This window comes from Chiloscyllium punctatum, chromosome 40 (genome assembly GCF_047496795.1).
Source record: "Chiloscyllium punctatum isolate Juve2018m chromosome 40, sChiPun1.3, whole genome shotgun sequence".
Taxonomy (NCBI): domain Eukaryota; kingdom Metazoa; phylum Chordata; class Chondrichthyes; order Orectolobiformes; family Hemiscylliidae; genus Chiloscyllium; species Chiloscyllium punctatum.
The window spans coordinates 17,737,286-17,853,517 of NC_092778.1; the positions used below are offsets into that span (position 1 = coordinate 17,737,286).

General features: G+C 42.1%; 3 protein-coding genes across 7 annotated transcripts; 2 read left to right on the plus strand and 1 right to left on the minus strand.

The window, feature by feature from the left end:
• Positions 1 to 495: 495 nt before the first annotated feature.
• LOC140464399 (ectonucleotide pyrophosphatase/phosphodiesterase family member 7) lies at positions 496 to 34,977 on the plus strand. Its single transcript, XM_072559394.1, has 6 exons — positions 496 to 826; positions 16,545 to 16,690; positions 19,050 to 19,673; positions 23,340 to 23,574; positions 27,590 to 27,716; positions 34,817 to 34,977. Exons 1-6 carry the CDS (start codon positions 583 to 585, stop codon positions 34,878 to 34,880), a joined length of 1,440 nt encoding a protein of 479 aa, XP_072415495.1. The 5' UTR covers positions 496 to 582; the 3' UTR covers positions 34,881 to 34,977.
• Positions 34,978 to 46,338: 11,361 nt separating this feature from the next.
• eef2kmt (eukaryotic elongation factor 2 lysine methyltransferase) lies at positions 46,339 to 67,365 on the plus strand. 5 transcript variants are annotated; one of them, XM_072559396.1, is made up of 8 exons: positions 46,339 to 46,480; positions 47,774 to 47,836; positions 52,021 to 52,101; positions 53,084 to 53,185; positions 58,214 to 58,359; positions 60,303 to 60,616; positions 65,265 to 65,417; positions 67,186 to 67,365. In XM_072559396.1, the coding sequence occupies exons 1-8, from the start codon at positions 46,367 to 46,369 to the stop codon at positions 67,314 to 67,316; spliced, it is 1,104 nt and encodes a 367-aa protein (XP_072415497.1). In that variant the 5' UTR covers positions 46,339 to 46,366; the 3' UTR covers positions 67,317 to 67,365. The 5 variants fall into 5 exon arrangements, with proteins under 5 accessions (XP_072415497.1, XP_072415498.1, XP_072415499.1 ...); XM_072559397.1 differs by having other exon boundaries at positions 60,306 to 60,616; XM_072559398.1 differs by having other exon boundaries at positions 58,226 to 58,359.
• Positions 67,106 to 106,287, minus strand: alg1 (ALG1 chitobiosyldiphosphodolichol beta-mannosyltransferase). Its single transcript, XM_072559393.1, has 13 exons — positions 105,991 to 106,287; positions 100,123 to 100,203; positions 99,852 to 99,955; positions 99,612 to 99,760; positions 93,183 to 93,272; positions 91,968 to 92,078; positions 88,507 to 88,628; positions 80,569 to 80,607; positions 79,143 to 79,202; positions 78,022 to 78,132; positions 75,567 to 75,681; positions 74,774 to 74,849; positions 67,106 to 71,406 (listed from the first exon to the last, which is right to left on the minus strand). Exons 1-13 carry the CDS (start codon positions 106,256 to 106,258, stop codon positions 71,272 to 71,274), a joined length of 1,461 nt encoding a protein of 486 aa, XP_072415494.1. The 5' UTR covers positions 106,259 to 106,287; the 3' UTR covers positions 67,106 to 71,271.
• Between the last annotated feature and the right edge of the window lie 9,945 nt (positions 106,288 to 116,232).

Here is a 116,232-nt window from a genome sequence, read left to right on the forward strand (position 1 = left end):
GAATAGTACAGCACAGTATAGGCCCTTCAGCCCTCGATGTTGTGCCAATCTTTTATCCTACTCTAAGATCAGACTGACCTACATACCCTTTATTTTACTATTATCCATGTGCCTATCCAAGAGTGGCTTAAATGTCCCTAATGTATCTGACTGTACTACCACTGCTGGCAGTGCATTCCATGCAGTCACCATTCTCTGTAAAGAACCTACCTCTGACATCTCTCCCAAAGCTAACTTTCTCCCTGATCTGTTCGGCCTGATGTTGTAGTTTGAGTTCTTCATGACTCAGATTGCCTTGGCCAATCTCTTTCCCTGAATGCACACACAAGTCTATCTATTAACTTAACAACCTGACTACGATTTTTCACTGTAATTATCTTTGGAAGATGTTGACACAGCACGATACACGACCTGATCTTTGGGCTTTGGCAGTAAGATAAAGGATTGACTGAAGCAATCCAATTTGAAACAGTTCTGATTAAAGGTTCTCCCTGCATCTTTCCTTCTCTTTCAGATGTTGAATAACCTGTTTAACTTTTCTAGGCTTATCATTTGCCATCCAGTTTTGTCATTTGATTTGCAATGAAGCTGTTAACCTTTATTTTGCTGGTAGCTGCAGTGGTCTGTGTGCCAATCCAACACAGTCAGAAACGCCAGAAAGCGAATAAACTTCTGTTGATATCTTTCGATGGGTTTCGTTGGGATTACGATCAGGATGTGGAGACACCACATTTGGACTATCTAGTCTCAAAGGGAGTGAAGGCAAAATATATTAACCCACCCTTTGTAACCATGACATCGCCTTCGCATTTCACAACTATCACAGGTAAGGCATCAAAGCAAATCTTCAAACTGTGTCAGTTGCTTACTTTGTGATTTACTGTAATGTGTATGAATGAATATGGATGCATGATGGGGTGGTGGGTGGTGGTGAAAGCAGATATAACAGGGGCATTTGAGGGACTTCTGGATAAGCACATGAATGTGCAAGGAATGGAGGGATATGGAACAAGGGCAGGCAGAAGAAATTAGTTTCATTTGGCGTCATAGAGGTATGCAGCATGGAAACAGACCCTTCGGTCCAACCCGTCCATGCCGACCAGATATCCCAACCCAATCTAGTCCCATTTGCCAGCACTTGGCCTGTATCCCTCTAAACCCTTCCTATTCATATACCCATCCTGTCACAACATTGTGGGCCGAAGGACCCGTTCCTGTGCTGGACTGTTCTATGTTCTTTTTGTTGAAAAATAAGGTACGTTTTCAGCAAGTTGTAACAGGGAGGGATTTGTAAAGGTTAGGGCAGACAGCAATGGTGAGCAACCAACAGTCATTGAATCCTGAAGTTACAAACACCTTGTGGACAAAGTTAAATGTGTCACTGGCCATGAGGATCATGTCTTCCACACTTTCAGCCAGTGTATCCCAGATCCAGCTACTTGCTGGGTAAAAGTGCATCTCCTCCTGTTGCCATTCCATGTCCTCTTTTTCTTTTCCTGAGCCTTATCCAGTGTTTTCCCTCACCTAGTTGGTACAGACCTCTTCAAATGCCTTTATCAAATCTCCCCTTCCCTGAGGAAAGCAATCCCAACCTCTCCCAATGTTTATACGTAATTGGTGTTCCCCATCTCTGGGATAATTTGCATGACTGTTTTCTGCAAGCTCTCTATTGACTTCACATCTTCCCGAAGGAGCTGAACACAATAGTCTCTGTGAGGTTGGAACAGTATTTCGTCCGGTTGAATGTAACTGGCCTCCTTCTGTACTCTATGCCTTGTTAATAACAGGCTAATGTATACTCCATTAACTGCTCTTGCTCTGCCCAGTCACCATCATTGACTTATTCTCGCACACTCTCTTTAGAACTATACTCTTATTGTCTCATTATGTTCAACTAAAATAAATCAACTCGCCCTTCTCTACATTAAATTTAATTTGTCATTGTCTGCTTACTCCACCACTATGTTTATATCTTTCTAAAGTCCGACAGTTCACAATGTTTCCCAGTAGCGTTTCATCATCCAATTTTGAAAATGTGTCTTGTACAACCAAGGACTAGGTCATTATCCAATATCAGGAAGAGAGAATATCCCAACATTAACCCCCAGGAGCTCCACTACAAACCTGCTTCCAGCTCAAAACACATCCCTTAACCCATACACTCTGTTTCCTGTCACACAGTCAATTTCAATATCCATGCGAATGTCATTTTTATTCCATTAGCTTCATAGAATTCCTACTGTGTGGAATCAGGCCGGTTGGCCGATCATGTCCACACCAACTCTCTAAAGAGCATCCCACCCAGACCTATCCTCTGCTGTGTCCCTATAACTCTGCATTTCCCATGGCTAACCCACCTAGCCTGCACGTTTCTGGACACCACGGGGTAATTTAGCGTGGCCAATCCATTTAACCTGCACATCTTTGGAATGTGCAGGAATCCAGAGGAAACACAAGCAGATACGGGGAGAATGTGCAAACTCCAGTTGCCCAAGGGTAAAATTGAACCCAGGTCCCTGGCGCTGTGAGGCAGCAGTGGTAACCACTGAACCATGATGCCATCCATAAAAGGGCATCCATTTTAAAGTATCTCTCAAATTCTCAAAGCTACTTGGATTCTGTGTATGATTCTCTGGATCGGGGCTTGAATATACCACTTTTAGAGGTGAGAATGCTATTTGTAATTAAAGATGACATCTACCACTTCAGTCACCTGCAAATAGCACAAACAGCATTTCTAACCATAGCTATATATTTACTCACATGTTTATAAATTTCTTCTGGAAGTCCATATATATTATGCCAACAGCATGATCCTCATAAATCCTCTATATTACCTCATCAAAACTCCCAGCAAATTAGTGAAATCCAGTTTTGTTCAATAAATCCAAGTTGGCATTCTTTAATTAACCTGCATTTGCCCAAGTGGTTACTCAACTTGTCATGAATTATTGTTTCTGGAAACTTCTTTAGCACTGAGCTTATATTGACAGGCCTGTAGCTGCTGGGCTCATTGAGACATAGAGATGTACAGCACGGAAACAGACCCTTCGGTCCAACTTTGTCCATACTGACCAGATATCCTAAATTAATCTCTGGGCAACTGTTTTAGAACATTTATCATTTTCAAATCCATTCAAATAATTTGGTGTTGAAGCATAAAATTGTCCTGTTACTTTTTCATTCCAGTGAGTTATTGATTTGGTAGCTTTGTTTTTCATAGAAACAAGACAGTGCAGAATTAGGCCAGTCAGCCCATCCCGACCCTCTGAAGAGCATCCCGCCCAGGCCGACTCCCTGCATTTCCCATGGCTAACCCACCTAGCCTGCTTATCTTTAGGCCGTGAGAGGAAATCAGAGCACACACAGGAAACCCACACAGAGACAGGAAGAAAGTGCAGGCTCCACACAGATAGTCACCTGAGGGTGGAATCGCACCCAGGTCCCTGGTGCTGTGAGGCAGCAGTGCTAACCACTGAACCACTGTGCTGCTCAAGATGGGCCAGAAGAAGAGGAGCAAGACCAAGGGAAGTGTTCCCTAACACCTCACTAGAGAACAGGATACACAACTTTAACATGACAAACACATTCCATATCAACAGGCAGTGTGTCCTCTGTTATCAGTGAGCCATCCTCAATTATCCCTGTTGTATACTTCCTTTATTTAAACAACTCATGCATCATTCCTAAACTGCTGCTTCTCAAACTCAAATAACGATCAGAAAATTGCTACCAATTGTTGACTGCCTCTATTAGGTAACTGTGATCACAAACCAGCAAAAGCAACAACTCTGTCATTTTCCAAGACCATCATCATGTCTGGGTTCAAGCTGCAGCAACCACCTTGTCCCTGAGGAACTCCCAATAATACACTCAAGAAGCGTAATTGACCCAAAGCCCCACAAAAGTGCAAATTTCCATCCATACCAAATCTGCTGGGAAGTTGGTAAAATGACAGGAACACCGTGTTATGCAGTCAAACACAATGGACACTTTGTGACCGTAATTAACCATTTAAAGCTCACTTTTTATTTTCTTTTTACTTGAAGTATCATCTACCTGTCAATTCACATGTCATTGACGTTCGTTCTGATTCACACTAAAGTTCAAGTTGCAAGAACTGAAATCATGTCTGCAATTTCTTCACTTGGGCCCATTTGGTGTCACCTGGGATTGTAAGGAGGTTTTACGTAAGAAGGAAATATTTACAACCTCAGTGCTATATTGGATTGGCAGTGAGAGTAACAAAAATATAACCCTATTCAGCGAATTAACTCAACGCGTCAGACAGGCAAAGTGGGCACGTGGTGTCTGATTTCCTTCTGAGTCCAATGTGTGGAAAAGGGGGAGTCTGAAACTCATTTTGAACAGTTCTAATGAGTGGATACTGGTCCCTTGACTATAAACATTCCCTGACTTCCAGTGAGACATTTATGTTAGTATTTAAATGAATATAATAGTCAAAATTTATATTAATATCTAGTCTCAGTAACTTTTAAAGTTTAAGTTTTTTCTAATAAGAGCTGTGTAACTCCCTTTGAACCATTCTATACATAATTGTTTTAGTTAACTCAAAAATAATGACCGGCCTAGCATTTAATGAGCATTATGTCTTATCTATGAAAAGGGGACCTGCTCCCATTGGCTCACAGAAGGTAGAGAGCTTGAAGATATTGGCCAGCGATGGTACATGGTCCAAGTCAGAATGGCAGGGTCTCAGAGATAGTTGTGTTCCTATGCACTTGCTGACCTTGCACATCTTGGTCACGAGGGACACAATTTGAGAGACTGCTGAATTAGTCCTGGCCAATTGTTGCTTTGAGTTCTGAAGTTAAAAAAAAATCATACAACACCAGGTTGTAGTCCAACAGGTTTATTTGGAAGCACTAGCTTTCGAAGCACTGCTCCCTCATCAGCTGATTGTGGAGAATAAGATTGTAGGACACATAATTTATAGCAAAAGATTCCATTGCAATGTGACTGGAATTAAAAATTGAAACAGACCCAAATTGTTTGTTAAGTCTCTCATCTTTTAGAATTACCATGTTGGTATTAGTTCTTTCATATGTAAAGCTAGTGCTTCCAATTTAAACCTGTTGGACTATAACCTGGTGTTGTGTGATTTTTAACTCTGTACACCCCAGTCCAACACTGGCATCTCCAAATCTTGAATTCTGAAGGTGATACATGCTACCACTAAATGTGTTGATGGTGGAGAAAGAATAACTACAGGTCATTTTAGTTACTCTGCAAAGAAATTAAACAAGAACTAATGTTACAATTTATGTGGAGTTATCTAGCTGATAACCCTTGATCTCCAAGTAGTAAATTGAGGCTGAAGGGCATAATTTATCAGCTTATCTTGCAAGAGTAATCCGTCAGCATTTACTTTTCACAAGAGCCAAGAGACAATGTAAGATCTAAACTTTCCATTGGAGGAAATGTCACAGAATATCTGATTCAACTTGTTACCCCGCAACAGTTGTTATTTTGTTTAGTCCAATCTCTCTAGTTTCCATAGGATAAAAGCAAATTACTGTGGATGCTGGAATCTGAAACCAAAAGAGAAAATGCTGTAAAATCTCAGCAGGTCTGGCAGCATCTGTAAGGAGAGAAAAGAGCTGACGTTTCGAGTCTAACTGACCCTTTGTCAAAGCTGGTCAAAGCTTTGACAAAGGGTCAGTTAGACTCGAAACGTCAGCTCTTTTCTTTCCATACAGATGCTGCCAGACCTGTTGAGATTTTACAGCATTTTCTCTTTTGCTCTCTAGTTTCCAGTTTTGAGAATAGAATCACACTTGTCTCTCTCATCTGTTTTCAGATGTTGAAAGCCCCACACTGTATATCTTGTGTCACATTTTCAGCACTTGTACATTTCATAATATGCATATAAACTTCAAGGCTACCAGTTGAACATCCTTATCGGTGTGGACTCTGCAAAAGGGGTGGTATGGTGGCTCAGTGCTTAGCACCGCTGCCTGACAGTGTCAGGGGTCCCGATTTGACAAACTGTCAGTGTGGAGTTTGCACATTCTCCCCGTGTCTGTGTGAGTTTTCTCCAGTTTCCTCCCACAGTCCAAAGATGTGCAGGTTCGGTGGAATGGCCATGGGAAATGCAGGCCTATAGGGTTGGGGGTGGGTGGGTCTGGGTGGGATGCTGTTTGGAGGGTTGGTGTGGACTCACTGGGCCCTACAATTCTAAGTAACTAAGCTATGCTCTCCATTTGTTACCTGGAACCATTTTGTCATTGGTTTGGAAAAAAGGCAGGGCATGGATAAGGTAAACAGATAAAGTCTTTTCCCTGGCGTGGGGGGAGTCTAGAAATAAAGGGCATTGATTTAGGATGAGAGGAGAAAGATACAAAAGAGACCTAAGGGGCAACGTTTTCACACAGAGGGTGGTACGTGTATGGAATGAGCTGCCAGAGGAAGTGGTAGAGGCTGGTACAGTTACAGCATTTAAAAGGCATTTGGATGTGTAAATGAATAGAAAGGGTTTAGACAGATATGGGCCGGATGCTGGCAAATGGGACTAGATTAGTTAGGATATCTAGTCGCATGAATATCTGGTTGGGCCAAAGGGTCTGTTTCCGTGAAAAAAAATCTCAGTTCATCAGAATAAATATATTCAGATTGGGACCTCGATAAAATTGCATGCACAGGAATAATTTTTGTTTTTTGTCCCTACTAAACCCTATTGTAATTTTAAGAAAAGAGTTCAGTCTGTGTGAGTCTTTGGAATTTAAAGCAGATATCTTTGAGTTTTCAATTGAAACATTAGGAAAAATCAAACACAGAATCTGCACATGAGGCATTTTGAACTAATGTGTGATGTAGTACACTTCCCCATTTTTTTATCCTTTATCCAATACCTTTGAATAATGAAATGTCAGTCTCAGGTTTAAAATGAACAGTTGATCCAATGTCAGCCACCCTATATAGAAGTCTGTTCCAAACTTCTCCATCCTTTGGCTAACTTTAAAGGCCTTAACATCCTCAACCATAGTGAAGTCATATGATCAGACTGAAGGATGCTGGGTGGGGATCAAGCTGCCTCCCGGCTCTCCTCAATTGAATCCAAGATGGCAGCACTTGCAGGAAGATAGTAGCATTGTGCCAATGTCACTGCAGGAGTCAACCAGGGTTACTATCCCAGTTGATGTTGTTACTGGACAAATCAGATCCCAAACTGAAATCTGTCTTGATAGATCCTGTGTTGTTACTTTTGCCTGGTTTTACTTATCACTGAAACACAACTTAGAAGATTTAGTTTCAAGATTATAACATTTAAAAATTAATGAAGATAAAATAAAATGAATTAATTTTTATATAACACAAGTTTAAAGATCTTCAAACACGTGGTGAAGTACAATTCCATTAATTCCAATAGTACTCCTTTTTGGTACTGACTAGAGGGAATTTCCTTCTATCACATCCATTGGGTTTAGTTACCTGTCCTTCAGCTCCCAATCTTGAGAATCTGATAGCCTCTTCCTTGCATCTTCATACAACAGAATGTAGAATTTCTCAGCTTTAAATAATACCTTCTGGCTTTTAACCAAACACTTCTGACCTGGAACTTGAAAACTTAACTGTAGTAATTGTAACAAGGTGAGCCAGGTGGATCTAATGGAATGTAAGTTCCATTAGATTGGGCTGTTAACCTGGTTCATTCAGGGAGCCCTGGCTGACAGATATAAACAGGAATGTAATGAGAATGATTCTGTGTCCTTACATTAATAAGAAGAAAAATAATAAATAGGATCTGTTCACTCCAGGAGCTGTCTGTGAGGGAGCTGGATCAGTGTCATGTACTAAGCACTACCCTAAAGGGTGAACTGGTGTCGGCCTTTGTGGTGTTATTTCATAAACTGCTTACACTGAGGTAACCCATTTCTTGACAGTTTTAACCAATGCCCTTTGTTAGGAGCAACTGTTTTACACAACCACCTTCAGCCAAGTGTTTGACAGAACTGCCCAAACTAAAGATTTTTTCAAGCTATGAGCATTTCCCCCAATTAAAAAAAGATCAACTCAATCTCTGGCTTTCTAAACCAAAGGCCCAATGCACTGCTCTTTATTTTGTTCATTCATAATTGATGGGCCGAAGGTGCTGGTATCCCTAGGCTGCAGGATTCTTTCTGCAATTTAGACACTTGCGAACCTCAGGTCTCTGGGTTGGTGCTGGTGTGGAGGAAGGTGGGGGGGGGGGGGAGGGCCGGTAGTTCCATCAGTTTTGACTTTAGGCTACCACTCCCCAGCCTCATGAAAATCTGGCCGATCTATGTAGATGTGCTGGACAAAAGAAAAGCCTCTTTTAAGTCACATGACACAGCAAGAATGAGCAGAGAGAAGATTTCTAGAAGTGGTGACATCCTTAAAGTGGAATGTCTCGATGACATTGTGAGAACTTTCCTTAACGAAATCAAGGTATCAATAGTCTGCTACTGAAATAGCATGGTAACTCAGTGGTTAGCACTGTTGTCTCGCAGTACCAGGGACTCGGGTTCGATTCCAGCTTCGGGCAACTGACTGTGTGGAGGTTTCATATTCTCCCCATGTCTGCACTGGTTTCCTCCCACAATCCAAAGGTGTGCAGCTTAGGTGAATTGGCCATGCTAAATTGCCCATGTTTATTGTCGTGTGTATTAGTTGGTGGAAATGTAGAGTAAGAGGATAAGGGAATGGGTCTGGGTGGGATATTCTTCAGAGGGTCGGTGTGGACTTGTTGGGCCAAATGGCCTGCTTCCACACTGTAGGGATTCTGTGATATGCTGATGTCACATGATAATGTGACCCAAAAGAAACTACTGTCAGTGCTGGAAGTGCATCGCCTGCAGAACTAGGCGCTGTACAGATGAATGAGAATCATAGACCAGTTTTCAACATCTCCATTTGACTACAACCTGAACAGAGGTAAGCAGTGTTTTAGAAAGAAGTATTTGCTGCTACGTGGGTAAACCATTCTGTTCCAATACAGAGCCAAACCATAAATAGGTAGAGGCACAATTCTAAATGGTGAGCAAAAGTCACTGTGATTACAGCAATTTAGACTGAGTGTTTATGCAACGACAGAGTATGTTCTGGATAAGCAGCAAATGCTTCGTCTAATATCCCTGGGGCAAGGTTTGAACTTGGCAATGTAGTCTTTTTGTTGAAGAGGTGGAAAACTTCAGATCAATAACAATCTCAGCTTTATCAGCAGCTACTCAGCAACTAAATGAAATCAGAGCTGCACAGAGATTTGGTTAGATCAGAGTAATGGGTTCAAAGGATGGGCAACAAGCCACACAATGTGCTGATTTTGCTAATGTTGACCTTGCCTAGTGCACGCCCTGTGCAATGTAACCTGTATGCCTCTGTCAAAGTCTTCTTGACCTGTATATCCTTGCTTACTATGACCTGCCTGCACTGCTCGTAAACTGTACTTCGGAACACACGACAATAAATAAACCAAATCAAATCAAATCAATATACTGCAGCAACAGCGCAAAGGACATTTGAGGATCACAGAATCCTCAGGTAGCGTGGAATATTGTTTTGTTTGTTAGCTTTCTAATGATCATTGGAAGAGATGATATAAAGCAACATTATTTGTGCTATTCATCATCAAGCAATGGAATAACTATTAACAACAAACTCCTTTCCATTGAGGCAATGAGCGTGGGGTGGACCTCTTTGAACGCAGCGGCAAAATCTTTGTGATAGTTTAGGGACTGCCGCTCCAAGGTGAATAGAGGCCAAGTAATGGAACGGTGACACGTATGAAACAGTGAAGGAGTCATTCACATCATAGAATCTCAGTCCTTGGAATGTCAGACACTGGGACAGTTTGGCGATGGGTACTCACTCCCAGTGTGGGTTGGTCAGTTCCATCAACTCCTCAGCAAACCATCAGACCAACGGTAAAGCAGAAAGAGGAGTACAGATAAACGAAAGCCAAAGAAAAATGGTAGACAGGCAGGAGGCTGGAAGAACACAGCAGGCCAGGCAGCGTCAGGAGGTGGAGAAGTCATCATTTTGGATGTAACCCTTCTTCAGGAATGGGAGTGGATTTTGGGGGGAGATGCAGACAAAGGGGGTGGCGGGGCCAGGGTGGTGAGGTGGGGATAGGTGAACAAAGGTAGAGGGTACGATCTGGTTGGTCAATGGGAGGAATGAATCTGGTTGGTAGCAGGGAGCAGTGGAAGGGAGGGGGAGGGGGCTAGGAAGGGAGTTGGGGGATGGGGAGGGTGGTTATTTGAAATTGGTGAACTCAATGTTGAGTTCTCCGGGCTGTAGGTTGTCCAGGTGGAGGATGAGGTGTTGTTCCCCCAATTTGTGCTGTGGTTCACTTGGCAATAGTGGAGGCCGAGGATGGTCATGTCGGGACGGGAATGGGAAGGGGAATTAAAATGGGCGGTGACTGGGAGGTCAGGTCGGCCCCTAAGAACCTAGCTGAGATACTCACTGAAACATTCTCTAAGTTTATATTCGGTCTCCCCGATTTAGAGAAGGCCACATCAGGAGCACTGGATGCAATAAACTGAGTTGGAAGAGAGGTAGGTGAACCTCTGTCTCACCTGGAAGGATTGTTTGGGTCCTGAATGGAGGTGAGGGGTGTGGTGTACTGGCAGGATTTGCATCTTTTCCAGTTGCAGGGGAAAGTACCTGGGGGTTTGGTGATGGGTGGGTTTCAGACGGGAGAGTGGAATGAACCAAGGACTTTCGAAGGGAACAGTCCTTGCAGAAAGCAGAGAGGGGTGGGGAGGGGAAGATGTTCTTAGTGGTGGGTCCAGTTAGAGTTGACGGAAGTGTTTAAGGATGATGCGGAGACTGAAGGGGTGGTAGGTGAGGACCAGGGGTCTCTGTCTTTCTTGCATTGGGGGCGAGTTTAGAGCAGTGGAATGGGGAATGGAGGCTATCTGGATGACAGAGGGATGAAAAGCACATTGTTCAAAGTAGGTGGCTATCTGGGATGCTTGTGAGTGGAATGTCTCCTCGTCTGAGCAGATGCGGTGGAGGCGGAGGAATTGGGAGAATGGGATGGAGTTCTTGGCAGGATACTGGGTGGGAGGAGGTGTAGTCCAGGTAGTTGTGGGAGTCTGTAGGTTTGTAGTAAACATCTGTCTGGAGACTGTCACTGGAGATGAAAATGGTGAGGCCAAGAAAGGGCAGGGAGGTATCCGCGATGGACCAAGTGAATTTGAGGGCAGGGTGGAAGCTGTGGGCGAAGTTGATGAACTGCTCCCGTTCAGCCTGGGTGCAGGATGCTACACCGATGCAATTATCATTGTAATGGTTGAAGAGCTGAGGCACAGTGACTGTCTAGGCGCCTCTTTGGCTATATTGAACAATCCGTCTTCAGTACCCACTCCCTTTCTGACATGACCATCCTTTAGGCAATGACCTCCATTGCCTAAATGAACCACAGCACACATTGGAGGAACTACATCTCATCTTGCACCTATGGCAAGACTCAACATTGAGTCCTCCAATTTCTCATAACCTATCTTCCCATCCCTTGGCTCCCTTCCCAGCCCCTCCCCTCCCTTCCCTTCCTCCCATTGACCAACTAGGTCATACCCTCTACCTGTGTTCACCTATCCCCACCTCACCACCATGCCCCCCTCCCCACCCCCCCCACCCCCTTTATCAGCAGCTCCCCTTACACCCCCCCCCCCCCCCCCCCCCCCAGTCCTGTAGAAGGGTTACACCTGAAATGTTGACTTCTCCACCCCCTGATTCTGCCTGGCTTGCTATGTTCTTCCAGCTTCCTGCCTGTCTACTTAGGATTCCAGCATCCGCAGTTTTCTCATCTCCCTCCAAGGAAGAATGATAGCACTCAACGTGCACTTGTTCGACTCCACTTCGAAATAGTTTAGTTCTGTGTGGACTCCTAGAAATCCAAGAACTCAACTCCCTGCTCTCCCAGACACATGCATTCTGCGCATACAAGCTTGTGACTTACAAATAGCGAGGGGGATGGGGGAAGTGGATGAGTTCTGTCTGCAACACACCCAGTTAATGCCAACCCTTGCAAAGCTGGAGTGGAGGGTATGCAGTTAGTGTTTGGGGGGGGTGTAGCCCATACCTAATTTCATAGAGTCATAGAGCACCAGAACAGACCCTTTAGTCCAACTTATCCATTCTGACTAGATATCCTAACCTAATCTAGTCCCATTTGCCAGCACTTGGCCCATATCCCGATAAACCCTTCCTGTTCATATACCCATCCAGATGCCTTTTAAATGCTATAATTGTACCAGCCTCCACCACTTTCTCTGGCAACTAATTCAGTACACAGAGGTTGACACTTCACTGCAGAATGGCTTTGATAAGGATGTTACCTTTTAAATAAGAGATAATTCTGAAAGGGCAAGACTGCATCCTCACTGTGTCCTGGCCAATGTTCTTCACTTGACAGAACTTCAAAAATAGATTGTTAGTCATCCATTTCAGTTACTGTTATGGTGACTTACCATTTACAAATAGTCTGCCACATTTTCCAGCATTACAGTTGTGACTACAGCTCAAGAGCAATTATGAAGTTCTTTTGGACATATTGAGCATTTGAGATGTGCTACAAAAGAACATACTTTTTGTTCTTTTTAGTGGAAATATTTATAATGAAAAGTTTGTCTTGATAGCATCATTAGCAAGGAGGGAACATAAAAATGGGGGAGTAAGGTGCTGGAGAAATGTTGGCTTCAGCACCTGACCTGAGCAGGGAAGCAAAGATACAGCCACATGATTTCTGTTATCTCCTGGTGGCCATGTATAGGGTGTATTAACAGTCTGATGCCTAGCCTTAGGCTTATCGAAGCATGTAGCTGGGTTAGAAAATTCCCTGACTTGCCAGGTCCAACTTGGTATAACATACCTTAAAAATCAAGATTTTCATTCCAGAAGGAGAGGGCCAGTGCAGAATAGAGTTGGCCTTGCTGACACTGCAGTTAGAATATAAGCAGCGAAGGGCGTGGGCGAGTGCAAAGATGGGCTAGCTAGAATGGTTGGCTCAGGTCTCTGGGCCTTTACCTCAGTGTTTCAGAAGTTGTTATGCCTTCTAGATCTCACCACTTATATCCCTTCATCCTCATCCAGCCTTCATGGTCTCTCATACCATCTCTAAAGCCGACCATTTTACATCCACAGGAGCAGACCTTAGGATCTAGGTGATAGCCTGTGTATTTCTGTTTTTCTTCACATCTATGTCCTTCAATCAAAGCAGTTCAACTGAGGGTTTTTAAAAAACTCCCACTGACAGCTGAAGCTTGTTTTGTATTGGGTTTACAGAGCAGGGTCTTTAAAAACCTTCAGAAAGGGCGTAGTCTACTGATGTACATCTTTTCCTTGCTTTATAAGTTTGAACCTGGCTATGCATTTTCCCAGCTGAAAATGTGTTGCTGGAAAAGCGCAACAGGTGAATCGGCGTTTTGGGCATGAGCCCTTCTTTAGGAATGCGTTTTCCCAGCAGTCTCCTCGGTCTTCAGCCCCATCTCATACCAGAGAAATGAAGGAAGTTGTGGCATATGTCATCGAAAACACATCACCAGCCAGAGGGATTTAAAATGCCCATTTGTTTGTTCATCTGTTGTTGACTTGTAGTAACAGAAAGCTGATCCACCCTTTCAATCTGACTGGAGATCTTGCAGTTTATGTCTATATTGGTTCATCACAGATTTTTTAGGTTCACTTTCACACATTTACTTGGATGTGATTAATATATGGTTCTCGACCTGCTGATTGAAGCTGGAATTTGAAACTATGTTTGTTTCGAAAATATCAATTGAATGTCTCTGGGTTCCCGTACATGTGGTTTCATTTACAATAATTAAAATTGCAATCTGCAAAGATCCTTTCGATGGCTATTAATTAAGACTCCACTCGTTGGAGCATTGCATATGCAGTATCAGGGGAAGGTGATGGTGCAGGGATCATGACGCTTGACTAGCAATCCAGAACTCCAGGTTCATGTTCTGGGGTTTCAGATTCAAATCCCACCATGGCAGATGGTGAAATTTTAATCCCATAAAAATGTAGAATAGAGAGCTAGCAAAATAGTGACTATGTTGAAGAATGATGTTTGATTTGCTTTCCTTTATTGGTTTGAGTAGAGAAGTTGGGAGGTCATATTATGGCTGTACAGGATATTGGTTAGGCCACCTTTGGAACATTGTGTGCAATTTTGGTCTCCCTCCTATAGGAAGGATGTTGTGAAACTTGAAAAGGTTCAGCAAAGATTTACAAGGATGTTGCCAGGGGTTGAAGGGTTTGAGCTGTAGGGAGAGGCTGAATAGGCTGGGGCTGTTTTCTCTGGAGTGTTGGAGGCTGAGGTTTGACCCTATATAGAGGTTATAAAATCGTGAGGGGCATGGATAGGATAAATATAAAAAGTCTTTTTCCTGGGGTGGGGAGTCCAGAACTAGAGGGCATAGGTTTAGGGTGAGAGGGGAAAGTTATAAAAGGGACCTTTTCATGCAGAGGGAGGTGCACGTATGGAATGAGCTGCCAGAGGAAGTGGTGGAGACTGGTACAATTACAACATTTAAAAGGCATCTGGATGGGTATATGAATAGGGAGGGTTTAGTGGGATATGGGACAAGTGTTGGCAAATGGAACTAGATTAATTTAGGATATCTGGTCGGCATGGATGAGTTGCACTGAAGGACCTGTTTCTGTACCGTATAACTGTATGACTCACTGTTGATTATTGTAATCTCTAATTTGAGAAGGATGGCTGCTATCCTGATGTGATCTGGCCTACATGTGATTATGGGCCACATCCCAATATGATTGACGCTAGCTACCTGATGGGCAATAAATACTGGCCAGGCCAATACATGGCTGATTATCACTTACTGCCCCTTCCTGACTGATGGTAGTGCTCCTCCATATTGAACACCATTTGGATCCAGCATTGAGGGTGTTCAATATACTCTGGGCTGTTGACTCAAATGTCCATCAGTGATTTGGTAGCAACACTACTGACAAAGCAAATTGAGTCCTAAAGGACATAGCTAATAGACTAGGTGGTGAGGGAGCCAACAAGCATAGAGACAAAGTAGCATTCTTACCTTCCATTGTGTCACGCTGTCACTGTGCTATATGGGATAGACTTCAAATAGATCCATTCAAATAGAGCATTCATGAGGCACTGTGGGCCATTAGAAGCAGCAGACTCACATTCCCAATGCAATTTGCAACCTCATGGTGCAGCATTCTAATATTTCCATCTATGCCAGGGGATCAGCCCTGGTTCAATGGAGACTGCAGGAAGGCCATGCCAGGAGCAGTACCACGCATACCTAAACTTGGAGTATCAACGTGGGCAGTGCTAAAAAACAGGACCAGGTTGCTTATCCAGTGAAATTACCTCAGACAGACAGAATGTGTGTTTAAAAGGCATGTTTAAACATGCAGAGCTGAAAATGTGTTGCTGGAAAAGCGCAGCAGGTCAGGCAGCATCCAAGGAACAGGAGAATCGACGTTTCGGGCATGAGCCCTTCTTCAGGAATGAGGAAGGTGTGTCCAGCAGGCCAAGATAAAAGGTAGGGAGGAGGGACTTGGGGGAGGGGTGTTGGAAATGCGATAGGTAGAAGGAGGTCAAAGTGAGGGTGATAGGCCGGAGTGGGGCTGGGGGCGGAGAGGTCAGGAAGAAGATTGCAGGTTAGGAAGGTGGTGCTGAGTTCGAGGGATTTGACTAAGACAAGGTGGGAGGAGGGGAATTGAGGAAACTGGAGAAATCTGAGTTCATCCCTTGTGGTTGGAGGGTTCCTAGGCGGAAGATGAGGCGTTCTTCCTCCAACCGTCGTGTTGCTATGGTCTGGCGATGGAGGAGTCCTAAACATGTACTCCATTTGTTTAATTTGCAATGAAAAGGGAGAGCAGCAGTGGCTGTAAAAATCACTTCTTAATGGTTTGACACTATGAGAGTAACTGTGCATCCACAGATGGATGATGACAACCATAATGAATGGCAGAATCCATCTCTTACATTGAGAACACACACTCCGATTAAGTAAAAGTAAATTTGAAAATATCTGGTGTTAAACCTTTGTATTAAGAAACCAAAATATTTCAACATACAAAAGTGGCGTTGTTAATACATATGCTTTTGTAATAAGCTGCCTTAAAATGGTGTAATTACCTTTATGAATAACTTACAACATGTGTTGTTTTAGAGTTTTGAAAATCTGATCAACCTGTACTCGTAACTCTCCAGTCACTCAGCTCCTTAATGGTGGACTCTGTGAATCTTTGCTGGTCTCCGTCAAAGGTGGGGAACATAGTGACTGACTCTCCCCGACTCCTTGCTGCAGATTTTTCCTGTCAGTCTCTTGCTCTGTTTCCCCTCAGGTTCCATGTTCTTATTTTTTAATCAGACATAAGGTGGGAAGGCTGATTAAAAAAGGATAAAACTCACATGTTTAAACACAATGTGTGCAAATATTGACTGACGTTGAAATGGTACTTGAGTGCTTCATGGCCTGATTATATAGTATTTAACTGGTTGAACTTGCTGGTCTTTATAAGTTTGAAGCTACGTTCTTCCTTTTCCATAGGACGATGGATTGAAGATCATGGAGTGGTCCACAATATGTATTTCAACACCACCACCCTAATAAAACTACCACACAAACTCACGTTACGAAAAACACAGTGGTGGGATACTGGAGTACTCCCACTTTGGATCACAGCTCAAAACCAGGTTAGTTTAGAAGCCCAGCTTCTCCAGCCTGCTTTGTTTTACTCCAAAGCGGTCGCATCTATGACATCGCAAATCACAGAGTGACAGAATAAATACGTCACAGATAAACATCATTCAGCTCACCGCTGTCTATTCCATCCACAAGCATGACTCTGACCATTATCAAAGCACGGAGACAGGCCTTTGGCCCAAAACTGGTCCTTGCCGACCAACATGTCTATCCACGTTAACCCCATTTCCCTGCATGTAGCCCATATCCTTCTAAACCTTTCCTATCCATGCATTTGTCCAAAAATGTCTTTAAAATGTTGTTATCGAGTTTTGCTGTCGACTGCCATTTTGAAAAACTGTGGTCTCCCTTTACTTGATGCCATTGTTACAATAGAATTCAACAGACACTCAAATAACACATTTCATTTATTGATGAGGCCTTTTGTGGCCTTGCATACTTGATATTTAACTCAGTGATATCCATTTGTAGCCATTGCTCTGGGAAGCAAGTGCTGGGAACCATTCTGGTGTTGCCATTTTACGTCTCACCTAAAGCCATCTTTGGGTTCCCATTCCCTTTAGCTGTGCCCCATCATGTCCACCTTCCCACCCTTCAAATGCCTTCTTTTCTCTGTTCTTCTCTCCTCTGCTCACTTTCCCTGCCCTTGAACTTTCTTAAGAACCCAACCCTTCATCAGAACTGGCAAGAGAGCTGAGCTTTTCTATTGTGTGGAATCTTCTCAGCCACAGCTCCCCCTCAACCCCCGAGATACTTTTGGAGCTGGGGTGGGGGGGGGGGGGGGGAAGGGCAGATAGTTGCCATTGGAAAAACTTCCTCCAAATGCTGTCCCACCTTGGATGGGATGTTCCAGGGTTGGGCTGGTGCAGAGATCATGAGTCTACTGTCAATTATGGTCCCACTTGATTCCCTTTCCACATGTATGATCATTTTCCTGGCATTGGAATGACTGAATTGAGAGCCCAACAAATACTTGGAGCTGACAGGTCAAAAGTAGTAAAAACATTCTCTCAGTGTCCCCCATGAATGTGCTACAAGGGTGGTCTGTGGAAGGTGGTCACTCTCCATACTGATGGCCCGAATGGTCTTTTATTTTTAAATCCTCCATCCTCCCTTTGGTCTTTCCACCTCAGCCTTCGGACTGCTGGCCATACAGTGATGTGGGTGGCTAAGGTTGGGACTCCTGTGAGACTCTACCATCGTTCCGAGTGGTCATCTTTTAATTGGCCACTTTGTCACCAAGGGGAGAGCCATTAGGCATGGACAGGGTCAGGAACGAAGATGATCCCCACTTGGGGTGCCAGTACCCATAGGAAAAATCAACCTGTTATCTCTGTTTCCCTCTCTACAGATGCTGCGAGACAATCTGAGTACGTCCAGCATTTTCAGTTTGTGTTTCAGATTTCCAGCATTGACTGATGTTTGCAGACTTTAAATTTAAAGTGGCTCACCTTAGTTATGTGGCAGTGAGATAATCATTTGCACAGGAATTACGTTTTCTCCCAGTTTAGAGTCTGCAAACATCATAGACAGATTTAAACTATCACTCTCTCCACTAAGTGGGAGAGTTCTATCAGATCTCCACTTAAACATCGATTGTAATATTTGGGATCTGTACCATTTGGATATTATTTAATCTGATGTACGTTTTTTTTACCTATTTATGGAATCACTACAATGTGTAAAGAGGCCTTTCGGCCCATTGAGTTCACACTGACCCTTCAAAGACCATCCCAACCAATCCTTGTGACCCTGTATTTGCCATGGCTCACCCGCCTAGCCTACACATCCCTGGATACAATGGGGCAACTTATCATAGAATCCTTACTGTGTGGAAACAGGCTATTTAGCAACCACACCAACTCTCCAAAGAGCATCCCACCTGGATCCAACCCCCTACCCAGTAACTCCACATTTTCCATGGCTTGACCCGCACGTCCCTAGACAACTTAGCATGACCAATCCACCTAATCTGCACATCTTTCGACTGTGGGAGGAAACCCACGCAGACATGGGGAGAATGTACACACTCCACACAGACGGTCACCTGGCACTGTGGGGCAGCCGTGCTAACCACTGAGCAACCATGCTATCCTATTTAGCTGTACCCCAATCGCTAAGTCCATTTTCCCAATGAACCACTGCGAAGGGATTGGAATTGAAGTTGCTCAGGGGTGGATGGGAATGTGGAATTTGAAACACAAGCAGGTCGGCCATGAACCTGTTGAAAATGGCAGAGCAGACTCGAAGGGCTGAATGGCCTACATTTGGTCCGAATTCATAGGTGGGTGATTCACAAATCAATTTGAATGTCAAGAATACTTTCACAAATGGGAATTCTTCTTCCAGGGCAGAAAGGTAGCTTCATTCCATTATCCTGGAGGAAATGTGACCTATGGTGGACAAGCAATATATCGATCCCTGGGGGAGTCACTTACTCACCCAGATACTAATGAGACAGAGTGGAGGCTGAACATCGACATTGTCTTGGAATGGTTTGCAAAAGAAGACTTTGATTTCGTAACACTTTACTACGGAGAACCTGATAACGTTGGGCACAGAAAGGGACCAGAAACAGAGGAGAGACGAGCTGTTATTCGTCAGATTGATAGAACCATTGGCTACCTAATAGACAGCATTGAGAGGTATAACCTGAAGGATAAGCTGAATGTTATAATAACTTCAGACCATGGGATGACAACAATAAAGAAAGCCCCTGATGTGAATGAAATTAGACTGTCAAAATTTATCAGATTCAAAAATATTAAGCTTGAGTTATTGGACTATGGTGGTTTTGGGATGATTCTACCAAAAGAAGGGAAGACCGAAGAAATCTACCAAGGACTAAAGAATGCCCACCCTCATCTAAACGTCTATAAGAAGGAGGAATTTCCTGAAAGATTTCACTACAGTAAAAACGATCGCGTTTTGCCAATCCTTGTTTATGGAGATCTTGGCTACAATGTGAATGGGGTAATAAACAAACATATCAATTTTCATTTTAATTCAATAACAGTTATGGAAAGAGTAATGGGACTACAATTAAGGCTTGTGAATCTTTATTTTCCACGTAACTGTTGAAGAATTATAGAATCATACAGCATGGAAACAGACTATTCTGTTTAACCAGTCCACACCAAACACAATCCCAATTTAAACTAGTCCCATCTGCCTCCTCCTGGCCCATATCCCTCCAAACCTTTCCTATTCATGTTCTTATCTAAGCATCTTTTAAATGTTATAACTGTGCCCACGTCTACTATTTCCATACTCACTCCACATGTGAAACACCCTCCATATAAAAAAATTTGCCCCCATGCCTTTTGAAAATCTCTGTCCTCCCTTCTTAAAATAAATGCCCCCTAGGCTTCAAATCCCCCACCCTGGAGAAAAGACACCTGCCATTTACCCTATCTATGCCCTACATGATTTTATAAACTTCTATAATGTCAACTCTCAGTTTCCTACTCTCCAGTGAAGTAAGTCCAAACGATCTCATAGTGTCATACAGCATGGAACAGGCCCTTTGGTCCAATTCATTCATGCTGGTCAGGTTTCCCAGACTGAACTAGTCTCAATTGCCTGCATTTGACCCATATCCTCCTAAATCTTTCCTATCCGTATACCTGTCCAAATGTCTTTGAAATATTATAATTAGGTCTTTTAAATATTGTAGTTACATAAAATTGTGATCTCCGTATGTTCTCACTCCATCTTCAATTTATGCCATTTTTCTCACTCCATTAGCAATCATATTTTCAGACAGGAATGCAATAACAAAATAGTAAAGCAATAGTCATTTCTTTCTTCCTAGTTCAGCACCCTCTTGATATCAATTATTTTCTTACACAGATAAGACATCCATTTCACACAGTATTTCCAGTTTGAGAGAAGATAGAATCCTGACCTAGGGCACCTTGAAAAGGGAATGTTCTGCACAAATCCAGGCCAGTACTCAAATTTAGTTTAGCTCCCTCTGGAAGATCAGTCTCATATGGGGAATTTATCAGCAGAGAAGTGCAGATCCTAATTTATTTCATATAAATACAGTCATCATTGTGCAACACTGTAATTCAGAACGACAATATTTAGTTCATCAGGGTCCAGTTCTTTCTAAGACAATCTGGTTCCATTTCCTACTCTATTCTCATTAGAAGATCTGGCAGTTTCATAGAATAGAACCATAGAATCCCTACAGTGTGGAAACAGGCCCTACGACCCAACAAGTCCACACCAACCCTCCAAAGATTAACCTACTCAAACCCATTCCCCTACCCTATTATCCTATATTTGCCCTAGACCAATGCACCTAACGTACACATCCCTGAACACTAAGAACAATTTAGCATGGCCAATTCACCTAACCTGCACATCTTTGGATTGGTTATGGACCAGCCCAGATGGCCCTCAAAATATATTAAGAAGGTAACCTAGACCTTAATTTCTTTTCTTATTTGAAAGGTAAATGTGAGGTGCTGCATTCCAGTTACAATTTGATTGGTCAAACTACTTGATGTTATTCAAACACAGTAGTTAAAATACAACAAAATAATGGATAACTTGAAATAGCTTTATTCGAAAACTTAACAGAATGATAGATTATTTTACTACTGAACAGTAACTTTTCCAATTTAGTGACATCCCATAAACACACCCTTGGCAAAAGGCAAACTCAGAAAACACATTGTTTCATGTGCCGTTCTCTAATCCCAGAGGAAAGAAGATCAAAAGACAATTCTGAGAGGAACAGAGACAGTGTAGCAGCCAGGAGAGATTTACCACCTTCCAACCCTGCCTAGACCCCAGCAACAACAACTGAAAGCTAACTAAAAATCCTGGAGAGCTGTGAGAGCTTAACCACACCCACTTAGGCTGCTACTATTGTTTATACTTAAAAAAAACTCCAAGGCTTTAACTTCTCATAGACTGCTCTCTCTCTAAAAGAAACCAGGGCAACACACACCTCTTAAAGCCACATTGTCACACCCGTATCCCTGAATGCGTAATCTCCTCAACATGCTGATCGAGTTCTTTTAAAGTAGTTGACTATTTCTGCTTCAACCACACTATCATAAGGCATAATGACACTGGACTAGCAGTCCAGAGACCAAGCTAATCCTCTAGGAATGTAAGTTCAAACCCCACTACATCTAGTAGAAGTTAAACTCCAATGGTAAATTTGGATCAATAAACAATAAATCTAGGATATGTAGCTAGTTCCACTAACTCGGAGTTGGTAATTCAATCCAGCAAACCTACTTCACCATCTAATACCATCATGGCTAATCTCATCTCAGCCTCCACTCCACTTTTCAGCCCCCCTCTGTTTTACCCATTACCAATTAAAAATCTGTCTATTTCCTCCTTACATTTCCCCAGTGTTTAAGCATCCACCACACTCCGGGATAATGAATTCTACAGATTCATGACTCTGGGGAGAAGTAATTCCTCCACACCTCTGTTTTAAATCTGTTCCATTCCTTATCCTAACACTTTGACCCCTTGTTCTAGATTGTTCCACAAGGAGAAACATCCACTTCACATCTACTTTGTCAACTCCTTTTAGCATCTTATATACCGCAATTATATTTCATCTCATTCTTCTAAACTCCAGTGAATATTGGCCTAAACTGCTCAATCTCTCCTCATTAAGATAGACTTTTCAGCTCTGGAGTTCATCAAGTGAACCCAATAGTGACAATGGCAACTATTATCAATTCTTATAAAAACCCATCTAGTTCACTAATCCTTTGAGGGACAATCTCGTACCTTATCTGGTCTCACTGACATGTGACTTCAGATCACACAATGTGTTTAACTCTTAACTACTTTCCCAAAATGGCCACTCAGCTCAAAGGCAAGTAGAGAGGTGCAACAAATGTTGACTTTACCAGCAATGCCCACAACCCATGATAGAATTTTTAAAAACTACTTTAACCACATATCCAAAGCTTTTAATTTATTGTTGAGTAGAGTTTTACATCTTTATTTCTAATTCTAGTGTAAACATTTTCCACCACCCAGCTCCAAAATGCAGATTTGCATAAATGCATTTGTTTGAGGTGGTTGACTGATTTGTACATAAGTAAGGATTGATTGCTATTAATCTCACTACTACTTTTACAGAAAACTCTTTTTTGAAAAGATATCAAGTTTAGTGAAGACATTATTCATTTGGTTAATTTGCAATACACACGCACATACCCAAACGTGTGCACACATACACATACACATTCACATTCATACACACTCACTCACACAGATAGACCACTCACACAGACACACACATAGATACACACACCCATAAAGACACACACATCCACACAGACACACACACACACACACACCCTTAATTTCTGCAATAGTAACAGATATCTTCACTGTTTGCTCTGAGGGCCAATGAAACAAAACAAAAACTGCAGGTGCTGGAATCCAAAGTAGACAGGTAGGAGGCTGGAAGAACACAGCAAGCCAGGCAGCATCAGGAGGTACAGAAGTCAAGGTCCTGAGGAAGGGTTACACCCAAAACGTCGACTTCTGCACCTCCTGATGCTGCCTGGCTTGTAGTGTTCTTCCAGCCTCCTGCCTGTCTACTGAGGGCCAATGAGACATTCATTAATTGACCACTTATAATTGCAGAGAATCATACTTCATATCAATAGAGGAGATCATGGATTTGACAACAAGGAAATGGACATGAAGATGTTTTTCCGAGCTTTTGGCCCCGATTTTAAAAGCGCTTACCTATCGGAGCCTTTTGACAGTATCCATATATATCCTTTAATGTGCAACTTATTAGGAGTCAAGCCCGAGCCTAACAATGGATCATTGGCGATTACTGAAGGAATGTTGTTCAATTCATTTGAAAATTCAGGTACTGACTAACTCTTTCTGAATACATCTATACATCTTCTTTGGCATTTACGTGCAATTTATAATAATAATCCTTTCAACTAGGTGCAGGCTAATACATTTTAAATACTTTTCACAACATTGACATTTACAGGAATTAGTAACATCACCCATTCAATTGCTAACAGTGTTATACACTGTTAAATTATTTATTATATCCATGGAAGGGAAGTGATTCATCTGCCAGCATTTAGGCACTCCATCTGACAGCCTTATAAAATGGGTATCGGATAAAATGGAGCTTCTGAAGTCAGTGTTTAAGGCCCAACGACCTTCAGCTGCTTCATCAACTACCTTCTCTCCAAATTAGATCAGGAATAGGGATATGCATGAAAGATTGCATGGTGCTCAGTTCCATTTGCAACTCCTCAAATCCTGAAGTGAGGCAAAATGTGGACAACGTAAATGATGAGTTATTTTCATGATATTGAAATGCAAGGGGGCAATGACTATCTCCAACAAGAAAGAATCAATCAGTGTTCCCTTGATGTTCCATCACTGCATCCCCTAAAATCAGCATCCTTGGATAACCAGCCACCTACATTGAGACGGTTAGGAGTACAAGAGGAAAGCGAGACGGGCAAAGAGAGAGTAGAAGAAGATAATGGCAGTTAATGATTGGTAGGCAATATCTTAGTGCTATTATCACTGGACTGTTAATCCAGAGAATCAGGTAATGTTCTAGGGATCTGATTGGAATCTCGCCATGCCAGATGATGGAATTTGAATTCAATAAATGAATTAAGAATCTAATGATGACCGTGAATCGATTGTCGGAAAAACCCATCTAATGTCCTTTAAGGAAGGAAACTGTCATTCTTACCTGGTCTGGTCTGCATGTAACTCCAGACTCTTAGCAATATGGTTGACTCTTAGCTGTCCTTTGGACTCTTAACTGGATGGTCAATAAATGCTGGCACTGCCTGCAGTGTCCTCATCCTGCGAAGGAATGACAAAAAGCAACAGAAAAGGGCTTGCAATAATTGTTTACCAGCTTGCAGATGTTAAGTGAGTTGGAAAGGGTTGTACTTATTGGGAGCAAAAATGGTAAATTTTCAGAGGGACGGGATAGACTAGAATACTTCATATCAGTGTTTCTATAGGAGAGGAATGTGAGGAAGAATATTTTTACACAGTGAGTGTTAAAGACCTGGAACTGTCAGCCTATGAGGAGGTGGAACGGAAAGGATCAAAGATTATAAAGCTGATTGGATAGATATTTGAGAGAAATAAAGTTGCAAGACTATGGGATTAGGGCAGTATAAATTATAGGAGCACAGACTGAGTCAAGGACTGAGTGGTTCAGACTAACTGGAGAATTTGAAACAGGTATCTCAGGTAAAGTTTTCTCAAGCTATAATTAGATTAACAGTCAGATTCTGAATTAGGATATTAAAACTACAACCTGCTTAAGAAAACGTGTTGAACAGAAATTATCTGGTAGTGGCAGTAATCTTTCAAATACTGGGTCCACTTATTTTTGTCATATATATAAATGATTTGGATGTGAACACAGCTGGTATAGTAAGAAAGTTTGCAAATGACACGAAAATTGGAGGTGTAATGGACAGTGAAGAAGATTACCTCAGATGATAATGGGATCTTAATCAGATTGGCCAGTGGGCTGAGGAGTGGCAGATGGAGCTTAATTTAGATAAGTGTGAGGTGCTGCATTTTGGGAAAGCAAATCATGGCAGAACTTATAGACTTAATGGTAAGGTCTCAGGGAGTGTTGCTGAACGAAGAGACCTTGGAATGCAGGTTCATAGTTCCTTGAAAGTAGAGTCGCAGGTAGATAGGATAGTGTAGAAGGCATTTGGTATGCTTTCCTTTATTGGTCAGAGCATTGAGTACGGGAGTTGGGAGATCACGTTGTGGCTGTACAAGACGTTGGTTAGGCCACTGTTAGAATATTATGTGCAATTCTGGTCTCCTTCCTATCTGAAGGATATTGGGAAACTCAAAAGAGTTCAGTAAAGGTTTACAAGGATGTTGTCAGGGTTGGAGAATTTTACTTAGAAGGAGAGGCTGAATAGGCTGGGGCTGTTTTCCCTGGAGCGTTGGAGGCTGAGGGATGACCTCCTAGAGGTTTATAAAACTATGAGGGGCATGGATAGGATAAATAGGCAAAGTCTTTTCCCTGGGGTCGGGAGTCCAGAACTAGAGGGCATAGGTTTAGGGTGAGAGGGGAAAAATATAAAAGAGACCCAAGGAGCAACCTTTTCATGTTGAGGGTGGTGCGTGTATGGAATGAGCTGCCAGAGGAAGTGGTGGAGATTGGTACAACTGGAACATTTCAAAGACATCTGGATGGGTATATGAATAGGAAAGGTTTGAAGGGATATGGACCAACTGTTTTAAATGGGGCTAGAAATGGGGCTAGATTAGGTTGGGATATCTGGTTGGTATGGGCAATTTGGACCGAAGGGTCTGTTTCCGTGCTGTACATCTCTATGACTCTATAATTAATGGTTCTTGGCTAAATGGTTGCTCATTAATCTAGCAGGGGACGGACTTAGCAGTTTCAACTCATAGTGGGTCACCTACACTTTATAAAAGCTAACAGGTTTCCCACTGGTGAGAATGTGGGAGTATAGAGTGAGCCAAAGCCAGAGTGCTTTAAGATATGACTGCTAACTTGAATATTTGGTGCTATGATCGAAGCAGATGCTAATATTTGTACTCTATCTTAGCCTCCAGTAGCTGCTGAGTATCCAAAGGCATTAGATAGATTGAACAAGCAGGTGATTATTTTGTGAGTTTTCAAATTTTATTCCTTTAGCCAGCATCAGTATTTTGTACTGGTACAATGTACAATGTAAGTATTACATTCACTTCTACAAAATATAGTTTGTTCTAATTGCATTAAATATATAGCTTAGCTAGTTAAATTACTGAATAGAACAAAACATTCTGAACTTAAAATGTAATTTGTTAAATAAAAGGCAATAAAGATGTCAGGATGGTGATGTGTTGGAGCTGTAACATGTGGATATTGACTTCATTTAAACATTGAAGTTGCATTCCTGAAAGTTTTGACTTTAAGTGAAACCAGTTTAAGTGACTCCTGGATTCCCATATCAATTAGAGTTAGTTTCCTTTGGCTATTTATTGCTTGAGAAAGGGATAATCTAGGAAACTATAGACCGGTGAGTCTTACATTGGTGATTGGGAAGCTATTGGAGAGAGTTCTAAGGAATAAGATTTACTCGCATCTCTCTCTCTCTCTCTCTCTGTATATCTTTCTCTATTGACTTGGGAGAATGCAGTCAGTAGCAGGGGAGAGGCTGGGCAGACTCCTACAAGCTGGTCCTTCCCATACCACAGAGCAAGAAAGTGATGCAGCATCCAATGGGTTATGAGCTTACTGGTGGGTTGCTTCATGTTGGGCCAACTTTCACATGGACGACAAGCTGTTAACCAGCAAATCCACCAGCAGCGACAATAAACAAGTACAGGGCAAAGTTCAGCCAGCAGTTGAGACCACGAGAAGATGTTTTACTGGAGTTTTTGTTTCTGTTGTAGCACTAACAGGGTTGTGACAGTGGCCATTTTATTGTGTGGTCCTCCTCTATTCTCACTGTTACAGCACCAAGAGGAGGTGATGAGCTAGATTTTACTCTGACCCTGCTCCCTGGATGAAAATCCTTACACCCCCCCACCCCTCCACCACCTGCACCGCCCAGATTAGAGGTGGGAATGAGATAACAGAGAATCTCCTGACTCTTGTTTCATGGTACAAGTGTGAAAAGACCATTTAATATTCATTTCAATTTACCATAAACAATCTGTGTGGAAATCTGCTTGTACATGTCAGTGCCTATGTCAGAGACAGCATTGTTGAATAGATTTTGCCTTGAATGCATTGTCATGTGGACTTGTGTATACTTTATCACAGTTTTAGTTTGCTATCACAGGTGAATCCATCAATGATATCCAAAGGATTCGCAGGTTCAATTCATATTATTTTCTTTTAGACCTTGAAGTGGTGTCCTTTAGATCGGATCGACTTTCTGGAATCATCGGGTTAGGTGCTGTCGCCACATTCCTCTTCTTAGTCGCTATCATACATGTGACCTACTACGCTGTTCTTAGAAGCAAAAGGTAAGGACACGATCAAACAATGAATTGTTGTATGGTCCCTTTCTATTCAAATAAAACTGTGGCAAAGTTGAAAATGTGTACTCTGTAGATTTATATCATCAGACTTTAAATCAGTGAACTATTGTCGGCTCAAAATGTTCTCATAAAGTAACAACTATGAATGAGATTCTTGTGGTGTACTTACTATCTCTTAACCGGAAAATCTGGGTTCAATTCCTACCTCCCCTGGGAAGGTATCATAATATGCCTGAACAGGTTAATTTAAAATATATACTTTTGAAAATAATTATAGAGAATTCCTGCAGTGTGGAAACAGGTCCTTCGGCCCAACAAATCCACACCGACCCTCCGGAGAGTAACCCACCCAGACCCATTCCCCTATCCTACATTTATACCGGACCAATGCACTTAACCTACACATCCCTGAACACTATGGGCAATTTAGCATGGCCCATTCACCTAACCTGCACACCTTTGGATTGTGGGAGAGAACCAGAGCACCCAGAGGAAACCCATGCAGACACATGGAGAACATGCAAACTCCACACAGACAGTTGCCTGAGGCTGGAATTGAACCTGGGTCCCTGGTGATGTGAGGCAGCAGTACTAACCACTGAGCTACCCTAATTATGAATAAAAAAACAAATTCAGGCTCAAAGGGGCATGCCAACAGAGTGAACAATTTAAAAATGAGAATTCAGAGTGGGTACTGATTTATTTTATGGAACTGAAATTGTCCATCAGATTTTTAACTTATCAACCAATTGCCTGGCAGCTTCTAAACTATCAGTCAATTGTAAATAAGTCATTCAATGTTAATTAGATATTGGCCCAAAAGTTCCTATCTCCAGATAGTCGAAGATCTGGTGGACCCTGAGAGTGAGCTTCAGGACTCTCAGAATAGGATAGAGTGATAGAGCTGTACAGCACAGGAAACAGACCATTTGGTCCAACCCATCCAGATATCCTGACTTAATCTAGTCCCATTTACCTGCATTTGGCCCACATCCCTCGAAACCCTTCCTATTCATGTACCCATCTAGATGCCTTTTAAATGGTGTAATTGTACCAGCCTCCATCACTTCCTCAGGAAGCTCATTCCATACATGCACCACCCTCTGCTTGAAAAAGTTGTCCCTTTGGTCCCTTTTAAGTCTTTTTCCTCTCATCTTAAATCTATGCCCTCTAGTTTTGGACTCCCTTACCCTGGGGGAAAGACCTTTTCTATTTCCCCTATCCTTGCTCCTCATGATTTTATAAACCTCTATAAGGTCACCCCTTAGCCTCTAACGCTCCAGGGAAAACAGTTTCAGTCTATTCAGCCTCTCCCTGTCGCTCAAACCCTCCAACCCTGGCAACATCCTTGTAAATCTTTTCTGAACCCTTTCAAGTTTCACAACATCCTTCCTATAGGAGGAAGACAAGAATTGCACACAATATTCCAAAAGTGGCCTAACCAATGTTCTGTAGAGCTTCCACATGACCTCCCAACTCCTATACTCAATGAACTGACCAATATAGGCAAACATATCAAACACCTTTGTCGCTATCCTGTCTACCTGTCACTCTACCTTCAAGGAACTATGAACCTGCACTCCAAGATCTTTGTTCAGCAACACTCCTCAGGACCTTACCATAAAGTGGATAAGTTCTGCCCTGATTTGCCTTTGCAAAATGCAGCACCTCGCAGCACAACTCCATTTGCACAATATGTTGTGATTCACTGGGCTAGCGTGCTGTAAACCAAGGTCCACTATTTCCAGAGCCGTACCGAACTTCAATGTGTTAAGATGAGCACTGTATCCCAATTTACTCAACTTTCAGATCAAGATAGGTAGTAAGCATGGACCAGATTTCTGTATCAAATATAAATTATTACTTGAGAAGTAATTAAACTATAGCTACAAGTAAACAGATATAAACCATCAGCACATGACAATACTAGAGTCAAGATTAGAGTGGTGCTGGAAAAGCACAGCAGGTCAGGCAGCATCCAAGGAGCAGGAAAATCGACGTTTTGGGCAGGAGCCCTTCATCAGGAATCAATCTGGAGGTCCAATCTCCAGTAGCTGCGTTCCTCACTTTTCGCCTATATGACAATACCAACTGAACTCTACTCCCTTTATAAACTGCACACATGAACAATAAAGGGCTACCCCACTGTCCATGGAATCGTTATCTGTGGTTTCAGTTATCCATGGTTTACCGCGGCTGGAACATATTATAGGGAACGTTCCAGAACCAGGGACTAGGAGGTTGCCGGGAAGGTATAATTCTCATTGAATTGAATGGACTTGTACCTATCCATGGTTTCAGGCTTCTGCAGTAGGTCCTGGAATGTAATGTAAATAAAATCCGAAAGGACTGTGGATGCTGGAAATCAGAAACAGAAACAGAAATTGCTGGAAAAGCTCAACAGCTCTGGCAGCATGTTGAGATGAGTCAGTTAATGCTTTGGGTCCAATGACTCTTCCTCAGAACAGAAAAATAGTCTACTAGTAAACTAGTAAAGAAAAGTCAGTTCAGTGGTCTTTGCTTTCTGGGTCCGATGTTGAAATGATCTTTCTCCAGTTAGCCAAGCCCTGATTTTCACATGGCTTAGTTCTGGAATGAGCTTGGTGGGTCCCTTCTATGACCTTCTGGGTTATCAGGGTTAGGGACAGAGGGTGTGTCCACAAAACACTGATGATAACCAGAATGTCAACCTTCTTGGCACCACAAGAGTAAGTTGTTGGTGGGACTGATTCCTGTTTGCTTACCAAGACCAATGAATGTCATAAAGGAACCATTATGAATTTATCACCAGCGATGGTGGGTTGTAATATTCACAGGGAATGCTGTGAGTTACACACCCTGTTGGCTGACCAGTTGAAGGCGAGTGGTTCAGAGTGGGGAGCTACTCATAACCCCTTTCGAAAATGTTACCACAGTTTGTAAATTAATTGGCATTCCCCAATAGCATTGCCACCATTTTCCAGCTGTGAGATAATCCGTGACTGCACCGCCTTTATTTTTAGAAACACATTGCTGCTCACAGACTCCCTGCCACCCCCTACCCCCACCTGACTTCCCCCATCTTGTGACTTCTCCTTAACCTCTCCTGCTCCTTTCCTGTCACTCCGAGCTCTGTTTGTGCCTCACTCACTCCCTCTCCTTGCCTTCATTCGCGCAAATAACATTGAGCTTGTATAGGATGTTGGTGATGCCTCTTCTGGAGTACTGTCCAGTTCTGGTCTCCCAGTTACAGGAAGGATATTATTAAGCTGGATAGGGTTCAGAAGAAATTTGTAGAGTTATAGAGATGTACAGCTCAGAAACAGATCCTTCGGTCCAACGTATTCATGCCGACCAGATAGCCTACATTAATCTAGTCCCATTTGACAGCACTTGGTCCACATCTCTCCAAACCCTTCCTAGTTATATAACCATGCAGATGCCTTTTAAATGTTGTAATTGTACCAGCCTCCAACACTTCCTCTGGCAGCTCATTCCATACACGCGGCACCCTCTGTGTAAAAATGTTGCCCCTTTTAAATCTTTCCCATCTCACCCTAAATCCTCTGGTTCTGGACCTCACACCCCAGGGGAAAGACCTTGTTTATTTACCCTATCCATGCCCCTTATGATTTTATAAACTTCTGTAAGGTCAGCCCTCAGCCTGCAATGCTCCAGGGAAAACAGCCCCAGCCTCTCCCTATGGCTCAAACCCTCCAACCCCAAATTTACCAGGATGTTGCCAGGAATGGAGGGTTTGAGTGATGATAGGCTGGGACTTTTGTCACTTGAGCATAGACAGTTGAGAGGTGACCTTTACAAGTTTATAAAATCATGAGAAGCATTGATAAGATGAAAAGCAAGTGTCTTCCCCCTAGGATAGGGTTTTCAACACTAGGGGGCATATGTTTAAGGTGAGAGGAGTATGATTTTTAAAAGACATGAGGAGTAATTTTTTTCTCAATGGTATGTGTGGCGTGAACTTGCAGAGGAAGTGGGGCACGTGAATACAATTACAGTTAGATGAGTACACGAATAGGAAATGTTTGGAGGGATATAGGTTAAGCGCTGGCAGTTGGGACTATCTTAGTTTGAGATTATGGTCGTCGCAGACTGATTGGACCAAAGGGTCTGTTTCTATGCTGCACGACTCTATGAATGTTCAGGGAGGCAATTAGAGAGAGAGGGAGAGTGGTAGAGGCAGCAATATGCAGGAGAGCTGGGAGAGGCAGCGCGATGGACAAGGTTCCAAGTGGTAAGACGGGGAAGAGGCAAGAAGCAGCCGACTTGGAGAAGGGCAGTGACAAGGAGGAGTGGCCAAGAGAAGGGGGAAGCAGGAGGATTGAGGTGAAGAACAGCATTGGGTGTGCTGGGGCAGAAGCAATGAGTTAGAGGCAATTAAGAAGTAAGTAAGAATCGCAAGTGTGGTAAATTGGTGAAAGTTGAGTTATTAGGGGTAGTTAATGCAGTGATCAGAAATAGAATTTTTGGACCTGTTGAGCAGCTAATAGTTAAAGGAGGCAATATAACTCTGTCTATCTTGTTATATCTTTATATGGGAGAGTGATTTTCGTCAAGCATACTTTGGTAATCTTTCAATTATTTTAAATTTTTGGCAAAGGATATGCAACACAAAACCAGGCAATTTGACCTGACATCCAGGCTATTCTATTCAGGTCACCTCCACCTAAATCTATCATCATAACTCTTTATTCCCTTCTCTCTCAAATGCTTATCTGGTTTCCTCTTTAAACTATCTACTTCAACTTCTTCTCTGTGATAGTGTTCCACGTTCTCAGTACTCTGAGGGAAATTCTTTTTCTGGATTGCCAATAGAATTTCTTGGGGACTCTCTCGCATTGAAGGTCTCCAGTTATGCTCATCCCCAGAACAGGGAACACTTCCACTTTTTCAAACAATTTTAAGGTCACCCTCAGCTTGTTCTTTCAATTGAAAAGAGATTCAGCCTGTTAATCCTCTCTAATCTGTTTAGCCATGAATTTCTGACAGCACCCTTCTCTGCACCTTCTTCAATTGTGGTAATCAGAACTACACACAATGTCCTCAAGTGCAGGTTAACCTATGCTTGATGCAGATTTAGCATAACATCTCGGCTTTTAATTTGATCCCTGTAGAAGTATAACTCAGTCCCCAGTATTTTCTTAACGGCCTTGCTAATGTATAACACAATTTGTAGTGGTTCTCCTTTTTCTTTTATTCATGGGAGGACCTGGCTAGACCAGCATTTATTGCCGATCCCTATTTGCCTGGAGGGTAGTCTGTCACACTGCTGTGTGCTTGGAGACAAGACCAAGGACAGCGGTTTCCCTCCCTAAGTGGCATTAGTGAACCACATGGGTATTCCCCCAACAACTGGCAACAGTTTCATGGTCAGAATTGCAGATATTTATTGAATTGAAGTTCCACTACCTGATGTGGCAGGATTTGAACCCAGGTCCGTCGAACAAAAGCTGGATGTCTGGATTATTGGTTTAGCAATAACACCACTGGGGCATTGCCTTTGTTTCTCTTCCCTGTATAGGCTGCACCCTCCCTATTCTGTGAACAGATTTTATTACCTGACATTAAACTTTATTTGTCCTTTCTGCAAGTTCTTTATCATCCTTCTGTACTTTATTCCAGTTTGACCTGCATTGATTTTGTATATATAATTAGATTAGATTCCATACAGTGTGGAAACAGGCCCTTCGGCCCAACAAGTCCACACCGCCCCCCTCTGAAGAGTAACCCACCCAAATCTATTTCCCTACCCTATGTTTACCCCTGACTAAAGCACCTAACACTATGGGCAATCTAGCATTCTCAGTACTCTGAGGGAAGTTTTTCTAATCATAGGATTCCTAAAGTGTGGAAGCAGGCCATTTGGCTGATCAAGTCCAATCTTATCCTCTGAAAAACATCCCACCCAGACCTACCCCTCACCCCCACCCTATGCCTGTAAACCTGCACTTCCCATGGCTAATCCACCTAGTCTGCACATCCCTGGACATTGGGCAATTTAACATAACGAATCCACATAACCTGCACATCATTGGACGGTGGGAAGAAACTGGAGGAAATATATATGAAATTATATATGAAATTGCAATCTATGAACTGTATATATTCCCATGTCCAAACCACTTAATGTAAATTGTGAACAACAGTTTACAGAATCGCCACGGTGTGGATATAGGCCATTCGGCCCAACAAGTCCACGTCAACCATCCGAACAGCAGCCCACCCAGACCCATCCCTCTAAACTATCCCTGCATTTCCCATGGCTAATGCATCTAACCTAATCATCCCTGAACACTATGGACAATTTAGCATGGTACATCTTTGGACAGTTGATCCAACACTGATCCTTGTGAAACACCACTTTCCATCTTCTGTTCCTTTTCTCCTGCTCTCTGCTCTCTGTCTTGAAGCCAGTTAGCAACCTTATTCTACTCCTTGTCCCCATCTCCACACTCTCTGTCGTTTGTTGGTCTATTTCCGGCCTATCAGTGTATATTGAAAATTCTGAGAAATCACCATCTATATTATCGTTATCTCTATAACCAACTCAGAATCACTACAGTTGTTAAATTCCATAAATTGTGCAATTTAGTTGTTTGAAAAATGCACCATCATTTCTCCAGAGTCATAATCTTATTGCATATGGATTGATTGAATTGTTCCCTGCATTGTACCACTCAATGAGGGATGGGTCATGCACAATACAGCAACATTGCTCAATATAACTTTCAGATGACATTGAGGAACCTCCTAAAAATGGAATTTATAAATTAATTAAAAGTATTACATATTTAAAGATACATCCTTAGAGGGGTGATCATATCTATACAATTTTTAAAAAATCAATACAGTTACTGAAAACCTTTACGCAAGAAAAATGAATTGAAACATAATTGGTAAGAATGGGGTCAACACAGAATTTTTATTCATCAGTGTAACTTTTCTCTGTCTAAGAAAGACAGAGCTGACCTGTGCAACAAATATTGCAAGTTTATTACAAACCTTCTTTTAACCTAAAGTGGTCTAAGTTTATTCTTGATCTAGAGATGTCTATGTAACTTCTAACATGTTTCTTTATTCCCCAGGTCTGAACACAGAAATCATGGCAGAGTCATTGAAAGAAAAGAAACTTCAGCTACACACTTTTGAGGTCCTTCTGAAAAGTTGATTTCAAGCCAGTTTTTCAACTGTAAAATGTTTAAATGGTGTTTTAAATTCACCTATTAAATCAGTTTTGAAATGTCAATGTTTGTTTGATGATTTTATTTTCTGTTTCTGTGTGACTCTTCTTCACTTTTGAAGATGTCTATTACCCGGATAAAGATGGTAAATTCCTGCTGGAAAGAAAATGGAGACAATGCCATTAAATGCGTGTTCAAATAAATTGAAGAGATCAAACTACAAGCTTAAGTAAAATCCTTATTCTGATAGTCTCAATAAACTGGATCAACAGTCAATGAGCTAACATCTGAACTTGATAATTACTACACTTGCAATCGGTGAACAAAGTTAGTCCTTTTTATCATATTGATTGGGGTTCAAGACTTAAAATTTCAAATTTGAAGTTAACAAGGCTAGAAACAAAGGGTGTGCAATTCAATTGCTAGTTACAGGTTGTTCTTTATTCTTTCATGAGATGTGGGCACAGTAGCACACCCAATGTTTGTTGTCCATTCCTAAATGCACTGGAACTGACTGGTTCATTCAGTCATTTCAGACAGCTGTTAAACTAACAATGATATTGTTGGTCTGGAGTCATGTTTACAGCTAAACGAGGTAAGTATGGCATATTTCATTCACAAAGGGAATTCCCACATGGGATCAATGTGGATTTCACCAGTTTCCCCTCCCTTCACCTTATCCCAGTCCCAACCTCCCAACTCGGCACCGTCCTCTTGAACTGTCCTACCTGTCAATCTTCCTTCCCACCTATCTGTTCCACCCTCCTCTCCGACCAATCACTTTCAAACTCACCTTCATTTACCTATCATATTCCCAGCTAGTTTCATCCCAAACCACACCCTCTCCCATTTATCTCTCCACCTCCTTAGCTCACAATCCTCATTCCTGATGAAGACCTTATGCCTGAAACATTGACTGTCATGTTTCTCAGATGCTACCTGACCTGCTGTACTTTTCCAGCACCACACTCTTTGATTCAGGTAGTAATGGTATCAGTACTACTGGAATATCATTTTAGGGATTGCAAAAAAAGTTCAGACCAATTTTACCATATTCTCCAGTTCAATGTGAAGCATGGGGTCCTGATTAGGGAGAACTGTCCCCTAAGCCCACAGGGAGGCTGCCAGCTTTCACCAGACTGTCTTCTCAGAGAGTGGGATGCCCACAACTCCCTGGTACACCAGCACTGGTGGCTGGGAGAGACCTTGAAATCAGTCACTCAAGATGGTGAACTGGTGTCCTGGTGAAAGCACCAACCCCTGCCTTCCTTTCGGCTGGTACGGTCTGTTCTTATACAACGATAGTTATGTTCCTGTGCAATCCCATGTTATAAGAAAACTGCGCAATAGCAGCACCATTAAAACTGGAATCGTGTTATAGCCAAAGTTCACATTCTACAAATAATGGTCTGAATTCTTCAATCGTGTCATAGCCAATTCGTGTTGAAGAAATGCGTGTTATAGCAGAACCAACTGTACAATTTTAAATGGTTGGAAGGCAGTGGATGTTCCTCATCTCCCGCCTTCACTCAGCATTTTGCAATAGTCCCCATGACCTCCTCCCACCACCAATCACCACCTTCCCCACTCCAGTTTCCAGCCGGCCCCACATTCACAGCTCAGGTATATGGGCTACTCATAGAGTCGTACAGCATGGAAACAGACTCTTCGGTCCAACCAGTCCATGCCGATGATAATCGCAAACTCAACTAGCCCCATCTGTCTCTGCTTGGCCCTTATCCCTTCAAACATTTCTTAATCATGTAATTATCCAAATATGTTCCAAGAGAGAAGTCAGTTTGTGTATTGTCTATGTACTGTCTGGCATTGGTCATCATAGTCATCTCTTGCTGACACTTAATTGAATGTAACAATATGCATCATAGCTGGAACCCTACTCTCTTGGCTTCCTGTCCTTGAAAATATCACAAACAGATGAAAACTCAAAAGCTGTTTGAAAATATCTGTGTTGAACCTGACTTAGCCACTGTGTAATGACACAATTAATCTGTCTACTGCTCACCTTCCATCTCAGAGCCTGCCATGGACAGATAACAAAATTGACAGATTAAAAACTAATCCCTCTCCCTATTCTCATCCACTGCCCATAAGCAGATTGTGATTTGATTTATTTCCCCTTTTGTTAAACATTGGGGTATATTTTTCCCCATTCCCTCTGTTGGTAGATTCTGATCTACTGCAAGGATTGCAATAAAGTTAAATAACAGAGGCAGGATTTATCCTTAGAAAATGTGGGTGCGGGGATCTCCAACACACCTGTAAAATAGTTACAGGGTTGGACAGATTAGACGTAGGAAAGCTGACCGGTGAGTTCAGAAACAGGGGTCACAGTTTAAGGATAAGGGGTAGGCCATTTAGGACTGAGATCAGAAGAAATTTCTTCGTTCAGAGAGTAGTGAGTCAGTGGAATTCTCTGTCACAGAAAGCAGCTGAGGCCAGAACATTCATGTTTTCATGAAGGAGTTAGATATAGTGCTTAGGACTAAAAGGGATCAAGGGTTATGGGGAGAAAGTGGGAACAGGAGACTGAGCTGGGACATCAGCCATGGTCATATTGAATGGTGAGGCAGGCTCAAAGGGCCAAATGGCCTACTCCTGCTTCTATTTGCTATATTTCTGTATTTCACATGCCCATAGGGGCAGGATGTAGGGAACACTTTGCAACACAAGCAGATATATACCAAGAGACAAAAAATCAGAACAAGATACAGTGAACATTCAATTCATAACTTCAGAAAACAACTGTAGGATTCCAGTTTAACAGTGTATTTTAACAAAGAAAATAAAGCAGACTCAACCCTATCCCTGGACTGAAAGACCCAGGTTTAAGTGTCATGTGTTCCAGAGGTGTGGACAGGTTGATTAGAAAAATAGGTTAAATAAAAATGAGGCCGACCCAAGGTCATTTTGCCAACAGTGTGTTCCCCTTTCACAGTATGTTAGTGCCTGGGTGTCTTTCGAGATGGAGCACACAGTGTCCATCAATACTCGCAATGCCTTTAGAAAGAGGTGGGCACTGCAGAGAATACAGTGCTTTATTTCTGACACCATTTTGATTTAGTCCCTTCCGTCTCTCCCTACCCGCATTCCCCACACTCACGTTTGATGGTTTGCTTTGTCCTTAATGGGCTTTGCAGGTAAATATTGAATTGGCTACACAGATGATGACTGGTGGTAATTAAGAGGGAGAAAAGGCGCAGTGATTTTGGTGGTGGATAAGCCACTCAATAATGTGTGATAACACTTCTGGGTTAAAAAAAAAACAGAAAAGAAGAAGAAAAAGAAATAAAGGGAAAGCACACTCAAGGTCAGCGCTGCCAACTGTCTCCCCCTCTTCCGCAGTTCTGTTTGTGCCTGGATATCATTGGAGAGGGAGCACATGGTGTCCATCAATGCTCTTGATGCCTCTGGAGAGAGGTGGCACTGCAGGAGATACAGTGCTTTATTTCCCCATTCAACTCCATTTTGATTTAGTCCTTTCCCACTCCCTCTACCCACCCCACTCACTTTTGATGGTTTAAATTGCAGCACGGTGGCACAGTGGTTAGCACTGCTGCCTCACAGCGCCGGAGACCTGGGTTCAATTCCCGCCTCAGGCGACTGATTGTGTGGAGTTTGCACATTCTCCCCGTGTCTGTGTGGGTTTCCTCTGGGTGCTCCGGTTTCCTCCCACACTCCAAAGATGTGAGGGTTAGGTGAATTGGCCATGCTAAGTTGCCCGTAGTGTTAGGTGAAGGGGTAAATGTAGGGGAATGGTCTGGGTGGGTTGTGCCTCGGCGGGTCGGTGTGGACTTGTTGGGCTGAAGGGCCCGTTTCCACACTGTAACTAATCTAATCTAAATCGCCCATAATAGGCTTTGCATGTAAATTTCTAACTGGCTGCCTGGGTGATTACTATGGGTAGTTAGTAGTTCAAAAAGAAGTCACAGTGATTCTGTGGTGGGCAAGTTGTTCGGTCGTGTGTTATAGCATTTCCGTATATACATTCTTTCACAACAGTGAGCATTCCAGGACAATCAGGAGGTACCTGAAGTTTGACGTTGACTATGGAGAAGTTCTGGAAGGTTACTGTGAAGCTTAGTCACATAATTATACCAGACATTATTGTGGGCTGTTCAGTATGGTATATTAGGGGGTTGGTTAGCTCAGACAGCTGGTTTGCAATGCAGCGTGATGTCAACAGCGTGGATTCAATTCCCACTCTGACTGAGGCTACCTTGAAGGACACTCCTTCTCACCTCGGTCATGGCAACCACCAGTTGATCTGGTAGGACGATGGTGACTTTACCTTTCATTTAGATATATGTTTTAAAAATGGGATTTTACTCCATTTATGACACATGGTACAATATGCCTGCACAAGATCTACAAGCATTTGTCCTTTGGATTGTTGTCTGGTCTCTCCTTAAAACATTTTAGACAGCTCCAACCAGAATGTTATGGATGATTTGCCTAGGTGTCCTATAATACTGAAGTGGTCAAATCGATATGAACATAAACTGGTACCAATGCAAAACAGTCCCAATCTTATTAGGCACTAAGTTACAATAATCTTTAATTTTAACATACTATCTCTAATCCTATTTGGCCTTAAGGTTACAGTATTTCCAAAGCCTCTTATAGATGGGATGGCATGGTGGCTTCACAGTGTCAGGGAGAAAGTGAGGACTGGAGATGCTGGAGGGTCAGAGTCGAAGGATGTGGCACTGGAAAAGCGGAGCAGGAGAAATTCAACGTTTCGGGTATAAGCATGTCCTTGACCGAGTGGAAGGGGGATTCTGTAGGGGATTCTATGATTTACACAGTTGTGTCTTTTCTCTCTCTCTCTCTCTTTGGGACACATACACCAAACAATGCCACCGCCTTGTGGTCAAGCACTTCAACTCCCCCTCCCACTTCCCCCAAGGACACGCAAATCCTGGGCCTCCTCCACCACCAAATCCAAGCCAGCCAACAACTGGAGGAAGAATGCCTCATCTTCTGCCTTGGAACCATTCAACCACATGGTGTCAATGTCAACTTCACCAATTTCCTCATCTTCCCTCCTCCCACTTTAACCCAAACCCAACCCTCCAACTCGGCACCACCCTCTTCAACAGTCCCACCTCTCCATCTTCCTTCCCACCTATCTGCAGCATCCTCTCTTCCAACCTATCACTATCACCCTCCTACCTGCATTCACCTATTACCTTCTTCCAGCCCCACCCCCACCCACCATTTATCAATCAGCCCCCTTCCTTCCTATATTCCTGATGAAGAGTTTATGACTGAAATGTCATCTCTCCTGTCCCTCAGATGCTGCCTGACCTGCTGTGTTTTTCCAGTGCCACACAGTTTGACTCAAAGCACCAGGGAACTGGCTTTGATTCCATCCTTCGACTGTCTGTGTGGAGTTTGCACAATCCCCCGTGTCTGCGTGAGTTTCTTCCTGGGGCTCCAGTTTCTTCCCGTGGGTTAGGTGGATTGGCCATGGGAATGTGGGATTATAGGATAGGTCTAGGTGGGATGCTCTTCAGAGAGTTGGTATGAACTGAATGCCTTGCTTCCACACTGTAGGGGACTCCATGATTTACACAATTGAGCACGCTCGCGCTCACTCTCTCTGGTGCTGTCTCTGGGTCTGTGAAGCTGCTTTCTTCCTCTCTGTCTCTCTCTGGATGGTCAGCTGGTTTCAGGCTCTTGCCATGCTGGGCACCTCAGAAGATTCCAAGAGCAAGGTCTGAAGGTGAATCCTCTTTTTAATACCTTTTGGTGAACTTACTATAGTTTTCTGGATAATTGGGAAGATACACTTAATAGTTTGAAACAGAGTCAATCATTTGGATGGCATGCTACTGTTTAGTTTCTTTATGTCACAGGATCTGGTGCTTTTTTTTTGTCTGAGCCCTCCTTTATTTGGTGGATAAGCTGTTGGGGTATGTCTGTTCAGGATCAGTGTTGCCTTTTACATTATGTTAATATCATTAGCTCCTGGTTGCTGTAGTGGTGTGTGGGTTTTGTGATTTCAGAGTTCTAACTGGCCAGTGCACCCAGCATCCCTTGCTGTTTGGCCAAATTAGCAAGCTCTGTGTTTTATCAGCTAGGAGGTTGCTACAGGATGAAGGAATGGGAGATACCAACACGCTCCTAGTGTCAAACCCCATTAGTTAAATGGCAGGCTTTGGATACCATGATAATCTTTGTGAAGAGGTGGAGGACAGCTCAGGGCCATTGTGCAGCCAATGTCCACCACCTGGACCTCAGTCCAAACCCTTTATACAATTATGGAGAGACACTAACAATGCTGCACAGTGTTGTCTCACTCTAGACTGCGTGGTAGACTAAATAGCATTCAACTCAGTAAGTGAGGAGGCAATCACATAACTCTGGGATTTCCATTTGCCAAATAATAAAAAAATAGTTTAGCTTTACTGACTTGAGAGTAACAAAATATTTAATATTAAACATACTATCTCTAATCCTATTTGGCCTTAAGGTTACAGTATTTCCAAAGCCTCTTATAGATGGGGTGGCATGTTGGGAGGGAGAAAGTGAGGACAGGAGATGCTGGAGAGTCAGAGTCGAAGGATGTGGCACTGGAAAAGCGGAGCAGGAGAAATTCAACGTTTCGGGTATAAGCATGTCCTTGACCGAGTGGAAGGGGGATTCTGTAGGGGATTCTATGATTTACACAGTTATGTGTTTTCTCTCTCTCTCTCTCTCTCTTTGGGACACATACACCAAACAATGCCACCGCCTTGTGGTCAAGCACTTCAACTCCCCCTCCCACTTCCCCCAAGGACATGCAAATCCTGGGCCTCCTCCACCACCAAATCCAAGCCAGCCAACAACTGGAGAAAAAATGCCTCATCTTCTGCCTTGGAACCATTCAACCACACAGCATCAATGTCAACTTCACCAATTTCCTCATCTCCCCTCCCCCCACTTTAACCCAAACCCAACCCTCTAACTCGGCATATCCTACTGAGACCAACTCCATTAGAAGAATGCACCACAAGGGTGGTATCAAATTGAAAGAGAAGGTGTGTAAAGTTGAAATCATTGCTGGATTGTCAGAGGATTGTGAACAGTTTAGAACTAGCAAAGGATGACACAAAACAAAACAAGGAGGAGGATGCAGAGTCTGAAGCAAAACAGCAGGAACTACAAAAATATGAAGAGGAAAAGTCAATCCCTTAGAGGGTGAGACTGGGGAATTAATTGTGTGAAACAAGGAGAGACTTTAACAAATATTTTGCATGTACCTCCACAATCGAAGACACAGGAAGCATCCCAAGGGGAAAAAGGGAAGCAGGAACTTAAAACAATCATTCGAGAAAAAGTGTGAGATAAACTAAAGGAACTAAAGTCAGACAAGCTCCCTAAGCTGATGGCCTCCATTCTTGTGTCTGACAGGATACGACTGCTGAAGTATATAAAATGAAGTAAAGAACTGAGTATGCTAGAGATCTGAAACAAAAGCAGACATTGGTGCTGCAAGTTTTTAAAAAATTCACTCATGGGATGAGAGCGTCGCTGGTTAGGCAGCATTTATTGCCTATCCCTAAATACCCAGAAAGAAATTAAGAATCAACCATATTGCTCTGGGTCTGGAGTTACATGTAGTCCAGACAGGGTAAAGATGATAGTTTCCTTGCCTAAAGGACATTTGTGAACCAATTGGGTTTTCCCCCACTATCAACATGACCATCACAAGAGTCTGAATGCTGGGTTCAAGTTCTGCCATGCCAAGATTTGAACACATGTCTCCAGAAGATTACCTGGGTCACCGGATAAGCAATCCAGCAACAATACCATGAGGTGATCACCTCCCTTCTGATGAAGTGTCACCAGACTCAAAACGTTAACTCGGCTCTCTTTCCACAGATGCTGCCAGACTTATTGAGTTTCGCTAGTAATTTCTGTTTTGTGGCTGTTCAGATAATGAATGTATAATCTTCTAAAGTTCCCTAGATTCTAGAAAGGTCACAACGGATTGGAAAATTGCAATTCTAACACCTTTATTCAAGAAAGGAAGAAAACAGAAAGCAGGAACATAAAGGGCAGTTGGTCTAACATTACTCTTTGGGAAAATGCTAGGATAGAGTCATAGAGTCATAGAGATGTACAACATGGAAACAGACCCTTTGGTCCAACCCAATCTCGTCCCACCTGCCAGCACCCGGCCCATATCCTTCCAAACCCTTCCTATTCATATACCCATCCAAATGCCTCTTAAATGTTGTAGTTGTACCAGCCTCCACCCAGCTGTTCTATAACATGATGGTTGTGTTCTTTCAAAAACTTTAGAAACAGCGCTTTAAGTATTGGTGTTTTAATTGCATTACAGCCAACACATGTTTTATAGATTGGCATTGTAGAAACAACAGCCTCAATTTGTCAGTTGCATTACTGAATTTGTGTTGACGAAACATATTATAACAGAATGACCTGTGTTGGGAAATATAAAACTATCAAGCAAAGTTGACATGATTTTATGTGATCGATAAATTTGTTTTAATCTTTGCAACTGTAGCAAACAGGTGGATAAAGTGGAACTAGCAGATATAATGTATTTGGATTTCCAGAAGGCATTTAATAAGATACCATATAAGAGTTTACTGCAGAGGATAATAGTGTGAGGAATGGTTTGCATGGATAGGGATTGCATATAGGAACACAAGTTCTGAGGATGAAGGTGATACGGAGAATGGAAGGATTACTAGAGGTACTGTGCTGCATAATTTCGAGCAGGCGTGATTCAAACATTTCTGTACCTTTCTGATCGCTTTATCCATGCATGTTATTGAGTATATTTTCACAGAGATAAAGCAGTGAAGTAGATAAGCCAGCTATGTTGCTTTTCATTTAGAATTTTGTATTAAAAAATGGTGACTGTGTTACATTTCCCACAGATTTCAGAATCTGAAAGCTAGTAATAAAGACGTGAATTTTAACCCTTAATAGACGGAATGTAATGTGGCAAAAGTGCAAGGTTATCAACTTTAGTGAAAAAAAAAATTAATTAAATGAAAGATATCACAGTTCCGAGGGAATCACAAAATGTCAACATGCCAGTACAGCAAATAAATAGGAGGTCAGATGGAATACCGGCCTTGTTTTGTAATTAATGAGGATGGAAGTAGGGATGTCTTGCTGCAACTTTACAAAGCATTGCATCAACCACACCTAGAGTATTGTATACAGTTTCAGTAACCTTATTTATGTTAGGATATAACTACTTTAGACACAGCTCAGAGAATGGAGGGATGAAAGCATTGTCATATGAGTAAATGTTGAACCCATTGCAGGTTGGGCCTATCTCATTGGATTTCAGGAATATGAGAGGTGATCTAATTGAATCATATTTGTCTGTGAGAAGGCTTGATAGCATAGATGGTGAGATGTTTCCCCTCCTGGGAGAGTCAATTAAGGGGACACAGTCTCAAAATTGGGAGCCTCCTCTTCAAGATGAAAGTGAAGAGGCATTTCTTCTCTCAGCGAGTTATTAGTCATTTGAATTCTCTTCGCTAGAGAGCAAAGGAGCCTGACTTGTTGATATATTCTAAGCTGAATTAGTTTAACAAGGATAATGAGGAATTTTGGAGTTTGGGTCACAATCAGATCAGCAATGATAATATTTAATTTTGGAGTAGGTTCTGAAAGGGCTGCATGGTCTCCTGGTCCTATTTTTTTATTAACATAAAGTCCCTGCTTTTCAATTTCCTTTCTTTAAAAATGAATTCAGTGCCTTTTCTTTTTATTAACAGTCCAATTGACCTGTATTTTTAAATTTTGAGGTTGGTGTATTTGCATTTTTGAATTATTTTACTTCTCTATTGCAATTAAATTTTTATTTTCCAGTGAGTGTGGAGTCTCTTGATTATTCTCATCAAAATGCAGTTTCTTAAATTCATCAATACTGGAATAGTTGGTTGCATGTCTATTCTACACATCTGATAGATATAATATCGCTGGTGTAATTACGAGTCAGCATCCTTGATTGAACAATGGATGCCTTTACTAGCGTACAATGTGCAACTTGCACCCAAAGATTGATATTAATCCTATTAGCAATGATCAACTTGATAACGACCCTTATTTGTCTACCCTCCAGCTTTTAGCACGAACTAGAAATCAAGTACAAGTCAGCATCAATAGATGGAACCTCCACTGATTTTGAATACACAAGAACACATTCCTCGGTATCTGGCAACTTTCACTTACGATTATCCTAGTTCTTCATTATCCCAAATAGCTTCTGCTCTCTCTTTAAATACATTTCTCATGGTTTCAAAACGATCAGTATATATGCCACACATTATAAATTAAGTAATTACTTATTCCTGATGTATTGCAACACTTACATTTATGTAGTGTCCTTAATGTAGTGTTTAACGTCCCAGCATTACTACAGGTGTAGTAAAAGAAAATAAGGTTTGATGATAGCAAGCCAGAGAGATTAGATTACCAAGAGTTTGATGAGAGAGGTTTGTTAAAGGAGTGTCCTCAAGGAATTCCAGAGTAGTGCTGTGGCTTCATGGTTAGTGCTACTGCCTCGTTGTGCCAGAGACCTAGGTTTGATTCCATGTTCAGGTGACTGTGTGGGTTTCCTCTGGGTGCTACCATCAGCCCTGAGGAAGGGTCACTGGATCTGAAACATTAACTCTGATTTCTTTCCAAACTTGCGTCAGACCTGCTGGGCTTTTTCCCAGCAATTCTTTTTTTGTTTCTCCCTCTTGAGAGGTTCCCTCAGGATTGAGGGCGAGTTGCTTTCGCTTCTGTTCGATGAGCTGTCAGAGGGATGAGATGTCCAATGTGTGGTCTGCAGACTCTGCCACATGTGGGACATGACGTGGAGGTGCTGGCGTTGGACTGGGGTGGAAAAGTCAGAAGTGACATGACACCAGGTTATAGTCCAACAGGTTTATTTGAAATCACAAGCTTTCTGAGCACCGCTCCTTTGTCGAGTGAAGTCCCTGGTGGCGTGTGACTTTCAACATGTGGGACAGGTGGTCGCCAGGTTATTTGAAAACTAACAATTGGCTGGTAGTGACAATTGGCTACATGGAGACCTGAAAGAAGAGGTACCCAACGATTAGCCCTTGGAGCTAAATGTTAAATAATGATAAAGCAATGTTCTCATCCTTCATCTCACTGAGCTTGTTCCAGGATGGTACTTAATGAAGAATATGGATAAGATTGTGACTTTCCTTGATTAATTCCCCTCTTTAACTGCTCAGAGTTGTGAACATTGTTCTTAATCCAGACGTTGGTAATAGTTAACATCCCTCAGAGAAGCAGAGACAGTGACAGGGTTAGGAAATGGGAATTCCTCCACATAAATGGTAGGGGGAGGGATGATCCGGAAGTGACTCTCCGCCTGGCCGAAGGGGAGGGAAGGGAATGACCCGGAAACACTGGATTGGACGTTTGTGGGATTGATGCGAATCAATGAGCAGATCCGCGCGCGTGGGGCTCGCGCTCGGGGAAGCGGGCCGAGAGCTCGTGCTGGTGTTCCAGCGCGCGTTCTTCGCCATGAGGAGACTGGACAGTCTGCCCATGGGGGTGAGAGAGAGGGGGAGGGGGTGATGGAGGGGGGTGGAGCTGATGGAGGGGGGTGGAGCTGATGGAGGGGGGTGGAGCTGATGATGAAGGAGGAGGGGGTGGGGCAGATGGAGGGGAGGGGGAGGGGGAGGGGCTGATGGAGGGGGTGGGGCTGAGGCTGATGGAGGGGGTGGGGCAGATGGAGGGGAGGGGGAGGGGCTGATGGAGGGGGAGGGGCTGTTGATGAAGGAGGAGGGGGTGGGGCAGATGGAGGGGAGGGGGAGGGGGAGGGGCTGGGGAGGGGCTGAGGCTGAGGCTGATGGAGGGGGCGGGGCAGATGGTGTGGTATGAGAGCTGAGTATGGAGAGTGGGGTGAATGTACACGGAAAGAAGGGGTTCTGGTGTGTATAGCTGTTGGGGGAAGTACCTCCCGTGTGGGAGTCTGGAGTGCTGATGGAGGGGAGGGGTTGGAGCTAATGGAGATGGTGGGGGTGGGGGTGGGGGAGGTGGAGATGGTGGGGGAGGGGGAGGTGCAGATGGTGGGGCAGGGGATGACGATGGTGGGGCGGGGGAGGAGGAGATGATGGGGGAGGGGGTGGAGATGATGGGCGATGGGGTGGAGATGGGGGGGGGGAGGGGGAGGGGGAGGGAGGAGGAGGTGGTGGAGGTCGAGATGATGGAGGAGGAGGAGGAGGAGGAGGAGGTGGTGGAGATGGAGGAGGAGGAGGTGGTGGAGATGGAGGAGGAGGAGGTGGTGGAGATGATGGAGGGGAGGGGGTGGAGATGATGGAGGGGGAGGAGGAGGAGATGATGGAGGGGAGAGGGTAGGGCTGATGGAAGGGGAGGGGTTGGAGCTGTTGGGGAGGGGATGCAGCTGATAGTGGGGAGGGGAGGTGCTGATGGAGGGGAGGGGAAAGGGTGGGGCTGATGGAGGGGGAGGGGTTGGAGTTGATGGTGGGGAGGGGGTAGAGCTGATGGGAGAAGGTTCTGGTGTTGAGGGATCAAGGGTTGGGGTGGGTCTTAGTAGTGTGGGTTTTAGTAAAGGTGTCCTGCTGGTGATGACGGTAGTTTACAGGATTGTTTCTGTGAATCAGGTTTCATGGGCAGCTCTGATCAGATTTCATGGGGGTGGTGAAATCTCAGGTCAAAATTTGAGGGGAGTTGGATTTTGTGGTCAGATTTTGGGATTGTTCTGAGGTTTTGCAAGATTGGATTTGCAGATCCGAGTTGCTCTGTCCACCCCTACCGAATGGGTGAGCTTGCTTTCAGGTTGTAAAAGTTTGATTTCCTAATTTTACTTGCAATTTTTCTCAGGAGTTGGAAGAAATGTTGAAGACTAGCGGAGATTCCATGTTATTGGAACAAATTTTGCAGCAGGTACACAATAAACCTCTATTCCATGAAAACCTGTAGGTGTGCTGTATTTGAAGTTCTCAATAGCATTTGACAAGGTGCTAGGATGAGAGTTCAGGACGAAGTGAATAACATGTTAATCTGAATAGAGGATTGGTTAGTTAACAGCATTCAGAGATAAGGGATGAATTGATCATTTTCAGATTGTCATGCTGTAACAAGTAGAATTCCAAGAGTTGGGGTCTCAGTTATTTACATTCTGCATGAATGACTTGGATGTAGGAACTGAATGCATGATTGCCAAATTTGCTGATGAGATAGATAGTTTGGAGTATGAAGATTCTACAAAAGTGTATACAGATATGAAGTCAGCTTGTAAAGAGTCCTCTAGTTTTGGTCTCGTGAACAAGCGGAAATAGTTTATCTATGATTTGTTTGTTCTCCCTATGTATTTTTGTGAAATCAAATCTCCCCATATCTGTAATATGACGTTATATGGGTAATCTCTCCTTGTAATTTAAAACTAGGAATTCTGGACTTGCTCCATCAAACCTTCTTGTGCACCTCCTTCAAGCCATAATGTGGGTTCTGTAGGTACCCAGGATTGCTCACTGTACCTCAGGTATGATGCAACCAGGGTTTTATGTTGCCGAAGGATGTCTTTTATTCTCGGCCTTTAGGTATAAAGAGCAACTTTCCTTTAGCCTTCTTAAGACACTTCAAGAAAAAAGAACAAGAGCAGTTCAAAGATGTACAGGTTGGGTGGATTGGCCATGCTAAGTTGCCCAAAGTGTCCAAGGATGTTTAGGTTAGGTGGGTTAGCCATGGGGAATGCGACGTTCCAGGGATCAGGTAGGTATGCTCTTCAGAGTGTCGGTGTGGACTTGCTGGGCCGAATGGCCTGTTTCCACACTATGTAGATTCTAGACAGTGAGGCTTGTTGTGCCGCATTATCATTCAATATGATCAGCGCCGATTTGGGATTCAACATCATTTTCACATCTGCTCTCCATATCCCTTGATTCTTTGAGACGTGACCTTCCAGTTGTTGAATGGTCAGAACAACCACACTCCTTAGGTAGAGGATACCTGCCGTTTGGGTGATTAAAGTTCTCATCTCAATCTTAAATGATCAGCTCTTCATCCAGAAGCTGAGACTTCTGGTTCTAGATTTCCATCCAAGGAATTCCGCCTCTGTGTGTAATCCAGTCCCATGTTTTGCAATTCTGATCACCATAATTAAGGAAGGAAATAGTTACATTGGAGGCAGAACAGCGAAGCTTCTCTAGTTCCGGGATGTGAGGGTTTCCCATGATGAATAGCTGACCAAATTTGGTCCATATTCTTCCTATACACCATAGAATATGGACCAATTTGTTCAGCTTCTCATCATAGGAGACCCTTACAGAACTAGAGAACCTTTGCTGTTCTACGTCCAATGTAAGCATATTCTTCCTTTAATTATGGAGATCAGAATTGCAAACATGTGTGTGTTCTCACCAAAGTCCTTCACATTGGCATCAAGATCTGCTTTATTCCTTGTACTCAATTCCCTTGCAGTGAAATCCAATATGGCATTCGCTTACCTAATTGCTGTGGCTGTATGATAACTTTGTATTGCTTGTATGACAAATCCATCTGAACATTGACACTCACAAGTTAGTACACATGCTGTTAATGAGCATCGATGCTGGAAGAAGTGAATATGATTACAATTAAGTGGGCTGCATTGTCCTTCAGAGTGTCAAGCTTCTTGAGTATTGTGGGAACTGCACCCATTCAGGCAAGCGGGGAGTATAGAATCACCTCCTGACTTATGCCTTGTTGGCAAGCTTAGGGGAGTCAGCAGGTGAGTTATGTGCTCCAAGATTCCTAGCCTCTGACTTGCACATTGTAGGCACAGTGCTTATATAACTAGTCCAGTTCAGTTTCTGGTCAATGGTAACCCCCAGGATGTTGATAGTGAGGGATTCAGTGATGGTGATCCATTAAGTGTTGAGGTGATTGTTGGATTCTGTCTTGTTGGACAAGGTACTTTTGTAACATGATTGTTGCTTGCCAGTTGTCAGCCCAAGCTTGTTCATTGACCAGGTCTTGCTGCATGTGGACATTGACAGTTTCAGTGTCTGAGGAGCAGCAAAGGTGCTGAACGTTGTGCAGTCATCAACAAACATCCCTACTTTAAGATGGAGGGAAGATATTGATGAAGCAGCTTAAGGTGGTTAGGCCTGGGACACTATTCTGAGGAATTCTTGCAGAGATGACTGACCTTCAACAATCACAACCATCTTCCTTTGTACCAGTTATGACTCTGACCAGCGGAGAATTTTTCTCCAGCTGCCATTGACTGTAGTTTTGCTGGGGCTCCTTGATGCTACACTTGGTCAAATCTGTTCTTGATATTAAAAGCTGTTACTCTTACCTCCCCTCTGCAATTCAGCTCCTTTGTCCATGTTTGGACCAAGGCTGTAATGAGGTCAGTAGCTGAGAGGCCCTGGTGAAACCCAAACTGACCCGAGCAGGTTATTGCCAAGCAAGTGCTGCTTGATTGCACTATTGGTAATATTTTCCATTAATTTACTGATGGGGCAAAAATTCACCGGCTTGGATTTGCCCTGTTTTTGTGTACAGACATACCCAGGCAATTTTCCACGTTGTCAGGTTTGTGCCAGTGTTTAGCTCCACTGGAACAGATTGGCTGGGGGCACACCATGTTCTCAGCATAAGTCCTCAGCACTACTGGAATGTTGTCAGAGCACATAAACTTGGAGTATCCAGTACTTCCAACTTTTTCTTGATATCAACGTGTAATGAATTGAAATAGGCTGAAGTATGGCATTGGTATTACCAGGGACCTCTGAAGGAGGCTGAAATGGATCATCCACTTGTGATCTAAGATTTTCAGAGTGCTCTGTGTTCTGTTTTGCCCTGATATGCTGGGCTCCCCAATCATTGAGGACGGAGGTGTTTGTAGAGTTGATTAATTGTCCATCACCATTCATGAATGGATGTGGCAGGACTGCAGAGCTTGGATCTGATCCGTAGGTTGTGGGATCACTTAGCTGTCGCTTGCTGCTTATGCTGTTTCACGTGCAAGTAGTTCTGTTTGATCGCTCCACCTAGTTAACACCTCATTTTTAGTTAAGTCTAATGCTGCTCCCTAGTATGCCCTCTTGCACTCTCCATTGTACCAGGGTTGATCCACTGGCTTGATGGTAATAGTTGAATGGGGGAATAAGCCAGGACATGAGGTTGCAGATTTTGTTGGGGTTCAGTTTGATTACTGCTGATAGCCCACAGTGCCTCATGGATGCTCAGCCTTGAGTTGCTAGATCTGTTTGAAGTCTATCGCATTTAGCACAATGGTAATGCCACATGAGATAATCCTTGATATAAAGCTGAGACTTGGTCTTCATGAGGACTGTTTGGGAGTCACTCATGCTGAAAATATGCTTAACAGCTAAAGTAAATGAAGCACATTTAAGGAGATTTACTCAACTTTTAAAGCAATAATGTAGCTAGATACCTCTTTTTAGGTAATTATAAACATGGACTTTCTTTTAGTGCAGACAACATAGACGATAAAATTAATGTAACCATTTCGGGACTTGGAGTATATCAATGTCTGCAATATTCTGACAAAAATTAATCAACAATTAATTATAAATTTGCAAGACAATAGCTGTGTGCATCTTGAAGATTTTATTAAGAGTTGTGACCCTGTGGAATTCACCCTTTAGGTTTAGTAGTAAAGTGTAAAATTGCCTTAATATTTGAGATTGGATTTATTTTGTTGAATGAAGTGATAGTCAAATTGGGATCTTGTAGTAAGAACTAATCACTGACATGGATTAGCTGATTTTCCCATCTCAGTGTTGTAACTTCAACATCTTGCAGTTCAGTGAAGGCTGAAGTCCACGATTAATGTACATGTCTCGTTGAAGAGTCCTGTTGGTCGTTATAGTTACTCCTAAGCATCTGTTCATATTTCTAAAATTGAAAATGTTTCTTTTAAGAAATGTAAATATCATGTATTGTTTGATTGAATCCCAATGGTCAAATAATAACCTAAACAAAAAGGCAATTCATTTACTCCAGTTAATTTTCTTCTCACGTACATGTCTTGACTACATTGAAGGCAGTTTCTTTCATTTTTACAATTGGATTGTAAGGACAAAAACTTACCCACATACCTATTATTCTCTTAGACAGTTCTTCATCCTGTTTGCAATGAATACCCACCTTCAGTGAAGTACAGAAGACTTTTTCTAGCTGAGTTAATTAAAAAGGTACAGTTTTCCTTATTACACAATTTTTGAAATGTTTGAAGAATTCCTTTTGTAGGGAAATAAGAATTGAATTTAACAAGGGATGACATGTGATTGTTTTACTTTCCAGTTACAAATCTACAAGAAGTCTTTCTTTTATTTGTTCATGGGATGTAGGTGTCATTAGTTAGGTCAGCATTTGGTCACCTCCGATTGCCCTTGTCAATCTCCTCCTTGACCCACTGCATTTTGAGAAATGCAGTGCCTCTTTAGGTCTGTTAGGGAATTCCAGGAATTTTGACTCCGTGACAGTGAAGGAACATCTTTTTAAAGTAGAATCATATATAATTTGGAGTTTTGGTGTTCCCATGGATATGATGCCTGCCTTTTAGATAGTAGAGGTTGGGGTTTTAAACTCTGGGGAGTCAGGAGGTGTGTTATTCGTTGCAGAACTCCCATCTTGTGAACTGCTGTCATAGCTACAGTCTTTATAAGGCTGGTCCAGTTCTGTTTCTGGTCAGTGATAACTGTCAGGATGTTGGTAGTTGGAGATTTGATAATGTCATTGCCATTCAATTTCAATAGAGATATTGTTGGGGATTGTACAATTGTTCTGTACGAGCTTTTCGCCCAGGTTTAAATGCTATCCAGGTCTGCCACATGTAGATACTACAGAATGTGAGGAATGGAACAGAAAGTTATACAAACATGAGTAAACATCCTCAGTTCTGATCTTGTGCTGGAGAGAAGGTCTTTGAGGAATAGCTGAAAATAGAATATCACAGACAACCACAAGATATCCTGTACTTTGATGATATTTCCATAATTAAGCTTGTGATTTCATATCCCCATATATTATCCATTCATATGATTCTGTGAAAATATTTATGATGTGCATGCTGGTCAGGTCACTCCCTCTCCTGATTTTATTTGGTACACAAGTTGAATACTGTCTGCTTTTTCTGTGAAATTGTGTTTATTGAAATGTTTCTTTTCAATGCAGCATGAAATGACAAGTACTGAGCCATTAGATGATTTATATGATGCACTAGGCGAAGTATTAAGATCAGAAGAATTACAGATGTGTCACAAGAATTATTTCCTGGTAAGTACATCTGTAATGTTTTTAAACAAAAGCATTTGGCCGCAAACCTAATGCAAGTTGAGTGGTAAATATTCAGATCCCTAACAAGTGTATAACAGTGCACAAATGTTGCAGCACATATAATTTATATTCAGGAGTTAAATTCAGGGCTCATTGTTACATTTCATGACTTAGTAAATGGGGCTACTGCTATTGAATTCAATAACTAATGAGGCTTGACTTCCCAAAGCTAGCAAACAGCAGCTTTCACATTTTAAGATAGTTGTAATCTGAGACCATAGGAATAGAAGTAAGCCATCTCTTTGCCTGCTTCACAGTACAGTTACATTATGGTTGATCCACGCTCCTTTCCTTCATATCTGTTACATTTTGTCTCTTGAAAAATATACTATTATAATCTTGAAATATCTTGCGCACCCAGCATCAGCAACCTTATTCAGGGAGAGAGCTGCAAATTTAATTAATCATGAGAGCATCAAGAATGAAAGGGCATAGGCTTAAAGTAATTGCTAAAAGGAGCAAAAGTGGTATGAGAAAAAGATGTTTTACATGATGAGTGGTTAAGGTGTAAGAGTGTGGTGAAGGCAAGTTCAATCAAGGCATTCAAAAGGAAATTAAATGGTTATAGGAAAAGGAATAATTTGTGCCGTTATGGGGTGAAGTATGGAGAATGGCATTCAGAGAGCTGGCACAGATACAGTGGGCCGATTGGTCTCTTTCTGCACTGTACTGATTCTGTGATTTTGTGAACATGTGCTTCTGGATTCTGCCACCAAAAGCATCGCCTTAACTTTAAAACTATGCTCCTGTTTTGCTTTACTCCTTCGTGTAAGAGGAAGAAGTGTCACTTTAGCTGCTGCATTTTTGTGTTTAACTACGTTGACCATATCACACCTCAATCTCCTAAATCAGAGGAAATATAAGCCTTTCTTTTGTGATCTGTTCTCTTAATTTCACCCTGTTAAGTCTCATCATTATTCTAGTTAAACTACTGAACCCATCCAAGGTCATAATATCCATCTTGCAGAACATTCGACTGGCCCTGATGAAAATTCTATACAAGTGAAGCATGTAAGCCCAGACCCACAGTAATCTGATCAATTCTTAAATATAGCAAAGGATGGGCAACAAATACACACCTTGCCAATGGTACCCATATCTGATGAAAACTTTCAAGTGCACCCAGATCCCTCTGTATTGCAACATGCTGCAGTATTTGTTCTGCTGGTGCAGGTATTATGGACTAACTGTCCTTATGTTACGTTATTCTACGAAAAAAGTTGCTGTTTCACAGAGATACTTAGTTGGGTAACACTTCCTTACTGTAGTTAGGACCCACAGACAGTATTGGAATTTGTAATGACGCTAAGAAAGAAACCTCCGCAGAATTGAATAGCTGTTGTCATAGGCAGATAGATGGCAGGAACAGTGCACTTTAGGTAAAGGTGATGTTATATATTTCGAAATAAGCAGGACAGAAGATGGTTTTAAAATGGAGCAGAGTGGTTTTAACAAGTAGGCAAAAACTGCATTCCTAATAAAAGGCCAACATTGCTAATGGGATGAAAACATGTAGAGGCATCGTGTTGATCTTCAGCAAAACCGTAGGATGTGGTTAGAGTATTGTGTACAAAATGATAGAATATAAAATAAATTGAGAATGGGCATTGTAAATCTACTTTGAAGTTAGCACAGAGAATTGGTTGTACTTACAAAGAGAGAAATTAGAACAGGGGGAAATAGCAGATGAATGCGTGGCTAAAGGATTGGTTCTGGGGACAGGGGTTCAGATTTTTAGATCACTGGAATCTTTTCTGGGTCAGAAATGACCTGTTTAAGAGGGATGGGTTGGTTCTGAACTGGAGGGGAACCAGTATGTTGGCAGCCAGGTTTGCCAGTGCTACAGGGGAGGGTTTAAATTAAATTGGCAGTGGGGTGGGATCCTGAACAGCAGGGAGGCAAGTGTGAGACTGGAAAGAGATGCAGTAATCAGAAATAGGACAGTGAACTGATAGGTCAGGCTGGAACACAACAAGGAGCAAACAATGCCTATTGGATTAAATTGCATCGATTTCAATTCAGAGGGCTGACAGGTAAGGCCGGCCAACTCGGGCATGGATAGGTAAATGGGACTGGGATATTATAGCCATTACAGAAACATGGCTAAGGGAGGGACAGGACTGGCAGCTTAATGTACCAGGATACAGGTACTGTAAGCAGGACTGAGATGGTGGAAAGAGGGAAGGGGAGTTGAATTTTTGATTAAGGTTAGTATCACAGCAGTAATCAGAGATGAAATAACTGAAGGATCATCCAGTGAGGCTTTGTGGTTGGGGCTAAGAAATAAGAAGAGGATGGTGGTGTTGTTGGGGTTGTACCAAAGGCCCCCAAATAGTCATCGGAAATTAGAGGAACAAATGTGCAGGGAGATTGGGGGAGACTTGCAGGAACAATAGGGTTGTCATTGTAGGGGATTTTAATTTTCCTCACATAGACAGGACTGCCGTAGCGTTAAGGGCTTAGATGGGGTGGAATTTGTTAAGTGCAGTCAGGAAGTTTCCTCAAGCAGTATATAGACAGTGCAAAACTTGACCTACACTTGGGAAATAGGGCAGGACAGGTGACTGAGGTGACCGTGGGAGAGCACTTTGGGACCAGTGACCATAGTTCTATTAATTTTTAAATAGTTATGGAGAGGGACAAAGCTGGAGTACATTTGGAGTACTGTGTGCAGTTCTGGTCGCCTCACTTTAGAAAAGATGTGGAAGCTTTGGAGAGGGTGCAGAGAAGATTTACCAGGATGTTGCCTGGAATGGAGAGTAGGTCGTACGAGGATAGGTTGAGAGTTCTCGGCCTTTTCTCGTTGGAACGGCGAAGGATGAGGGGTGACTTGATCGAGGTTTATAAGATGATCAGAGGAATAGATAGAGTAGACAGTCAGAAACTTTTTCCCCGGGTACAACAGAGTGTTACAAGGGGACATAAATTTAAGGTGAAGGGTGGAAGGTATAGGGGAGATGTCAGGGGTGGGTTCTTTACCCAGAGAGTGGTGGGGGCATGGAATGCGCTGCCCGAGGGAGTGGTAGAGTCAGATTCATTGGCGACCTTTAAGCGGCATTTGGATAGGTACATGGATGGGTGCTTAATCTAGGATAGAAGTTCGGCACAACATCGTGGGCCGAAGGGCCTGTTCTGTGCTGTATTGTTCTATGTTCTATGTTCTATGGTCCACAGGTTCAAGTGCTAAAATGGGGCAAGGTGATGGAATTAGACAGGAGCGTGCAGGGGTTGATTGGAGTAGTTTGTTTGCAGGCAAAGGGACCTCCGGCAAGTGGGAGGCCTTTAAAGTGAGATAGCGAGAGTTCAAGTCAAGGTTGACAGGAATAGCAAACCCTGGATGATGAGAGATATTGAGGCTTTGACCAGAAAAAAGGAGGTATGGCTTAGGTACAGGCAGCTGGGATCCCTAGAGGTATACAGGGGATACAGGAGTTTACTGAAGGAGGAAATGAAGAGGGCAAAAAGAGGATACGAGATAGCCTTGGCTGAGAAAATTAGGGTGAAGCCAAAGAGGTTCTTTACATATATTAAAGGAAAAAGAATAACTAGAGAGAGAATAGGGCAATTCAAGGACCGAAGTGGGCATGTATATGTAGTACGGCAGGTGATGGGTGAGATCCTCAATGAGTACTGCTCCTCTGTGTTTAGATTAGATTCCCTACAGTGTGGAAACAGGCTCTTCAGCCCAACCAATTCACACCGACCCTCTGAAGAGCAACCCACTCAGACCCATTCCCCTCTGACTAATGCACCTAATGCTATGGGCAATTTGGCATGGCAAATTCACCTGACCTGCACATCTTTAGACTGTAGGAGGAAACTGGAGCACCCGGAGGAAACCCATGCAGACACGGGGAGAACGTGCAAACTCCACACAGACAGTGGCCCAAAGCTGGAATCGAACATGGGACCCTGGTGTTGTGAGGCAGCAGTGCTAACCACTGAGACACCATGCTGCCCTTAAAACTGTGGAGAAAGCCTTGAAGACTTGGGAAAGATAGTGGTCATATCTTGGGGACAGTCCATATCACCGTAGAGGTGGTGTTGGATGTACTAGAATGTATGAAGGTGGATAAATCTCCTGATCCTGACCAGATATATCCAGGAACACAGCAAGAGGCTAGAGAAGAAATTGCAGGGGCTCTGGCTGATATTTTTGCATCATCATTAGCCACGGGTGAGGTCCCAAAAGACTGGAGGGTAGCGAGTGTTGTGCTCTTATTCAGGAAGGGCTGCAAAAAAACACCTGGGAACTACAGACCAGTAAGCCTAACATCTGTGGTAACTAGGTTACTTGAGAAGATTCTGAAAGATTAGATATACATGCATTTGGAAAGACAAGGTTTGATTAGGAATAGTCAGCATCTCTTTGTGTACGGGAATTATGCCTCACAGATTTGTTACAGTTCTTTGATGAAGTGACTAGTAAGGTTAACGAGGGCAGGGTGGTGGATGTAGTCAATACAGATTTCAGTAAGGCCTTTGATAAGGTTCCACATGGTAGGCTGCTCTGGAAGGTTAGATCACATGGATTCCAGGAGGAGCTGGCCATTTGGATACACAATTGGCTCGATGGTAGGAAGCAGAGGGTAATAATGGAAAGATACTTGTCAGACTGGAGTGCTTCAGGGGTTGGTGCTGGGCCCATTGCTGTTTGTTATCTGTATCAATGATTTGGACAAGAATATACAAGGCATGATTAGTAAATTTGCTGGTGACACTAAAATAGGCGGTATCGAGGACAGTGAGGAAGATTATCAGAAATTGCAGCAGGACCTTGGTCAGCTGGGGAAGTGGGCCAATAAATGGCAGATGTTTACGTATCGTGAGATGTGCCTGTATATGTTTATAATTGAGCACTTTTAATGCTCACTTGTTAAAGAAAAATACTTTCTATTATCCATACAGTTTTAAATGTATAAAATGAGTGATGGGAAAATACAGGTATGTGTTTCTGACTTTGTAAAGATTGTTTTTCAGTTGTCGGGAGAGAATATTAGACTTGGTGAAAATGTGGCAATCATTTCTGAAGGGACTACAGGTCTGGTCACATGGGAAGCTGCACTGTTCTTTGCAGAATGGGCAATGGAAAACTCCGAATTGTTTAATTGCAGGTCAGAACTGTTAAGATTCTTCTTATTAAATAAATACAAAGTTGGAATTCTTGGCATTGACTTTTCACCCATAAATGAGCAATTATTATTTCTGATTGTCTTGGAGTTTGTTTTTAACCCTTTTATAAAGTTCTCTCATCTTTTGGTTCTCCTTTTTACCAAGACAACAGATAACTGTACCAATGACAGTCCTGCACTTCAGCAAATTCCTTGAACATGTATGAGAACAACACATCTGGCTCTTAATTTTCTTTATGTAATACAGCTGCTGTGAACTTTGAAGAGTTGCTGTAAATCCCTCACATAGTATCACTTTGTTTCATCAAGACATTGTTTATAACTTTCCTATCTTACTTACTACAAATATGTTTTAATTGTTGCTAAGTCCTTTGAAAATGGAAACCTCAATGGGATACTGCAGCATTTGTGATTACATGCTAAAATGAAAATACTTACTATAATCTGTTCTGCTATGAAGGTGTAGGGATACTGTACCATTTAAGAGAGTTGAAAAGCTTGCAAGGACTTAGAAGCACAGAGAGTCCAGGACAAGGTATCAATGTAACATTTGGTTGAAACAGATGGAGTAGATGGGTTGCCATGAGACAAAAAGCAAATTCAAATTTGGCCAATCAGTTGAAATTATGCCCCAAGATCCCAAACTCCAGTCAAGTTTGGTTTTAGTATTTTGATAATATTAAAACCAATGTTTTGGGGTATAAATATAGACATCTTGAACAGGTGGCCAGACCGGCAAAGAGAACTTCCAAAAGACCAACAGATGTAGGCTGCTAGTACCTCTTGAGAGTTTCCTGTCTGGAGCAAGAGTTTGCATAGAAAAAACATCAAAACCAACCTGGAGAGAGAATCTACAGAGGAACCTTGGCAAAGCTGACTGGTTTTGAAACGTGATTATTTTTCTGTAAATTGTAATCGGGATTTTGTTTGGACTAATATTGTAGGGGGGAGGTAAAAGATAGGTTTAAGAGGAAGGAGTTATAAATAGTTGTTAGTTAATATTCTCTATTAGACTTAAAAAAAAAGTTGTCATGTTTTACTTTAAATAATAACTTTTGGGATAGTTCTTTGCCTCTCAAATTTTAACAGATTACAGTACGGAGTGAATCTTGCGTGTGTTGCTGGTTTAAATTAGCAAAGGAGTTTACCCGTGTTGTAACAGTTTGGGGGCTCCTCCAAACTTTTCAAAACCTTTTAAAATTGCCATCAATGCTGGTGACATAGGTGTTGGAGCTGTACTGCACCAGGAAGATGAGGATGGGGTTGAACTGCCAGTTGGTTACTTTTCAAAGAAACTCAACATCCACCAGAGGAAATACTCCACGATTGAAAAAGAACAATTAAGTTTAGTACTGGCTTTAGAACATTTCATTGCGTATGTCACGAACAATGTGTCGGAGCCAGTTGTATACACTCGATCCTCTTACATTCTTAGAATGCTTTAAAGACACGAAAATGAGACTCTTTTATTGGAGTCTTTCATTACAGTCTTTTAATTTACATATTGTACATGTCACGGGTCGTAAGAATGTATTCACAGATGCACTATCATGGATTTAACTGATAAAGTATAGATAAGATACATCTATTCAATGTTTTATATATATGTAGGTGGGAGGAAGTTAATATGAACTTAGATTAAAGTCCTATGTATGTCATGATATTGTAGTTCAGGATTAGTGAAAAAAAATGAAACCATCTTTTCGTTATGATGGTTCATTTTTTCTTAAGGGGGGAGGAGGTGTTATGAAGGTGTAGGGGTACAGTATCTTTAATAGAGTTGAAAAGCTAGCAAGGACTTAGAGAAGTTAGACTTAAAAAAAGTTGTCAGTTATAACCGAAGTAAATATTGTGTTCGGCTCATTATCAGCCATTCTATTAATGACCCATTTTTGAAGGTAGTAAATTGTTTGCTTTCTCTGCAGCAGGACCATTTTGGAGTTGGGTAGTGGAGCTGGCCTCACTGGAATTGCTATCTGCAAGACATGTACCCCCAAACAGTACATATTCAGTGACTGTCATTCAAATGTACTTCATCAGCTCAGGAAAAATATTCTTACTAATGGTCTCCTACTGGATTCTGAATCTTGGAGCTCAAAAGACTGTGAAGTACAGTTGGAGAATAACAATGGATCTGAAGGAAACCAGAGACCAAAAATCACTGTTGTTGGACTGGATTGGTCAGATGCTACTCAAGAACAAGTTACAGAACTTCAACCAGATGTCATTATTGCCACAGGTACCAGTTCATTTTATAGGTTAGCAGTTTTCCTGATAGTACATAGGAAGACTGGCAGAATATTGGATAACTGTAAGTACAGTAAGCATTTTATTAACGGGCACCTATGGGACCAGAAGTATGTCAGTTGATCAAATATTCTGGTCGATCAAGAGGACCATGTAATCAATATAAAAACACACAGTAAGTAATAGAAATATGATGTAGGGAATATACACATCACTGTTATACTTTATTTACAGCACAAATCACATAAATAATATTTACCAGCAGAGACCTTTCTCGCTTGCATCCTCAACTGACTACTTACACATCATGATAGATCACGATAATACAGTAAACTTGCGGTATTTCAAGTATATAATTTTTGCCAGTTTATCGAGAGTGCCAGTTCATAAGGTATCAGTTAATAATAACTTCCTGTAGAATAATCAATAATTATAGACGATCAGTGAACTTCATAAAACTAGAATTATTGATGGTTGCTGACTTTGGACTCAATGTGTCTGTCTATTTCCAAATTCATAAACATCAGCATTCCTGTACTGGAAAAGGACTGTATTATTGAGAATTGTTTTGTATAGGGAGTAAGTATTCTGCAACAGCCTCTTCATTGGCCAGGAACCTGAGGGGTGCTCTGAGCTTCTCTGCATGAACTTCCTTTAAGATAGGCAAAAGTAGCATAAATTCTCATAGTCTAGAAGAAGCCCACTTTGACCATTGTGCCAGTGTGACTTCTGAAAGATCTTTTCCAATTAATTTCTCATTCTCCTACTTTTTCCCAAAGCCTTAAAAAGATATATCCAGTTATCTTTGAAAGATATTCTGCATCTGGTTCTGTTTCCTTTTAGGTAGTGCAACAAAGATGTAGAATTATGTAGAAAGAGTTTCTTCATCTCTCTCTTTCTCGCTCTTTTCCCTTTCCTATGGTTACCATCCCACCCACTGGCAGAAACATTTTCCTGAATCTAGCAAAACTCTCTCATCCTTTTGAAAGGCCTTTAATAACTGATCAGAAGTGCTCAGTACTGAGCACAATATTCTGGCTGAGGCCTAACCAGTAACTTATAAAGATTTCACACATCTATGTATAGCTTGACCTCTAGTTGTAATACAAAGGGTTCTATGTACATTTTTAATAACTTCATAAAATATTCCTGCTGTCACACCAGATACTGCAAAAGTTATGGACCTTGATGACATCCCAGCAGTAGCACTCGAGACTGTATTTTAAAACTAACTGCATGCTTAACCAAGCCGCCATCTACTCAGCAATGTGGAAAATTGCCTGGATATGTCTTGTTCACAGAAATCTAGCCAAATCCAACCTGATCATTAACTGTCCCATCAGACTATTTTTGATCATTGAAGTTATGGGAGGGATTGTTGAAATGATGTCCAGTGGCATTTGCAAAGCAATAATTTGCTTACTGACACTCAGTTTGGGTGCTGCTAGGCCACTCAGCGCCTATCCTCTTACCAATCTTGTCCAAACATGGACAAAAGAGCTGAATTCGGGAGGGGAGATGCAAGCAAATTCCCTTGATATAATTTTACTGAGTGTGGCTTCAAGGAATCCTAGCAAAATTTGAAGTCATTGGGAATTAGGGGAACAACTCTTCACTGTATGGATTCATCCCCAGCACACAGGAAAGTGTTGTGTTTGTTCATGTCCAAGACTAGTGTTCCGAGTCCAAACATCTTTAGTATATTTCCGAAAGACAGGCATGCTGTTGAGGCTTTTCATCTTTCACTTGTCAGAACCTTCCTGCAGGAATACCAAATTCTAAAAAGAATTATTATTTTTATTGTGTACGTGGAAGGTGCTAGTCAGCTGGCTGTTGTCCTTTGAGGCAATGTCATAGAGAATGCACTAGGAAACAGTTAACCCCCAAATTCTTGTTTAAATTCAAGCCAGGCCAGTTGACTCCCAAACTGCTTTATCAGCCACCTAAATGTTTGATGATTTGAACAGCTTTCAATCATCATATCCCCAGCACTTCAGATACTGAACTAGTTCACATCCAAATACAGCAAGACTTAGACAATACTCAGGCTTTTCGGATTTAATTAGGAACCATGCCAACTATAGAAGTCTTAGAGGGGAGGTGAAAAAGAGTTAAGAGGAGTAAAAAGAACTGAAAGAGACTGGCAGCCAACATAAAATGGATCCCAAAGTCACCTGTGATCATTTAATTCATTAGAGAAGGAACAGTGTCAGTTAGGAAATCAGAATGGGATTTACATCATGAGGCTTCTTTTTCATTTTCATCTAACCTTCCAGTTCCTTTTTTATCTAGGCTCTGGTTCCATTCCCTTTCCCCATGTGGGAATATACTGCAACTATATCCAAACCACCTCCTCTTGAAGGGTTTCCCATTGTTAAATTCTTAAATTTCTGTCAGTTAATTTTTGACTCAATTTAGTTGTGCCAGATCTCCCCTCAATGCATTGAAATTTACCCTCTTTCATTGAAATGTCTTTATTCTAGATTGCTTTTTGTCCTTCTCCAGAATTGATCCAAATCTGTCATTTTCCATGTATTCTTTTTGTGTGATATTCTTTGCTTAACTCACTTCATTTGTCAAGCCTACATCTAGTCATATCACCTTTATCATTTGGTAGGAAACAAAGTGACAAAACACAGTATGGAGGTTAGTTCACTTCTCAGCTGAATCCTCCCCATTCAGTATTGGGGTAGTGGAGGTCTTCCAAAATCATGATGTAGTTCTTGCATCACTCTGCTAACTCTTTTCCACTATTTAACCAATTATAAACACTATATTAAACACTTTATTGTTTCCTTACTTCAGCCAAATAGATGGTTATTCTCTGAATTCTCATTCCTTAGATATCAGATGTTTATATATTTGCTGTCAAATCCATTTATCTCAGAGATACTAACTAAAAACTATTTATGGAATCCTGTCATAACCATATATCACTGCTTCCTCAGTGATCTATAAACTAATAATTTGTAGAAACTTGTTTGCAATGAGCTTTTAATTTTCATATTAAAATAATCAGTGGCATAGCTATATTTTAAACACACCAAATTAATAGATTATTAAACAGCAATTACTGAAAATTACTGAAATAAAAATGGTAAAACTGTTAACTAAAATAAATATACAAAGATTTAAAGATAAGTTGGGTATCAAGATAATGAGATCATTCTCTAATATTGTTGCTGGCCTGGCTTTCATGATTCTCTGTCTGAAAGGAAGGGATTGTCAGGTTGAGCAATTGTGATGGATTGTATAATCAAAGCCGGAGGTTGCTCCCACATGTGGACGAAGCATAACAGATCTTGAGAATGAGTGAGTGAGTGCAAAAGGTTCCTTCTTTTTGTTTTATAGGACAGCAGGTTTTGGTTTTTGGTAGCTGAGTTCAATAGAGGATTTCATTATTGGGTTTGTCATCAGTGCCTCCCTGCTCTCTCTCTCTCTCTCTCTCTCTCTCTCATGTTATTCAGATGGTTTAGCTGCGATCTCTGCCCAAAATGGCCATTCCAACTGAATTTTGTTTTAATACCATTCAAAACTTAAAAATAGCTTCTATGACAGACCATTGAATGATGTTTTTATATTAGATTAGATTACTTAGTGTGGTAACAGGCCCTTTGGCCCCACAAGTCCACACTGACCCTTCAAAGAGCAAACCACCCAGGCCCTTTCCCCTAACACTACGGGCAATTTAGCATGGCCAATTCATCTAACCTGCACATCTTTGGACTGTGGGAGGAAACCAGAGAATTGCTCAAGGTGGAATTGAACCTGGGTCTCTGGCGCTGTGAGGCAGCAGTGCTAACCACTGTGCAACCCCTTTAGGCTAGAACATAGTTACATCCACTTTCTTTTTGCCAAGATAATTTAACTTTTAACTGTTTCAGGCATTAATTTGAATGGCTCCCATTCTTTCAGGTTTTGATGAGATTAGAACTTGAGGGGTGAATGGACAATTTTGGAATCTTTAATTATCTTAAGTCTTTGGGATTAATTCCACATAATATACAGTCTTATTGCCTGTTTTGGCTGCAGTTAAATCTTGTACCATTTGTAGGATTTCTTGTACCCACTTTAAAGGCAGATTTAACTTTCTTTACAAAATATATAAAAACTACAACTTTGTGACAGTCTAAATAAGAGCTACAGACAGTAAACAGAAAGAAACTACATTTAGTTTAAGCAAGATACTTATGATCTGTGGTTCCAATCCTATTTGAGCTTGAGCTGGGCGTGAAAATTCACATCCTGTCATCAAATTCTTAACTTCTACTCTGATTTACCTATTTCTATTCCAAAACTCGGAGCTCTCACTCTCATTGTATATATTGGTTAGTACCATCTGGGGACCACTCATTATCTAGTTTCTGGTCCCAGTTTTGCTCCTCAGATCCTGTCCTTTCCTCTGAGGTAGATAGCCATAGGAGAGGAATAAGGGGGAGGAATATCTGCTTACTTGCGCTATGGTGTCTTTAATTGCATCACAGGACAATGTTCTGCTGGACTGCCTCAAGGTAGAGAGACATTTTCTGTAGATGTGGCATTCTTTATTAATTTTGTGTGTTAAATGAAGAGGATTGTTTCTCAGTAATGAATGGAAGTAACTGAATTCTTGTATCTCTTTCTTTATTACTTATAAACAGATGTAGTTTATGATCCTGCGGTGTTCCTTTGCCTAGTTTCTATACTGGAGAAATTTCGGATATCTGCTGAAAATCAGGGAAGTAGTACAGTTGTGTATGTGGCATCGACAATACGTAACCCAGAGACATATTATCAGTTTAAAATGGAACTTGGTAAGTAACTGCAACCATTAGAGAACATGGCTGCAATTCTCTCTTTCAGTGGAATACATTCTCACCCAAAATTCAACTCAGCTTCATGGATTGAGGAGACTTCATTAAATTAGCAATGCAGGTTCCTGATCAGATTTCCCTCCAAAAAAAGAGAACAGCTCAGAGTTGGAAGGTTTTGACTTGGTTTGCTTGTAACTATTAAACTAAACAACAGGAATTAGACCTATCCCAACACCGCACTAATGTCAAAACTCCCAAGTGGATACTTGAAGCCCCCCACAAGCAAAACCCTGACCTGATTCTAACCCCCAATCCAAACAAACCATGACACCTGATCTAACCTGTCCCTTCATCCCCATCCATGATCCACCTTCCTTACTTCCTCACTTATCCATTTTTCTTCCATCTGTATCCACCTGGCATCTTACCCCCTCAAACACCACCTTGCAGTAGATGGGCAAAGTGGCTTTTGGATTTTTAATCCCTTGGAATTGGGCAACAATTACTATAAAAGGAGGGGGGGGGTTAAGGTTTGTGGGCACAGTTTCATGCTGATCCATTGCACTGCTGCCTGTGAGATTTGTTTTGGTTATGAAAACTGCTGTCTTGGAGAATCTGGCAGGAGGAACAGGGATTGTGGCCTTTGCTGCAGTTACATTGCTAAAGTTCATTTTATTGCAGATTAGACTTCAAGAATCTTTACTTCTTTTGAATTATCACAACTATCTTGCATCAAGTTTCCCTTTTGCAAGTGAGGATTCCTTTGGAGCTTTCAGTATTTCCTCTAGATTTTGCGGAGGCAGAGGTCAAGGAAAATATGATGAGAATGTGCTTTTGACATGCATGTAATTACATCCTTAGATGTATACAGACAGTTATGTACACTGGAACCCAAAGCTGTCTCCACTGCGGAGAGTTTCAAGCTGAGCCTGTGTCACTTGTAAGCCCCTTTGATACAGATTGAATGGAACCTTGGTGCTCTGTACCTCTGTCCTCCTCGACCAAATGCCAGTTTTCTATACTCCAATTCAGTCAGTCCCATTTGCACACTTCATTCCTGTAGTCCTGCAGGCTTATTGTTCTCAAGTGCCTATCCAATTTACTTTAGAAATTACGGTGTCTGCTTCCAAGTAATTTTGACTTGTTGCCTATAAAGTGCTTCCAAACATCCTTCTCCTGCCAGGCGTATAGCACAGAAACAGACCCTTTGGTCCAACTCATCTGCGCAGACCAGTCATCCCGATAGTACCTCTGGCCAGGACTTGGCCCATATCCATTTAAACTCTTCCTATGCACGTAAATGTAATTGTGCCTGCCTTCACCGCTTACTTTTCCAATTTTTACTCTCACCAGATAACGAGCTTCACCGAGACCCCAGATGGTCTGCTGTACATTTCAGTTAAATTATTGACAAAATGTTTTTCAGCTGCAAAATGCAGGAAAAAATCCACATGTTTCGAGATACTTCACTTCAACAACATCTGGGTCAATATTTTCGATGTTGGGGGAAAAAAATGGAGAACAAAGAAACAGAGACTAAGGATTTTCAGGGTATCGCACACCAGTGTTACATCCAAAAACTGTGAACTGCAGTATTCAGATAACTGGTATTAAAATGTCAGTCCTGTCGAGTGGCAGGATATATCAGATCCACAATGGAAAATAGAGTTTGACACTATTAGAAGATGTTATAAAGAAAATAAAGCTTTATTTTTGCCTTAGGAAAAGGGTACATTCACAGTGGTTTTTTTTTCTCTTTTCAATACAGATAAAGTTGGAATTGGACACCAGGTGATTCCAGGTCCCACCAGAGCAGTGTTTCCTTACGATAAATGCACAAAAATAGAGCTTCTGAAAATACATCACGGAACTGAAATGTTTGCTCATCATCTGACATGAAAATAATTGACAGCTATAAGAATTAAATAAGTTATGTTCACAACCTAAACACATGAATGTCTGTACTTTTCAAGATTGACCACAACAATATGAAAAATAGTAAATCGTAGGTATTTTGTTCTTGGGACATTGCTAAGACCTTTTGTAACTATTCAGTATTAGGCAGCCACAATCAGGAATCACTAATGATTGAGCTTGTTTTGCAGCTGCTGCAAACAATTTCTGGTTTTCTGCAGCAGGGATAAGATTGCTGTGTATTCTCAACCTTTAACAATAGTACATTAGGAAATGAATTTTAAATTTGTCACTTATTTATTGATATGATGTAGAGCAGGTAGAAGTCCAGTTTTTACCAAAATAGTCACTGATATTCCATCAGTTATTAATAAAATTCTAACTTTGTAAGTCTTGCAGAACTTGAGTATTGATATAATCAAACTGGGAACAAACATTAAGCTTAAATGTTTTGGAAAATATAAAAGAGCTTGGTGGGAATGGAATCTGGTTTCTGAGCCAACTGATAGAACATAGAAAAATACAGCGCAGTACAGGCCCTTCAGCCCTCGATGTTGCGCCGACCGAAGCCTACCTAACCTACACTAGCCCAATAACCTCCATATGCTTGTCCAATGCCCGCTTAAATGACCCTAAAGAGGGAGAGTCCACCACTGCTACTGGCAGGGCATTCCATGAACTCACAACCCGCTGAGTAAAAAATCTACCCCTAACATCTGTCCTATACCTACCACCCCTTAATTTAAAGCTGTGTCCCCTAGTAACAGCTGACTCCATACGCGGAAAAAGGTTCTCATTGTCAACCCTATCTAAACCCCTAATCATCTTGTACACCTCTATCAAATCTCCACTAAACCTTCTTTTCTCCAATGAGAAAAGTCCCAAGTGCCTCAGCCTTTCCTCATATGATCTTCCTACCATACCAGGCAACATCCTGGTAAACCTCTTCTGCACCCGTTCCAATGCCTCCACATCCTTCCTGTAGTATGGCGACTAAAACTGCACACAGTACTCCAGATGAGGCCGCAGCAGAGTCTTATACAACTGCAACATGACCTCAGGACTCCGGAACTCAATTCCTTTACTAATAAAGCCCAGTACACCATATGCCTTCTTCACAGCACTATTTACCTGGGTGGCAACTTTCAAAGATCTGTGTACATGGACACCAAGATCCCTCTGCTCATCCACACTACCAAGTAGTCTACCATTAGCCCAGTAATCCATCTTCTTGTTACTCCTACCAAAGTGAATGACTTCACACTTAGCTACATTGAACTCCGTTTGCCACCTTACTGCCCAGCTCTGCAACTTATCTATATCGCGCTGTAACCTGCCACATCCTTCTTCGCTGTCCACAACTCCACCGACTTTAGTGTCATCCGCAAACTTGCTCACCCAGCCTTCAAGCCCCTCCTCCCGGTCATCTATAAAAATGACAAACAGCAATGGTCCCAAAACAGATCCTTGTGGAACACCGCTAGTAACTGCGCTCCAAGATGAACCTATACCATCAACTACTACCCTCTGTCTCCTTCCAGCCAGCCAATTCCTAATCCAAATCTCTAATGCACCCTCAATGCCATACCTCCGTAGTTTTTGCATTAGCCTGCCATGGGGTACCTTATCGAATGATCATGTTTGAAAGAAAATTAAATGTCACATTATTTGAAAGGTCTCTTTTCTCTCAATTTTAATTTTACTAATTTAAAATTGGAATTTGTGTGACAGAGTGAATACTTGCAAAAAAAAAAAATCTACTATAGGCTTGGAGAGTGACATGATCCTGAAGGAGTGCAGAACCTGACATCAATGAGAAGGGATTCTACAGGAAGGAGTAACAATGATTAGAAACCTGTGGAAGATTTCAATGATTAGGACAGCAATGCATTTCTGTAACCCACATCTTGAGTCCCATTGACCTATTGATGTGTAATTGACATAATGGAGAATAATCAATCATGAATCATTTGTAGGGAGCAAAAGTTACACAGAGGTTGTGGTACAGGTTCTCTGGAAACAGAAGCTGGTTTAAAATGGTGACAACTGGGGATGGAAGGAAACTGTCCTTGATGGGGCAAGGACAGAATCCATTTAGTTTGAATGAAGAAACAAACAGATGATCTAATTCTTAGGGGTACTCTAAGTGGCGAAACATTGAGGGGAGTGGGGGGAGAGGAGTGGGGGCAGCCCGATGGCTCAGTGGTTAGCACTGCTACCTCACAGCACCAGGGTCCCAGGTTCAATTCTGGCCTCGAGCGACTGTCTATGTGGAGTTTGCACATTCTCCCCAGTGTCTGCGTGAGTTTCCTCCGGGTGCTCCGGTTTCCTCCCACAGTCCAAAGATATGCAGGTCAGGTGAATTGGCCATGCTAAATTATCCAGTTTTAGGTGCATTAGTCAGAGGGAAATGGGTCTGAGTGGGTTACTTTTCGGAGGGTCAGTGTGGACTTGTCGGGCCGAAGGGCCTGTTTCCACACTGTCGGGAATCTAATCTTAAAAAAAAGGTTAAATTTGCAGAAGTTTGGTGGGAATGCAAGAGCTACACAAATGATATTGAGGGATTGAATTTCCAAAATTGGGATAATGAGTAAACGGCAAGGAGAAGAAGGAATGTTTGATCAGTTCAATATCCAAGTAGAAAGGAAGCAATACTAGAACAGGAGTTAGCTTTGTCCTCTATATGTTTGCAACAATGAGTGAAGGAGGCAGAACGTCTTGTAATAACTTTCCAATCATGCCTGGAAATGAGGGAACTGCCAGAAGATTGGAGAATGGTAAATGTTACACACTTATCCATGAAAGGGTTCAAGGACAGTCTCAGCAACAATCCTGAATAGTTTTAACATCAGCAGTGAGTTAGAAACAATAATTTGAAGCAAAATCTTCAGCATGCACTTGGAGAGGTTTGAGTTAATTAAACAGAGTCACCACAGATTAGTAAAAGACAGAATAGAGTCATAGATTTTTTTTAAAAGGGCTAAGTATTACATAAAAAGTTTGAAGCTCAGAATACAAGGGCTGGTGAACAATAGGATTAAAAACAAAACTGACCTAATACGACAAGTCACAATCAATGGTTCTTTCTGAGTGGTAGACAATCGTGTATCCGGAAGGTCAGTGCTGGAATCATTGCTATACTGTATAGGTAAAGATGGCTTGAACCTTGGTATAGAGTAGAAATACAAAATGTGCTGGTTTTGCCAAACCTGGAGGTATGGCATACATTATGGATGAGACCAATTGCCTGCAATACGGCATAGATAGGCTAGCAAAATGGGCACACAAATGCCCAGTTTAGTTACAAGATTGGGTTGGAAAAGCTGGGGTTGTTTTCAAAGCCTGGGAGATTTGATAGAAGTTACAAAATTATGAAAGATTTGGAATTAATAAACAGGAAAAATTATTCCCATTAGCTGCTTCAATAAGAACGAGGGACATATTTACTGTCTCAGACAAAAGATTTAGGAAAAATGTGAAGAACTATTTTTTTATTTACGGAATGGTAATGACCTGGAACACACTGCACACAAAAGGTGGGGGAGAAAGAGGAAACTGATTTCAATAGGAAATAATCTTGCAGGGATCGAGCAGGGGAGTAGAACTGGCACCAACTTGATGAGACATCTAGGCTGTAAGTAACTATGAACATTTAAATCACCTCATTTGGTGATTTAATTGTCAAAGTTATCAGAACTTTGGATTAAAAACTGACCAATTTTTAAAACTTGCTTAAAAAACACCCATTCTTATAAATCAAAAATTTATAATCCCGAAATTATCTAGTCTTTATTGGTCCACTGAGACAATGTCCAGCACTACTGCTCTGGATTTGTTCTGAACAGAGGTTTCTGATCATGATCCTGCTGGGTATAGACAATAACAGACAGACTTGATGGTCAGCACTGCTGACTCATCCCCAAAACAACAGTCACAAATTTCAGTTACTCGCTGCTAGCAGAGGAAGTACTGTTTCATCCCAATTTTCATCCCACTGAACCATCTTTGATTTCTTCAGGTTTCTTTTGAATATACCTAACTTGTTCTTTTCATTCTGGAAGTCTGTAAAGAGAAACTGAAGAGAACAACATTTATGAGCTAAGTATGAAGTTCAAATAGCTAAAAGATTTACATTATTGGCCAAAACATCAAATTAAAATTTTATTCTTACAAAATAGTGCAGGTCACAGTATCTTATAGATGGAAAGAATGATTTGAGTTCCTTTTGAACAATTACATTTATATAATTTTAAATTCCTTTAGTAGTACAGAATTTGAATATTCCTAAAAATACATATTTTGTTGAAGCTTTGTATGCATCAGCGCAATCACAAGAATTATTAATACAAAGGGAAAATACTAATCATATTGTGAATTCTGATTGTGCAAGTGAACTGATTGGTGGAGGTGTTGATGTGGAGTATGCACCAGTTAATCATGTCTGACAGCTCCCTGGTAAATTAAATTTTAAACAAAGAAAGTTGGCTCTGAGTAGTCAAGACATTGTCCTGAAAAATGAACAAGTGAATGATGTCACCTGTTCTGCACTGAAACAAGCACAGTGTGCATATGTTCTTTCTGTTTGCGAAAAACAGGTTTCTGTATTAATATACGTAGCTTCCAGTAGAGGCAAGTGCACCATACTCTGAGCCTAACTGACAATTGGTCGTCAGCATAATCCTCATACACTCAGGATTATGCAAAAATGTAGTCAAATTTTGAAATCACATCTAAGGTTAGACACTGAGTTTTGCAAATGCCAGCTGGTGAGGTAGAGTCATTATCTTGTTACAAACAGCCAAAGGGATGTGCAGTTTAGTACAATTTTTGAGAAGAAGTGCCTGCCTACCTAACCTGGCATCACAATGGCACTGAAATTCATATACCACACTGCTCATTTGAGAGTGTGGCAGAATGTCTTGCTCATCACTCAAAGTCATGAATGGGCTTAAAGCCATTACTTCTGATCCTGAGATGTAGCCAATCTACTTCAGATTATCCTGGCAAGGTAATGTCTCTCAAAAGGTTTAAGAAACAGATAAAGATTGCTGTTTCATGCTGCTACTAAGCAGTAGCAACACACGTGGTGCTCACCAATAATCAGACAAAATCATCCACAAAAAAAGATTTGCTACATATAGAGTGTACTTGGGACAATTTATTAGAACCACAAAATTTTGGACCTGGTAGTGTAATACTTCTGAACAGAGTGATGAAAAATATTCAGAGCAGGAAGGGGTGCTAATGGATCTTGTGGTACAGTGATAGTGTTGCTAACTCTGAGCCTGAAGGCCTGGGTTCAAATTCCACTGATTCAGAGATGTGTCATAACATGTCTGAATAGGTTAATTTAAAAAAAACAGAAGCACTTAATGATATTGGTGGAGGATTCTAGGGTTAGGAGCATTTTTAATGTCTCAGTTTGTAGTTAAATCAAAATGAGGAACTTTGCCATCAACATTGAAAATTACTGGCGAAAATACTCAAAACTAAAATCTTGACAAATTCACAGGACCTCCTGGCTTGCAATCTCTTCTAAAACAGATTACTGGAATGATACTGGATATACCTGCTTGATTTTCTAGGTTATGGAACAGCCTCAGCAGATTGGACATTAGCAATAGGACATTAATACCTCTATTCATGAAAGGAGGGAGCAAATAAACAGGGAATAACCTAAGAGCAATCATTGGAAAAATGCTGGAATCTATTATAAAGTAAATTTAATCAATGTATTTAGAAAATCACAATGATCATACAAGAATCAACATTTTTCCTCAGAGAATGCTAGGAAAACTCAACCAGAGAAGAACACAGATAACCCTCCATATCTGCTTTGCATTGCTGACTTCTGCACCTATATCATATGTTCTACATGTTTGCATTACAAAGTCCAGTTGAACTGACATTGTAGGTAAAACACTCAGGGTACTTCAAATTTAAGATTAAGAGAAATAGTTAAAAGTTCAGAGGATGACATTTTGACCAATGGGAATGTATTTCAGGTACTGAAACCTCAAAAGACTTTAAATGGCTTAGTTAAGTTACTAAAACCATCCAATTATGCTCCAAGTTGTTAAGAAATTAAACAGAATGTCGTCACACATTGCAAAGGTTTTAACCAAGTGAGGTTATTTTCAAACTTTATTTGGCTCTCAAAGGGCTATATTTGGAATAGTGCTTATAAGTTTGGTCTCCTTATTTCAAAAGAATATTTCATTAATATCAGGGTTAGTAGCTATGTTATAATGTGGCCAGGGAGAGCTTCCAAGAGGGTAACAAAGAGAGACAGATGTTTATAACAGCCATATAAAATGAACTCATTGAATGTTATCACAATTAGGTTCTTGCAAGTAAAACAAAATCTTCAAATAACACGTTTGCTTGTACCACAAAGTACAGCTACACATTTAGTTCTGGAATGTAACAGAATAACTTAAGTAAAGAACGATTACTCCAAGTCTTACTATACTGACTGTAATAATACAGATTAACATTGATAAAACAGTACCATAGATTAATTGTGTTGAGAAAGAGGAAACAAAAGTCTGAAATCTAGGTCATTTGATGCAATTACAGACAACACAGAATTTGAGCAAGATGCAGGAAGAAAATAAATACAGAGTCATTCCTTCGTGTCTGTGAAGGTTCCTTTCTGAGAATCCTTGTGAAAGATGAAATTTGCAAGCGCACAGTTGTTTAAGAATAGGTTTAAAATTGTGGATATGTGATTTTGGTTATTTATTTATTTATTGGCACAGATAGGCATGTTTGTGATTTTGCAGATACAGAAGATTTACTGGATATAGATTCTAATTAAATACTACTCCTGTATACATTAAACCCATGGATAAGAATGTTATCACCTGATCTTAGCAGTATACAAATTCACTATGGGTAATTCGGCTTACCACTAGATACAAAAGTACATTCGGGGAATAATGATTTTTGCAACTTTTCAAGTGATAAAGGATGTGGTCAAGTTTTTTACTACAAAACCAGACAATTTTTCAGACAGAAAATACTGCAGTGACATCCTAAAAGAAGTTGTGCTATGGACGAGGCAACAGAAGTAAGTTTATCCGAATAACCTGCATGCTGCTGGAAAACAACAGAATAAAGTTCGAGATGTGTAAGATTTCACCCAATGGATTGTTGGCCTTTGTGGGTTTTGTGGGCACTGATCAGTTGTATGTTTGCTCGGACTGATGTATCAATATTAGATGAGGAAGAGGGCACAAACTATGCTGAACCTTGAACCGGCAGTAAATTATTTAAAGTTTCTTACACTAAACGCTCTGACTTATTCATTATTGGAATAGGATAGAAGCCAAAATTTCATCAATATCTGAAAAGGACTATTGCCACAGCTGGTGGAACAGAGGGATAGATATTAAAGAAGCAGGTAGGCAATACTTCCTTCAGCATCGTATTTCATTTACCTTCAGTTGCACAGCCAGCTCATGAGAGTTTTTAAATATTAAACCATTTTCTTCATGTTTCACAAGTTCATGTAAACTGTAAAATAAGAAAATAAAAAGTTATAATTATTTTAACTACCAAAGAAAGGAAGGTCTTGGCTTAGATGGTGGCAGATAAAATGACAGTTAATGGAAAACACTGAAAAAAATCAGCCACATCAAGGAACTAGTTTTAAATGGTGATTGGGTGGCAACAATAGCTACTGTGGAGGTCTGATCTTAAATGTAAAAATTAGTAAAAAGTATCTATTTCCCTCCAGGCAGAAAGGCTGCAGTGCTAAACTGCCATTTGGGTTTGTGCAGACACTGAAGCTGCTGTACTAACTACATGTGGTGTTCTGCTAGCTCTAAAGCTCCAGGTTAATGGTACAGCTGATCCCAGCAAGGTGACCGGGACTGTGAAGGTAACAGCTGTGTACTTAACAGTGGGCACGCCTTATGAATTGATAACATTTTAATAAGGCAAAAAAAGCTGTTATCAGATACCCCTGCTTCTGCAGCACAAGATTCAGTTACAACGTTTATTTCATTGACGAATGCAATAAATGAATAAAATCAGCTCACAACATAAACAGAGACTAACAGGTTTGACTAAGCACGATTTAAATGACAGGAAATCAGTTAGTCGGGTTTATTAAAATTAAAAGAAATGTTAACTTAAACTAACAATCTTATAAGAAACATGCTTCTCTTCAAAACCATTGGGGGAAGGTTAAAGAAAGAATGAGAAAGATAATGTTCGCCATACACTGACCATGGGAAATCGATTGCACATACGGGTAAACGACAACCAAACATGTCTACCACTTTCATCGGCAAATCCAGTCCACTGGTTGATTTATGAAGACAAACTCCTAGATCACCAGAGCCTGTAAAATTATTACAAAACATAAGAAGAAAAAATACATTAAGTTTATAATTATCAGATTTGTTCTGTGTGGGAATGGTTCAGTGGTAACTGACACCACCAAGAAAGCTTGCCAAATTGAGCTCCAATCAGCTTGTTCAAAACAGATTGGTAAGATCCTTTGTCAATGACAAATCTGGACAGTGGAGTCCTGCCTGGTCAGAAGCGATTATGTAATCAGAGGTTGGTCCATTGCTCTTCTAGATGATGATGGCTATGGGTTTGGAAAGTGCTAAGGAGCCACAGTGAATTTCTGTAGTGCATCCTGTAGATGGTACATGCTGCTGCCACTGTGAATCAGTGGTGGAGGGAGTGTATGCTTGAGGATGTGGTGTCAAACAAGCAGGCAACAAACAGATTCATTAGTGTTGAATGTCCTAAGTGTTGCTAGAACTGTACTCATCCATATTCCGGGAATAGTTTTGAGAGTTCTGTCGATGGTATGGATTGAGGATTGGCTGTCTGACAGAAGGCAGAGAGTTGGGATAAAAGGTTCTTTTTCGGAATGGCAGCCGGTGACAAGCGGTGTCCCACAGGGTTCAGTGTTGGAGCTGCAGTTGTTCACGTTATATATTACTGATCTGGATGAAGGGACTGGGGGCATTCTAGCAAAGTTTGCCGATGATACAAAGTTAGGTGGACAGGCAGGTAGTACTGAGGAAGTGGGGAGGCTGCAGAAGGATCTAGACAGTTTGGGAGAGTGCTGAAAATGTGTTGCTGGAAAAGCGCAGCAGGTCAGGCAGCATCCAAGGAACAGGAGAATCGACATTCTTTTGAAGAAGGGCTGATGCCCGAAACGTCGATTCTCCTGTTCTTTGGATGCTGCCTGACCTGCTGCGCTTTTCCAGCAACACATTTTCAGCTCTGATCTCCAGCATCTGCAGTCCTCACTTTCTCCAGTTTTGGAGAGTGGTCCAGGAAATGGCAGATGGAATTCAATGTGAGCAAATACGAGGTCTTGCACTTTGGAAAAAAGAATACAAGCATGGACTACTTTCTAAACAGTGAGAAAATTCATAAAGCCAAAGTACAAAGGGATCTGGGAGTGCTAGTCGAGGATTCTCTAAAGGTAAACATGCAGGTTGAGTCCGTGATTAAGAAAGCGAATGTAACGTTGTCATTTATCTCAAGAGGGTTGGAATATAAAAGCACCGTTGTGCTACTGAGACTTTATAAAGCTCTGGTTAGGCTCCATTTGGAGTACTGTGTCCAGTTTTGGTTCCCACACCTCAGGAAGGACATACTGGCACTGAAACATGTCCAGTGGAGATTCACACAGATGATCTCTGGAATGGTAGCTCTAACATATGAGGAACGGCTGAGGATCCTGGGATGGTATTCATTGGAGTTTAGAAGATTAAGGGGCGATCTAATAGAAACCTACAAGATAATACATGGCTTGGAAAGGGTGGATGCTAGGAAATTGTTTCCATTAGGCGAGGAGACTAGGACCCGTGGACACAGCCTTAGAATTAGAGGGGGTAAATTCAGAACAGAAATGTGGAGACATTTCTTTAGCCAGAGTGTGGTGGGCCTGTGGAACTCTTGCTGCAGAATGCAGTGGAGGATTGGACGCTAAATGTCTTCAAGGCAGAGATTGGTAAATTCTGGATGTCACAAGGAATTAAGGGCTAAGGGGAGAATGCAGGTAAGTGGAGTTGAAATGCCCATCAGCCATGATTAAATGGTGGAGTGGACTCGATGGGCCGAATGGCCTTACTTCCACTCCTCTGTCTTATGATGGACCAGTCTGAGATAGCTGTCCCAGTTTTGGCACTAGTGCCCCTTTGTTAGTGAGAAGGACATTACAGGGTTGACAGCGCTATGTTTACTGTTGTTGTTAACAGTGCCTGGGTTGGGTGTAGGTGGTCTGTTCAATTTAATTTTTTTTTGAGACTTTTTAAGAGAATACATACATTTCAGTGGATCCTACCCCATTTCAGAGGCAATTAAAAGTCAACCAAATTGCTGTGGGTCTGGAATCACATGTTGGCTAGACAAGGTAAGGACGACAGATTTCCTTCCTCAAACAACATTAGTGAGCCAGGTGAGGCTTTACAACATACAACAATGGATTCATGGTCATAATTTGATTTTTAATTCCAAAATTTTTAAGAGCAAATTTCACCATCTTCCATGGTGAGGTGCAAGCCAAGTTCCCAGGGCATTACTTGGGTCTCTGGGTAACTAGTCCAACAACATTACCACTACACCAGTACCATAAAGTAAAACCCAGCATTGATTTAAAATTATTGCCAATGTAATATAAATAAGAATTATATGAAATATTGAGTAATTTTACCTAGCAACACTGGATAGTCTTCAGCTTCAAGCCACAAAGTGCATATGTGAACATGTTTAAAATGTAATTTTTCAATGAGATTATTATAAAATGCCTGGAGTGGACCCTTCCCTGAAAAACAAAAAAAAAGCAAGTTTTAAAAATTTTAAACATAAAATTCGCATTCAGCTGCAAGAAACTGGATGGATTGAGGATGGTAACAGCAAGGCGGGAGAAGGTGAAAAGATTCATGATGGGAGGAAAAGATGGAGGAGGAGAGATGGTAAGGCAGAAAGAGGGAGAGGGCCAGACTGGTGCAGAATTGGCAAGGTGAGGTCGAGAAGGCGGCAAGAGGAAAGGGTTTTGAAATCTGAAGCACAAAGGGACTTAGGAGTCACTGTTCAGAATTCTCTTAAGGTTAACACACACAGGTTCAGTTGGAGTTAGGAAGGCAAATACAAGGTTAGCATTCACTTCAAGAAGGCTAGAATACAAAAGCATGGATGCGTTGCTGAGGCTATATAAGGGTCTGGTCAGACTGCATTTAGAATACTGTGAGCAGTTTTGACTCCTGTATCTAAGGAAGGATGCACTGGCATTGCAAGGGGTCCAAAGGACGTTTACAAGAATCATCTCAGGGATGAAGGTCTTGTCAGGTGAGGAGTGGTCAAGAACTCTTGGGTCTGTACTCCATGGAGTTTAAAAGGATGGGGCGGGGGAGCGGAAGAGAATCTGACTGAAACCTACAGAATACTGAGAGGCCTGGATAGAGTGCTCATGGAGAAGGTGTTTCCATTAGTAGGAAAGACTACGACCCAAGAGCACAGTCTCAGAATGAAGGGATAACCCTTTAGAATGGAGGCGATGAGGAATTTCTTCAACCAGAGGGTGGGGTGGTGAATCTGTGGAACTCATTGCTGCAGAAGGCTGTGGAAAGCAAGTCACAGTGTATTGAAGACAGAGATATACATATTCTTGATTAGTAAGTGGATCAAGGGTTATGGAGTAAAGCCAGGAGAATAGGGTTGAAAATATAACAGCCATAATCAAATCATGAAATAGTCTTGATGGGCCAAATGGCCTAATTCTTCTCCTATACATTACGATCTCACTGCATTAATAGAAAGAGAACAGAAATATACCTGTAATGGCACAAACAAGGGGTGGTAATGTTATACCACTGTTTATGAAACCTTCATATTCTGTGGAAAGAATAAAATGAACATTTATTAATTTAAAATAACGTGCAAAACATTACCATAATTTCGACTTGGTATATACGCAATCCACGTATCTGAGTAAAACGTCTGTTTCACAAATAACTGACTGACCACAAAACTAACTACTCATCACAACATTATAACCAATGATTTGGTCAAGGAGTTTGCTTGATGCAAACACACTCAGTAAAAGCAGGAGGTTCAAGCATCACTCTAGAGATAGGTCGGTGAATGCTTGATGAATACTGCAAGTTCAATTTTGCTCTTTAAACTGAGGTGGTATGACATAGAGTGCAGAACTAATTTATTATCTAGTTAACATTAATGAACTAGATAAACAACCAAATCTGTAGCACTTAAAACTATGACACTGAGATAAACATAGCAATGTACGTGGTGGGGTTAGTAGGTATGTGATTAATGGGGGGATTTTAGCTGCAGTCAACCATATCTGCTTTAAGGCCTTCAGCTTCAGGAAGAACGCTGATGGGCTGTAATCTGAACTAAACATGATGCATCCAGAATGGAAAGAGTTACCTGGACACCCTTAAAGTTAAGCAGTGCGTGGGAAAATGGAGAACGCAATTGTGTAGCTCCTTAATTAACCAGCTTGAAGGATTGTGAAATTATTAGCATAAGGACTAAGAAGGGATACGAATGTCAAATCAGAAACAGGAAGAGTGAGACAGAGAGGGGGAAGAATTTAGATCCAGAGACAGAAAAAGACAAATGACAAATTAAAACTTGTTGTATTTAGCTCAAATTTTGCTTATTTTAATTAATTAAACTCCACATTTGTAACGTGTAACTTTCAGTTCCAGAGATGTTGCCTGACAGTAACATTGCTAGCAATTGCACAGAAGATAGTTTGATAGTGATAAAATCGTTCCCAGCTTGATATATTCTTGGTTGCATAGTAAAAATTCTGAAATGATTCCTAGCAGTTAATACATTCTTGGCTATCCCATTTTGCTCATGTCACACTCCAGAAGTTGATTATTCAAAATCAAAGTCAAAACAGGTCAAAACCTGAAAACAAAATCTAAAAAGTAAACCCAAATTGAAGAGACCCTCAAAACCATCAATATATTGCACTGTGCACCACAGCTGTAATCAAATTGAAAATGGATACATTTCATTATTTCCCCAAGTAAAAAGTTGCATGAATAGCGTTCCATAATTTGAAATGTCTGTTAATATTTGCATAGGAATATTTGCATTTGCATTTTATCTATAATAATGAAGTATCTAGTTAATATTTGAATAAGTATACTACATATCGAATTCTTCAATGCAAGGAAGATGCTGCACATTTAATTTGATGAAATTAAAGTTAACTGAAACCTACCTTCCAAGGCTTTCAGCAGAATGGAAAAATCTTCATCCTCTGAAAATCAAAGGAGGATTATGTCACTAATGATTGAAGTAAAAAGTATTTAATGCATTGGATGCCCAACAATCAGGAAGACAATGAATCTGTTCATTTCTTGAACCTCTGCTCTCACTGCTTCTATGCCTCCCTGAACCACAAAAGGGTCCCACCAGCCTCCACAGTAAATGGAGAATCCCACACCAGTCTCCAACGTGATGCAACGACCAAATCCATCTTTCTATGTCCGGCCCTTTCAGCTTTTCATGGGGACTCTTCATTCTGCAATGCCTTAATTCATACCCCAGTCTCTGAACACTCATTCCCTCTCTACTGCACCCTTCCATGCAAAAGTAGAAGATGCCTCACCTGAGGTTTCACCTCTTTAATTGACCAATACTCCAAACATTCCTCCCAAGTGAAACAGCAACTTATCTGTATTTCTTGTGATTTAATATACTGTATTTGCTGCTTGTGATGTAGTCTCCTGTGCATTAGGGACACTGCTTTGCAGAACACCTCTGCACAGTCTGCAAGTACAACCTGAAGTTTTCACTTGCTACACATTTCAATTCCCAAACTTGCTATCACTCTGATCCTTCTGTCTGTGGCCAGCCAATGTTCCAGTGAAGCTCCAGGAGTAATGCCTTTGCTTACAACTCTACAGTCTAACTCAACACTGACTTCAACTGCATTTGGTCCACTCTGTTCAATATGGCGTTTTTCCTTTTCTTGCTTAGTCAGCCTTCAACTTCTTCCTTCTTTTATTCCTTCATGTTGCATCCAATATGTGTTAATGAAGCGATTCACACCTCATTTGCATGTAATCTTTGCTTCATTATTTACCTTGCTGGCCGCTGAGGCATGAAACTTTTTTATTTCAACTCCCCCGACCTCCACCCTATCAGAGACCATTTTCTCTGTTCTTCTTCCCTCTCCCTTCTTCCACTGGCTTATTAATGCATACCTTTTTATTTCTCTGCACTGCTTCTGAAAGATTATCAACCTGAAATGTTAACTTCATTTCTCTCCACAGATGCTGCCTGATGTGCTGTGCTTTTCCATCATTTGCTTTGACTTTTGGTTTAGTACATGCAGCCTCTATGAAGTTTATAAGAAGTTTACAAAATCGATGTGTAAATCATACACAGATGCAAATAAGATCAAGCTATCTGGACACTAAGAGCTGGATTGCCAAGACTCTATCTGGACCTCAAACTGAACATCTAAAATCTACAGTATGTGATCAATATTCTGGAGAAACTTATATTTCATCAAATATTGCAAAGTAAGATTCTCACTTGCAGTTGTCATTGATTTTGCAACAGAGTTTTAATGACTAAAAAAAAGATAGCAAGTTACAAAAAAAAAATTTGCTAAGTTACTTTTAACAAGCTGAGGTAGTGTTTCTGTTTCTGGCATAATTGTCAGAAGGGAACATATTTTTCGGCTTTAAGTTTCTACTCAAACTTATTCGTGTATTGTCTATAAATCTCATGAGCTAGCACAATTAAACAGCCTTTTAGAAATTCTTTTAACTTGCCTTTTAAAAATACCCTTTGCTATATTTGAGATAAAATGGTGCAGTTCATGATTGCAACAGGAAATTAACTCAATGCAAAAAAAAGCATTTTGAACTAGTGTCAAGGCTACCTGGGAGTTGCCCCATTTTAATTACTGGATATCCCTCCGATTTGGTATTTCTGTGAATTCTCCTAAGATATCGAAGGGACAGCTTTTTTCATGCAGAGGGTGGTGAGTGTGTGAAATGAGCTGCCAGAGGAAGTGAAGGAGGCTTGGACAATTATAACGTTTAAAAGGTACCTGGACAGGTAAATGAATAGAAAGGGTTTAGAGGGATACGGGCTAAGTGCTGGCAAATGGGACTAGACTAGTTTAGGATATCTGGCCAGCATGGACAAGTTGGATCGAAGGGTCTGTTTCCGTGCTGTATATCTCTATGACTCGAAGAGCAAAGTGAAAAGCTTGAACAAGCCATATTTTCTTTTAAAACAATACTCAAAGTTCTGGATTACTAAATGACAATTTGCAAATTTTACAGCTTTTTAAAAAGTATTATGCACTTCTACTCTGATGATCAGTGATATCTTCACATTTTTGCATATTTTATTCTGTCATTGTGATGCCCATGTGCTACAGCCTGTCTCTACGTCCTTGCAGCCACTGTGCCCTATATACAGCTTACATTTCTATCTAGCTTTGTATCAACAGCAAAGAGAGACATGACTCTCTGTCTCTTTGTCGGAATCCTTGAGACAAATTGTAAATAGCCGAGGTTATTTTTGTGGCGCTCCACTAGTCACAACCTACCAGTTTAGACATGTGATTTACGTGTGCCGATTTGAAGATTTCGGGCAAATGTACCAAATGAAGCATAGAATGTTACAGCGCAAAACAGATCCTTCGGCCCTCGATGTTGCGCTGACCTGTGAAACCAATCTGAAGCCTATCTAACCTACACTATTCCATTTTCATCCATGCTTATCCAATGATCATTTAACTTCCCTTAAAGTTGGTGAGTCTACTACTGTTGCAGGCAGGGCATTCCAAGCCCTTACTACTCTGAGTAAAGAACCTACCTCTGACATCTGTCCTATATCTATCACCCCTCAATTTAAAGCTATGTCCCCCTATGCTAGTAATCGCCATCTGAAGAAAAAAGTTCTCACTGTCCAGCCTATTTAACACTTGGATTATCTTATATGTCTTTATTAAGTCTCAACCTTCTTCTCTGTAACAAAAACAGCCTCAAGTCACCCAGCCTTTCCTTGTAAGACCTTCCATCCACACCAGGCAACAACCCAGTAAATCTCCTCTGAACTCTTTCCAATGCTTTCACATCCTTCCTATAATGCGGTGACCAGAACTGTACGCAATACTCCAAGTGTGACTGCACCAATGTTTTGTACACCAATGTGACCTCATGGCTCCGAAACTCAATCTGTCTACCAATAAAAGCTAGCACATTGTATGCCTTCTTAACAATCCTATCAATCTGGGAGGCAACTTTCAGGGATCTATGTACATGGACACCAAGATCTCTCTGCTCATCCACACTTCTCTGCTCATCCACACTACCAAGAATCTTACCATTAGCCCACTACTCTGTATTCCTCTTACTCCTTCCAAAGTGCATCACCTCTCACTTTTCCACATTAAACTCCATTCACCACCTCTCAGCCCAGCTCTGCAACTTATCTATATCCGTCTGTAACCTGCAACATCCTTTGGCATTATCCACAGCTCCACCGACTTTGGTGTCGTCCACAAATTTACTAACCTATTCTTCTACACCCTCATCCAGGTCTTTTATAAAAATGACAGACAGCAGTGGCCCCAATATAGATACTTGCGGTACCCTATTAGTAACTAAACTCCAGGATGAATATTTCCCATCAACCACACTCTCTGTCTTCTTTCAGTTAGCCAATTTCTGATCCAAACCACTAAATCACCCTCAATCCCATGCTTCCATATTTTCTGCAAGAGTGTACTGTGGGGAACCTTATCAAAGGCCTTACTGAAATCCATAAACACCACATCTACTGGTTTACCCTCATCCACCTGTTTGGTCACCTTCTCAAAGAACTCAATGAGGTTTGTGAGGCACCACCGACCCTTCTTAAACCCATGTTGACCATCCCTAATCAAATTATTCCTTTCTAGATGATTATAAATCTTATCTCTTATTATCCTTTCCAACACTTTACCCACAGCCGAAGTAAGGCTCATTGGTCTGCAATTACCAGGGTTGTCTCTACTCACCTTCTTGAACAAGGGAACAACATTTGCTATCCTCCAGTCTTCTGGCTCTATTCCTTTAGACAATGACGACAAAGATCAAAGCCAAAGGCTCGGCAATCTCCTCCCTAGATTCCCAGAGAACCCAAGGACAAATGCCATCTGGTCCAGGGGACTTCTCTATTCTCACACTTTCCAGAATTGCTAATACTTGCTTGTTATGAACTTCAATCCATTTAGTCTGTAACCTTTATCGCAGTATTCTCCTCAACAACATTTTCTTTTACCAGTGTGAATACTGATGAAAAATATTCATTTAGCACCTCTCCTATCTCCTCTGGTTCCACACACAACTTCTCACTACTGTCCTTGACTGGCCCTAATCTTACTCTCGTCATTCTTTTATTCCTGACATACTTATAGAAAACTTTAGGATTTTCCTTGATCCTACCTGCCAAAAACTTCTCATGTCCCCTCCTGACTCCTCTTAGCTCTCTTTAGGTCCTCGCTGGCTACCTTGTATCTCTCAAGCGCTCTAAGCGAGCCTTCACGCTTCATCTTTACATAAGCCTTCTTCTTCCTCTTGACAGGAGATTCAACTTCTTTATTAAACCACAGCTCCCTCGCTTGACCACTTTCTCTGCCTGACTGGTACATACTTATCAGGGACACGTAGAAGCTGTTCCTTGAACAAGCTCCACATTTCAATTTTGTCCATCTCAGACAGTTTCCTTCCCCATCCTAAGCATCCGAAATCTTGCCAAACCGCATAATTGCTTTTCCCCCAGCTATAACATTTGCTCTGTGGTATATACCTATCCCTTTCCATCACTAAAGTAAATGTAACTGAATTGTGGTCATTATCACCGAAGTGCTGACCTATATCCAAATCTAACACCTGGCCTGGTTCATTACCCAGTACCAAGTCCAATGTGGCCTCGCCTCTTGTTGGTTTATCTACATACTATAATGGGAAACCATTCCTGCATACATTGGACAAAAACTGACCCATCTAAAGTTACTCGAACTATAGCATTTCCACTCAATATTTGGAAAGTTAAAGCCCTCACAACAACTACCCTGTTACTCTCGCTCCTATCCAGATTCATCTTTGCTATCCTTTCCTCTACATCTCTGGAACTTTTTGGAGGCCTATAGAAAACTCCCAACAGGGTGACGTCTCCTTTCCTGTTTCTAACCTCAGCAGACAAGTCCTCATCAAACATCCTTTCTGCTACCGTAATACTGTCCTTAACTAACAATGCCACATCTCCCCCTATTTTACCACCTTCCCTGTTCTTACTGAAACATCTAAACCTCCAGAAACTGCAACAACCATTCCTGACCCTGCTCTATCCATGTCTCTGAAATGGCCACAACATTGAAGTCTCACGTACCAACCCATCATGCAAGTTTACCCACCTTATTCCGAATGCGCTTGGCGTTGAAGTAGACACACTTCAAACTACCTTCCAGAGTCCAACCTACCCCAGAATGAGCCCCAATTACCCAGGTGTCTGAATCCCTCCCTCTTGCACCATCCCTGTAGCCATGTGTTCAACTGCTCTCTCTCTCTATTCCTCGCCTCGTTATCACGTGGCACAGGTAACAAACCAAACCAGAGATAACAATGTCTGTTTGTTCTCACTCCAAGTTTCCACCATAGTACCCTAAATCTCTGCCTTACATCCTCATCCCTTTTCCTACCTATGTCGTTGGTGCCAAAATGGACCACAACTTGGGGCTGCTCCCCCTCCCCTTTAAGGATCCCGAAAAGACGATCCAAGACATCATGGACCCTGGCACATGGCAAGCAACACACCAACCGTGAGTCCTTCTCGTTCCCAGAGAATCTCCTATCTATCCCCCTAACTGTGGAGAGCCCAATGACTGATGCTCTGCTCCTCTCCCACCTTCCCTTCTGAGCAACAGGGTCAGGCTCTGTGCCAGAGACCTGCACCCTATGGCTTACCCCTGGTAAGCAACAAAGTCTAAGGTGACAATATTGTAACATTGCAACCATAACGTTCAGTACAATTTTCACATGTACAAATGTTCATACAATAATTTGATGCACACTTATCACTTTCATTTTGAAACACTTTTTAAAAAGACTTAGGAATCAATTGTTTTCACTGCTTATGAAGTTTTATTTGTGTATTTCAGATATCCAAGGTACATTAAAATTGGCAATTTTACTTTGAATTCTGCTGAGCACAATGTACTGACAGAAATTTCATAACCACTGGGTGGCACTACTGTCCATGAAATTGTACATGTTGCAGTAAAATCCCATTGGAGATCATCCAATATTGACAATTTGAAGAATACTTGTGTTGAGGTATGGCTACAAGATTTTTTTAAAAGCAAAATCTGCAATGTTTATTTCACTTGCTTCATAAATGTTAGGTTTTTGTCATAATGTAGGAATAAAAAAAAAGGGCAGTTTTCCTCCTAGATATAAAAACATTAACAAATATCATCTCAAAAGATTGTGACAAAGCTAAAGACATAGATTTGAATAAAGATTAACATAGATTAGATGCTGCAAACATTGGCATCTACAGAGAATCTTGTAGGCTTGAGGCTGTCACTTTCTTCTTGCAGAATGTTGTGTAGAGGATGGCATTTGAACCATTAAACTTGGACCAGTCCTTTTAAACAGCTGTCTAATTAACTGCATTCTCCATTTCATACTGCAACCTAGCCAACGGTTCCTTTTCATCTCCGTTTTCTATTTATCCATCTCTACTCCTCATACTCCAACTTTTTCATCAGTCTCCTCTCAACATCTCTTCCTATAGCCTCTCACATTAAGGGAGCAGAAATTAGGCCATTCAGCCCATCGAGTGCTCTGCCATTCATTCATGGCTGATTGGCATGGAGAAATCTTTCTCCCGCTTTCTTCCCATAACCCTTGTTGCTTCATTTGCCCAAAACCTTCAAAATCAGCACACATAAATCACATGTCCAAACTGGCAGGTTATAACTGGTGGAGTGTCGCAAAAATCAGTGCTGTTAGTTCAGCTATTTACAATTTGTCTTCCCTTTACTCTAAGGCTGTGCCCTTGGGTCCTAGTCTCTCCTACCAATGGAAACAACTTCCCAACATCCACTCTGTCCAGGCCACTCAGTATTCTATATGTTTCAATGAGACTCCCCCCTCATCTTTGCAAACTCCGATTATAAACCCAGAGTCCTCAAACGTTCCTCGTATGTTATGGTTTTCAGAGGTGGTTCACGTGAACCTCCTCTGTACATGCTCCAGGGCCAGCACATCCTTCTTGAGATATGGGGCCCAACATTGTGCACAATATTCCAAACATGGTCTGACCAGAGCTTTAAAGAGCCTCAGAAGTACATCCCTGCTTTTAAATTCAAGTCCTCTCAAAATAAATACTATCATAGCATTTGCCTTCCTAACTAGTGACTCAACCTGCAAGTTCACCTTGAGAGAATCTAGACTAAAATTCCCAAGTCTCCTTGCACTTCAGACTTCTGACTTTTCTCCCCATTTAGAAAATAGTCCACACCTCTATTCTTCCTACCAAAGTGCATGACCTCACACTTTCCCACATTGTACTCAATCTGTCACTTCTTTGCCCTCTCCCCCAAACTGTCTAAATCCTTCTGCAACCTCCCCACCTCCTCAATGGTACCTGTCCCTCTACCTATGTTTGAATCGTTTGTAACCTTAGTCAGAATGCCCTCAGTTCCTTCATCGATATCATTAATGTATAAAGTGAAAAGTTGTGATCCCAACACTGAGCCTTACGGAACCCCACTTGTCACCAGCTGCCATCCTGAGGACACTTTTATCCCCAGTCTCTGCCAGACAGCCAAGCTTACATCCATGCTAGCACCTTGCCTCTGACACCATTGGCCCTTATCTTACTCAGTAGCCTCCTGTGCAGCACCTTGTCAAAGGCCTTCTTGAAGTCCATGTCGTTAACAACAATTGGGTCTCCTTGGTCTAACCTGCTCATTACTTCCTCAAAGAACTCTAGCAGATTTCTCAAGTGTGACCTCCCCTTGATGAAACCATGCTGACTCTGCCCTATTTTACCACACACTTCAGCATACTAATCTACACTGACAAATAACAAAACCAGTGCACTAAAACTTGAATAAGAGAAAAAACATCCTCAGGCTTACCTGTCCAGCTAGTACTGCTAAGCAGTATTGCAGGTCTGCCTTGGATATGGGTGACAGTACCAGTCCCAGCATGTAGTTCTGTAAAGGCTGTCTGCTCCAAATTAGAAGGCACAGATTCACTCCTAATAGCATACAAAAATTGCAGCATTAAGCACCTGTTTCAAATTGCACAATCATTTCAACATTTTTAAAGCATATCTGCTTCTTAAAAGTTATTCTTTACAGGTCACATACATCTATAGCTAGTCCAGCATTTACTGCCCATCCATAATTGTCCTGGAGATGGTAGTGAGCTATCTTCTTGAAGCACACAAATCCATGTGGATGTGGGAAGGAGTTCCAGAAATTTGATACAATGATATCGCTCCAAATCAGGACGGTGAGTGACCTAGAAGGGAACTTGGTGGCCTTCCCATACATATGCTGTGCTTCTCCTTCAGGGTGGTAAAGGCTTGGAAGGTGCTATTGAAGGACACTTGTTGGTTTGCTGCAACACATCTTGTAGACTACACACTGCAGCGGCTGTGCATCAGTTGTGGTGAGAATTAATATTGATGGCGTTAGGTGGGGTGCCAATCAAGTGAGCTGCTTTATTTTGAATAGTGTTTGGCATCAAGTGTTGTTGGAGCTGCACTGACCCAGGCAAGGAGAGTGTGTTCCATCATGTAGATTGACTTATGCATTGTACATGGTGGACAGGCTTTGAGGAGACAAGCAGGCAAATTAGCTACACCAAAATTCTGTTCTTATTGTCACACTATTTATACAGCTGCTCCAGTTCAGTTTCTCATCAATGGCAACAACCTGATGGTGACAGTGGAGAATTCAATGATGGTAATACCATTGAACGTCAAATGGCGATGGTTAGATTCCCTCTCATTGGAGATGACCATTGCCTACTTGTGTGGCGTGAATGTTAATTGCCATTTACCAGCCTAGCCTGTATTTTGTCCAGGTTTTGTCACATCTAGACATGGACCGATTCAGTGTCTGCAGAGTTACAAGTGGTGCTGAACACTGTAACTAACAATGAATCCTAATCCTAACCCATTTCTGACCTTATGATGCAGGAAATATCATTGGCGAGGCCGCTGAAAATGGTTGGATCTAGTACCAATGTACACCAGAAGTGATGCACTGGGACTGAGATGATGGTGCTGCAAATGCATGTAAATATAGTCTTGTACGTGTAAGAGATGTCTTTGGTTTGTTGGACAGAGTCGAACTCCAATGTTTTTGTTTCCTTGATACTGTACAGAATTGAACTGTGTTGCTGACAATAAAGATATTTTATGAATAAAGTATATTTTTGAAATTAAAAAGATTGACATCAAACACCTTCCCAGTGCCTCAATTATATGTAAATATAAATCTTACCCAAGTAAGAGATGCCTTTGGTTTGTTTGTTGGATTGCATCAAATCCCAATGTTTGTTTGTTTTCCTCACATACTACTGTAGAGAACCAAGCTGCTTGAATGAATTCTTATATATAAATATTATTTTTATGAATAAAAAAAGGACTGACCCCAAACAACTAGGACTATCTTTCCTTTGAGGTAGGCACAACTCATGAGCTGAGAATTTCTGATTCCCATTGACTTCAGTTTTGCAAGGATTCCTTGATGCTATATTTGGTAAAATGCTGCTTTGATGTCAAGTCATTCTCACTTCTTATGGTCAGTTCATTTGACTATGTTGAATCAGGCCCATAACAAGCTGAGTCGTCGAGTGCCCCAGCAGAATCTAAACTAAAAGTCAATGAGCAAATAACTACTCAGCTAAACTGATAGCACTGTTGATGACATCTTCCATCATAATGCTGGTGACCTAGAATTGAATAATGGCAGTAACTGACCAGCTAGATTTGTCCTGCTTTTTGCGAATAGATCATTTCTGAGCAGATTTTCACGTTGCCACATAGAAGCTGGAGTCAAAGGTAAACAGAGTTTGTCTAACTGTGCCCCTATTTCTGGAACACAAGCCTTTAATACCGCTGCCAGAATGTTGTCACTGCCTCCTCCATTTTCTTGTTTAATTGCCCACTGCCATTTACAACTGAATGTGGTGGAAGGACATAACTTCGATTTGATCTATTGGTGGGGTTACTTCCATTTGTCTATCCCATGCTGCTTATATTATTTGGCATGAAAATTCATTTTTAACTATGCCTGGTGCTGCTTATGCAGTGTCCTGCTCCACTCTTCACTGCAGTAAGCTTGATGGCAATGGTAGAGTTGGGAATATATCAGGCGATGAGATTACAGATGGTGGTTGAATACAATTCTGCTGCTGACAACTCTTAGCGCCTCATGAATACCCTGTTTTGAGTTGCTATATTTGTTCCAACTCTATCCCACTTATTTTGTTGGTGCCACTTAATATGACGGAGGGTATCCTCAACATGAAACTCAGACTTTGTCTCTGTATGGACAGTGTAGTCTCCACAGAGACTGCAAAATATTCTCTCGTAATGATACTTTAATGGCCAGACATATCTGTGACAGGCAGTTTGCTTTTCCTTCTGGATGGCACCCATGTCACCTGCCACAATCAGAGTTTGATGCTGTATGCTCAGGACTTGGCCAGGTCTTAAGGCTATGGATGGTGAAGTACTCCACCCAGAATACATTCAGTGCCACCTGCTGTGCTCCTCTGAAATAATGTTCAACATAGAGGAGTGGGGACTCTTGTGGTACAGTGGTATTGTCCCAATCTCCAAGTCAGGAGGCTCAGATTCAAGTCCCTCCTGCTCCCGACGTTTCTGATAACGTCCCCAAACAGATTGCTTAAAATATCTCATACTGGCCATATGTAGTAATTGGAAGGAGGCTTCCTTGCCTTATTTGGCATGATGTCATGAGAGTTCATAGGGTCCACAGTCAATGTTGTGGACTCCCAGGTCAATTCTTCTCTACTGTATGCCACTGCTGTGGCACTTTCCTGGTGCATCTGACAGAAAAACCCAGAGATGATGATAGTTCTCAGGGACATTGATTCCTTGAGTATGAATATGTTTGACTGTTAACTGGCTCACCCCTGGGACAGCTCTCTGAAATATGGCACAAGCGCCCAGATGTTTGTTGGGGAAATATGCAAGGGCAACATTGTTGTCATTTGCCAAACTGAGAATGGCCCATCTGATTTCATTCCCTTTTCTTAAACTTCATGGTAGTTAAAATACAACATAATGTGTTACTAGGACATTTGAGAATCAGCCACATTGCAATGGAACTGGAGTCATAGGTCAATAATGCCAGGAGGTAAGGACTGCAGAGCATTCCTTCACAGAGCATTTGTCTGGATCCCAAGGATATCATTAAATGTAATAATAGAACCATGGAAATTTTACCAACGTATTTGATTTCTGCATTCATGAAAGTAAACTTAGTACAAGAAAAGGATTATTGTTCACTTTACAGTTACAGAATTTTAAATTTTATAGCAAAAATATGAAACATACCTTGCTTTAAATGCATCAAAATCTTTAGCAAGTTTCTTAAACAGTTTATGTTGTAATTCTAGAGGGGTTTCTCTAAAAATGGGAGATGGACAGTCATATAATGTGATCGCCCTGTAATAAAACACACTTTAGTTATAATATATTCACCATTATAGACAATAGACAATAGACAATAGACAATAGATGCAGGAGTAGGCCATTCTGCCCTTCGAGCCTGCACCGCCATTCAATATGATCATGGCTGATCATTCCTAATTAGTATCCTGTTCCAGCCTTATCTCCATACCCCTTGACTCCACTATCTTTAAGAGCTCTATCCAATTCTTTCTTAAAAGAATCCAGAGACTGGGCCTCCACTGCCCTCTGGGGCAGAGCATTCCACACAGCCACCACTCTCTGTGTGAAGTAGTTTCTCCTCATCTCTGTCCTAAATGGTCTACCCCGTATTATAACTCAAACTAGATAACTAATTTCTTGCATATTCAGCTGAAAAATAATATTCAAAAGTATTTTTCATGCCCACTATCAATTAATAACCCTGAATTAAGTGTTACGTAGAAATCCAATATCTATCATAATTTTCTTTTCATTACTGTCAGATTTCTGTTTCTTCAAATTGTAAACAGTGTCAGATAGCTCTCTATAGAACCAGGCTGGGCCAGAAACTTTCCATTTATGCAACATAACTAGAGAACAAGCAGTCCATATTGTTACCAACCTATCCTGAACTTAATTTATGAATATTAAGTATACAAAACTTTTTATTAACTAGCACTGATGGAACCAGGAGTGGGCTGGTTGCTCAAATATTCCGGATATGCAAGAGGCACGCATAACTGCAATAAACCCTGACCAAGACAAGCTTTGAGACATCAACATCCCTCAAAAAATCTAGGTAAAACCACACATTCAGTCATAGAAATATAAAATGCAGGAGCTATACACATCATTGTTATACTTAATTTACAACATACTGAAACATTGTGGTAGTTCATAGTATTTGGAATATAGGTTTTGCTGGTTTATCAAGACTGCCAGTTAAAGCAAACTTTGATATATTAGATTCCTATAGTTGCTTCCCTAGTTCAAAAATGTTAAAGCTGGGCTTACTGTCAAAGTAAATCAGGGCAAAACAGGCTATAGTTGCTGGCTATAATGATAAAATATATGTTGAATCCAATGTTTGTGGTATGACAAGACAGCTTATATACTCACTTGATATTCCAGTTCACTCTCAAATCTTCTTTCATGGCTTCGGTGACACATAGATTTGAATCAGAGAGCTTTCCAAAAAAACGTTCATACCTATTTTTTTTAAAATGGCAAGCACATTAAAGCATCCATCAAATCACAAACTGTGCAACTGCAATAAATATATAGTTCCTTTCTAAATAGCTTGAAAGTAGTGAGAAGGCAACAAGAACAAGTGATTGAGGCATCCACAATCAAGAAGTAGGAGAGCAAATCCTCAGCTCAGAATGGTTTGGACTGACCAAAATTAGAATAGTTTCCAAGAGGACACTGATGTACTTTTGGATGGAAAAAAAAAATAACCAAGAGATACAAAGTACAAGGGGTATTTCGGAAAAGCCATTGAGGGTAAAATATCCGTCATTATGAACCATATAAAGTTTATGGTGCTTGTTTTATTTAACTGTTTTACATACAATAAAGGTTTTGCTTAAATACATTCAATCGATTTATTAAAACAAGATGTTTGGACTTCTCCTTAAATGTTAATGATCCCTAGCAGGATTGTAATACTGTATGAAACATTTAAAAGCTATAATTATCCAGTTTCTGTTTAATATTTCTGTAGTACCTGAAAGCCCGTTTGTGAAAGGCAGCCTCCTCTTACGGAAAATTGCATTATAAAAATGCTGAATTTACCAAAAGCACCTTGACAGAAATTTAGGTGTCTTCGGTTTTTAAAACCTGTTGCAGCATCCCTATCACATGATATGCGACAGTTTTTAGGAGCAAAATTTCCACCTTCAGTCAAGATTTGGTCTCTAGAAGATATTGGAGCACTATTTACCCCATTCTAACAGACCACTCACTCATGCTGTAATCCTAAACTTGTGGCAAGAGCTTTATATTTTTACATTTGTATAAAACTACAGACTAACTCACTGGAGATTTTTTAAACAGATAACAGAGGGTTGATGAGGTGTAAAGAAAGTTCTGAAAGGCATTCCACGGGGTCACACAACACATTTATTAGTAATCAGAATAAAAGGGCACTGGCAACATGAGTACAAAATTGGCTCAGTGCTAGCAGAAAATAATAATTAGTGTGTGGGGAAATGTGGGAGGAGGTGTGGTGGTGGGCCCAGTGAGATATAGTGAGGAAAGAGATCAGTCTGAGACTGGTACAGTTGGGAGAAGGAACAAGTTGAAGAGTCAGGGCAGTAGGAACAAAACAGAGAATGATGTAGGGCTGATAAATTAAACTGCATTTATTTCAATTCAAGAGGTTTAACAGGTAAAGCAGATAAACTCAGGACATGGTTGGGACTGGATATCATAGCAATTACAGAGATGTGGCTCAGGGATGGACAGGACTGGCAGCTTAATGTTCCAGGGTATAGATGTTATAGGAAGGTTTGGAGGTTGGGTGGCATTTTTTAACTAAGCATAACAGTCTGGCTGTGCTTACGGAGGATATTCCTGGGAATATGTCAAGGGAAGTTATTTAGATGGAGCTGAGAAATAAGAAAGGGACGATCAAGTGACTGGGATTGTACTATAAACTCCCTAATAGTCAGCAGGAAATTGACAGACAAAATTGTAAGGAGTTATCGGTAACCATAATAGGGTGGTTATGGTAGGGCATTTTAGCTTTCCAAGCATAGACTGGGACTGCCATAGTGTTAAGGGTTTAGATGGAGAGGAATTTGTTAAGTGTGTACAAGAAAATTTTCTGATTCAGTATGTGGATGTACCTATTTGAAAAAATGCAAAACCTGACCTACTCTTGGGAAATAAGGCAGGTGACTGAGGTGTCAATGGGTGAGCACTTTGGAGCCAGCGACCATAATTCTATTAGATTTAAAATAGTGATGGGAAAGGAGAGACTGGATCTAAAAGTTAAAGTTCTAAATCAGAGGAGGCCAATTTTGAGAGTATTAGGCAAGAACTTTCAGAAGTTGATTGGAGGCAGATGTTCACAGGTAAAGGGACAGCTGGAAAATGGGAAGCCTTCATAAAATAAGGTAACAAGAGCCCAGTGACAATACTTTCCTGTTAGGTTGAAGAGGAAGGCTGGTGGATGCAGGGATTGCTGGATGGCGAGGGAAATTGAGGTTTAGGGAGAAAGTGAGGACTGCAGATGCTGGAGACCAGAGTTGAAAAGTGTGGTGCTGGAAAAGTGCAGCAGGACAGGCAGCATCCAAAGAGCAGGAGAATCGACGTTTCAGGGATAAGCCCTTCTTCAAGAATGAGGCTGGTGTGCCAAGCGGGCTGAGATAAAAGGTGGAGAGATCACTCCCTCCACGACTCCCTCGTCAGGTCTACACCCCCACCAACCCAACCTCCACTCCTGGCACCTTCCCCTGCAACTGCAAGAAATGCAAAACTTGCGCCCACACCTCCCCCCTCTCCTCCCTCCAAGGCTCCAATGGATCCTTCCATATCCATCACAAATTCACCTGCACCTCCACACACATCATTTACTGCATCCGCTGCACCCGATGTGGTCTCCTCTACATTGGGGAGGCAGGCCGCCTACTTGCGGAACGTTTCAGGGAACACCTCTGGAACACCCGCACCAACTAACCCAACCACCCCGTGGCTGAACACTTTAACTCCCCCTCCCACTCCGCCAAGGACATGCAGGTCCTTGGCCTGCTCCATCGCCAGACCTTGACCACACGATGCCTGGAGGAAGAGCGCCTCATCTTCCGCCTAGGAACCCTCCAACCACACGGGATGAATGTAGATTTCTCCAGCTTCCTCATTTCCCCTCCCCCCACCTTATCTCAGTCCCAACCCCCAGATTCAGCACCGCCCTCTTGACCTGCAATCATCTTCCCGACCTCTCCGTCCCCACCCCCCTCTCCGGCCTTTCAGCCTCACCCTCCCCTCCTTCCACCTATCGTACTCCCAGTGCCCGACCCCAAATTCCACCCCCCCCCAACCTTTTATCTCAGCCCGCTTGGCACACCAGCCTCATTCCTGAAGAAGGGCTTATGCTCCTCGGATGCTGCCTGGCCTGCTGAGTTTTTCCAGCACCACACTTGTCAACAAAATTGAGGTTTTAATCAAGAATAAAAAGGAAACATTCGTCAGGGTTAGATAGCAGGGATAGAGTGAATCCCTAGAAGTGTATATAAAGTTAAGGAGAATTCAAAGGGATTTTATAAATGCATGAAGGACAAAAGAGTAACTAGAGAGAGAATAGGGCCCCTTAAAGACAGCAAAGCTGCCGACGTGTGGAACCACAGGAGATAGGGAGATTCTAAACGAGTATTTTGCATCAAGTGTTTACTGTGGAGTAGGACACAGGGAAATAAATAGCAACATCTTGAAAATTGTCCACATTACAGAGATGGTGGTGCCGAATGTCTTAAAATGCATAAAGGTGGGTAAATCCCCAGGACCTGCTCAGATGTATCCTGCAACTCTGTGGGAAGCTAGGGAAGTGATTGCTGGGCTTCTTGCTGAGATATCTGTATCATTGATAGTCACAGGTGAGACGCCAGAAGGCTGGAGGTTGGCTAACATGGTACCGCTATTTAAGAAAGGGGTTAAGGAAAAGGCAGGGAACTATAGACGGTGAGCCTGACATCAGTGGTGGGCAAATTGTTGGAGGGGATCCAGAGGGACAGGATTTACATGTTTTAAAGGTAGGGACTAATTAAGGATAGTCAACACAGCTTTGTGCGTGGAAAATCGTGTCTTTTTGAAGAAGTAACAAATTCGATTAATGAGGGCAAAGCAGTACACATAATCTACCTGGACTTCAGTAAAGCATTTGACAAGGTTTCTCATGGTAGACTGGTTAGCAAGGTTAGATCACATGGAATACAGAGAGAACTAGTCATGTGGATACAGAACTGGCCTGAAGGTAGAAGACAGAGGGTAGTGGTGGAGGGTTGCTTTTCAGACTGGAGGCTTGTGACCAGTTTGCCACAACGAAACTGGGTGCAATACTCTTCATTGTTTATATAAATGATTTGGATATGAACATAGAGGTAGATTTATTAAATTTGCAGATGACACCAAAATTGGTGGTGTTGTGGACAGCAAAGAAGCTTACCTCAGAGTACAATGGGAGCTTGATCAGATGGGCCAATGGGCTGATGAGTGGCAGATGGTGCTTATTTTAGATAAATGCGAGGTGCTGCATTTTGGAAAGGCAAATCAAGGCAGGATTTACACACTGTAATGGTAAGGCCCTGGGGAGTGTTGCTGAACAAAGAGACATCAGAGTGCAGCTTCATAGTTCCTTGGAAGTAGAGTTACAGGTGGACAGGATAGTGAAGGCGGCATTTGGTATGCTTGCCTTTATTGGTCAGTGCATGGAGTATAGGAGTTGGAAGGTCATGCTGCAGCTGTACAGGACATTGATTAGGCTACTTTTGGAATATTGTGGGTCTCCTTGCTATAAGAAGGAGGTTGTTAAATCTTTTCTGAACCCTTTCAAGTTTAAGGATGCTGCCAGGGTTGGAGCTACAAAAAGAGGCTGAGTAGGCTGGGGTTGTTTTCCTTGGAGCATCGGAGGCTGAGAGGTGACCTTATGGAGGTCTATAAAATTATGAGAGGCATGGATAGGGTGAACAGTCAAGGCCTTTTGCTTAGAGTGGGGGAGTCTAAAACAAGAGGGCATACATAGGTTTAAGTGAGAGGGGAAAGATTTAAAAGGGACCTAAGGGGCAACTCTTCATGCAGAGGGTGGTGTGTGTATGGAATGAGCTACCAGAGGAAGTGGTGGAGGCTGGTACAATTACATCATTTAAAAGGCAACTGGATGGGTATATGAATAGGAAGGGCTTATAGGGATGTGGGCCAAGTGCTGGCAAATGGGACTAGATTTATTTAGGATATCTTGACGAGTTGGACAAAAGGGTCTGTTTCCATGCTGTACAGCTCTGTGATGGTAGATGCAATATTGATGGTCTCATATTAAATCTACCACTACAAGGATTCTAAAGACTCATTTTTTAAAAACTGCACATTCTTTACTTTTATTTTATATCAAACATGTTTTAAGCATCTGTTTTAATGTTGCATTTTCAGTTTTTGTGGTTAGCAAATAATAAAGCTCTCTCTTTCTTTCAAGAAAACTTTGGTAATTGGCTCCTTAACTTTGACCTAGCGAACTACATTTTAACTGAAGTGTGGCATTGCTGCTCGATTTCAAACATTTGTCACAACCAAGCAAGGGGGCTAAAAAAAGGGGAGCCAATTCGCCCTTCATCACCTGGTTGTAACACTACACATATTGGTCATGTGGTTGATCATGACGAAGGAAGCTGTACACTCCAATAAGCTACCAGTGGACTTGTCAAAGTGTCAAGTGGAAATTAGTCCAGAGAAGTGTGAGGTAATGCATTTAGGGGAGGGCAAGATATGGGAATACAGTAGAAATGGGAGAATATTGAGAAACATAGAAGATAGATATAGATCCTTTAGGACAGCAGGATGGTTAAATTAGCTGAATAAGATGACATAAGAATACTTTCCTTTTATTAGCCAAAGTAGGAGGGCAGGGATATTGTGTTGGAATGGTATAAAACAACGGGTAGAAGTGAGTTAGCATTCTGGTCAATGCAGTCAGAAGGATGTGAACAAAATAGAAAGAGTTCAGGTAGAGGTTCATCAAGAATGAAGGATTTTAGCTCTGAGGCAAGCTTGGATAAGCTGGGGTCCCACTATCCTTAGAACAGAGGAAGCCAAGTGGATTTGCAACTGAGGTGAATAAATTTATGGGACCTTTAGATAGTGTGGATGGGTAGGATCTACTTACGTCAGAGAAGTGAATCAGCAACACAGATGCAAACAGTGAGTTGGGTTACGAGGAGGTTGAGAATTTGCCTCACCCAGGTGTTGGTGGTGGGGTCTGGAGCACGCAGTCTGACAGGCAAGAACACTGCATGAAAAGAAACCTGATTATGCATAACTAGAAGCTATGGACTAAGAGTTGGAAAGTGGGAATAGGCTGGATTTTGTTTTTGGCTAGCTCTGACATAACGGGCCAATTTACCTTCTGTTGTTCTGGAAATGTGTCGCCTCTACTTTGATAAAGAACAGCAAAAATAAGAATTTATATCAGAATAAAAAAATGGAATACACTGTAACCTCTCCAGTCTGGAAATCAATTGTCCTGAAACACCAGGCATCAAGGATTTATTTCAGCAGACCTCCTAGTTCCGGATTGAGTGGAGATGTGGAACATATGGTACCTGGATGAATAAATACATTTTATAAATGCTTTAGAACATTTTCCATTGATTTGGATTTCAAGTAAAAATTTAGAACTATAGTGTTTCTGGTTCATATACTTGCAGTTTGGTATTCTAACATCATTCGATAATTCAGAAAATTCTGATTTTTCAAAATGACTTGGAGGCCCCAGGGTTTTGGACTAGAGAGGTTACAGAGTAATAGTGAACTACATAATGAAACTCATTTAATACGAACCATTTGGCAATCAGCACAATGGGATGATGATCTCCATGTGTCAAGCTCATTATGGTGTAACCATAATTATGCCAGTCAATAATAAATTTACTTCCTCTTAGCAAACATACTGCCCATACGGCAGCAATAGCAGGGAGGCCAGGTGGATTCTGTGTGTAAAATAAAGAGAATTTCCTACCATTTCATTCAAGTAGTTCAGCAAATGCAGCAGAAAGTATATAAAAAAATTAAATGTTTTACCTGTAGGAGCATATATGAAGGAGCATCAATCTTTAATAGAATGTAACATATCTGTAAAGTCTGCACAAAGACTTTGAGCCCATACTGGAAAATCTTAGATCCAACTAGAAGATATACAAACAAACTTTAATAATCTGAAAATGGTGTTTACAAAACATATACAAAATCTCTATCTTCATATAGATTATTATTGTTCACAAATGACAAACTAAGTCTAGATATTTACTAACACCCAATGAACTTTGAAGTTATATAAAACTGTAACACTCACATTTCATTGTTGTCAGGACTTCTGTTATGTAGACTATGTTAATCTTGTCATTACTTAAAACATCTCGATGAGGTTTTGCACCTGAAAGAAATTTAGACAAAGCCATTAAATATCTGAAAGTAACAATGCCCATAGTAGGCTTTGCATGTAAATACCTAATTAACTGCACAGGCAATTACTGATGGTGGTTAATAGTTAAAAGCAAAGAATAGTCACGGTGATTTGGTGGAAAAGCTGCTCGATTGCATGTGACAACACTCTGGATACAAGAGAAAATAAAAATCTGAAAATGACGCTTACGACTCAATGATAGTGACCACAGTTCTGACCCAGGAGATCTGCGTTCAAGTGACACCCGGTTATAGTCCAACAGGTTTAATTGGAAGCACTAGCTTTCGGAGCGCTGCTCTTTTATCTTTTAGCCACCTGATGAAGGAGCGTCGCTCCGAAAGCTAGTGCTTCCAATTAAACCTGTTGGACTATAACCTGGTGTTGTGTAATTTTTAACTTTGTACACCCCAGTCCAACACCAGCATCTCCAAATCATGTGTTCAAGTGCTATCTGCTCCCGAGGTCAGAGTCATACAGAATGGAAACAGACCCTTTGGTCCAACTCGTCCATGCTGACCAGATATCCCAAATTCATCTAGTCCCTTTGGCAGCACTTGGCCCATATCCCTTTAACCTTTCCTATTCATATAGGCATCCAGATGCCTTTTAAATGTTGCAATTGTACCAGCCTCCACCACTTCCTCTGGCAGCTCATTCGAAACACGTACCACCCTCTGCATGAAAAAGTTGCCCCTTAGGTCCCTTTTAATTTTTCCCCTCACCCTAAACCAATGCCCTCTAATTTTGGACTCTCCCACCCCAGGGAAAAGACCTTGTCTATTTAGCCTATCCATGCCTCTCAGTATTTTATAAACCTCTGTAAGGTCACCTCTCAGCCTCCAACACTCCAGAGAAAGCATATTCAGCCTCTCCTTATACCTCAAATCCTCCAACCCTGGCAACATCTTTGTAAATCTTTTCTGAACCCTTTCAAGTTTCACAATATCATTCCTATAGAGGGAGACCAGAATTGTACACAATATTCCAAAAGTGGCCTAACCAATGTCCTGTACAGTAGCAACATAACCTCCCAACTCCTATACTAAATGCTCTGACCAATAAAGGAAAGCATACCAAATGCCTTCTTCACTATCCTATCTACCTGCGACCTCACTTTTAAGAAACGATGTACCTGCACTCCAAGGTCTCTTTGTTCAGCAACACTCCAACATCTCTGAACAGATTTATTAGGAACACTATTTAAAAATCTGAAAATGCTGGTGTTTAAAACGAAATACTTTGAAGTAAAATACTGTTTGGATCTAGTATTATGTCATTGATACAACAGGAACAAGGGCAGGTTGTACACAGTTAATGGTAGAGCACTGGGGAGTGTTGCAGAACAGAGAAACTGAGGGGTTCGGGTGCATACTTCCTTGAAAGTTGTGTCACAGGTAGACATGGTGGTAGAGAAGGCATTTGGCATGCTTGGTTAGCACTGCTGCCTCACGGTGCCAGGGACCCATTGTTCAATTCCAGCCTCAGGCAACTGTCTGTGTGGAGTTTGCATATTCTCCCCATGTCTGCGTGGGTTTCCTTTGGGTGCTCTGGGTTCCTCAGTCAGCCCAAAGATGTGCAGGTTCAGTGAATTGGCCAAGCTAAATTTCCTATAGTGTCTAGGGATGTGTAGGTTAGCTATATTAGTTAGGGGAAATGTAAAGTAATAAAGGTGGGGGAATGGGTCTAGGTGGGATTACCTTCAAAGGGAGGATGTGGACTTGTTGGGCCAAATGGTCTATTTCCACAGTGTAAGGACTCTATTCTAGGAATTGGGACATCGTGTTGCAGTTGTACAGGACGTTAGATCACTTTGTTGTACTGTACACAGTTCCTGCCGCCCAGTTATAGGAAGGATATTTCAGGCAAAAGCCCTTCATCAAGAATGAGGCTGGGAGCCTTGGAGTGGAGAGATAAATGGGATGGGTGTGGGGCTGGGGAGAAGGTAGCTGAGAGTGCAATAGGTGAATGGAGGTAGGGGTGAAGGTGATAGGTTGGAGAGGAGGGTGGTGCAGATAGGTGGGAAGGAAGATTGACAGGTAGGACAGGTCATGAGGGCGATGCTGAGCTGGAAGGTTGGAACTGGGGTAAGGTGGGGGGAAGGGAAATGAGGAAATTGGTGAAGTCCAGATTGATGCCCTGGGGTTGAAGTGTTCCGAGGCGGATGATGAGGCGTTCTTCCTCCAGGCGTCGGGTGGTGAGGGAGTGGCGGTGGAGGTGGCCTAGGACTTCCTGACACTTCCCCTGCCACCACAGGAATTGCAAAACCTGTGCCCACACCTCCTCCCTGACCTCCATCCAAGGCCCCAAAGGAGCCTTCCATATCCATCAAAGTTTCATCTTGCACTTCCAACAGTCATTTATTGTATCCGTTGCTCCCGATGCGGTCTCTTTTACATTGGGGAGACTGGACACCTTCGCGCAGAGCGCTTTAGGGAACATCTCCAGCACACCCGCACCAATCAACCCCACCGCCCCGTGGCCAAACATTTCAAATCCCACCTCCCACTCTGCCGAGGACATGCAGGTCCTGGGCCTCCTCCACTACCACTCCCTCACTACCCGACGGAAGAAAGCCCCATCTTCTGCCTCGGGACACTTCAACCCCACAGCATCAATGTAGACTTCACCAGTTTCCTGACCCCACCATGTGGACTTCCCCCTCCCCACCTTACTCCAGTTCCAACCTTCCAGCTCAGCACCATCCTCAAGACCTGTCCTACCTGTCAATTTTCCTTCCCACCTATCTGCTCCACCCTCCTCTCTGACCTATCACCCTCGCCCCCACCTCCATCCACCTAATGCACTCTCAGCTACCTTCTCCCCAGCCCCACACCCCTCCCATTTATCTCTCCACCTCCAAGGCTCACAGCCTCATTCCTGATGAAGGGCTTTGCCCAAAACGTCGATTTTCCTGTTGCTCGGATGCTGCCAGACCTGTTGTGCTTTTCCAGCACCACTCTAATCTTGACTGTAATCTCCAGCATCTGCAGTACCCACATTGCCAATAGGAAGGTTATTATTAAATTGGAGAGGGTGCAGAAAAGCTGTATCAGGATGTTAGTGGGACTGGAGATTTAAATTATAAGTAGAGACTGGATAGGCTGGGAGTTTTTCCATTAGAGATTGAGAGCTGACTGTATAGGGGTTTACAAAATTATGAGGGGCATTGATAAGGTGAATAGCCTTTTCCCTAGGGTAGGGAAGTTCATACCTAGAGGACAACATTTTTAGGAGCGAGGAGAAAGTCTTAAAAGGGGCCTGAGGGGCAACATTGTCACACTCAGGATGTTTGCATGTGGAATGAACTGCCAAAAGTGATAGATGCAGATATAATAACATTTAAAAGATATTTGGACAGGTACATGACTCGGAAAGATTTAAAGAGAGATTGGTCAAATGCAGGCAAATGTGAAACCTGGTCAGCATGCACAAGCTCGACTGTAGGATCTGTTTCTGTGCTGTATGACTCTATACTGCACAAAATGTCCCTATTTCAACAAAGATTCCCTTTATTTGTGTCTTTCTTCATTAATTCACAGAGTATAAATGCAAGAAATCATATTCAACTTGTATAAGATACAAGTTCAGTCTTAGCTGCTGTATTGTGTTCAGTTCTGTCCATCATATTTTAGGAATAATATGAAGGCATAGAAAGACAGAACAAAGTGCTCAAGAGGTTTGCAGGAATGATTCCACAATGAGGGATTTCAATTATGAAGATCGATTAGTGAAGTGGACACTGTTTCTTGGGGAGAAATGAAGGCCAAGAGGAGGTTTGACTGACGTATTCAAAATCATTCAGGGTCTGGACAGAGTAAATGGGAGAAAATAGTTGCACTCATGTAAGATCAGAAGCAAAAGGGTACAGATTTATAACAATAAATAAGAGAAGCAAAATTGATATGAGAAATAACTTTTCTTACATAATGAATGGGTAGGTCTGGAATGCATTGCCAGACAGTATGATTGAGATTGGATCAATTAAGTCATTCAGCAAGCAATTAGACTGCTCTTTGCAAGGTTGCAGGGAGAAGGCAGAGAACTGCACTGGGTGAAATGCTTATTTGGATAGCCACCGTAGATACCTTGGTTCAACGGCCTCCTTCTGTGCTTTAACAATTCTGTGACTCTGTGTGAACTTTACTGTCATCCTTCTATCTAGATGAGGTGTTGGATATACATCAAAACATTTGTGATGGGGGCAGTTTCACATAGCACCCCACTTTTGCGAATGGCTGGAGATCAGTCCGAGAGAGGCAGGTTCTGCCACGTGCGAGGTGGTCATTACTGTGTTTCTAAGGGTTGTTGCTTTTAAGGTGGCACCTGTTGTCAAGTTGCTACATAGACTCACACAGCACGAAAACAGACCCTTCATTCCAACCAGTTCATGCTGAACATGATCTCAAACTAAACTAGTCGCACCTGCCTGCTCCTGGCACACATCCCTCCAAACCATTCCTATTCATGTACTTATTCAAATGTCTTTTTAATATTGTAAATGTACCCACATCTACCACTTCCTCAGGAAGTTCATTCCACACCTCTCTGTAAAAAGATTGGCCCTTCATGTCTTTTTTAAATCTTTCTCCTCTTACCTAATCTTGAACTCCCATATCATGGGGAAAAGTTAACTACCATTAACTCTTTCTTTTCCTGTCATTTTATAATAAACTTCTATAAGGACTCCTTTCAACCTCCTACCTTCCAGTGAAAAAGGTTCCAGACTTCCTTTCAAACTCAAAGCTTCCATACCCAGCAACATCCTGGTAAATCTCTTCTGAACCCTTTCCAGCTTAATAATATCCTTCCTATAACTGGGAGACCAGATCTGGACACAGTACTTCAGAAGAGGCCTTGCCAATGTCCTAGGTAAAAACAATGACTGCAGATGCTGGAAAGCAAATACTGGATTAGTGGTGCTGGAAGAGCACAGCAGTTCAGGCAGCATCCAACGAGCAGCGAAATCGACGTTTCAGGCAAAAGCCCTTCTGTACAACCTCGACATAACATCCCAACTCCATTACTCAAAGGACTGAGCAATGAAGGCAAGAGTTACCAACCTGTCCACACGTGACACAAAACTTCAAAGAACTATATAGCTGCACCCCTAGTTCTCTCTGTTCTACAACACTCCCCAAGGCCCCACCATGAATTGAATAAGCCCTGCCCTTGCTTGGTTGCACCAAAATACAATACTTCACATTTATCCAGATTGAACTCCCCCTGGCATTTTCCAGCCCATTGGCCCATTTGATCAAGATCCTTCTGCAATCTTAGAAAACCTTCTTCACTGCCCACTATGCCACCAATGTCTACAAACAGACTAACCGTACCTTCACCGTGACCCATATGGGCCCACCGTGGCCATTTCCCTCTGTTGTTGGGCAGTGTCTCCAAGCTGTCAGAAGTGATGTTTACGGCCTTCTATTATTCAGTGGATAGGATAGGTTGCTATGAAAATGCAGTAAAGCACGAATAAAGACTTGATAATCTAGTCTTGGATGGAAGAACACCATGGAGGTCTTGAAGCATCTTAGGGCGTTATTAGACAGGCAAATGATGCATTTACAGTACTTTAGAGGGAAATACTCTTTCTGCAATGTTATATAATCAGAGGTTTATATTATTTTAATCATAGTTTTGATTACTGTGGGAATGTCCGGCCATCAGTTTATGACTGAGGTTAACTGAGAGGAGACCCTGGCACACAGAGGGCTGGTTGTTTTCGGTGGTTACCCGGAGCAATCACACACTTACCGGGGTATCCGAGCAGAGTCACCGTGAAGCCGTTCCGGCTCAGGGACATGGCGTGGTTCAACATCCGCGGACTGCGGCCCAGGTCCCCGAGCACCAGCACACACACCCTGCGGCAGGGACCGCCGCCCGCTCGGCACCGGGCCAGCAGCACACAGGCCCCCGCCGACAGCACAGCCCCAGCCCCGCACAGCGCGGGGAGACAACCCCATCCGGCGGCTGACAGCACCGCCAGCGGGAGAAGGAGCACCAAGGCCCAGAGGCCGGCCATAGCAACCGCCAGCGGGGGGGGGCGGGGCTACGGAGGAGGAGGGGCATGCGTGTGGTGGGACCAATGAGAGGAGGGGGGGTGGTGCTAACGAGGGGCGGGGCTAGTGAGGGGACGGGCTAGTGATGAGTGACTGGAGAAGGGGCGGGGCTCCTGTGGGCGAAAGGCCCGTGTGGGGCGGGGCTAATGAGGGGGCGGGGCTAGTGGGAGGTTGTGCTAGCGATAGCCACGGCAGGTCAGTGCGGGGCGGGGCTAGCGAGGGGGCGGGGCCATTGGTGGGCGGGGATAGAGATGAGTGGCTAGTGAGGATGAAGGTCCAATGAGGGGTGAGGCCAATGAGGGGAGGGGCCAGTGGGTGGGATGTGCTGAGAGGGGTGGGTTTAGTGAGGGGGCGGGGCCAGTGAAGGGGTTTGCCTGGTGAGGGGACGGGGCTGGAGTGGGTAGGGGGCTGGCGAGGTGATGGGCTAGTTAGGCATGGGTGCATTAAGGTGTTGGGGCAAGTGTAGGATGACATTAACGAGGGTCCACTGAGGGGTGGGGCCTGAGGGAAAGGTGAAGGGGATTGGAGGAGAGCGAACACAGGGAGGGAGGGTGCAGGGGCTAGTCAGGGGGTGGGACCAGGGGGAGATGGGTTGGTCTAGAGTGGGGTGGGAGAATTAAGAGTGGGGAGGTTCCTGTGAGGAGAAGGAGCTACAGGGAGAGGGGGCCATAGAGTGAGGAGGAGGGGTTACAGGGATTGGTGTGGAGTGAGGGGAGGGGCTCCAGAGGGAAGGTAGGGGTCAGAGAGAAGGTGAGGGACTGGACTGTGAGAGTGCTGGAGGGAGGGATACAGACTAGAGAGGCAAGGAGGGGCTAGAAGGAGAGGGGCTACAGAGGGGAAGGGACTGGTGTGGGGGGGCTAGAGTGAGGATGTGGGGCTAGAGATGGTGGGGGCTAATGTGAGAGGGTAGGCACGAGAGAAATTGGGAGGGTTTAGAGGGCAGGGTTGGGCTGGCATTCCCTGGCTTGACAGCTTGGGAGACATGCTTTGATTAATGACACAATTGAGATTAAATTTTCTTAGCTCTTTTACTGCTTCAGGATTCTAACCAAACACTGTTGGTCTGGAATTTTCAAACCAAAACCTTTACACTGAGGAAACCTATTTCCTAATTGTTCTGAACCAATTACTTTCTTCAGGATAAACTGTTTTAATCCATAATGTCAGCCATATCTTCTTTGAACTGAACTAAAAGCTATGGGTTTTCCCTCTGCAAAAACAAATCTTAAAATTGTTCAAAGCCAAAAGGAAGCTAATACCATCAGTGTTTGCTTTCTCCAATCACACAACTATGACATCATATTCCACCTGTAGACATACAGCTCTACCTCCCTGCCAGTTCTCTTGACTCCTCCACTGTCTCTAAGTAATCAGACTGCTTGCCAAATATTTAGTGTTGGATAACCAGAAATTTTCTCCAATGTTTTGGCAAAAAAAAACAATGGCATTACATTTGGGGGTCCACATTACAAAGTCCATTCTCTGTTTAACAACTCTCAGTTGTTTGCTGGCAATTGATGTCAAGCCAGACCATTGCAATCTTAATATCTTATCAAAGCCAAAGGTGGACCATCTGCAACAGACCTGAGCCAACACCAAGAGGCTCAACTTCAAATCTCCGTAACATCTTTTGACTCCTCCATCCCTCAGCTCATCATTTGCTGAAACCCTCATCCAAATACTCAAATACTCTTTTGGCCAATACCATCTATCAACCCCTCAGAAAATGAACAGGAAATGACATCACCACAAACCCCAGGAACCAGTGGGCGGCACGGTGACACAGTGGTTGGCACTGCTGCCTCACAGCGCCAGAGACCCGGGTTCAATTCCCGCCTCAGGAGACTGACTGTGTGGAGTTTGCACATTCTCCCCGTGTCTGTGTGGGTTTCCTCCGGGTGTTCCGGTTTCCTCCCACAATCCAAAAATGTGCAGGTTAAGTGAATTGGTCTGCTTGTCGTGGTTTATTCTTGAGGAATCTGCGCACTGTATTTTTTGAGTATCCGTTCTTCTTGAATACATTGTATAGGTGGTTCTCTGTTTTCTGAAGTTCGTCTGTGCTGCAGTGTGTGGTGGCTCGTTGGAATAGTGTTCTGATTCAGCTTTGTTTGTGTGTGTTGGGATGGTTGCTGGTATAGTTAAGTATTTGGTCAGTGTTTGTCAGTTTTCTGTATACACAGGTTTGTAGTTCTCCGTTGTCCTTTCTTTTGACTGTGACATCCAGGAATGCGAGTTTGTTATCGGTTTCTTCCTTCTTGGTGAACTTTATGTCTGTGAGGGTGTTGTTGATGATGTTAAATGCCTCTTCTATCTTGTTTCACTTTGTGATGACAAAGGTGTCATCTACATAGCAGACCCAGATTTTTGGTTTGATGGTTGGTCGGGCTTTTGCTCTAGCCTTTGCATTACCGCTTCTGCTATGAATCCTGATAGCGGAGATCCCATGGGTGTGCCGTTGGTTTGTTTGTAGATTATGTTGTCGAAAGTGAAGTGGGTGGTGAGGCAAGGTCCACTAGCTTCATGATGTTTTCGTTGGTAATGTGATTGATGGTGGTTGGGATGTGTGTGATGGTCTCTTCTAAAAGTGTGGTAAGTGTTTCCTTTGCCAGGTCAATGTTGATGGAGGTGAACAGTGCTGTTACGTCGAATGAGATCATTGCTTCGTCTTCCTCTATTTTGGTGTTTTTGATGATTTTTAGTCCATAGAATTGTGGGGTATTGGTCCCGTCTGGTTTCATTTTCTGGAATTCTGTCTTGTTTAATCATTGGGAATTGTGTAATTTTCTTAGGAGATATGTAATTTTGTTTCCTAGACACAACCCTCTCTCCCTTGTAGCCCTACACAAGGATGAAAAAAACCACCATTTTGACTGGGACAACACATCTATCCTGGGACAGGCTAAGCAAAGACATGCCAGAGAATTCCTAGAGGTCTGGCACTCCAACCACAACGCCATAAACAAACACATAGATCTAGATACCATCTATCAACCCCTCAGAAAACGAACAGGAAATGACATCACCACAAACCCCAGGAACCCCATCCAGGAGAAAGATATAAATAGAAAGCAGGAGACAACAATTTCACTTCACTTGGAGGTCGCTACTGATGATATTACCTAGCCAGGTAATGAAATGTCTGGATATCAAACTTACAGCTCAGCCAGCAAACCTACACCCTAAACCTCAACCTGAGCTACAAACCTTCACAAACCTTGCATTCCTATTCATCTACCACCCCTGTGTTCATTAACCTACATTGGTCCAGCAACACCTCACTTTTAAAACTGTCATCTTTCAATCCCTCCAGGGCCTCTCCCCTCTCTATCTGTTGAATCTTTTGCAGTCCCAGAACACTCCAATATATCTGTAATGATGTCCATTAAAATTATAAGGGAAGTGTATATTTGAATCACTGATTCTGCTTGTTCTGAATTTCTCTCTGTCTCAACCACTCTTGGAATGTTCAAATATAACACAACTTGTATCTTATTTACTTGAATTTTCTTTTCTTACTTTTTCTTTCCCTTGTCTTCTCTCTATTGGTCCAATCTTCCTTTCCATCTTCTCCTGCACCCACTTTGATCATAATTCACTCTCGTTTTTCCATTCTTCCTCTAATTCTTTTCCAATACTCTTTAAGTTCAGAAGTCAAGGAAATAGAATGTTAGACTGTCTTTATCAAGGCCTCAGATGTCCCCATTGACTTCACCATGATCAATTTGCAGCCAACATAATTGAGTAGACAAATGAGGCAAAATTGTAGCTCAGGCATGCTTGAGATGTTCCACGAGACAAATTCTGGCCACCAGATTCTGCAATTAGCATCTGCAACATCTGGCTACAATGATTTACTTGGCGCAATCAAAAAAGCTACATGACAACTAGAATTGTTGGAATTACATTTGTATACTTTTATTCATTCGTGGGATGTGGGCATTGCTGGCCGGGGCCAGCATTTACTGTGCATTCCTAGTTGCCCCCTTGAGAAATGGTGGTAAGCTGAGTTCTTGAACAGCCACATACTGCCGCAGACCCAGTCTAGCACCTACATCCTTTAAGACCCAGCCAGCTTGATCAGTACTGCTACTGCTGAGCCATTCTTGGTGGTGGACATTGAAATTCCCCAGTCAGAGTACAGTTTCTGCCCCTGCCACCCTCAGTGCTTCCTCCAAGTGTTGTTCAAAATGGAGGAGCACTGATTCATCAGCCATGGGAGGACGGTACATAGTAATCAGCAAGAAATTTCCTTGCTCATGTTTAACCTGAAGCCATAAGCTTTCTGGGGGTCTGGGACTCCCAGGGCAATTCCCTCCCCACTGTATATCACTGTGGGACAGGACATACTCAGAGATAGTGATGGTGGTATCTGGGACATTGTCTGTAAGGTATGATTCCATGAGTATGACTAAATCAGGTTGTCGCTTGACTCATCTATGAGACAGCTCTCCCAATTTTGGCACTAGGCCTCCGATGTTGGTGAAGAAGATTTTGGAGGGTCAACAGGGCTAATTCTACTGTCATTTATTCTGGTGCCAACTGGACTTTCTTGAGACTTTGTAGTGATTGAGGTGGTATGGTAGCTCAGTGGTTAGAATTGCTACCTCACAGCACCAGGTACCTGGGTTTGTTGTGTGGGTTTGCTCCAGTTCCTCAACAGTCTAAAGGTGAACAGGTTAGGTGGATTGGCCAAGGGAAATACAGAGTTATGGGGGGGGGGGGAGAGTGGGTCTGTGTCTGGATGGGTTGCTCTTTGGAGCGGATGACAGGCTGAATGGCCTTCTTCCATGCTGTAGGGATTATATATTTTTTAACTTGAGGGGCTTGCGAGGCCATTTCAGAGGACAGTTTAGAGTCACCACATTGCTGGCTGTGGATCTGGAGTTACATGTAGGCCAGACCAGGTGAGGTCAGCAGATTTCCTTCCCTGAAGGACTTTAGTGAGCCAGATAGGTTTTTTCAGACAATCAACAATGGGTTTCATGGACTTCAGTAGGTTCTTAATTTTAGACAACTTTTATTGAATTCAAATTTCACATCTGCCATAGTAGGATTCAAACCTGGGTCCCCAGAACAATAGCTGGATTTCTGGATTAATAACCTGGCGCTGATATTGTTAGGCCATCGTCTGCCCCTCTACATCTAAATATTACTTTAATTGCACCAAAAGTAAACTATGCAATAATCATGAAAAGGATACATCTAAATATTGGTTTCAATTCATTCTTTGCTCTATAGAAAAACAACAGCCTTGCTTATAGTCCTGCTAACCTGCAATATACCACTTCCTTTTTCATTTTAATTATGATTTTCTGAATTTGGATTACATCTGTGTCCCCTTTTATTCGTAACTTGCATAGTTAAATCTTCTGCTAAAAAGAGCCACATGAATAAAGGTGAGGTACCAGCAGATGGCGATGTAACTCCATGATGCTACAAGGCCATTGGGAATACTAAACATGGCATGTAGGGCGATTAGAGAGAAACATGTAGAGGATTCAGAAGCAGAATTCAGGAAGGTGCCTTACCCATCTGCAGCCAGGTAAAGGATTTCTCAAAATAAGGAGAGAGGAACCGGTAAACAGAAGGGAGAAATCGATTTGCCGTTAGCCATATCAGAACCAACTACACCGTGGAGAATAAAGAGGAAGTGGGTTCTCTTCCAAGAACATCAGGAACTTGGAATTAAGTGAATAACATGGAAGATCACAGGTACTGGTTTCAGGAATACTACCCTGTTCACTTGCTAACCTATTGAACAACTTGAAATGAGGAAGGTGGGGTTGAATCCTGTAGAAATTACATTACTGTAGCCTCAAAGAAGTAGGAGATTGTGCAGAAAAGAATCAGACCGAGGGATAGAATCAAAGGCTCATTGGAAAGCTATGGATATTGCAGATGGAAGAGCAGAAAATGATGGGAGCACACGGTTGTTTAGCAGCATCTGCATAGACTTCACCTGACGAAGGGGCAGCACTCTGAAAGCTTGTGATTTTAAATAAAGCTGTTGGCCTAGAACCTGGTGTCATGTGACTTCAGACAGTATCTGTATATAGAGAGAGAAAAACAGAGTTAACAGTTCAGGCCTATGATCATTTGTCAGTATTGGGAAAGGTTAGAGATGGAAAAGAAGTATTAAGCAATGAGTGGGTGAGGTGAGTACAAAGGAAGGTCTGTGACAGGATGGAAGACAGGACAGGTTTAAAGACAAATGTGAGTCCTCCATGGCCTTAGAAAATAGGTTGGGCAGGAGAGCAAGAAGGAAAGCAAAGACCCAGAGTCTAAGGAGACCACCCCACCACTTGCTCAAGGACCCTTTCACTCATTATCAATGTTGTCCCCCAGTCTGAAGCCCACCCTTGGGGGTTTTTTTAACCATTCTTGACCTTTTCATGGAAAACTGCAAGCTTAACATTGTCTCAACCTCTGTGCTCCCCTCTCTCACTGTACCCTGTCTCCTTATAAACTTGCTGCATTCCATTCCAATCCTGGCTCTGTTACCAAACCTGCAGACCAGGGCGGTGTTACTGTTACACCTGACAGATTCAATGTTGCTGCTGCCTGTGTTACGATGGTGTAGTTGGCCGTTCATGAACACGGCACACGTGTGCAATTTTATTAAAGAGAAATTGAGCTTCCTGTCATTTCATCTTCATGTTGCTGCAGTTACTACTTCTGACATTAGTTGTTTTATATTTTGCTGTTTGAAAATTGATGTGGGTGTGGTGTGGCATTAGTCTTTAAGCTGCCCTGCTTTTCACGCCTCTGATTGGTGTATTTCTTCACTCGAGAATTGTCTTGTACAAGTCTGTACTGGACTTGGTCAACTTCTTCATATTCCCTGTGATGTTTATCGTGCCACTTCTGCCTTTCCATTTGATAGAAGATAAAATGGAGATCACACACAGTGTTGAATTTCCCAATGCTTAATGAAGCAGTTGAATTCTGCCCTCGTGAACGGAGGGCTATGATCATTTGTGACTATGTCTGGAACATCGTAGCAACTGAAATGTACCTTCAGGCATTCTATATTCTTCCTGGTTGTCATTGACTTCAGCTGGTCCACTCCAAGTAGTCAGAATAGTGACTGTCAGTGACAAGATCATCCATTCCTGTGATAGTGTAGAGGACTACTCCCAGCTTCCTTCGTGGTTCATCTGGGATGTCATGTGTCAGAAGTATCTGTTTAACTTCCTTAGCCTGGTACTCATTGTAGGTACAACACTGGCTGACGTGGGTCTTAATCTCACTGCTCATGTTTGGCACTTTTCTTGCCTTCCTCTGACTAGACTCAGTTCCTCTCCTCTCATCTCCTCAAGGGTAGTGACTCTATTCCCTTAATACAACATGCTAGCTTGGGCAATGAATTCAGCTGTAATAATTTCTAATACTTTCTGATAGCAACAGGTTTATCCTCAATGATTTCAAGCCATCTGTCCATCACTACTTCCTTCAGTGGTATCTTGTGCAGACTTTGCTTGATTGAAACAAGACTCTTTGAAATTGTTTTTAGATTTAGTATCTCTGCTGAGTTCATAACTTCCAGAACATATCAAGCTGTTGCCTCTCAGTGAACCTGGAAGATTGGACACTGTGTCTTAATATCCTCGACTTTCTTTGAAGGGACTACTGTTCTGACAATGTATTCATCTTTCCCTTGCTTGTATGTCATGTCCAGAAGATATCTTTGTCAAGAAAATAGCATTCTTGAGAAAGGTACTCTGAATTGGCATGTGATCAGACTCCACTGTCACTTTGTCTCTCCCAAACAAGGGATTGATCAAAATACTCAAAGCCAAAAGCTAGGCACTTTCTTTGAATTGCATTTTCTGTGGTACAGTTGGCATTAATGCCCCGCATCCAAATGTACCTGGTTGTCCTTGCTGCAAAATAATTTCCACTGGCTAATCTCATTGGCATCACACAAGGTGAAGTCTTAATTTACACTGTAATACTTCAGTACTGGTGCTGTTGTCACTGGTTGTTTGATTCTAGTGAAAGCTGCTTCTTGCTCTGTGTCCCAGTATCACACTGTGATGACAAATTAAGCAAGCACTTAGCTAAATAATTCATGAATCCAACAGGTCATGGCACTGTTCTCACATCAGTGGGTCACTGCACCTCTGTCACAACTGTCACCTTGTCAGGATCCAGGTAAGATCCTTTCGTTGTCAACACGTGACCTATGTAGTGAACTTCAACCATCTTTGATTGCATCTTTCTCTTTTCACCTTTGGGTTGTCTGGTGAGTCACTCTAGCTGTTTGCTGTAAATTCTCATTATGATCTGTGATGGCTTCTTCCATTGTAACCCCCCCCCATCGGCAGACCAGCAGGTTATCCACAGAAGCTTCCAACTCAGGAAGGTGACTGACTGTCTGGCACTCTCTGTGTGGGTATGCTTCAATTTAAGTGTGTCAAACACGTTGTGAAACTTGAAAGGGTTCAGAAAAGATATACAAGGATATTAGGTGAAATTGAGGACTGCAATGTTGGAGATCAGAGTCAAGATTAGAGTGGTGCTGGAAAAGCACAGCAGGTTAAGGCAGCATCCGAGAAGCAGGAAAATTGATGTTTCGGGCAAAGGCCCTTCATCTGGAATAAGCCCTCCAGCACCACTCTAATCTATACAAGAATGTTGCCAGGGTTGGAGGGCTTGAGCTATAAGTAGAGGCTGAATAGGCTGGGGCTGTTTTCCCTGGATTGTCGGAGGCTGAAGGATGACCTTATAATGGTTTATAAAATCATGAGGGACACGGTTAGGGTGAATAGTTAAGACCTTTTCTCCAGTTAGGGAAGTCCAGAACTAGAGGGCATAGGTTTCAGGTGAGAGGGGAAAGATTTAAAAGGGACCTAAGGGACAACGTTTTCACACAGAGGGTGGTGTGTGTATGGAATGAGCTGCCAGAGGAAGTGGTGGAGGCTGGTACAATTACAACATTTATGGATGGGTATATGAATAGGAAGGATTTAGAGGGATATGGGCCAAGTGCTGGAAAATGGGACTAGATTAGGTTAGGATATCTGGTCTTCCAGCCGGAAATTGAAGGCAGAGCAATGGACAGAGTTCAGTGCAGTGAGGGTGGAGTGTTCTCGACTTTTGCAAAAAAAACGAGTAGTCTGAGAGAGGGAATGAGTGACAGCAAGACCCTGGAGATTAAAACCTACAGTCATGGCTTACACAAACAGGTGAGCAGTTGGTTATTGAGTTTTAAGTTTATCTTTCTCTCTAATTAGAGGCAGTACTACAAACTGGTAAAAGCGAGACTGAAGGGCAATATTCATTTTTAAAGTTTCCAGCATGAATGTGCTTCAGAAATCACAGATAATCTAAGATTAGATTACTCACAGTGTGGAAACAGGCCCTTCGGCCCAACAAGTCCACACCGACCCGCCAAAGCGCGACCCACCCATACCCCTACATCTGCCCCTTACCTAACACTACGGGCAATTTAGCATGGCCAATTCACCTGACCTGCACATCTTTGGACTGTGGGAGGAAACCGGAGCACCCGGAGGAAACCCACGCAGAGACGGGGAGAACATGCAAACTCCACACAGTCAGTCGCCTGAGGCAGGAATTGAACCCAGGTCTCTGGCGCTGTGAGGCAGCAGTGCTAACCACTGTGCCACCGTGCTGCCCATGCTGTCTGTTGAGTGATATTTCTAAACCTAACAAGTGGAACCAAATGCAATAAAGATGCCAGGACAGGCAATGGAGCCAGCTGCAGTATGTGTAAGGGGTTTGCTTGCTGTCTACAACAACCATCTCTGGAGTAAGTGACTGCAGCTTGAGAAGACTTGGCTCAGAGTTGATCAGCTGGAATCAGAGATGCTGGATCAAAGTAAAATTCTCCGGGCATTTTTTTTCCCAGAAGGTCAAAGCCCTTACAGTGTCTCCTTCTGATTCTGTCTGTGGGCAGGGGTGTCATGGTAGA

What these genes read in the sequence shown, in the direction of transcription:
- alg1 (XM_072559393.1), bottom strand. Translation starts at nt 106,258, where the DNA reads ATGGCCGGCCTCTGGGCCTTGGTGCTCCTTCTCCCGCTGGCGGTGCTG. An exon ending in AGTCCTGACAACAATGAAAT is followed by an intron (nt 99,956 to 100,122) that starts GTGAGTGTTACA and finishes TATATCTTCTAG; the next exon opens with TTGGATCTAAGATTTTCCAG. An exon ending in CTTCATATATGCTCCTACAG is followed by an intron (nt 99,761 to 99,851) that starts GTAAAACATTTA and finishes TTTTACACACAG; the next exon opens with AATCCACCTGGCCTCCCTGC.
- LOC140464399 (XM_072559394.1), top strand. Translation starts at nt 583, where the DNA reads ATGAAGCTGTTAACCTTTATTTTGCTGGTAGCTGCAGTGGTCTGTGTG. An exon ending in GCATTTCACAACTATCACAG is followed by an intron (nt 827 to 16,544) that starts GTAAGGCATCAA and finishes CCTTTTCCATAG; the next exon opens with GACGATGGATTGAAGATCAT. An exon ending in GGATCACAGCTCAAAACCAG is followed by an intron (nt 16,691 to 19,049) that starts GTTAGTTTAGAA and finishes TTCTTCTTCCAG; the next exon opens with GGCAGAAAGGTAGCTTCATT.
- eef2kmt (XM_072559396.1), top strand. Translation starts at nt 46,367, where the DNA reads ATGAGCAGATCCGCGCGCGTGGGGCTCGCGCTCGGGGAAGCGGGCCGA. An exon ending in TAGCTGAGTTAATTAAAAAG is followed by an intron (nt 52,102 to 53,083) that starts GTACAGTTTTCC and finishes TTTTCAATGCAG; the next exon opens with CATGAAATGACAAGTACTGA. An exon ending in GTCACAAGAATTATTTCCTG is followed by an intron (nt 53,186 to 58,213) that starts GTAAGTACATCT and finishes GACTTTGTAAAG; the next exon opens with ATTGTTTTTCAGTTGTCGGG.